The sequence below is a fragment of the Chelmon rostratus genome, chromosome 18, assembly GCF_017976325.1.
Source record: "Chelmon rostratus isolate fCheRos1 chromosome 18, fCheRos1.pri, whole genome shotgun sequence".
In the NCBI taxonomy this organism is placed as follows: domain Eukaryota; kingdom Metazoa; phylum Chordata; class Actinopteri; order Chaetodontiformes; family Chaetodontidae; genus Chelmon; species Chelmon rostratus.
The window spans coordinates 3,672,055-3,816,233 of NC_055675.1; the positions used below are offsets into that span (position 1 = coordinate 3,672,055).

The window sequence follows — 144,179 nt, forward strand, 5'->3', positions numbered from 1 at the left end:
AGAGGAAGATAGCGATGATGAAGAGAGGAGCAGGAAGCGATTGAGGTGCAGGACTGAATCTTCTGACTCCGGCTCTGACAGCGACTCTGAGGAAGAATGCCCAGTGTCAGCTTCCTCTTCCAGCCCAGAGCCTGGACCATCAGGGAAGAGAAGACGGAGAAAGAGGATGAAGACGATAAAAGAGGCAGCAAACAGCCCCTGATATGAGTTTGCTGACCGGACGTCCACACCAAGGCCCCACCAGGCTCATTTCAAGCTTACATGCCTGTTAAAAACAATCTGCATTTGCATTAGCACACAAAACAGTTTTCATACATAATCATGAATTGTTTTAATTCAATTCTTCAGTAGTTTGCTTGTTTGCGAAAATTCTTGAGTTGCTGAGACATTTCTGTTGGGTGTATCTGATGCTAATAGGAAGTTTCTTGAAGCACATGTCGCTGTAGGAGGTGGACAGCCCTTGTTGGCTGTGTGGGGTCGCCTTCGCAGGAGCTACACACACATATCCAGGCCAAGTTAGGAGTCGATGTTGCCTGAACTACTCTGATTTAGCTGATTAGCTGGGCACAGTTAAACTTGATGTTTCAAGTACACCCAACATTTCAATTGAACTGAGCTGAGGTGGCTACAACCTCAAATCCCCGATTGGTGAGCCATCCTTAGTCTACAACCCTGATTCCAAAACATTGGGACTCACTGGCAAATATTCTGTGTTTGCAGACACCAGTTTTACAAAGTGTTCCTGAGCCCATGTAGTAACACCCTTTATACAATCATGTGTTTTAAAGTGTTGAACCTCGCTCCAACGGCTGAGAGCCTTCCGATGGCGCTCCTTTCATACTCAGGCATGATACTCACAATGAAGAAACACAAATCAATAAAAAGCAAAAGCTCTCGCTCGGCGTGCACGCAGGCAGTCTGTACATACTGTGTGTGTGTGTGTGTGTGTGTACAGGAATGCATGCCTGCTGCTTCCTTACAGCAGTGTTGTCACCTGTCACATGAATCTGTGCTGTGTTAACCCTGGAAACCTCTGCTGGCAGATAGCTGCACAGTGCTCTCATCCCCTCTGACCAAACAGAGTCACAACAGATGCTCTTTGCATTACACAAACACTGAACCCAACAGGAATGTCACATTCATGCCTACAGGAAGATATGAACTGTATACTAGTGCTTTGAATATATACTGTAACTGACACAGTGTTGTATGTATCTGTTTATCTTTTATTTTTTCTGTATTGTGTTATTATCTTCCTCTATTCTATCATGTCCCAAAGCTTGTGTAGTTTTAGATAACAGACCTAAAATACCAAATCTTGTTTATTTCTTAAATTGTAAGGTAACAGAGAGATGTACACTGATGAGATGAATGTTTTCTAGAATTAAAGAGAGACTTCTGTTAAAGCAATCGATAAATGTCAGATGATCGTTGAGGTGATGTTAGAAGGCCCAGTATCATTTGTTAGCTCATTCACATGTGACAGCATTAATTACTTTGTCTTTGTTAATTAAACAGTCTGTTGTTGATTTATCATGATTGCCAATCTCTTCTCCTTTTTCAAGGGGTACAACATTAGCGTTACTGACTTCACTCTAGTTTGACATTTTGGGAAATAAGCTCTTTCACTTTCTTGCTGAGAGTTAGATGAGAAGTTTAATAACACGTCTGCTGTGTTGCTTGATTTTACTATTATTGTTTCTTTTATTGTTATTGTTGCCTGTACTGTGCACTTTGAGATTTGTATTCGAATGTACAGTGCGTTTTAAATAAAATCTATTTTTATTAATATTGTTTGGTAAATAGCTACTGCCAGAAGCTGGTTAGCTTAGCGTAGCATAAAGACCGAGCCTGGCTCTGTCCAAGAGCAACTGAACCCATTGAGTAAACAAAAGAACCGAAGAGAAGTCTCAATTGCATTTTCACCTGATCCTTACTCCTCTCTGGGTCCCGGATAGTACTCAGTCAATGGTCAACCCCAGATCCACCACAAACCTCAACACCTGTGCTGTGAAACAGTGTCAATCTGTGCTCACTATCGCTCACAGATACTCCTCAGAGAGACACTTCAACACTTCGCTCTCTGCTGCATTAAAAACACTGAGGATTCATACAAATGGCAATGTGGAAAGGTTCAGCGAGTGTATGACGGTAACCTGAAGGAAACGTACCTGCAAAGAAAATGCTGATGCTTTATTTTGATAGTACAGTGATGTTCAGTGAAACACCTTAACCAGACAACTTTATATCGACAATGCTAACTGCAAATCAATTATTCTTGTATTATTCTTCTTTTTTGACTCTCTGTTAATATAAAATTGATATTGGTATTCATAAGACAGAGAGATAAGAGATAAGATAAGATATAACTTTATCAATTCCCTCCAGGGAAATTATTATTATATTATATTGTGTTACAGAGAGCAAACAAAAGTAGCAGAAATAATAAAGGAGACGCAAAAGAAAACAAAAAACGAAAAATAGAAAATAGAAAATCGACGATAGACACTAAATTGACTATGTACATTTTATACAAAAAGACTATTAAAAATAATATTGCCAATGGACATTTTTGAAAATTGCACATGGTAGGGTTTAGATAAAATAAGTACAGTAGATTGATTGGTGTGACTTTAGCTCAGCCTTAGTATTTTAGTGGAACCTCAATACTAATTCGTAGATCTGCACAGGACTACTGTTAAATAAAGCTGCTGTTTGTATCTGTTCACTTCAAATCTGTTTTGGGATTCTATCTAGAGGTGGTCTACAGTGGAAGTAGTCTGAATTCAGGAAACTTCTGGACTGAAACCTCAGATGTTGTTCTGGGAATCTGGTGCTCCTCTTACTGCTGTGGATTTCACCTTCCACATCAGTCTGGCCAGCGCCTGCCTGTCAGTCTGGGACTTGAAGTCATTTGATTATCCACCTTTCTTGAGAAAGCTGGGCGCTCTCCCAGCTAGCTCCTTACACCCTGCGACTGGACTGTCAGGAGCGTCTTTGCACAGCAAAGCTTGTGTGGTGGTAACCCTAACCCTGCTGTTCATGTGCTGCTGCATTCAGAGCATGTGTGCTGTCCTTCAGTCCAGCCTTTTCTAGCCATTGGTAGGATTTCTCCCTCTCTGTCTGTCTCTGTCTGTCTCTGTCTCTCTGGAGAGGACTACCGTCATGCTTTTTACAGTGATATGATCCAATTTTGCTGTTGGAAGGTAATTACACAAAGTACACAATATGTAGCATTGGAACATAAGATAAAATGATTTCTAAAGGAGGCTCATCTTGTCAGCATAGGGAAGATAACTTGGCTGCGATTATGAAAGGCGGGCAGTAAAAACAGTGAATGGTATTTAGTGTTGGATGGATTCCAGGAGTTGCAGAGTATAATGGGAAACACCTGCTGCAGGTGCCACGATGCCCATTTTTCTACTTCTTGTTTTTGGCAGGTAGCTCAAATGTGTTGTGAAGGGATTCATAACGAACTCTTTCCTGTTGTATTATCCCCTCATCAATCCACTCTTTAATGACTGCACATCTGGAAGACAGAATTTGATTAGAGAGTACAGTAGATCTCTAAGAGTGAGTTCAATAAGTTACTATGACAGCTTACTTTAATAAATGAGAGTGCAGATTCACCCGATTTTGTCATTTGTGGTGTGTTGAAGGTGATCTTTGGCTTCACGTGGGCCAGGAGCCTGCTTATACTGCATATCTTACTATTTTTCTTTAAAAGTTAATCAAAGTGCACCTGTTCTGCCTGTTCAAATGAACAGTTAAATCAAAAGTGGCACAACACACATCCCACACAGTTTAACTGACGCTGTCCTGAGGTGTATTGCATTCACTGCTTAGCTGTCGGGCAGCTCCTTCTTGGAAACAAGTCTGACGCTCAAGAGGAAGATGCACTTTGCATTTTTGGCAGTTGCAACAGGAATTCATTTGGATTGACAGAGGAGGAGTAACAGCGTAGTTACCATGAACAGTTACTCTGGTGTGCTTAGCATGAAAAGATATCACCAACATGGCTGAACAGACAGAACAGAGTGCCACCTACAACTTCATCAACAAAACCAGCATTAAAGATTGTGACTAATTAATTCAAACAGATTGCAAAGAAATCTTGAGAGAGACAGAGAGCGAGAGGGGGGCAAAGAAGATGGCAGAAGAAAGGTAAATATAGAAATACAGAGTGAGAAAAAAGGAAGTAGAGAAGAGTGAGTGAGTGGGATGTGCAATAACAGCGTGTGTGTGTGTATGTGTGTGTGTGTAAGTGTACTTGTACAGCTATTTTTGCGAGAACCAATATGAGTGTTAGATCTCAGGAGTGAGGACATCTTGGCTGGGCCTCACTTTCAGAGAGACCTTCATAGAGCTGTTTGAGGATTCACACTTGGTTTTAAGGTTTAGGTTTAGATTAGGGTTGGGGTTATGCATGTACTTGTGCTGGTTAAGGTTAGGGCACGGGGCCAGGGGGTGTGTAGCATTGCAGCACTTTATTTACAGAGAAACCAGTCAGTGGAATTTTGAATGTTGGTCCAGAACCTCTGCGGTTTGATGTAGACAGACGACCAGACGGTGAATCCTCCTCCTCTCACCGGTGGTGTTGTGGATAATGCAGGCTGACAGGACGGCCATCTGAAGCTCACAGGACACTGACAGACTGCCCATCCAGCTCTGCAGGACAGCACAACCTCCTGTGTCAAGGCCCATAATGCTTAGCTGCATGCCCCCCCCACACACACACACACCTCTCTCTCTTCCTCTCTGTGTCTGAGGATAAAAGGATCACAGTTAAAGGAGGTGAAGGACTTGCAGTGGAAGCAAAAAATAGTGGCAAACAGAAGTTTTTGCGATAAGGTGAAAAGCGGGAATCCGGCTCACCGGAAAGTGTTCAGATGGCATTAGAGCCGAGAGGTGTTTTGGGGACAAAGTGGCTGAGTCAGTGAGCAGTGCTGAAATAACAAAACCCCCCACAAGGTTAGACACTGGTCCTAATGCTGTCTTAGTGCAACACAATCAGCAAAGTCTGTCTGGAGGCACTTCTGAGGGAGAAAGATGGAATTTAATCGCATCAGTGGGGATCGCACGGGTTAATCTGTGTTGTTTTAAAATTAGCTGCGCGAGTCTTGCACCCTCCTCAGAGAGTTATTTGCGGAAACTCTTCAGTTATGCATACCATCTATTACAGTAGTACTGACCCATGGGTGCCACAGTGAGTCAATCTTTGGAGAGTTCCAAGTTAAGCATTAAACACTTCAACTGGAAGGCAATTTCTTAATATTTGTCGCTCAAATTCTGCTCTAAAGCCACACTACTTTGACTGTACCTCCAAGTCTGCTCCTCTGTCACATTAAAGTCTTTGCACAGGCAATTTTACCTGGAGTCATTTATTGAGAAGCAGGTAGGTGCAAGTGCTTGTATTTGTCACTGAGGCTGGTGCCGACTGCTTGCACTGACTACAACCTTGTGCACACAACAAGCTCTGCGACCTGTCATTGTGTGAAAAACTGGGAGCTCTCATTTCAACAGGAGTTTACTGATTTGTTCACCTGAAGCCAGGGAGGAGGACCTGAGATACCACCTGCAGAACCTCAGGCCTTGGTGTCACATGATAGATAGCCGCTGCCCTAGAGTAGCTAGTGCCCTCCTGTCAGTCTGTTCCATAAAAGTTGACTCACTGTCTGTTTGCAGTTTGGAAAACTACTTTTTTGAAAGTCAACATGAGTCAGAGAGCCCATTTCTGCTGGGCCTTCGCAGAGAGAAAGCACCAATATGCATCAGTGAGCTTCAGTCCCATGCAGAGCGAGATTAAACTTGGCTCCCGTGCAGTGAAAAGTTGAAGAAACAGAGTTTTACAGACAAACCTCGGGTTCCAGACGGCTGAGCACAGTGTGCCAGAGCCGCAGGACAAGAGCTCAATGTCATTTCACAGCTTTAAGAGGAGCGCTGGATGCTGGCGAGGATTTGGGGAAGAGAACAGAAACAGAGGGAGGTGAGAGGAGGAGGTAAGAGGGAGGAGGGGGCTTATCCAAATACTTCACTGCCAGGCTTCACACACACACACACACACAAACACACACACACACACACACAATGAAGGGCCAAAAGGTCAGCAGCCTGCTTTAATTATGATGAAATATATGGCAGCGATGTGGACAGCACCCAGGTGCGTACCGGGAAGACAGGCTGTCACCAATCTGTCAGCAATGGTCTGCCACAGCCTGGACACACTCACCTGCACGCACGCACACACACACACACACACACACACACACACACACACACACACACACAAACACGTTTAGACTATTCTGTCACTCTCTCAGAGACAGTGGTCAATTTAAGTTTGAGGACCCGCTGTCTCTGATCTCAGATAATAACATGACACTGGCAGAGACTCATTACTTTCACTTTTGATTCTTTAAGTGCATTTTGCTGATAATACTTCCACACTTTGAACATGTATGCATGTATTTAATGCAGGACTTTTACTTGAAATGAGGTATTTATACTTTCTGCTATTACTACTTTCATTTACTTTTATTTTCACCACTCAATTCTACATTAACAAGATATGAAATGATACTTTCACTGCATGTGTAATGTCAAAGGGGTCACTCATAGTGACAAACAAACAGAGAATTATTACCCAACTCCCTGCAGTTTGGCAAAATACTACACAACATTTTTCTGTCTTTCAGCTCATGTTTTGGTTTTGAAGTTTTGGTTAAATCTCACTAAACACGCTCGACACCACCTGCTCACCACCAAACGGAAGACAGACCAAGTTAGCAACTCGCTGTTGGACGTAGTGGAGAATTTAGCAGCTTAAGAGCCAGAAGTTTCCGTAAGTAGGTGATGGAGACCAAAACAGAGCTACAACGAGAGTGAATATTTGACTTAGATTTGTCATGTGGCCACAAACACAATGCCACATGAATGCTAGTGTTGCTCTGTGTTTGCTAGATGCATAAATAGGTAACTGTTTGCAAGCATGTCAGCCATCACTCTCGCTCAATAGTGGACCGATTTCAATAATTTTTGTCCCCATTAGTCACTTAGACACAAAAACATGGTTCAGGCTGAAAATACTGAAATTTCTCTTTAATTTGCATGCTGATCCTTCAAGCATTAGCTTCCACTCTTGTTCCCTTGTGGTGATTATGCATCTTCTGCACAAGAAACATAATAAAAGGCAACATATAAAAAGTGTGAGTGGACTTGCATATCTATGAATATAAACACCAAATATTTGATTTTAAAATACTTTATTTCATAAACAATATCTAAATTCAACTTGGTCGGTCACATACACAGTAAGGATAGAAAATGCTTGAATTAGAATAAGAGAAAACAACAAGAATTGGGCATTCCTATCTGCTCCTTGAGTAGTGGCTTAAGAGGTGAGCTCATCATGTGACGATGGTCGTGAAGATCTAAAGAGTGGTCTAGTTACAAAACTGTGCTACACATGGAAGATGCAAGTTCAAGCAGCTGCCCTGCTTCTATTAAGCGTCTGTGAACAAGACACTGAATTCATTCCAGCTGCAGGGGTGACGACCTGAAGCCGAGCCTGACCTTTGACCTCAGAACTGAGTAGTATCCCAGCATCCTCAGAAAGCTCACACACTGCTGCAGTTGCTTTTCATCAAATCAGAGAGAATGACAGATTAATGCTTGGCACCGTTCACATCTTCTGCTTTATTCACTACTTATTCTGTCTTATCATGGTGTGGTTACATTGGAAAGTAATATTTCAGGAAAGCCATCAGTGTCTCACAACTAGACATAAAGAAATCAATTTAAATACTGAAAAGACAACATTTTGGTCCATGGTGTAAATCGAGCTAGAAAAAATTCACATTGTCTCCCCATCTTCAAATAGGGCTGGATAGTTCTTTTCACGTTGGAAGACCTTCACCTATCATAAATGATCTCTAATATATAGCCAAATATTGCAAATATTGTGCAAGATCAAAGACACTGTTTGTGCAAAGAAGGTGTGCTGCTCCTCTACTATAAAAGCTTGGACAGGTGTCAGTTTTTAGCTGGAGTTTTAGAAAAGTTTCCCACGATAGAACGACACTAGGACAACACTAAGAAGACATTTGCTGTATAGAATAACGTTTGCTTTAGGTCATAATTCAATTAGAAATGCCTTTTTTTTTAAGAACACACCAAAATGCACACGTCACAAAAGCCATTCACGTAATGTTAGAAAGAAAAAACCCACAGGCCGTGGACTGTATGTGCCGTCTGGGGGGGAAATATCGAGCGACTGGCTGCTCCAGGGCTTTCTCTTTTCTGTACAGTGTGGTCCATCCGCTCGTCCAGCTAGCCCTCGTTGCTGACTCACCAGTGAAGCTACGGTTGGCGAGGCGTCGAGGGGGAATGACTGAGGGTCGGTGAGCTGTGCCGGGCTGGACGGTGCTTCACCATGCTGTGCCTGAGACATACTGTGCAAACGCTACTGTGCTCTTCATCCTCTGGGCTACTGGCGCTGCTACTGTACAGTCAGTACGGTACCACTCCAGAGGAGGCTGTGGATGTGTGTGTGTGTGTGTGTGTGTGTGTGTGTGTGTGTGTGTGTGTGCGGGGGTACAAACGTTAGCCAGGCAGTGATTAACTCGGGTCTCTCTATGACTGGTCAAACTGTAAACAGGACTTTTAGTCTTCAGTTTTTATATACAGTTCAGCAGAGAACATGTCCTTCCCTCTTGCGGGGACGAAGCAGAAAAGAAGCTTCGACCTCCATCCGGTTCATCGTTTTGGCTTCACGGCGAAAAAAATCTTCTCTTTCTCTTCTTTACTTTTAAATTTCCTGTCGTTCGATTCTAGACCGAGACAACGGCAGTCTGTGTGTCCAGAGTTGCTGATATATCAGTTGTTATGAGGTAACCAAGGAGTAGATCATACTGCAACACAAGAAGAAGAAGAAACAGGAGGTAGGAAGAGAGTCAGCACTTGTCTGATTGGTTAGACAGGCAGGAGGTGACAAAGTGAAAATCATGTAACAGTTCAAATCATCTAGTGGCCTGTTTGAAGCATTCGGATGGAGCACTGTGTGTGTGTGTGTGTGTGTGTGTGTGTGTGTTCAAACATTTCATTGATCCATAGTTAGTTTTTCTGCTGATTCATCTCAATGGTGCTGTCTCTACTGCGTGCAGATTTAGTGGGGAGTCTGTTTGTGCACTTGAAAGATAGAAACGTGGGCTTATTTATTCTAGATGCTGACAGCAAACCTTTATATGAGACGTTGCTTTGAAGCTTCTCTGTCATAATGTGCATTATTCAGATTAATGCTGTGTTCACACATCCTGTTTGATTTCGAAAGGTTGAATTATGCTTCTCCATCAAGGTGCTGTGGTACTGTTTTGTAGCATGTGCAGAGACTCTGTGAGGGATCCCATCATAGCTGACCTACACCTCAATGAGACCACGCCAGCCATGGGACCAACACTGCGATTGGTAATGTTATAGCAGTAATAATAATAGGTTAAAGAAAGATTATGTGACTGACAAAAAAAAAAATAACGCAATCCTTCATTTGCAAGTGAAAAGTTGAATTCATAAGCAATTAAAAACTCAGGGGATTTGCTTCTGCAGCCTCACTTGGTCTGGTATGACCAGCAGCGTATGGTGGCTAATGTTAGCGAATATTTGACAGATATTGCCTTGATGGCTCTTCCCTAATTGCAACCGTAATAGGGTAGCAATGCAACGTTCACATTCCAAAATATTGTGCTATAAATGTGCGCTTGCATGCATTTGATTGGCATGCAGCGGCCTACCAGATATCTAGCAGCAGGGTCAGCTTTTTTGCCAGGCCACTGTGTGTGATCAGACATGAGCACGGTGTGAAAAATGGCAGCTCCCTCATTCATTTCAATGAGACCACTCTGTTGGCACAGAGGGCTCTGGCAACAGATGCAACATAGCTTGCAGTGGTGCAATTTAGCTGCATTTATTAACTACAAGTTATAAAGTACATTATTACAAGTACTGTACTTAAATACAGGACTGATGTACTTTAGTTGAGTATTTCAGCAATCTGCTTTTTACTCAACCACATGTATTTGGATTCGAAATACAAAATATAAATCAACAAATAAAATTATGATAGATGAGTATAAATGAAGCTCCCTAGCAGTAACTAATTAAAATGAGCCCCACCTATTCAGTAATTGCACTCGCAGCTATGGTAGCCACTGCTCAGTTGCATGGTGTAGCTTTTTGTTCTGTTTTGCAAAATGTTACGACAGAGGCATCTGGGAGCACTATTACATCTTGACAGAGAAGCACTATAGGCTGTTATGGTCTATTTTACACAGCAAACAATAGGACATGGCTTCAAGGTGCTTTTTAAAGCTTTAAGCCCCCTGAAACTTCAAATTCAACTTTTCAGAAAAATAAAGGCTGATCTAAACCGCTTTCTCGACCAATCAACGGAAGGAGCTACAAAGGCCTGTATTTCTCACGACTGTTAACTGAAGAAAAATGTAGAATTAATTATTTTAATGAACCAGCATTGGCTTATTAGAATAACAAGCCAGCACTTTATATAATAATATAGCCAGCACTATATATAATATATATTACAGTGTCTGTTTGCAAGTGCTGGGATCATATGTGAATCACAGGAACACAGATGCTAAAATAAATAGTTTCTTTTACTCACACAAAGCCCACATAAAGTCCTCCACAATGCTTTTGTTGTGCAATAAAAGAGCATGTGTGAACACAGCCACGAGTCTCGAGCCAGTTCAGACTGCATTACGCCCAGGAAGAGACACAAGTGTACATGAAAGGTGCCCAGTGAGTCAAAGACTGCTCGTGGTGAAAACGGTTTATCCTGATGTGTCTGTGCTGTCCCGATCCTCTGTCCCCCCCCCCCCCACTGTCTGTGGCTGCAGAGACACTCGAGCAGCTCAACACAATGAACTCTCGTCCAGTTTGAAGACACCTTTACATGTGCTGAACTAACATCACCGTCAGCCACCGTGCCACGTAAATCATTTTGAGAGTGAAAATGACTTTAAGGCTTATCATCTGTAACTATAGCAACACGCAGGGCTTTATTAAGATCCTTCTTTGTGGATCCAAATACAGAAATACTGTATTACTTTTCCTAGTGGTTCTAATTTAGTTTAAAAGGCATTTTTTGAGTGTGTTTGAAGAATAATTACAGAGCTGAACCCTCACTGGTGTAAAATGCACAAAATAACCTGGGCCTGGATAATACACGCTAGATAGTATATATATTCAACATAATGAACACTGTGATAACCATTAAATACACCTTTAAATACAGAGCTGCTAAAACAATTAACATGATGTGATTTACAATAATGCAGTAACATTGTGTTTCCACATGAAAAGTCCATTTTTAGGTTTTTACCATGACATGAAAGTGTAAAACCAACAATCCTTCCTGGCATGTTTGTGCTGTTTTATTAAAAAAAAAGAAAAACACAAAAAACAAAATCAGCAGCTGTAGAAAAGTTGCCACTGAATGCAAAAGAAAAAGCAAAAGCTGATGAGCATCATGTAATGCAATGAGCATGTACGAAGCAAGCTGTAAAACACACATAGCTGCAAAGTGACGCAGTGATTCCACCAGAATAAAGCTTCTCTTTTTCTTTTTTGTCCAAAGACACGGTGATGTGTGACGGTTACCTGAAAAAAGAGGTTAATAAAGGACTGCGTGAAACAGCAACAGCCAAAATCACAGATTGGGGATTCAACACTTGTCTCGCTGAGCTGCGACTTGACAAGAACAGATCAGCACCTCGCTGACAGTAACTAATGCCTCCAAACGTCTGTATTCATCCCCGAGGCCTTTCCGAACTCCTCACACCTCCGCTAATCTCTGCTGGTGAGAAGTTCACTCTGTTGACTCATGAATATCCATGGACAGAGAGTAAACATGATGCAGAGAGACACAGGAGGAGGATACATGCGAGGGGAGAGACAGACGGATCAAGAGTGAAACGCTGCTTCCTCCTCAGAGACTTGACCTCCTCCCATTAAAACCTCTGAGATCTGGCCTCATCATTAGTAGACTGACTCTTTAAATTACAGCTCCTTCACGTTCACAGCCTAATTAAACATTAACCAAACATTACGATGCTAAAATATGAGCTGTTATATGAGATACTGCAGCAAAGAGGAATACTGGCACTGAGACAATAGACAAGGAGGAGACAACAGTAATAGAAGCTCTGTGTTTGTTTAACCCTCCTGTTAACATAAACATATCGTCCACGCAAATGATTGTAACCCCACCTCCACCTCCACCTCCAGCACCTATGACGTGAATATGGAGAAATGTGCAAACAATCATAAAATCTCTCTGACTGACTTCAAATTGGAAAGAAATATGTTGTTGGTGTTTTAATGGCAAGTGTGTGCAGGACATTGAATACAGCTGTCCCCGTTAAATTAGGAAAAGTCATTAAGTATGAAGCATGAAACAGATGCCAATTTATTTTGAGACGTTTAAGATTGACTGGGGTCAAACTGACCCCAAAGGTAAACAGAAGTTACTGTTTGCCCTGCTGGGCTGGACGCTATCTCAAGTAATACCAGCCACTGGAACTGGAATGGTATTATAATGTGTCCAAATCCCATTAACAGCAGAGCCAATGTGAGGTGAATTAGTGCTGAACACACGCTCTTCATGTGACACCTTGCTACGCAGGGAAAACGTGTGCCAGTGAGGCAACATCCAATTATGGTAGCTGTAATTAGGGTGCAGCGCACATGCACGTGCGAAACAACAAAAGGAAGACCACTTCACCTGTTATGGAATTTTCACTAAACGCTAATCAGTGTCCACAACATCCACTGCACACCAGGCCGTTAGTGGTGTCTTTTATTTACTTCCTATGAGGCAAGTTTTTAGTTTTTACAGAAAGTCAACAAAGCTCTGTCCAAACCATGCTGGACATAAATGTTTGACTGACTTCACGTAGTTTCCTCGCATGAATGTGTGTGCTATTTATTCTTTAATGTGGGTGATTAGTCGTGCACTTATTTCCGAGCTTCATGGCTAACGTGTCTATTAGTCACGACTGAACTAGATCACACAGCCCAGTCCCAGTCACACAGTGGTGCTAGACAGTGTTTGAGTTTCAGTTTGGTCTCTTACCAAGTTTCTCGCTGCATTATTGTTAATTAGCTGCAGCCGATACGATCTGCTGCCGGCGGTGTTTGTTCTTTTAATCAGCCAGTGCCACGGACGAACAACATTACATCATAAAAAGGGTAACTTGAGTTTGCTAACTTCATTTGTCGCTGCAATAATGTTGTTTTTTAGTATTCAGCTATTTTCCCTACCACCCTATAAATGCCAACAGCAGCAGTTTCAATCTAATCTAGTCCACTGGCAAACACGTACACGTCATTGAACGTTGTGATACAAGCGAAAACAAGGAATGAACACGTTTGCTTCTGCTCCACTGGAGAATGCATTGTGTTTGCCTGAAAACACGATTCATAACAGATGCATTTTCTGACAAGGTGGCTCCCTCCATATATGTAAGTATAATGTTAGAAATATCTGTGTGGATGATGATGTTCATCTATGTTCCCTACATTAAGGATTTAAGTCACGATCAATGGTGAGGCCATCCCTTGCCTGTAAAAAACATTTCATATTAAGCTCTCTCCTGCAGTGACAGATGTCGCCTATTTCATGTTCCATTAGCTTTCAACATCTGTCTGGCTAATGAGCCAAGGTTAACCTTGTGTGTGCATGCGTGGAAACACATAGAAAGGTCCGCTCTCCATGTCCGGGAAGATGGTAGGAACGACAAATACGACAAAACAGCTTAGACCTGTAAAGATACAGCAGGATGGCAAGCAGGCGGCAGCATACAACATGCCGAGGGCCAGAAACTTAGACCATGGGGGGTTAAACTGAGCTGAGAAAGGACGGGAAACCTGTGCACATGTTGCAAGGGAAAAGAATTAGTCACTGGAGGACATCACAGTTCACACAGCATCCCTGTGACAGAGAGTTCAGGAGGAGAGAGGGAAGAAAAAGGTGAGAGGCTGGAGGGTAAAGGTCACATTCTGTTTGTCAGTCAGGGCTTCAGTATCATCCAGTGTGAGAGGAGCGACGGCTGAGGAAGGCGAGACAGCACAGAGCTCAGCAGGGTGTGGCGGTTGGTATTGTCTGTGCTGTTATTTTGAAGGTCCATTTCCTGTGTTCTGTTTTGTGGGCTGTAACTTTACGTTTTGTTTTCCTGAGGCTCCCCTCCCCCCCGATGCGTCGAGGAGTGTTTGGGCACACCTGAGTTCACTTCAGGAGATTAGGACGCCTATTTAACCTCTGCGGAGTGACTCCTCGACGCCAGAGTATACTTCCACGTACCGTGGTATCAGTTGGTCTCAGTCTCCTGTGGTATAGTACGTTTTGATAGTTTGCTGAACTGTTTTGATTAATTGTTTGTCTCTTCTCTTTTTGTTCCAGTGCCTCCCTTGCCCACACAGCCCAGCACTCTCTGGACCTCTCTGAGTTCGTGTTTTGTTTGGACCTCACGCTGCCAGCGATTGTTTCAGTTATTGCCTGTTGTTGCAAAATAAACTTTTGTTAACCTTCTCCGTTTCCGCTCCTGGGTCTCTCTCTGCACCCGCCGTCACAGAATACTCTGGCCAAACATGGACCCAGCGGATTCGGACCCCTTTCGAGCGGCGCTCGCCCATCAAGGACTACGTCTCGGCCAGCACGAGGACATGCTGCGGGGAGTAATGGAGGCAGTACAAGGTCTCAGCGTCCAAGTCCGTGACCTCACCGCTTACCTCAGCCGCACGGACACCCGTGGCTCTCCTTCCTCCCCAAGTCCCACACCAGCGCCACCCCCACCGGCAACCGCTGCAGCCCAATCTACCTCTCTGTCTGTCTCTCAGCGTGAGCCGTATGTGCCGGCCCCCGAACCCTTTTCAGGTGAAGTTGGTAATGCTGGGGGGTTTATCTTGCGCTGCTCACTAGTATTTGATCAACAACCCCTTAGTTATCCTTCTGATAGAGCTAAGATAGCTTATACAGTTAATTTGTTACGGGGCAGGGCAGCGCAGTGGGCTACAGCGTTATGGGAACAGCACTCCCCCATTCTCTCGTCTTTCGACAGTTTCTCGAGGGAACTTAGTCGTATTTTTGATCATTCACGACAGGGGCAGGAAACTGCTAAACGCCTATTCTCCTTGGCGCAGGGAGCGAGATCAGTGGCAGATTACTCTATTGACTTCCGTATCGCAGCTTCAGAGAGCGGGTGGGGGGAGTTAGAGCTACGAGGTGTTTTCTTACGGAGTCTTTCTAGTGAGTTAAAGGACGAATTAGCTTCCAGAGATGAACCCGATTCCTTAGAGTCATTAATCTCCCTCGCCATACGCATAGATAACCGCTTGAGAGAAAGACAGAGAGAGAAAGCCCAGACTCGCCTCTCTCATGTTCACGAGCCAGCTTCCCTCGCTCCCCCTTCAGCCAGTGGCGGATCCTCCGGCCACTCCGCTGCTCCCTCCACGTCCTCCTCTCACCCTTCGGAGCCCATGCAGTTGGGTCGGGCCCGTCTCCACCCCAGCGAGCGGCAGCGACGTTTCAGCCAGCGGCTCTGTATCTACTGTGGCCAGGGAGGTCATTTTCTCGCTAACTGCCCTCAGACGCCAAAAGGGCAGGCTCACCCGTGACGGAGAGCGCACTGGTGAGTCAGACATCCCCTAATCCCAGCTCTCCCTCCCGTATTACCGTGCCCTCCTGTCTGCTTTGGGGTCGTGAGTCGCTTCCCATGAGGGTTCTGATTGACTCAGGGGCAGACGAGAGCTTCATCCACACCGAACTAGCCACCCAGCTTAAGCTCCCCCTTGAATCCCTCCCGGTGCCCAGAAATGTAACCGCCTTAGACGGCCGACGTATAGCTCAGGTCACTCAACGTACGGTCCCGGTCACGCTCATAATCTCTGGGAATCATAGAGAAGACATCCAATTCTTCGTCATTCCTTCCCCTCAGATTCCCCTGGTGTTGGGCCTCCCCTGGTTGCTTAAACATAACCCCCAGATAGACTGGACTACAGCTAGTATCTCCACCTGGAGCCCATTCTGTCATGCCCACTGTCTTCGTTCGGCCAACCCCTTTTCTTCCCGTGTTTCTCCACCACCTCCCACGCCCCCTGTCCTTACCTCTGTGCCTCCCGAGTACCATGACCTAGCCCCTGTGTTCAGTAAAGAGTTAGCCCTGTCCCTGCCTCCTCATCGCCCCTACGATTGCTCCATAGACCTCCTCCCTGGTGCTCCTCTCCCTTCTAGTCGGCTGTATAACCTGTCACGCCCCGAGAGGGAAGCCATGGAGACATACATCCAGGATTCTCTAGCCTCTGGACTCATCCGCCCCTCATCCTCTCCGTTAGGGGCTGGCTTCTTTTTTGTTAAGAAGAAGGACGCCTCCCTTCGCCCCTGCATCGACTTCCGTGGACTTAACGACATCACCGTTAAGAACAGGTACGCTCTCCCTCTCATCGACCCCTCCTTCGAACCACTCTGCTCCGCCACCATCTTCTCCAAGCTTGATCTGCGTAACGCTTATCACCTCGTCCGGATAAAGGAGGGTGATGAGTGGAAGACAGCTTTCAACACACCGTTAGGTCATTTCGAATATTTAGTCATGCCTTTTGGTCTCACCAACGCCCCCGCTGTCTTCCAGGCTCTCATTAACGATGTCCTCAGAGACATGTTAAACCGGTTTGTTTTCGTGTATTTAGATGACATATTGATTTTCTCTCGAGATCTAGAGGAACATAGACAGCATGTAAGACTAGTGCTTCAGAGACTTCTTGAGAATAAATTGTTTGTTAAAGCGGAGAAGTGCGAGTTTCACTCTGACTCAGTGGGTTTCCTCGGCTATATCATCGCCAAGGGTCAGCTAAGACCCGATCCTGCCAAGATCCAAGCTGTCACGGATTGGCCCGTTCCCACCACCCGGAAGGAGTTGCAGAGGTTTCTCGGCTTCGCTAACTTCTACCGCAGATTTATCCGTGACTACAGTAAGGTAGCTCTTCCCCTCACTAGACTTACTTCTGTGAAAATCCCCTTCCAGTGGTCTCCCGATTCCCAACAGGCTTTCGCCCAGCTTAAAGCACTGTTTACCTCTGCCCCGGTGCTCAAACACCCCGATCCCACTCGTCAGTTCGTGGTCGAGGTGGACGCTTCCGACTCCGGTGCTGGTGCCATCCTCTCCCAGAGAGACCCTCAGACTCACAAACTGCATCCCTGTGCTTTCTTTTCCCGCCGCTTATCCCAGGCCGAGCGGAATTACGACGTCGGGAATAGAGAGTTGCTGGCTGTGGTTTGGGCGCTTCAAGAATGGAGGCACTGGCTGGAGGGCGCTACGGTTCCCTTTTTGATCTGGACTGATCATAAAAACCTCGCCTACTTACGCACCGCGAAGAGGCTTAATCCCCGCCAAGCCAGATGGGCTCTGTTTTTGAGCCGGTTCAATTTCACCCTCTCCTATCGCCCCGGCTCCCGTAACACTAAGCCCGACGCCCTGTCCCGTCTCTATGCCCCTCCCCTGGACTCGGAACATCAGGATGTCATCCTCCCGCCGGCTTGCATCGTGGGTATGGCTACATGGGAGATCGAATCCCTCGTGCTCCAGGCGCAGAAGCAACAACCGGACCCTGGTTCCGGTCCCCCCGATCGCAAGTTTGTCCCGGATTCGGTCCGGTCGCAAGTTCTCCAGTGGGCTCACTCCTCTAGACTTACCTGTCACCCTGGTTTCCACCGCACCCTCCAGTTCCTCCGTCAGAGCTTCTGGTGGCCGAGGATGTACCGCGACACCCGTGCATTTATTGCCGCTTGCTCTGTCTGTGCCAGGGGAAAAGCTTCTCATCATCCCCCTGCGGGGTTACTGCACCCCTTGCCCGTCCCAAGCCGCCCATGGTCTCACATCGCCGTGGACTTTGTTACTGGTCTTCCTCCATCTGAAGGTAACACTGTCATCTTAACTATTATTGATCGCTTTTCCAAGTCTGTGCATTATGTTCCTCTGCCTAAACTGCCTTCTGCCCTCGAGACTGCTAGTCTACTCGTGACTCATGTGTTCAAGCTTCACGGAATTCCCCTCGACGTGGTCTCGGACCGGGGTCCACAGTTCGCTTCCCAGGTGTGGCAGGAGTTCTGTAAGGCGGTGGGGGCCACGGCAAGTCTGTCCTCTGGTTACCATCCCCAGAGTAACGGCCAGACAGAGCGAGCTAACCAACATCTGGAGTCCGCTCTTCGCTGCGTGGCTGCTCATCATCCCGTCTCTTGGAGTACACACCTGCCTTGGATAGAATATGCCCACAACTCCCTCTCCTGTTCGGCCACAGGTATGTCACCGTTTCAGTGCTGTTTGGGTTATCAACCTCCCTTGTTTCCCGAGCAGGAGACTGCGGTATCCGTCCCTTCTGTGAAGGAGCACCTCCGGAGGATTAAGGAGGTATGGCAGTCTGCCAGAGCTGCTCTCACCCGCTCCACGGAGAGGAACCGACGGCTGGCCGACGCTCGCCGCGTCTCCGCCCCCGAGTACCGACCGGGTCAGCAGGTGTGGTTGTCGTCACGGGATCTTCCGTTGGATGTCGAGTCACGTAAGCTCTCTCCCCGTTTTGTCGGTCCTTTCGAGGTGTTGAAGATCATTAATCCGTCTGCCGTCAGGCTCAAGCTACCAGACTCTATGAAGGTCCACCCCACCTTCCATGTTTCCCTGTTGAAGCCGGTGCATTCCAGCGAGCTCAGCCCGCCGGCCGCCGCCCCACCTCCCCCCCGCCTCATTGATGGTCATCCCGCCTACACGGTGTCACGGATCTTGGATGTCCGTCCACGCGGCCGTGGTTTCCAGTTCTTGGTGGATTGGGAGGGTTACGGTCCAGAGGAGCGTTCCTGGGTCTCCAGGGGACTCATTCTGGATGACTCTCTCCTTCGGGACTTTTATGCCGCTCACCCGGACAAGCCGGGTAGAACGCCTGGAGGCGTTCGTTGAGGGGGGGGTACTGTGGCGGTTGGTATTGTCTGTGCTGTTATTTTGAAGGTCCATTTCCTGTGTTCTGTTTTGTGGGCTGTAACTTTACGTTTTGTTTTCCTGAGGCTCCCCTCCCCCCCGATGCGTCGAGGAGTGTTTGGGCACACCTGAGTTCACTTCAGGAGATTAGGACGCCTATTTAACCTCTGCGGAGTGACTCCTCGACGCCAGAGTATACTTCCACGTACCGTGGTATCAGTTGGTCTCAGTCTCCTGTGGTATAGTACGTTTTGATAGTTTGCTGAACTGTTTTGATTAATTGTTTGTCTCTTCTCTTTTTGTTCCAGTGCCTCCCTTGCCCACACAGCCCAGCACTCTCTGGACCTCTCTGAGTTCGTGTTTTGTTTGGACCTCACGCTGCCAGCGATTGTTTCAGTTATTGCCTGTTGTTGCAAAATAAACTTTTGTTAACCTTCTCCGTTTCCGCTCCTGGGTCTCTCTCTGCACCCGCCGTCACACAGGGCCTGTGCAGACAGGACACATTGTGCTCCGATGTCTTCTTCTTGACTTATTTAGAATCGTTTATTGAGGAATTAAATTTATTTACAGTGTGGACGTGCAGAAAAATGCGTCCAATAGGTGAAACCCTATGAGAAATATGTTTAGCCCAGGTCTGCATGATGCCCTTTGAGCCTGTCTCTCTCTCCTTCTGCTGTGTGGACAAAATCAAGAGTTATGGAGTAATTCCACTTGATCATCTGCACCAGATAAACTCTACTGAGCAACCAAAAAGGGTTTTAAATCACCTGTCACCCAGGTGTGGAGGTGAGCGCCCAGGTGGAGCTGTGTGTGTCTGTGAGGGGCATGCACAGTTTCATCGTGTGTGTGTGTGTGTGTGTGTATGTGTGTGCAGGGAGATTTATAGTGAGGGGGTTGAAGGATCTTTAGGTCACAGATGCAGGCGAGCCGTGCTGGCGGGTTTGGTTTTGGGGAGCAGTGAAGAAGAAGGGTTGGTGTCACCGGGCAAGAAAACAGAAACGAGCCTCCTGAAGCAGGTTTCAGATCGCTTCACTTCCAATTCAACCAGTTCTTTACCCCCACCTACTGTACATATGCACCAGAACAAAGCCATTTAATATTGGATCACTGTTTAAACTGACCATCGCCTCAATCTGTAAACCAGGAGATTACTTGGTTTTCAGCTATTGTGCGTCATTGGAAAAACCCAGTTGAAGATTTTCTACAACCTGGGATTTGATTGTCTCCGTTTCTTTTCGTTATGATGACGTAAATTACAATCAGAATTAGATTCAGTGCAGTTGCTGAAATACGGTTACAAAGCATCATCTTCAGAACGTCACAGCAGGTCAGCGAGTCACACAGGCTGTAAACAAACCACCACTTTATTCATGTTCACTTTATTTGGAAATGAAACAAAGTGAAAACTGGACAAAGTTGAACGTTGCTCTAAACCAGCGGACAGAGAATATGATTGCACTTCTATCTTATACAGTTTAAAAAAACTAGTGCAAAACCTAGTGCCTACGTTACCCACGATTGACTGGGAACAGTTTGGATGCAGATTTGGGCGTGTTATGTTAGTGGTGGCTAACGTAGCCGCTATCCTCGAGCAGAGGTGAGGAGCAGAGGGCTGATCAGCTCCAGCTCCACACCTCCAGATTTGCTCCACTGTCAAACCTGTATTCCTCAGCTCCAACCCACACTGATTCTCGTAAATGTCCCAAAGTTAATTCAATCAGTGGTGTTTCTGTTTAATATTTTTGCTTGTTTTCCCTTCAAATAACTACTGAAACTTTGGGGATTTGTTTACAACCTGTGTCTGGGAGACCACGTTTGGTGCTGCCCCTCTGGGCTGCACTGATAAATGACAGCATGTCATATCTTGCAGAAATGCAGGCCAAGACAACACAAATAAGACCCAAGTTTTCAGTCTTTTTATTGTTATATTTGCTGTACTGGTCAGCACCATCTCTTTACTTGCGAAATGGTTGATTATTTTTTAATGTGGAAAACACAGATATTCTAAACTAAATATACATTTTAGTAGTTTATGGAGTCAAAAGGGAAGATTTTTCTTTTATTTTTATAAAGGTATCATAATTAAATGGCTTAACCCAGTTGAGAAGCTGATGGCCAGGAAGCTTTTGAATAAACAAACCATGATATGCGATATAAAAATCACACCATGGTTAATATGTTGAAAGTTTTAAAAAATTTGGTAATTTGGAAGATACGATCCCCCTTGAACTTGACGGAATTGAAAGTGAACGGCTCGTCGCCCTGCTTTAGAGGGAAGTACCTCACTGTTGCTGCTGCTGCTGCCGCCAGTGGTCCCTAAAACAGCAGATCAGTCCAACATGAGCTGGAGCAGGACAGGATGGAGTGAGATGGAGAAGCAGAATGATATAAGTTCAAGATGAATGCCCGGCTTACAACCACTGACGTCCACAGCGGGACCAAAACACACGGGCCTGAACGTGCTTTAACCTTGTCTGAGCCAAATAGGAAAATAAAGACTGTATCAATACAACATCATGTTGAGGCCCACTTCATCTGGGCCCTGGTGCTTTCTGTTTAGCAAGATCAAGTCAAACCAAATCATGTTCTTGTATAACTTTGATACATTACTGCTCACTATTTCCCTCAAGCCTTTAAGTTAAGTTATGTAAAGTTCACATGTTTTGTTGTCTATGAACAAAAACACATTCAAAACCACCAGTGTGGTCCTTTAAATTCACCTAAAAGTTTCTTCCTCAGTGAATCATCGACTCATTGACGTAGGCACTGGTATGAAAATGGATGATATACATGTGAGCGTTCAACATTAGCTCTTTACTTTCTTCCACTGTACCATGCCAGGAGGGAGAAGACTGCATCCTCATTGTCTGTAGTCTTTGTGATATCTATGCCACGTTTTAAAGAATGTTACTGCTTTCAGTGGGAAACAGGTTTGAGAAAGCCGACTCTTTAAACCCGACAGCCTTGTTTGCTTCATACACAAAGTCACACGTTAAGTCTGGAATCTGTGCCGTGTGTCCCGGTTTCAGAAAACTCGAGATATGAAGCAACATGCCACATTTCAATCCATTTCCAATTGAATTGAAAACATGTTGAAAATGTACTTTGACAAAAATATAATTGACTACATATCCTAACAAATACATGTGTGCATCTTCTTTAACTTGATCATGATAATATCAATAACAGCTGTAGTTGTAAGAATAATGTGCTGCTGCCAAGAGAAAGAGGTATATCTTAGCATTTTCTAAACATTTTTCAAAAAAAAAAAAATCACATTATCTTGAACAACATCTTCTGTTATAGAATAACAACACTCGCCACATTGCTCATGATGTTGCTTTTCTACCTGTGTGGTATTGCTGTGATAAACATATTAACATCGCTATCAACAAAGTGCCTACTGCCTGAAATGACAACAGTAAATATCAACAGCACATCATATCTCTAGAAGGATGGGACCTGAGAGCGTGCGTTAAACGTTTGATCACAGCATTGTCACACACATGCAAGAACAACTCCATGTTAAAGTTGCAATCCTTTTTGGGTTATGGGATGATCATCAAAGATCCTCTTCTGGCTGCTAAAAGCTGACAGAATTTATCTTGGAGCTCATCAAAAACTCCTTCTACAAACTCTGTGGCAGTATATGGAAAACCTTTAGGGTCAAATTTTCTTCATGATGCTGTTCTGTCTCACTTTACCACCATAGCATAAAAGGTCAAAAAATAAGGATTGTACCTTTAAGTGTTTCCATTGATAAGACCTATTAGAGGGATATGTCCAGGTTCCACACACTGCAGCACCCACATGACACATGGAACAAGAATCCGGAGTGATTAATAACAGCGTTAGTAGACATGGACATTGTTATCATGTAACAGCAGAACATTTTAGCAAAAACATTGAAGAAATCGTAAAACACTGCACGGGTAAATGAACTATGTGCAATTCCAAAAACGCCATAATTTACTTCTTATGCATAAAAACACAGAATCCTAATGAACTTTTTAGCCAACATGCAGCAGATTTATCCTTCAGCTGGGCGCCTTCTTGCAGTGCTTGTCATTGAAGTAAAGAATCAAATTCTCTCAACATCACATGCATTAGCAGCAGCGGGCCTGGCGGTAAACCTAAGCAACCTTATCTCACCTCTGAGCTATGCGAGAGGACTTGCATGTGATTGCTAGAGAAATGGTTACTTTATTCAGTGATTTGCACTGACATTGCTCCATCAGAGCTGGGAAATCAAGCCACGTTAAATAACCGCGTGATAGCGATCGAGCTGGAGTCGAACATACGATGTGAGTGCATGTATTTTTAAGTAGCTTCAGTTCAATGACATTGTTATTTACTTTAGCTGTTGTAATCAGATTAATGCAATCTCTTCACATGTAATCCAATTATGTCCCCACGCTGCCTGTTGTGTGCTCACCAGTAGAGATAGTAGAAGAAGGACAGGACAAAAAAGGACAGCTTGCACCAGGCCTCCTTCAGGCAGAACTTGAGCGTGTCACCGTTCATCACGGATGCCGGGTCGTAGAGCAGCTCCTTAGTGTCCGTTGGGGAATGGAAGTACCTACCACAGAGGGCAAAGACCACATCGCGGGTAGTTGACCCGTTCCAGACCCCGGGGGGAGGGGGACGGACGGAGGGAGGCGGGGGAGATGATGGGAGGAAATGGGGAAGGAAATAGTATGGAAAAAGATGGCATGATGAGTTCAGGGGGCACCATCATGCAGCAGACGTGGGCAAAATAGTAGTTGAATATGTTTGTGGAAACTGGTTGTTTGCTAAACCCCTCCCCTCAACAGTGATGGTATAGTCGAGCTAACGGAACTAGGCATGGACGGACGCTTGGCAAAAAAGTATAAGGAATGGATAAAGCAGCGTCATTCACTGCCCCAATGTTAGTTGCAAATCTTAACATGCTAACTAGCTCACTACCTTCTGTAGTAACTTAGCATTACTTTCAAAGCCACGTAACATAGCATGGGAAAAGTATGTTCCTCCAAAACCTGTATGTACCGGCACTGATGACGCCTTCTCAGGTGTGCAGTTACCCCTGCCATAGGCACTAACACACCTCCATACCATCACTGATGCTGGCTTTTGAACTTTATGCTGGCAGCAATCTGAATGGTCCTTTTTCTTTTTGGCTCAGTGGCCAAATTGAGAATAAGCATATATTTACAAAAATCAAGTTGATGAGGTAAAACATGAAATATGTTGTCTTTGCACTGTTTTCAGTTGAATATGTCAGAAAGGATTATCTAGTTATTGCACTATTTATACTTTGTACGGCATCCTAACTGTTTAGGGAGCCTGGATTGTACATTTTTCTCATCGTGCTGTAAATATTCCAGCTAACTAGATACTCTGCAACACAAGAACAACCCAACTCTAATTGAGCTAACTGTCTCCATGTCTGATGTATGCCATTGAGTGCATATTTATATCTTTTCACAGGGTTCTTGTTTTAAAGCAAGTCAGCAAAAAACAGACTTTTCAATAAATTCAGAGCTACTGTTAATTATCTACCTACAGCTGATGAAATCTGCTGTCGGTGGCCACCAGCAAGGAATGAGATGCCACATTTGTCAACCTCTACGAGACACATATTGTTTTTTTTCTGTCAGTTTTGATCGGTACATTTTCCACTGTTATCACTGTAAACTGAGCCTGTCCTCACCAGAAACCGGACGTAAAGGTCGACTTGGCAAGCAGGTTGTTGCGACCTCTGCTCGTGTCCTGTGTTAAACCAAAAGTCAGCGTTTCCGCACCTTACTAACTAATTTTGGTGCCTAAACCTAAGCAAACCGCGACCATTTCGACCACATTATCAACGTGCAGATGTGAGCGCAGACTTGATCACACCAGCTTGTCACTGCTACTCTCCTGTGGTGATATATGTCGTTTTGGGAGTCGTTGGTAATCGACCTATTCCATCATTTAGGTCGGAGGATGCGTAAACTGCATATGTGCTATTCTGAAACGGAAAGCCTGACAGGTGTAAGTGAGGAGATAAGGGCTTAGCAAAGGACATCCTGATAAAGAGCAGCTTGTTGGACTTTTGGTGCACAATGTTAAAGTTCCCAACAAGATAAACAAAGCATGATGGGTATTCAAGTATATTTTCACCCACGTCAGTTATGAAGTTCTGAAGGTATCAGGCCTGGGGTTTATAAGTTTCTAATTTCAGTCAGCTCCGTGCAGTAAGTGAATTACTCCGGCTGCGGTGCATACAAATGAGCACTGAACAATGATTTTCAACGAAGCTTTTAAATGAATTTTCAATGAAACATTTTCCTCTGTTTGAAATTACAGCCATTTATCACCTGCTGGCTGATTAAAAAGCTGAGGAGAAAATCCACACTATAACACAATCTGCATGCGCTAATGCTACGCTGTTAGCATAATCAATATTTGTAAACACAAACAGCCCCCTCTCTCAAAGCTGTGTAAAATGAAGATGTGCAACGCCACCAAAACATAGAACCTGGTGGTAATTAATAGCGGAGCGGGTTTGGGGAATTGTAGGAAATTTCCTGGAGCTTTTCCATCCCGGTGAGACTTATTTCAGTGGGGCTGTTAGAATTATGAAGTAGAAAATGTGTCATACAGAGAACGAGTACTCGAGGAAAGTCACCGTGAGAAAACATGACGAGGGAATTCCAACTGCTGCCTGTTGCTCTGAGAGAGGGCTGTTTGTGCACTGATACACAACTACCTCATTACTCTTTATAGGGGGGAGAGTTGCTTTTAATGGACCCCAGAGCTGATACAATGAACAAGATTCTGCAACAATGGATAGCTGTATATTAATGCAACAGACCAGCTGCATTAAGATTTACTGCAGGTTACGTCCACAGAGCCCATCGCAGAGAATTTCACTCATTTATACATTCAAATTACATTTTGGAGGGCACGATGGGTAATGCAGTCCAACCAGGACGCTGCCACCGTCATGCACGTGGTCTGTTCAGTCATAGCCCAGGCTAACAAGATGGTTTATGCATGTCCACACAGTATGTTAATTCATGTACGTTGGCTGCCGGCGACTGTGGAATGATCGTACGTTTGGTCGTCATGAATTAATTACAATGAACGTTCACAAATTCAAATTTCTGCTGCTCAATAGATGACTCATGCATGTATGAAATCTTCAATAATGCAGTTGAAAATGCATTTTGATGTATTTTGAGTGTGACAGAAGGGTTTTGCAATGATCCACTGAATATAATTGCCATGTATTTCTACAAAAGATACATGCACGAATGACTGATGAGGAGGTAAACAGTATTAGCTAGATATAGATAACAAAGTACTGCATACGAGTAGCAAACAGAACTTCTTTAATGATAAAAAGAACTGTAGACACCACAAGGCAAGAAGAATTTGACAAACATTTGCTGCTTTTATTGCATGTCATAAACATAAAGACACTCAATGTGGACAAATCTTCCAGAGTATGCCACGCAAAACACACACACACACACATACACACACAGAGAGAGACTTGGAAGAGGATTCAGCTGGCAACCAAAGCATTTTAAGAAACTACAGCAGTACAAGGCCAGCATGTCTTGGAATTTCCCTCTACGCCCCCACGTTCACATATTGTGAGAGCTTTTAGTCTGGCAAAAACTTCTTTTTTTAATAAACAAGGAATTGTCCCCCATGAATGGACCAGCTACTTACATCATCCCAGACTTTATGTAATGAAGGTTTGTCTACCGAGGCCACACACAGACGCTGTAACTCTTCTTCTTGCTAATATTGACCATTAAAAGAAGCCTTTGTAACGTGTTTCCAAAGAAAGAGATGAAGGACAGAATCTACAATCTTCTTCAGGAAGACGGAACTTCATATTAAAACAGCTGTAACTTTGAAAGATGCTCTCTTCATTTGACTAACTCAGACAGCTGAAACCTCTTTTTAACTTCAGACACACACAAACTCCGGAATCCATTTATCCACAGTGTGAGGACTGTCCCATCACTCACACTGGAAGTACACCAGGCAGAGATCTCTTAATGGAAATACTGCAGCAAGCAAAGCAGACTTGAAACACTGGAAACCAATCCTTTAAGTTCATCCCAGTGATGCAGCGCTGGAACTCCAACATGTAAGGTTACCTCCCCTCGCTTTGCCTGACAGTCTCCGCTGCCGTCTGATTAAAGGGGCAGGTCACAAAGACAAACCCAAAACACATTCTCTACTGTGCAGATCGTTTTGGTTTTAAATGAAGAGGCTGTGAAATTTCCATCTGTTGACTCATTGTGCCGCTGGAAGCGAATGGAAATGAATTTGCGATAAATCACACTCAGCAGCAACATGGCTTTCCAGAAACAATGTCCCAGTTACCATGGATGACAGTTTCTGACACTGTGGGCCCCCATTCAGACAAAGCTAAGACACTTATGACAACTGTGTACCCATCATCATTTCTCTTTTACAATTTAGCAAAACATTAAAAGTGCACTGAATTAGCTGTTGGTAGCTAATGTTTGCAATATTACTTATTAGTGTTATTTATACTTTGATATTAAAGATACTTATTATGAATTTTGACTCAAGTTGCAGCAGCCTTGGTTACCTCAATGAGCTGTGTGTCACAGCCACTGCTGCTGCTCCTGAAGCTCACCGTGTTGGTGTGTGAGCCGAATCACAGGTCAAAACTAGAACTTCCTTCCTCATGCAGCGAGCCCCCCTTCAACGCTCCTGGATGATGAACAAACCTCTGTGTGGTTTTGATAAGTTTCAAGCAACTTCATAAAGAACAAATACTTACTATGAAAGCTCCACATGTGAACTTTCCAGAGTAAGCAGGACGTAGTTTCTGGAAAAAAAAAGCATGCTCTGTTGTCATTTTTCAATGCTTCAAGCTCCACAATTAAGGCAGAAATATCAAAGAGACCAATAGCTTCAAAAACACCAAAAATATCTGCCCGGCTCCATCACACTACAGCTAGCTGAGAAAGCCTTAGGGCAGCACGCAGCTCCAGAAGCTGTCATGACCGAACCTTCTGAGGGCGGCCTTAATGAGAAAGCATTTCTTTCTCCCGGCTGCAAGACATCATTCAGTACAAGTTTCTATTGACAAACCGATCGAGCTTTTCTGCTGCCGAAGCCGTCGATCCGGCCTCAAAGCAGCCCTCCCGGCAACAGATGCGAGCTCTGCAGAGCATCACAGGGACGGGAAGGCTCACAAACAGGAAGCTACACATGCGTTCGCACACATTCACACAAACACATCCACATGTGTTGGCGTGATCACGTACTGTGTTTAAATAGCTCACGACCAGCGTCTCCCTCCCTCTCCTGTGAACGACCTTGTCAATATTAGATCTCTCTCCTATCACTCACTTGCTTTTCCTCTCGCCTCACCGTCCTGCCTCCTGCTACCTCGTCCTTCATCCTCCACCCTCCTCCATCTCTCCCTTCCTTTCCTTGTCTGCTCATCTCTCAGCTGTGCAGGAAGCAGCATGTGTAGCCAGTGGGCATCTGGCACAGCCTCCAATTAATGAGACAGCAAGATGTTTTTCTCTTCGGCTCTCCTCTCTCCTCTCCTCTAATCTCCTCTCCTGCTCTGCTCTCCTCTCGTCCTCCCGCGGTCTGCAACTTCCACCAGCTGAGCACGAGCTTAAACCAATCAGGCTGCCAGCAGTCGACGTCCAACCGGCAGGAAGAGCAGCAACAAAGACCCAAAAAGACAAAGAAGGAGCAGCAAAAGAAGCCTGCAGATCACTGACTGGTGACCCAATTTTCAGACGCTGCCTTTCAGAGGCTCGAGATCCGTTAGAGCACTGATGCACTCGCTTTTTACAGACTTGTGCCATTGAGCTCCATTGTTGTCCAAAAAAAATCTATTAGAAACACTTCAGTGAGCCCCACTGTTCAGATGTTCCTTCATCACACCTCGTGAGCACACACACTTCAGATTATTTTGACTTACTCCCACACACACCGTTCTACTGCTGGAACTATTCATTTTTGCACCAAATGTGTGTTAAAATAGTCCCCAGCAAATCTCCTAACTCCTCCTGTTTGGGTGATGCATGCTAAAAAACAACCAGGAAATTATTTAGCTTTAAAACAAATATTTTATTATATTATTTGCAAGTTTGACAACAGGCAGCAAGAAGACTACAGAATAACTGCAGCTTTATTGTTTAACATTAACAATATATTAGTCTTCTGCAGTTTTAACATGCCTAGTTTCGCCCCTTTTCTGCATCCCAGTGGATGTAACTTTAACGTGAACAATGTCGCTACATCATGAGCCTTGCTGTCATGCACAGTTTTTCAGTGGGGAGGTCTTTTTTATTTAATTTTCACTATTTAAACCTAACCCTAAATTAAACTGTGAATGCAAATCCACAGACCAAGAGTAACACTAAGAAGTGGGGATTAATAAACATTTGTTGCACAAGAGGTTATGCACAGCGGCAGAACAGTGTGTGTGGAGCTGACTGACAAAAACTTGACAACCCGTCGCATGAAAGACGTTAAAGTTAATATTGGACGATTCAGCAAAACCCAAGCTGACGTTCCACATGCCACCTGCTCTCTCTCTCTCTCTCTCTCTCTCACACACACACACACACACACACAGAGGGATAGGATAGTCACCTCCACGTGTTGTAGAAGAGCAGGGGGATGTTGAGGCCCACAGTCAGCCACTCCTGGGCACACAGGAACATGATGCAGAAGAGTCCATGGATGGAGTACTCTGGTAGCACCAACTACAAAGAGACAGAAGCAGGAGGAAGAGGAGGATGAGTCAGAGAGAAGAGGAGCGGGGCGAAGACCAATCGATTATTCACACCTAAATCACTGATGAAGCCACTTTGATGTCGACAAGCAGAGAGTCATGTCTCTTTCTCCTTCTGCTCCTGTGCTGCACTGCTGCTGATTAATGTTGCTAAATGTAAATACTGTTTGAATGACATTTACTCTAATGTTAGACCTGCATGAATGAACCAACACTATATTAAACTTAACCAAAGGGTAGTTGGTTAGCAGATGCCACATTATCATTTTAATGCCCACAGGTGTAAGAAAGCACCTCAAGTATCATAATTAGCATTCAAATCCTGAGCCTAGCCTATATTTAGCCACTGTAAATCTGTCTATCTGCAAGCATTCCAAATGGCTAAATGCCCCCATCTAGATTATGGAGAGCTTAGCTCCACAATAGGCAGCACACACTGATGGCAGGGCTCCATCATTATCATAATAACTCCAGGGCTCAGCCCTCCGAATGCAGGAAGCAAGACAACCTCCTGGCAAACCGCAAGGGTGAGGATGTGTGTGAGGGTCCTCGCCACCAATCCTCCGCCTTAAAGACCCCCTCCAATGAAAATGAAGCTTTTAACCTTCTGAACATGGCCATATGATGTTTTTTTTTATATCCTAGGAGGAATATCATGAGCAAAATAAGCAGCCAATGCCATTTCAGAGTATTCCCACCTTGAAATTGCAGTGGATCAATCACAGTTTCACAAACAGAGATTCAGAGAGCCAGCGTACCAATCCCATCAATTTGAAGGGTGGGGCTGCAGTGAAACCAGGGATATCAGAGGAGAAATCAGGTGTAGCTACATAGGGGTATTTTGCAAGCTAAGTTTTCATAATTTACAAAATGATGGCAGATGTGTTCTGTTCTTCAGATGTGCAACGCTGAAAAGAGGAGACATGATGAGTCTTCTTTCATTACCGAAGGATCTGAAAATCTGAGACAAAACTCGAGTTTGGAATAGAAATTTTCCAGAGCACTGTTTTTACAATTTTCCACAAAAGCAGATGGATTTTGCCACAGAACTTGTACTGAAGCCTGACGCTGTTCCATCCATCTATCCTGGGGACACGGCGAGGACGAGCCAACGCGCTGGCTTATTTTTCTTCTTTTATTCATTGAATCCACAGTGTGCTAGATAATGTTAGCCAAAGTTAGCCTGCCAAGATACATGATGATTCATGTCAAGTGCTGACAGGACATTTTACATGGCTTGGGGATGCTGCCGAAGAACAGCAAGCGTTGCTCAAAACAGTTTCAAATGGCAAAGCTGCTGAACTAAACGATGGTTTCTTTCATTTGGCTACGACTTCTGACAGAAAACTTCAACTGGCTTTGAGGTTGTTGCAGAAAGAACGTCATGATAAAGGCTGCAAGTATGACGTTAGCAAGATAATATAAGCGCATATGGATGGTGGGATGTTGTGTGTTTGATTAGCGGAGACAAAGCTGAGCAGGTGTGCTCGAGCTGCAGGCCAGTGGTGGAGGGCTGGGTGGAGGCAGAGGCGGAGGCTGTTTGCATATTCGTAGAGCCTAAATGCACTTTGAAGAGAATGAATGTAGCAAAAAGCATGTTCTTGTCATTTAGAAGCTTCTTGTGTTTCACTACCTCCATCGGAAACTATGATTGAACTTTTTTTTTTAAATCCAAGATGATTCAGTGACAAATGGCTGTAAAAACAACACTGACCTATCTATACCTTCTCGCTTATATAAGAGTCAGAATATTCTTCACTGAAGTGCCTGGAAATGAAACCACACTTCATGACAAGGTGCAAAACACAGCTGATGTGCTTATGCACGTTTTGTGTGTGTGCGCATATGCTTCAGCTGTGCGTCACTTTAATTCCGTTCCTTGGAGAAAAGGCTATAAAATCCACATTTTGAGGCGTTATCACTATGAAGCTATACTTTTCAAGAAGAAGCATGCAATTCAGGACAAAGAAAAAGCTTTTGAAGTGTTAGAAGCAAGAAGAAAGGGAGATGTAAGATATATAGATAAGAGCTAAGAAAAACCCCATATAGTAAGGAAGCACACTGAAAAGAGCATGATGACTGAAGAGGGCTGCAGCTCATCATGCAAAATGCTTTTCTCACCAATTCTTATGACTGTATTGCTGCATTGTATTCCAAACATTCAGCTTAAACTTCATGAACTTTATATTTGCATGAGCAATGAAATTAGAGTCCTTTGATTGATGGAAGAAATGAGGAAGTAGATTTAAGTGTGAAAAGCTGAGTCCAAATGATCCAATATTATCTCCAAAAGGGCATGCGCTGTCATCTGCTCTTATAAAAACGTCTTCTTTTTAAACTGAAGAATCAGGGGGATATAGCAGCCGTAACAGAGAAAGTGGCATCTACAAAGAGCTCAGTTTCATCAGAAGAAGCCAAAGGCAAAGAGAGGCAACGTGTGCTGTTACTCCTCAAATCCTACCTTCTTTCAAATTACAATGATGTAATTGATGATGCAAGTGGCTTTTTTACTGATCATCCACTTTATTTTAAAGCTGCGCCGATCAATGCTTGTGTATCAACAATGGACCTAATGACTAATGTGAATGGGGTCACCCTGTGAGAGAAAGGTGCCGCTCAGCATTTTAGTGTATTTCAGCTCATTGTTCCGCTTTTACAGCTTCACTTCTGGTTCACTCTCACTGCTCTCATCAAACCCAGCAGCTGGTGGAGACCAAAGCAGAACTAAAAGAAGCTTTCTGTCGCTGGATTTATAGTAAATAGGCAAATTGAAAACACTCACTGACTAAATGACAAATTGTCTATTTTTTAAATGTAGTAATAAAGGTGACCTCAATAACTAAAAACAAAGCTTTTTATTTCAAATTCAAGAAGTAGGTTTGCTGTACCACCAGCTACTTCCTAACACCTGACAGTGCTGCAGATGATCACTTTAGATTAGATTAAACACATGTATAATCTTTGGCTACCACAAGAGTCAGCACGCAACCTGGACGAGCCTGGCTTGTCACTCCATGTGGGCGCCTGAAATTGCACGCCATGCAAGTCCTTGTGAACACCTACCAGAGTAACCCCAATGGCTCAGTCCACTGAAATCTGCACTAGCTTTTCACTGCTTTAGTTAATGCTATTCACAAAGAAAGCCACTTCACTACTCATGTATATTTAACAGCGTACAAGGTGACACATTACGCTGCCATTGCGAACCGCCTGGCCTCGAACATTACTGTATACGCTGCCATAACGAGGCAGTGTTCACGATGCATTATTCAGATGGCCACATGCCTCCTAATAACAGAAAAACACATTTTCACTGAATAGCTCTTCAACAGCAGGGAACGAGAAAACTGCTGCTAAGACAAAACCTAAATATATCCATTTGCTTTCACACATACAGCGGGGATGCTGAGCGTGCACACACACACACACACACACACACACACACACAATGCAGCATGCATGCAATACGTGGACGAGGACACACACATACACTGTCCCCTCCCCACACGGACAAGAAGCTCATTAAAAAACAAATAGTCACACTGAGCTTTACATACTCCCTTTTCTGCACCCCCCCCCCCCCCCAAATCCCTAATGCATGTTGGCTGACAGCACTCAGATGAAAGAACAAGGATGATACGTCACTCCAGCAACCACGCAACACTAAAAAGTACATAAAACTTTACTGACAACAACATAACAATCCGATGTGGACATGAAAAGGGGGAAAAAAAACACCCTTGTGTCCCTAAGTGGCCTTGTAAAAGAACGGAAAACAGCTCCAATGTTACAGACATTTAACAGGAAAGCATGTAAGATATGTTCTTCTGGAATGTGCATGGATTTGTCCTTCAGTATGTTATGTCATTTACTAGTGGTTGAACAAAAACAAGTGGCTCGAACCAATTAAACATTTAAATTCCCCACTCCTACAGAGCAGTAACTTGGGAGACTACACATAAAATAGGTCGTTGAAAAACTGCTATATTTATCTGAACCATGGGTGTTGGCTGCTGGGAAGCCTGTGAGGGTGTGACGCCTCTGGATGTTTGCTTTGGTAAGGCAGGCAAGGGTCAAAAGCAGCAAATCAGGCAAAGAAATCCGACAGGGGCCAAGCAGGGAAGTCCAAAGTCTAGAAATCAAGCAAAGGGTCCAGCAGGCAGATCAGACATGTGGATCAAAACTTGCAAGAGAGCTCGGCAAAACATAGTAGACAAGGGTTCTGCCTGAGAGCTAAGGATTCATCCCCACACTGATGCACTCTCATCATTAGGAGATGATGAGTTCGGAGCAGCCGCCGTTGTTTGTGCTGTGGACAAATACGCAGTATGCACACCAGAAAGCCGCCCAGCCTGTCAACATGAGACCGAGTTGTTCCTTTGAACAGTGCTGTTTAAATAACTACGGTGAATCGAGGTGAACTACAGAATTCATGTTTTGAAATGAAGTAGCCTCACTCCAGATGTCCACGTCTCCAACACTATTTCGCTGTCCACTGGAGACGTTTCAGAGGAGCGTTGTCATGCAGTCTGTCTGTCTGTCTTCAGATAAGAAGGAAAACTACTGCATTCCTTCTCCTGTGTCACTGAATTCATCTGAGATACCAAGAAAAACTAAAAAATCTAAACGCCACTGACATAAGCTGCTCTGGCATAAAAAGACTGTGCATGAAGGTGGTCGAGCAGAGAAAATAGCTGCATGTGAACCGTGAGTGAGACATCCTCAGTGGACACGCACACACTGTTTATAATCTCAGTGGATTGCTACCGACAGACGTCAGAGCTGAAACACGGCACGGCTCTGCTGGACTTTGGCAATGAAATGACATCAAGATTGTGTGCCTGGAAAACAGAATACAGTAAATTAATCAACCTTCATCAACCAGCAGCTTCACTCTGCTGGCACGACTGTGGCAATATATGAACATTTGAAAGAAGATGTGCGGTGCCATGCACAGACAGCTACCATTACAGGAAGGCTGTGTGCTGCATTCAAGGTCAGCTGTAGAGGTAGGGAACTGGACACACCAACCTTCTTTGTGTTATTTACAATGAGTCCAAGTCCTATTTGCAGTTTCAAGCCAATGATCTGACCACAGACTATCCAGTCAAGGTGTGGTGAGCGGTCGCACCAATTTGTGTGAACAGCTGTGTTGTAATTTGTTGTATTTTATGACTGTTTGACTTGATTCAACACGAGAAAAAAAAAAAAAAACTGGCTGTGTTTATTGTTTAGTGCCACAAACAGACTGGATGAATTTGTCAGTCCACCATCACAGAAACCCTGCCAGGTCCAGACCTGACCTCGCAATCCTCCCGAGCATTCTGTTTTCTATTTCATGGCTCAGTTAGTGTGACATGTTTGCTGCTGAGGGAGAATGCAAACATGAAAATTATATACAATTACTAGAGCTCATTGTACGCTGCTGCCAACCCTGCTGACTCCTTTGCATTCAGTGAACATGTTCACTCTTCAATAAATGTGTGCATGTGTGTGTGTGTGTGTGTGTGTGTGTGTGTGCGTGCGTGCGTGTGTGTGTGTGTGTGTGTGTGCTGGAGCATATGCATTCAATTCCCATGCTAATGGGTAACAAACTATTTTCTTCCCTCAATTACAGATTATTCAGATTGTGTGTGTGTGTGTGTGTGTGTTGACAGAGGGACCCATCTGGGACTGCGCCTGGCTGGGACTGAAGATCTGTTTCTCTCGCTGCGGTGCCCGGAGGCCACCCTTACACCCATCTGATCCACCCAGCAGCAACACCGACGAGGCTTCATTCATTTGGACTTTGTACTTTACCTCAGTCACTCCAAGTATCCCATGATGCACAGCATCGCTGCGCTTTGGAACACTTTCTGCAGCTGCAACCATGCTGAACGCCACTCTCACACCACTGTGCATATTACAAAGCTGAATGTGTACAGAAATGTATGAATATCCTGCATGTAAATCACCTCTGAAATTACCATAGAAATAAATCAACACCTCTGTGACACAGTCCCATTACATTCTAATCTTCACAAGCACCACAGTTAACACCCAGTTTTTAGAAAGTTTGAAATAGAGTGAAAACAAAGCTTTTTTTCTTCTAGCATGTCACAAGAATTTCCCACTACTCTGACATTCCACATTTTATACAGAGGATGGAGGTCTGAGTGTCAGGAACTAAATCACTGCAAAACAGGAAGTGCTAATAGCTCATTTGCCACACTGACAATGGTGCTAACTTGCCAAACATGTAAAGAAAAATAGGTAAAAAGGTGGGGCTCAAGTTGAAGGCCACATTTTTGTTTTCTGCCATTTCAGAACTGTTCCAGACTGTGCTGTCATTTCCCATTTGATTAGACAGTGTGCAGCATTGAGTGACAGGAGCCACTATGGTAAAGAGTAGCGGTGACACACGAGCCACATTCACATCTACACAAATGAGAATTTAAATTCGGTGCCTAGTTTGCTGAGCCACCCTGCAAAAATCCAATATTTTTGCATGAATTATGTATGAATGGTATATTACATACAGTGTGGAAGATGAGCGGAATGAGGTATGGAAATGGGGGAAATGCAGAAAGCAATAATGGACAGTGAAGAGTTAGAGCATTTATTGTAAATCCATAAGCCTTGGGACAGATAGTCTTTGTTGATTCTTGTGGAGTGAACTATGGATCTTATATCAAAAGGTGAATGCGTGAGAAATTTAAATGAGCTTATCTCTGACTGTACATAATGATTCAATATATAAAAAAAGCCTAAGACACCATCCATCCTGGACACACAACAGAAAAATGTCAGGTGCAAGGGATTTCTTCATTTTCATTGGCTGGAAGTTTTCTATAACTTCCCACAGTCTTAAGGCCTTCTTGTCAGTGTCTTAAATATCCATTTAGTATAGTGATATAAAAAAACAAAAACGTTCAACATTTACAAAAATGTAAGATGTGTGGAGATCTGCAGTCTCCCCTCCTTTTCCCCTTTGTGCTCCTGTGTTTTCCCTCCTCTTGTGTCCTGTCTGTCTCTCTCCTGTCTGTCTCTCTCCTGTCTGTGGGTGGATCTCATTTCTCAAAATTGTCGTTTCCTCGCTCCTCGATCCTCGCTCGAACCGGAAGTACTTCTGGTCCGCCATATTGCCGGCTGTCCCAAAGCGAAAATTGCGGCTCTGAGGAGCGAGGATCGAGGAGCGATGAGGGCCCTCGGAGGAGCTATGAGCGAGGATACATCAGTGCATCCTACCCGGAAGGGGCACATTTGAACGAGGTGGAGGAGAAAGTGCGCTAGTGTCAGTATCCTGCTGTGAATGGCTGTAATTCAGATGAGCCAAACAACGCTACGTTCTCCAAAGAGCGATAATACAAGAACATGAGGATCCGTCATGTTTCAATCACGTAAGAGATGATGTATAGTGAGCAGGGACGATAGGAACCTGCTCACTATTATCCCGCTTTGAACTCTGCTCACTACTAAAGCGTTCAATATAAAGTGACACAAAATGGTGATTAAAACATATTTTATTGATTTAAAATGAGTCTACTCTCGCCTGTCACCGCTCTCACTGCGCAGCGGCTCTGAAAGTAAACACGTACGTTGCCTAGCAACCGCCTCTAACCGTGCGCAGGCCGGCAGGCAGGAAAACTTATTTCTTTACAGATATTCAGCGAAATCATGTCAAATGTGGAAAGTGACGGGATATCCCAGACCTGAGAGAGACGTAGCTGGAGACAGAGTTTGGTTTACCGCTGCTATTTCTACTGATGGATAAAAGTCCCGCAGCAGCTGATTTCTGTTCAGCGTCAGACATTAAAAATCTGTCTCCAGTTTTGTCTCCACTCAGCAGTCTTTAATCTACAACCTGTTCTGACACTAACACATCGGCCTCTCGTCACTCGTTCCGCGTGTTATCTGAGTGAAATAATGTGTTTCATGGTTTGTAGGTTTGCCTTCACTGACAGATCTGAAGTCTGTCTCATTGAACACAGAAGACACAGCGAGGCTGATAAAGTTCAGGTCAGAAAATGACCACCTGTTCACCTGGAAGAGGCGTCCAGCCAAGAATGAACTCATTAATTCTCATGTATGTTAATAAAAGTGTTTCATATTTATTTGCTAGTGCTGGAGACTTTTTAACAATGTAAATATAAGTATAAAATGTAAATATATCGAGGGCGGGGGAGGTGGGGGTGTGAATATAACGGTAACTGCAGCAGCTCCAGCTGTGTCGCGTCATCAGAAACAGACGTCGCTTCACGTGACGCTTCAGAGGAAAGGACGTCTCAATTCTCATAAAACAATTTTCCTCGTTTCTTCTCTCCTTGCGTGGCTTCCTTGCGTCCTCTCATGCATCCCTGGTGGGAGGGACTAAGACGCAAGGAAAAGACGCAAGTGAGGGAAACGAGGATGCAATTTTGAGAAAAAGGATCCACCCTGTTTAGCCTGAGTTTGTGTCACAACAGGGCGTAGCCGACAGGTCGGCCAGACTCCTCTCTCATTGGGCACAGCTGTGCTCAATCAGGCAGTCAAGACTCACCTGCCTCCACAGTATATAAGCACCATGAGATCAAGCAGTATCCGTTGAATCGTCAGCCCACCAGTGTGGTAACGACCCAGACCTCAGACGGTGCTTATTGTTGTCAGTTTACTTGCCTGTGATCAGCCCTACTGACTTTCTTTTGTGTTCGCGCTCAGGTGTTCAAATATCACCTGTTCTCGTCTGCGCCCTGCCGGTCTGGTCTCCCTGTGACACCCCGACCAGTTACCTTCTGGACTCAGCCTTTGTGAACTCATAGCCAAGTTTAGATTTGTTTCTGCCTTTTTTGAACTAACTCCTGTCTGCTTTGTCTGAGTGTAGCATGTTGGGTCCTAAAATCCTTTAAAAACATAACAAGCTGACTTCTTCACCTTGCTTATTTAGTGTGACCAACAGACAAAGACAGTCAGTTTTCTCAGATATTTAGCAGCAAATCATTATCTTTGAGAAGTCAGAGCCAGCAAATGTCCTGACTTGAACCGTTAGATGATTATTAAGACAAGGCAAGGCAACTTTACTTGTAAAGCACATTTATACACAAGGGCATTTCACTGTGCTTTACAGGGTAATAATAATACAGCATAGGTGAGATTTACAATTTCAAAATTGTAAAACTATAACTAATACAAAAGTAAGTGTAGTTTAAATCAGGTGAAAATAAAAGATGAAAGAACAAAGCAAATACTGCTTCAAATAATGACATTTAGATGCACAATTAATTGGAATTAAGAACTACAAAAAAAAAAAGAAAAAAAAAAGCTAAAGACTAAGATAGGAAGTTGTTAACCATTAGACCTGCTGGTTAGAGTAGGAAAGTTTTTAGCTTTGACTTGAAAATGGTCAGTCAGGGCTTGTTTTATTATCTGGGAGATTGTTCCATGTTGAAGTCTATTCTCTGGGTGACTGGAAGCCAGTGTAAGGATTTTAGAACTGACGTAATGTGGTCATATTTCCTTGTTTTTGTCAGGACCCTGGCAGTGGCCTTCTTTATCAGTTACTGATGTGTCACTGTGTGACCAGACCATTAAAGTAATCCAATTGAGGAAATAAGAGCATGGGTGAGCCTTTGTAGGTCTTGCTTGGGCATTACTTCTCTGATTCTTGCAATATTTTTTAGATGCTAGTAAGCAGACAAACTGACCGATTTGACGTGACAATGGAAATTTAAAGTCCAACATAACGCCAAATTTTCTGGTGAAATCAGGGAGTTAAGGTGAGAGCAACAGGTTCAGAGTCAGCTGGTCTAAGTGAAATGTAGATTTGCATGTCATCTGCGTAATTGTGGCAGGCTACTTCATTATTTTGTAGTGTATAGAGATGAAACAAGAGAGGTCTGAAGATGGACCCCTGTGGAACCTCACAGGTCACAGCCATCTGCTTAGACACACTGTTACCAATGAAGTAGATTTTATGATGGGGATGACTTGAACACTTAAGGACAGTCCCAAAGAGACTTCTGCTAATTCTAAATTGTCTGATCTTTGCTTAAGAATTGTATGGTCTACATCATCAAAATGGTGCAGAGATAATATATTACAAGTCATTGTTTAGCAGAATGTCATTTAACACCTTTAAAAGTGCAGTCTCAGTGTTATGATGGGGCCGAAATTCTGATTCTGAAAGCTGTCAAAACAATTGTTCAGCATTGATAAATCACTCAGATGTTGGTGAGCAACTTATTCAATGACTTGGAAGGTTTTGCTATAGGCCGATAGTTGTTTAGTACAGTAGATTTAAGGCTGTTCTTCTCTACAAGAGGCTTAATGACTGTGGTTTTCACAGCCTTTAGAAAAATGCCAGATTGGAGAGAGTTGTAACCCTGACTATCAGATCTTTCATCAAGCTGTTTCAAGGAAGCTAGTTGGTAAAACGTCAATGCAACAGGTAGATGAATTGAGATTTGTCATTGATAGGATTCAATTGTGTCAAGTTACTTTGGAAGACTGTGGTGATGATTATTTTTTGGCCATTGTGGAGTTGATGGTGTATCTGATGCCTCAAGTTTTGTCATTAAAAAAGGTATGCAAACTTGCTGCATTTGCTGGCAGACAAGTTTCTGGGATATGGGAACTAGAGGGTTGGTTAGCCACTCAATGGTTGCAAACAAGATCCATGAGTTGTTACTGTTCTTGCTAATCTCAGAGAAAAATGATTGCCAAGCACTTCAGGTTGTAAATATGTGATTTTACTTTATAGATTTCGCAGTGAATCTGGAGGTTGACTGATGCCATTTGTCTCTCCATGGTGGCTTTTGCTCACTCGCAATTAGTTTAACTTTATCAGAAGCAATGGCATCAAGCATGGCCTTAGGCTTTTTGAATTAAGATCCAAACATCAGATGATTGTAATCTCTTACATTGCTAAGCAGTGTAGGTAAACAGCCAGGATATAAATGTGTAGCATAAAATTGTGGCAGAAAAACACAATGATAAGGAAGGTCTTGCAGACTTTAGTAAAAGTTAACCATGCTGGTGGGAAATAGTGATTACTTTTCCATGAAACAATCGGTTTATCAACAAATTGTTTCAGCACTAAAAAGAGTGAAATTTGTTACCAGGCACAAAAAATCCCAGGCATATACTTGCCTCAGCCAGGTGCATCTATTTCCAGGAATCCTGAAACTAATTCATCAGTAAACTAATCCATTAATGATGGCTCATGAGAACATGCTGCTTCTCTGACTTCAACTCAGCTAATTGCAGTGTCACACTTCCAGATGAAAAGCACATTTAGACCAAGATGCTGCATGCGCATCATCCCCCTCCTCCTCCTTTGATTTCATTAGCTGACGATGACTGAACACACAGCCACCCTCTCTCCAACCCTGAGCGGCACTTCCTCTGAAGTGCAGCTCTTGAGCTGCTACATCGCAGCTCTGCATACGGATGACATCACATCATGTTTCCATCTACTGGTAAATAACTGTTGAAATCCTTGCCTGCAGCGCTAATGACCTGCGGCAAAGATATAATTCTACAAATCAGTTAGAGAGTCAGCTTTAATGCTTGACTTTTGAGTGTGACACAGTTTCAGATTGCACAGTGAGTGATCGGCAGGTCTATAGTGCAGACAAGTGATCTGACCATGCACTAATAGGTCAGACCTTTTTCTTTTTTTGAAGGATGTATGTACCAGCCTGCACTATTGATGCAAATGTGTACAAATAAAATACAAAACAGAATACATGGATATGACTAATAAGAATTAATATCAATGTTACTCATTTTGGTGCAGCACATATTTTATGCATTAATGCAAAACATGTTATATTTTTGGCCAGATCTTCTTCTGTAGCTTTCATCATTTAGCATAGATGACATTTTTCCACAATGAAAAGTACACCACAAATACAACGAAAAGTGTACTTTGAAAAGGGAAAGTATGAACAAACATTAGACTGTAAAATACAGATGGGTGAACAAATAAACAAATGATCATTAATGCAGTCTCATTCAAGAACCTGCATGCATCTGTGGAACTGCAAACCAGTATCCTCCTTCCAAAAACATCAGTATAGTTAGGAGCTTGACCTGATCCAGCATCCCAATGTCTAAAAACGGTATTAAAAGGTTTTTAAAAACGTATTTCTGTGCATACCGTAAGTGGAAGTCAGCATTTTGTACGCAGTAAATCTGTCAGTTTTTGTGTGAAATACACCACCCTCTGAATTTTTTCCTCCATCCAACCTGCATCTTCAACCACCATCAGTCTGTCCAGAAGGAAGCGCCTCTGCTTATTCACTTTCATTTGCTCTTTTCTCCTCTGATTACCCCCGTGCTGACGCAGCTCCCAGACCTCTTACTGCAAATCACCATCCAGCATAGCGAATGAGAGCTCCAGCCCACGCTCCTTTCAGAGCCCAAGTGGAGCCTGACAGGGCCGCCTCGCCCGGGCCTCAACCTCTCCAGGTCCAATTAGCGAGGCCACCAGTCACAGAGTGTGCTCACTCACAGCTGAAAAGAGACCAGAGAGCTTTTCAAATGTGACTTCTCAGGCAGGCCTGCTCTAAGGGACGGAGGGGTAGGAACACCGGGTCACAGAGCCAACTCATGAGGGGGAATAAATATATAGAAAACAAAAGAGATGAGAATGAGATGGAGAAAAGAGATGCTCTGTTCTGTATGCAGTTCTGCAAGAACACCAGTTTCACAGCCTTCATTTCATCTCTCCCCGGTCATGCTTCCTTGTCACCCACCGAGCTGTGCAGCTTGCAGAACAGCAGCAGGTACGAAAACACACATCTCAGGAGTGGCTGTGATGATGCAGGGATTCTCACTCACTAAACTCTCACACTTTGATTTGGCTGACTGACACATGCCAAACCTGGGTTCAAACGTCTTTGATAGGTAGACAGATGCAGTATGTATCACTCCTGCTTGACATTAATTCATCCCAAGAATATGCTTACCATGTATTCTGGTTTATTGAAACATATAAACAGACAGAAAGCTAGAACCGTAACCTCCCGACTGGTTTGCTGTAGCAGTTCTGTTCCTTTCTGCTAATCAAGACAGTTTGGTTTAGAGCTTTTGTTTATTAATTAGAAGGTTATCAAAAGGAAATTAATCAGCAACTATTCTGATGATTGATTAATGACTATTTTTCAAACCAAAATACCAAATATTTGCAAGTTCCAACTTGTCAAATGTCAGGATTTGCTGCTTTGTTATATTTCAGTATATTTTGCTGGTCATTTTTTCGTACATTGTTTGACCACGTATGAAAGCACAGTTATCCATATTGAAGACAACTGTTAGTTGCAGCCATAGTCTGGTTAAGACATGAAAAAAGACATGAATAAGAGTCTTTTGATAGTGACCCACCTCTCAGTCTATTAAAAGCACCAATTTTTACAGCGGCTAGACAAGTAAATAATGAAATACTAAATACTCGTCAGCTTTCTGGATACCATGTAAGCATGACCTGTCCTGGGTCAGTGTGTTTGATGTGTAAAGCTAGAGACAAGTAAAATTTAATGCCATTTTATCTTAGCATTACATTGAAACCAACAGTGCAAGCAGTGTAGGATGTTGACTGACTGATTTGTTAGTCAAAATTCTGGCTTGACATTTTTATTTTGCAGCTGCACACATTACCAGCCAAAGGTCTGCGTAGCTGCTGGCTAATGGAAACTCTGGTTTTACCTGCAGATAATCTCTGCAAGGAAACCCTTAAAATGTGGGTAAAGCACTCTTGTTTCCAGTTAAGATGCTCTCCTAGAATCGAGTGCGCCTTAAAAGGGCATTCAAGCAATTTATTACTGTATTCCTTAAAATAGGAGACTGAAAAGAGACACATAAAAAAGGTCCAAGCTAAAGTCGGTGCTAAGAAGGAACGGCTGCAATATGATTACTTTTTGTTTCAGTATGGGTCAAGCTCTAAATATGTGGTTTCTTTCGTTTCCTCGTGCAACTCAAAAGCATTTTCTGTTAGCGCCACTGCCTTGTGAAAGTACATGTTCCTAATTCATATATATTAACACATACTGTAAATCATCATGCAAATGATTTCTCATTGGAAATATGAAAAAAGAGAGGATAGAAGAGAGAAGGCAGCAGGTGGACTGCAGATGACTACCACAGGTGTACAGGAGTTACCCTGCCAACCAGGAAACAAGCGGCCCTCTCCTCCCGTTTCTCACATTCAGCCTCATCAGGCGCACCACCTAAATCATTTGGGTCCACTCTTGATGAAATGGATGAAATCTGGATGTTCACTTTTGCTGCAGCAGCTTTTCCTCCCCTCTTTAACATCAAAAAGTACCCCCTCGCCAATTACTGTCTCAAACCCCTTCAGAACAGGCAACTGTGACTAAGCTTGGCAAAAAATGATTGTACATATTTTATGACCTTTAGATGATTCGTATTCCTGTGAGATGCCGTGGAGCAGGGACTCATACACTTCACTTAGCTGTTCAAACAGAATTCAGATGAAACAAAGGCAAAACCTTATAATACAGCTTCTGTTACAGTAGGTGGGGGAAATGTTATATTCATTACCTTGATGTAGTTTAGTTAGAAGTTGAATTAAATAAGCTAAGATGAATGATGAAGATGAAGTCAAATTGGCGCAATACTAGACTGTGGTCACCCGCAAACAAACCGCCTCTGTAATTTAGCAACATCTAGTGGTAGTATAGCATCCAAGCCTACAGCAATGCACCGATCTGACCCAGGGACAGTGGGATGAATGGGCTGACAGCAACATACAGATATGAAACGATGCAAAGTCTAAAACACACAAACTCCGAAAACTATTGCAACAACTGCAAAAAAAACGTTGCATATCCAGCCAACACAAGGCATGTTTCTCCAGGCCTCTGGGGGGAGCTCTAAGTGGAGCAGCTTGGTTTTCGACCCCAGAGACAGACCAGACAAGAGGGTGCTTTTGATGGTGGAAGAAAACGTGCCAAATATACTAATTGTTCCCCATCGGACCAGCAGCTCAAGCATTTGGTAAACAAGCTGACAGTGGTTGAACCACGAATTTGGCCCATAATAATATATGAAATTTGCAGACAGTTGGGTTTGTGTTGCAGTTACTTTGACTAACAAGAACTGGTAGCATGAGGTATAATTTGAAATAAACCATAATTTTCCTTTAACCCAAAAGTGATGCCCTTTACTAAGTAGCTAAATCATGCAATATTGATATTTGGAAGAAATAAGGATCTGGCACAGCAGCAGTGACATTACATTCTCAAGGATTGCTTCTATTGATTGCAGAGCTGCTGAAGGACCACTTTCCCTTGAGCTGAAACATCAAAGGCTCCTCTTCTTCAGCTTAAACAAACCGAGCTCACCACAGTATTCAGCAGCGCTCTGCTGACGCCCTTTCACCCCGAGGGCAGGAATGATAGGCATGAAATTGGAAATGTCTTCCTTTTGCAATTGAGTTCGTGAAATTCTCTTTCCACATGAGTTGGTGAGGACAGCTGCTCCAGGCCTCAGTACGTTCTAAAATCCCTCGTACGTTCGGGCGCAGTTTTGAGACTGGCGACATGTGCAATATTGCCTTCAGCTGGGATAAAACGGCGGTCACTGGGACACACAGCGTGTGGCGAAATAAATTCAGATTTATTCCAAAATATTTTCCAGGCACAGTTGCTTTTTAGATGCCAGCAGTCATTGTGTTAGAGCGGGTTTCAGAGTACTGAAAGCCTTCAGCTGAGTGTTCAATATCCCTCTGACTTTGACACACACATACACACAATATCATGTGTGTGTTGCAAGTATGTCACAGGGTTGTCGTCTCTGTGAGAGACATGTTTAATGTAGAAGGAGTTACTGATTTAAGCGCTTTTGACAAAAAAAAAAGCACCATCACAGCAGGATGGATCCTCCAGTCTTCTCAGAGTGTCAATTACCTCGAATCGCTCTCATCTGGAGTAAAAAGTGCATCGGCTTTGCTTTCAAATCCCAACATCCAAGGTCTGACTGTGTGCTGGAAATCAAAGGGATGCAAACTGTAGAGGCCGCACAGCTGCCTAGAAAGTCCCTGATCAAGCAAGCACTCCTCAAGACTATAGGACCCCACCTTATCGAGGTGCAGTGACGAGGTTGAGCTGTCACGCAGACACATATGCAGGCACTGCATGCATTCTGCCAGTGTGCGCCTTGCTAGCTAACGTGCTAACTAACATCATTTGCTGCGAATCAACACACACTGCACAAACTGCACCGCAGCAGAAGCGCTAAAGAGGTTAGCAAGATCATTTTGATCTCATAATGGGGCTCATGATTTCATGTGTTTGTGCCCATGCAGTTAATGATCGTGGCTATGGTAAATAAGCCAAGATTAAGACATGGTTTGGTCACTTAGTTAAAGGGACAAATGCTAATTATAGGTCTGTGACAAGATGTGAATCTCTTTCATGAGAGTCAGACGTGCTACATGCTAATCCACCACTCCAACCTCCACTCCCTCACTTGCCACATTTTTACATGAAACACTGCTTCCTACATTGGCACTGACTGTGACTGCAATGGACAGGAAGTGTTGCCTAGTGGTCGGGACCGGTTGAGTATTTTATACCAACTGAGTTCTGGCCCTGTTTGGAAACAGGGCCTCTTGGTTTCTTCTGGGCAGCTCTCTCTCCTTCTGTCTGCTTCCTCTTTCTTCTTCTGCTCAGACCCACTCAAGCTGACAAGCTAATGAGTCCTCTTCTTCCACCCTTTCCTCGGCAGCCCCTTGTCTTTGGCAGGCCTACCCATACCATTAGATTATACCCTGTCCTGTTTTGGAAAAAGTGCATACCATAGCCAGTAGCCATTGACGATGTAATGTGATGCAGGACAGGGGATGTTTGCATTTGAATGAATAAACCTGTTTTTTTTTTATGAGGTTTTCTTATTGAATAGTGACCACATCAACACCCATTTCATTAACTCTTAAGGAAATACTTTGGGCAGATTACAACAGCATTAGCAGTGGATATTCATAGTAACGAGAGCGCAAATATGTATTTTCTGGTTTTCCCCTTTTCTAATGCCAACACTAACACTTGAATCCGAGACAAGATGGACTGAAGTGTTACCACAGGATTATGGGAGTGAATCCACTTTTCCATGGGGGGAAAAAAAAATTGATGATTTTAATGACAATGCATTGTGGGAATTATCTCTCTAGCACCACCCACTGGTCAAACATGATATTTTTTATATTTAGCACTTTTTAGTTAATAAAGGCTAAGAACAGCTAAATCAATCAATGCTGTCATTAAAGCAATATCCATTCATTACTTGTTTATCCAAATAAACAAAACCCAATCCAAAAGGTTGCCATTGGATCCCGGTAGCAAACAAAGGTCTTGAATAACTTGATGACACTCTTCCAATGCTGTCGCTTATCGGGTAAGGAGTGACGATGATTATAGGGATCCAGTGCTAAAGACAGTCTATAAAGATTGCACTGGGATGTACAAATTACAGTAATTAAGTGGGGCCCAGAGCAACATTGTTTCAGATATCCTAACTGTGCCCATGCTCGTGCCGTCAGATGACTAAGAAGCGAGCGCTGTTTAAATTTTCCAAGCAATTGCTTTCGGAATGAAGAAATGGTGCAGCAGTAACACAGCTATGCCTCCATCACTGAACATCTTTGCCCTGAGCCGAAACACTGCGTTTGTCACTTCCATTAGCAACAGTTTTATTCATGATATTCTTTGAATTTAACAATTATCTTTCTGCGAAAATTGCCTGTACATCACATCCCAGCAGCACAGTGCTGATGTGACACTCTTGGAGCCCGATAGAGAAATTTTCTTTTTGATTCAGACGTCAGCTCCAAAGCTGGAGCTGGAGGGGAATCAGGGTCTTGCTCAAGCACACGTCAGGCTATGACACTACTGCTGCACTGTGGGGCAGCCTCTGTCTAAAGATGCTTTCAGATAGTGAGGTGTAACTATCACCAGCTTCATTGTTTCCAAAGTGAGCATGATGGCAGCCTTCCCCCTGAGGTCTGCCAGTCTTGTGCATGTGCACGATTGTTTGCCGCTTGAGTGGAAAATGGTGGAACTTCTTCAGTATATCGCCATTCGAAAGCAGCACACAGAAATCTGGAGGAGGAAAACGCTGTAGTAGAAACCTGGATTATATACCTCTTCACCAGCAGTGACAGCCTCCTGTATGAAGCTACATTACACAGCTGAGTATCCAAAGAAATTCCCATACTGGACAACCGGACGTGCAGTGGACCAATTATGTGTGGTGCTAACATGCAGCATCAGTTCAAGATGAATAATGAATGAAGAGTTTGCATCTTGTCATGGAGTAATTTGCTTTGGGGGCAGTATTATAGTTGTCATTCACAGATACTGTAGAAAGAAAGAATTTTTAATTGAATTTTGAAGAATCGTCCACCATCAACATTTTTTCTGGCACAGAGTTGTGACTGCAGGAGGAAGATGGCAACATCCATGTTTCTGAGCAGCAGAAGCAGTGGTAGCTGCCCCGTGGCTAAAAGCACCTTCAGATGGGTCTCAAACAGATGGACAGACTGAGGCCACTGAGCCTCAGACAGAGAAAATGAGACCATCATAAAGAGATAACAGAGAGGAATGGCAGAGGGGCAAGGCAATCACTCACTATATAAAGACTGTTTTCTGCTTTTTGCCTCACATGAACTATTTCCAGTTAGGCAGGCTTGCAGAGAACATCAGTCCCAGGACCAGATTCTACAACAATAAGCACTGGATTCCATCATGCAAAAACAACCCATTTTTGCATGACCCACCCTCTCAGCCATATGCATGGTCACCTCATCAGCAGCAGCCTCTGCATCAGGACTCCTCAAATGTTTTCATGAGCACATTTTAGCGACTGTTCCTGTGATTTATGTAAGCGTTTAACAGTCTCTAATTACGGGGGTGTTGGTGCAAGTAAGAGTGAAACCTATAATTGAGACTGTCATTTTTATGTTTTCTGCAACAACTGTGATCATTTCTAATGAATTCAGTTTTTGTGAAATAAAACCATTCTCATCACGGGGATCCCTAAAAACCGCCTGGAGATTCACCGAGCTGAACGACGCTACTACTGAGACGAACGTTTATATAACGCTCATAGCATGCGCTGATCCAGTCTAAATATGTCCCTCTGATTCTCTGCTGTTTTATAAATATCTGCATTGAGCACGTTTAGACGAGAAAATAGCAGGACTGACATCCAACCAAAAAAATATTTATCCACGAACACACAAATCTGAAGGAGTCATTTGCAGTCAAAATGCATCCCTCTGTATCATCACATGTGTCTGTCTGTCATATGCACACACACACACACACACACACACACACACACACACACACACACACAGAGCTATAATCCCACAGACAGAGGCACCATCTGTGCAGTGCAGCCAGCTTCCCTTTGTGTCCTGTGTCTTGGCAAACTTCACAGAGTTTTATCAAAGTATGCAGGACAGGCCCTCTGTGGCCCCACATCAGACAATACACTTCACACAGACTACATCACCTGCATGCTAGCTGCTGGCTTTACGCACTGTGTATGTACAGAATGTGTGTGTGTGTTTGTGTGTGTGTGTGTGTGGACAGGGGGGAGAACAAAAGACAAAGAGAGGATGAGAGACAGACTGAGTGAGCGAGATGTGGGGATGGATGTGACCCGCACGACGGACACGGCGAATGAGAGTGAGTCAAAGAGAGACGGCGAGGGGAGGAAGGGAGGGAAGGAGGCGGAGAGAACCTTTGTACTGAAACTTCAAAAGCATTATGAGAACCACAGGGGACCCCCCTTCATCTTCATCCCTCCCCACCCGAGTCCTCTGCATCCTCAAACCTCATTGGCTGTAACTGGCAACTGGTGAAGCAGCAGGCTTCACCTTGACATCAGTAACATGTAGGAGGGAAGTAATGAGGGTCCTGCAACAATTCCGTTTAAATTGCATTGCTACAAGCTACTTTTTTTTTTTTAGCTTATTTTGGCGTGATTGATAATTGATGTGACTTCCCATTATCTGGTGTTAAAGTAGGACCAGTCTCCAAGATGAGGAGGGGGGTTCCATGCAGCCCACAGCTCCAGCAACAGGCAAGTTTTAGGAAAATGAAAGTTGCTGCGATGAGAGCAGCAGAGCGACTGACCCGCGGCGACACAGGGGGAGGTGGGAGTGACGAGTGGAGAACAGACAGGAGCAGAGTCTGAGAAGCCGGTCAGGGTAGGTGTCCAACTCACCTCCCTCGAATACATTTCAGGTTCACGGTTTCCTGGCCATATTTTCACGTGTTGGAAATAAATCGGATTTTAACATCAGTGCTAAGGCTCGGTCACACCAGCTTATAAAAACACAAATATTTTGCACCAAGAGCAAATTCATTTCAGTGAAATTGCCGCAATCCACTCATGGAGTGGAAGGAAATCAAATATCTGCCATTATGTTCAACTTTGACCAATCGCAAGCTGTCCTGAGAGTGCCGATCGTCAAGGAAACTGAGCGCTGGGGAGACAAAAATAAAGGAAGCTTATTCCAACATCTGCTTTTGTTCCTCCTCCGTCAGATTTTAAACCGCTGGAGGTGACATAGGAGCACATCTTACTAATAGCTTGTAACCCACTAGCATGTTTATGGTGGTAGATGTGTTAGCACTTAGCTTGCTACAGTAATTCACCAACAAGCTATGCGAGTAGTCAGTACATCACAAAGCTTCTACTGTTGCAAACTTAAGTACTTTCTCATTAGATTTGGCTCTTAAGACACCTCCAGCAACGTCACCAATCCCTCCCCTGGGAAGATCTGATCCCAGCCTGGTGCCCCTCCCGCCAGTGTACAAACCTCTGGCACACAGGCAGCCAGCGGTCACTCATACAGTGAAGATGGTCCAACAAGGCTGACGAGGCTTTGAGGGACTGTTTGGATACAGCTGTGTGGGAAATACCTGAAGATGCTCGTGGGGAGGACACTGACAGTCTCACACACTGGATAATGCACAACATCAGCTTGTGTGTGGAGAATGCCGTACCCACCGTGGATGTCCGGTGTTTTTCCAACAACAAATCCTCGATTTCTCCTGGACTCTGATCTCTCCTCAAGGAAAAAAGAGGGTGTTTGGATCAGGAAATAAAGAGGAGGTCTATAATGTGCAGAGGGGGGGCTGCTGATGAGGATCAGGGAGGGAAAACAGCCACAGGAGGAAGTTGGAGGATCGGTTGGAGCAGAGCAACATCATTGCAGTCTGGAGGGGCCTTAAAGCTATCTCTGGATACAAGGAACCCGACTCCCACCCTGTGGGGGACTGAAAGTGGGTGAATGATCTGATAAATGATATATGACCTAATAAAAGGATTCTATTCTTACCGTACCTTATCTTATGATGTCATGGATGTGCAAATTAGCGCATTGCATCATCTTGCAACATTAAGCAGGATTTAGCTACTTTAAATTGAAAATTGTTGGCAATATTGAGAACCATGTGTTTTTGTGAAATAAGGATACATTTTCCTTTGCCTCTTTCTGGTGTGACCAGGCATTTAGTCTTAAAGACTAAGGAATAACAACCTGTGTTTCAGCTACCTGTTTCCTTTACTTTGCATACACTCAACAAGTGAATGTGGTAAACATGAGAAATTTCATTAGTCGCTGTTGTACTACTATTACTTCAAAATCTGTTAAGAGATGGCTATGTCCAGGACCCAGTTAGAATTTGATTAAAATCATCTTAATTTATAATAATCCAAGTAGAATTACTAATTTTGCTTGTTTTGCCACCTAGTAGATGTAACCTGTCGGAGCGGTCCCGCCACAGCTAAGCAATTAACCTCATGCTTATGTATGAGGTGTTCAGAATGCATGGAGTGCTGCTTTGCCCGGAGCGTGACTCTACAGTGAGTTAACTTCCAGCAGGCAGCCTGACCAGCTGAGTTTATATTCTTGGACGGAGTTCACACTGTGATACTGCAGCGCTTCAGGTTGGAAATGCGTTCTTCTACACAACTAGTGGGACTCTAGTTTGTGACCGGTTGAAGTTAAGAAAAATGCCCGTATCTGTACACATGGAGGGATGGATAATGAAGTGGCATCTGGATGGACAGATGGTTGGCAGGAGGAAGCACCCCATGGCGTGTTTGTACATCGTTTGGGTATTCTGCTAATTGTTATATTTTACAGAATGCAGTAGCATGCAAACTGTTTTTAGAAGTAATTGCAAATCACTGCCGTGTATATAGTAGTATCTTTTATTATTGCCTGGACTGTCTGCTGCTGACAACACACCCTTGTAAAATCAGCCAGATGTTGGCAGATGGAGTGTATGCCGTGCCTTTCATGTGTGAGCAGAGTGTTCCTCTGTCCATATTATTGCTTACATATGTGTTTCATCAGTCGAGTATAACGGAGAATTACAGGTCTATTGTGGGCTTTTGGAATATTTTCCTGACGTGATAAATACATTATATTCATGCTTCACCCTGAACCTATTGTGCAATATCCTTTAAATGCATACTTCTGGCACCATTGTGCACCCTGTCCAGTTTATTCTTTTAATGTTGTCCGTCTGTTATTCCCCAAACTATTTGTTTTCTTGATTTTCTGGAGTCAAAATGCATAAAATTCTTAAAAATTGTTGTTTTTTTTTTTCCTTCAAAAGGTTTATAGGGTCTTCATGGCAGCAGTGGCTTTGACCTCATGTTGTGTGACTGATACCATGCATTGATGCAGACAGAAGGATTATGTTTGCTCACTGTCGCAGTGACTCGACAGCACAGACCTGATGTCATATTCACTGCAAAGAAGCACCTGCTGAATACTGTAGGATTATTGTGATGAGGACTATCACTTTGTGCATAATTACGAAGATGTAAGCTCAGAGGACATGAGCTCATTTTCCAGCGGACATTCCCCTGGAAAACAAGCTCTTGTCCTCAGTGCACAACCATGTTGCAATGACAGCAAGGTGGTTGCTGTGACCTGCCATTACTGTGTACCTATGGCATTATATTTGTGCCTAAGTGATCGATGCAGCAATAGTAGAATTACTGTTTTTGTCAATGGAGTCTGGTGGGTTTGACGAGAGCGCCATAACAGCTGTTTCTGGTTAAACAAAAAGGTCTGTCTCTGGAGGGATTCTTTCCATAAGATTCAAGATTCAAGATTCAAGATTCAAGAGTCTTTATTGTCATTGCACATGTCAATGAAATTTGACATGTGCAAGGAATAACATGTTTGTGGTCACATGTGCAAGGTCACATGTGCAAGTTTGTGGTCACATGTGCAAGGAATAACATGTTTGTGGTCAGCTAATGTGGTCAGACACTTGATGTGTGACGTTGTAGACTAAGTACAAACAGAATTTCATTAAAGTTAATATAAAGTTAATCTAAACAACACTACACAATAAACACTGCAAACACTATAATACACAAAACTAACAAGGAATTTCTGTCATATACTGTAAGTTCATGGTGAAAAATACTGACCAAAAATGTATTTTAGTCCAGTTGAAGTTGAAGAGTTATTTTTTAAAAATGCTTCCGGGATGCAGACGTTCTACCAAATTAATAATCTAATTGGAGACAAAACAGCCAATCAGAATTTACCTTCTCCAGTTCTCTGACTGGTTGATTTTGTGGCACATTGTAACGCTGTGCCAGATTGAGCATGTGTGCAGGTAAAGTTAAGCGCACAGAGTGGAGAGGTGTGCAACGGTCTGCCTGCACAGCAAGCGATGACAGTTTGTGAGAGCGAATATGAGTAAAACTGAGTGAGGGGAGTTATTATTGCATGCTAATGTGGATAATAGCAAACATGCAAATACATTTATTGAGCATAGAATACATTTTTGTTTGCTCAAGCGAAATTATTTTTTGTTTGCATATCATTTCTCTTCAAAATGTAAATTATTTACTTGCAAAATCTATTTTCCTTTGCTTTAAATCCAACATTGCTTGCTCAGGAATGAGGCACAAATATAACAACACATGCAACTAATTTGCATTTGGTAACCGTCACTGAGCCGTCACTATTTGTCACACACTACAGCTCGACCAGTACTGGACTTTTGAGGTCAATATTGATATTGAAATTTTGAAGAAAAAAAAACATAAACATAAAAAAACATTATCTTCTATGTTAAAGGATATTTACAATTATCATTGCTGCATCTATAAATGATTGGACAAACATGTTATTCCTTGCAATAAAATACTGTGTTTGAAAAGTTTATAATAATATTTAACTTTGCAAATCAATCTGTGTTCATATGCATTTAGTGGCCACTTTATTAGGTACATTTTCACAATCAACTGCAATTCAGCACAACAGCTCTGCCATGATTTCTACCTTTTTAAAGGTAATAACGTTTGGTTTTTGATGACATTGTTGAAAATGTGTAAATCCAATTAACATGTATTAGTCGTATTAGATTGTATACGTGTAGTTACTGTTACTGAGTGTAGGTAAAAAATAAATGTATAAAATGCCTTTCAGGCTTTCTAGAGCAGTTTGATACAGTTTTCACCACAACACCTGAATACTGTGAGCCCAACCCAGCTTCCAGACCATCATAGACCAGCCGAGATGAAACATTGCACAGCTTCATGTTTGTGAGCAGTTCCTATGCAGAACAGAGCAGAATCTCAAAGACAATACAGGACATGATGACTACAACCATGGGAATCTGGGCTGTTTCCAGTGTAAGTCATGAATACTATTAATATTCATTTCCTGCTGAGCCTCACGGTGGTTGCTGTTGTCTTGTCAAAGAGGGGTTTACCCTTCCCCCCCCTCTCCTCTTCCTCTCTTTCTATCCTCCTCCTGATTCTCTCAATTTCTCTCTCATGTACACCCCCCCCCTGTTATCTCTCACCTCCTCCCCATCCCTGTCTCCACCTTTCTCTCCACCTCTCAGGTCTTCTCTCCTGGTAACAGTGTGTGGGATCAAGGAAGCACTGTGGTTTGCCTATAAGCTCATTATTCTGACTGACAGAGAACTTACACTGTTCCTGCATGAGGGATCACACAGAAGAAATCACACACATACAGTCTTTTCTCAGCAGCATTGTTGTTGTTTTGATTCATTTACTGTCTGGATGCTGCATAATTTCCCTCTTATAATCCGCACACATGTTTCTCATGTTTCCTGTATATGCTCATGCATTCAGCTTTAACTTACTATGATTACATATATATGAAAAAGGTGTTTTCCTGTTGCCATACTTTGCTTATTCGGAGCTAATTGAATTTGTGTCAGTAAATCTGAAAAATGTTTCGTGACTTAAAGTTTAGTCACATTAATTTGTCCTCAGCCATAAGCTTAAGCTGCAGAAAGCTGATTATAAATTGGCTCTGACCAGCCTCAAATAGCACAGACTTACGTCATTACCTCCGTCCTTGATTAAGACACAAATCTTAAATCATAACCATTCCAATAGATTTATTCCATGATGACAAGCTGCAGTATGTTTATTTAATATTATTCAGGAAACTGACATTAGCAGATATTACATTGTATGTGCAAATATATTTTGCATTATGGCTCGACATGAGGTTTTGGCTGATGACGACGTCGATATATTTCATGAACATATTAACAGCGTAAGCAGCGGTATTACTGTAGCTTAACTGAGCAGTAATAACACTCATTCAATGCTCATGCATCTGCCTCGCAATAACAGGAATCTCTAGGAAAGGTAACATGAATGAGCGTTTGCACATTTAACCTCGCTGTGTGACGATAACACGTGTCATGATAGACATGCACACTATACATTTTGTTGCCTCAGTGAACTGGCACAGTTGTGTGTCACCTGCATGTCAGTGCGGGTGCACCTGTGACCTCGTGCACGTGAGACAAACAAAGCATGGATCCATTCAGAAAAAAATCCATAGTGCCACTAGAGGTCAAAAGCCGCACAAGGGAGCTTTAAAGGTGCCCTGTGGTAAACACAGCCGGCGTTCACATTTGCTGTTTCTTGCCCTTGTGCGTGTCCTTGAGGCCAGGACTTAACACAGTGAGGACACAGCCAGACTGAAAAATAATACAGATTACCCCAGGAGCTGAGTCTGAACCAGGATTTATTTCAGCAATTTGCATCCATGAAATGACAACAGACGTCAGGTGTTAGTATTTACCACGCCGTGATTTTCCACCTCTTCCAGGTCACAGTTCATGTGAGTGAACTCTCACTGCCTGCAACCCTGTCGTGCTCTTCACGAGTGCTTTGTTCATGTCCTTTTCACCTAGTTCACTGCTCTCAACTGCGCTCAGTGGGCGATCACTTTATGAGTCAGTTAAAGAGAGAAAGGCTGTTTAACAGGAAGGACAAAAAGGGCAGGATTGTTCAAAAATCTAAGATTGTTTTGTTGGTTGTACTTTGAGTTACGAATAGTAGTCCAGCGTGAGGTCACTGAAGGTACAGGAAGTTCAAACCCATCATATCCAAGCATCACCCAATCATCAAGACTCACACTGGTGCCTTTTATTGACGAAAGCAACTTCAGTTGAATTAACAGTACAAATGTTTATCAGACAAGGCCAACCTCTTCACTTTGTGCTTCTGCTTTCACCAAATCAAGCGCTTTACTCAAATCATTCACGACTTTATCAAAACAGAGTTCATACTTGAGTGCAGTCAATTCAATCACGCTGTCATCAGCTCGGCTTTCTTAATGAGTTCTTCTAAGTTGCAGCCTTTGTGTGCAGCAGCCGGAGGAGCTTTGTTCAGACACGCAGCGTCCCAGTGGACTGAAATTCAACCTCCCGGCGCTCCGCACTGAAAAGTGCCATCACTCCCCTGTTACTCTGTTGACTGATTGATTCTGATGGTCAGGTGCCTCTGGCAGTAAATTCAGAAGATGCTAATAAGAGCGTGTGGCTCATGGGATCAGAAAACAGGGACACTGGAGCTATTTCACAGATACATTAAACCAACTAGTGCTTTTGTGGCATGTAGACTACTCGCTAGCTGTTCAACAATGCAAACCATAAACTATTTTACAGTGTACTGAGTGTGACTCTGTGTGAAGACACCTAATGAAAGCCTTCTTGCATCTACGCGTGTTACATGCATGAGGTGCTTGCATGTTTTTGCACAGACAGTATGCATGTGATGTCACGGTAGGCGGAAACTGCCGCAGTCACTCCTCCCTGAGCGGATGAACGGGCAGCAGATCTGCAATTGCTCATTCACACGGAAAACAGAACATGCAAAACACTGCTAAAATGTTAAAGAGCTGGCGACGGATTCTCTCCTCATCTGCACCAGCCGTGCACCGGCAGCGGTCCTCTGTTACCCCCACCCACACAAAGTGAAGCAAAGTGGCAGGGCTGTCATGAGCCTGGAGCTTGCAGGCACGTTTACATGGCCATGTAGTTGACTGACTCAGCTCTGATTGGACAGTTATTTTATGCCATTGCAGGCATACAACTACGTAGTTTCCCAAGTAATGCATTCTATGTTTTTCTTATGCAGGTCCTGGTGGCTTGTCATCCTCGAGATAACTGGGGACTGTGATGATCGGATAATGATAGAAATCACAGCGAGTGCGATTGGTTGCTGCTCTCCTCTCTCTCTCTCGAGCATCAGAGGACAGCTGCAGAAAGTTTAACCTTTCCAAACCTCGGGTTGAGCCACTGGCTGACTTGACTCTTGACATCTGACAGCAGGCAGTCCAAGCATGCTTCTCAAGGTGTGGCCCGGTCACCAGAATAAAACATTGCCACTGCAAGTTTCTGCAAGTCTGAATACGTTAAATTCAGACGTTTCATATGTATCACATCAACATTTCTACAATAGGTATTAAAGTGACCTAGCTCAGATTACCAGGACATGCAGGAGGAGGTGATGGTGGTGGCACAACACCCAGGGGAGACGGCTACCAAGCAGCAGACTGCTGTTCCAGCCATGTTTGTAACAACAAAATTTGGTGTTTTTAAGGAGATGTTGGGAAATGTTTAAGCTGTGTTTCTGGTGAATAACCAGGTACATTTAACAAGACGTTTTCAATTTCCTGCCGTGTTTGTCAAAGCTAAACAGGAGTTTTAATGGACTGGTACGTAAGATTTGGAGGGACCTAGTGGCAGAAATGGACTATAATGATCATAAGTATGTTTTCATTGTATGTGTGATCACCTATCACTGTGTTTTCGTTTGTTTTAAAATGAGCTCTTCATATCGACAGAGGGAGCAGGTCCTCTTTCATGGACCACCATGTTTCTATCGTAGTTTGTGACCAAGGGTACTTGTTCCGTCAGGCTGACATGAGACAACATCTTTTATTTTAGCTTAGTTTGGTTTTATTTTGTGAACTAATACTGAGGGTAGCTTTTGTTTATTTTCTTTGGAACCAATTCCTCATCAGTTTTTTCATTTTATTTGCACTTTCTGTTTTTGTGTATCGTAAATTACAACTCTGATGCCAAAACAGTTGGGACCCTGTGTAAAATATAAATAAAAATTGAATGTAAAGCAATGGTAAGGGTGTGTTAGTACCATGGCTTCATAGTTAAAGCATGCAGGTACTAAACTGACCTCCCACTGAAAACATGTGGCGCGTTATGAGGCACAGAATAGAAGAACAGAAACTCTGGACTTTTGAGCAACTGAAGTCTAACAAGCAAGAAGAGGAAAGAATTTCACTGTCAACAGTTAGTGTCCTCAGGTCTCAAACACTTACTGAGTGTGCTGCTAAAAGAAAAGGTGATGTAACACAGAGGTAAACAGGCTCCTGTCCCTGCTTCTCTGAAACATGTTGCAGGCGTCAAATTCAGAAAGAGTGTGTATTTACAAAAAACAACTAAGTTCATCAGTTTGAAGATAAATATCTTGTCTTTGTACTGTATTGACTGAATAATGATCAATCAATCAATGGTTAAACATTACTACAGAAACAGAGGTCTAATGGAAGCAGTCAGTCAAGATCACGCATTCAGTTCACACACATGCGTACACGCACACACACCACAAACACAGCTGTACTGACACAACTGTAATACAACAATGGACACAAACATGCACACTACTACTAACACAAAGACATGTGAAAGCTTGCACACACACACGCACACACACACACACATACACACACAGTGCCCAACAGAAGCAGAGATCACAGCATAACTCAATTTCTGACTCCTCTCTCATTTCTTTCCAAAGTGAGGAGACACACATACATACACACAAACACGCACACGCACACACACACACACACACACACACACACACACGCGCACACACACACACACACAGCCATAGAAAGAGGGGGATGGAGTAAGATATAAAAAGAACACAGAGCAGAAAACTGCAAAACCCCATGATAGCACTGAGAGAAGAGGGGTAGGAAGCCAGAAGAGTCTCAGAAGCGAGGAGAGCGTAGTGCAAAGAGGGGGGGGGCAATTTAACAAGAGGTCTTGTATGATGTGATGATGCACTTGTTGTCATGTTTTCCCACCAAACACTATCCGACATTTCAAAGCGTAAAGCGCTATGCTGGTTTTGTGACTCTTCATAATGAAGTAGAGTCAGCAAACGGTTTCACAAAGAAAGGCAGCCTATGATAGCAATATACACTCACTGGCCACTTTATTAGGCACGCCTGTACAATCTAGCGCAGTCCAACCAAAAGCGTACGTGGTGTAAACCAAAACCAAACCAAAACTGAAAATGCATTGCTTCATAAAAGTGGAATTCATGACGGGGCATTATCATGGATTGAAGGTACCAATTAAAGCTTTGATTACAGGATAGTGAGAGACATAGGTGAATTAAAACAAGTCTGTTATTAAGACAAGAGGACATCAGGGGCCTGGGTTGGAGTGGAACCAGTGACATACAAAACTGTGTCATCTGCATAAAAGTAGACTTTAAATGATTGACTAAAGGATATGTAACAGGCCAAGAATTGTTGCCTGCGCACCCTGTTGCTGATGGTTAGAAGGTTTTACACTTGTTTGAGTTTTCAAGCTTATGATTAAAAACCAAAACCAAGATATCAAGCAGAAAACCATCTGAAACCGTAGGTTTGTATTCTAACTGCTTCACTGGCTGCTTTCTTCTTTCTGTGATGAATTGTGAAGATTTTTTTCCACAAGGACATCGTTGTAAAACAATTGATTTGATAATCACCTGATGATACAAGTGCAATGTGTCACACCGCAGTGAGGTCTGTCTCGTCATGGGGTTTTTTGTCTTGTCATTGACACAATGCAGTCAAAGTTGAGTTTTGAAGACAGCATGGCAGCTCCAAAAACACCTTATAATAAACAGAGTCACTCATCCTCCCTCACTTACTCATTACTACACTTACGGAGGTAGAGAGGAGGAGGGATGGAGAGAATTGGAGGAGAGAGGACAAAATAGGGAGAGGGATGTTGAAAAAGAGGTGGAGAGAGAGGAAAAGGGGCAAGACAGGCCCAAAAATAAAGGAAGGAAGAGCGCTAATGAGTACACTCAGGTTTGCTCAGTTGCTGTGACAACGTGCCGGCTCACTGCTTCGAGCCACAAGACTGCATATCTAATGAATAACACACATACACACACACAGTTGAGAGAACAGAACACAATATATCCCCTCAAGCTATTGTGTCATCTGCATGAGTTTTCACATGCCCAAAACCCATCAGAACACACACTCTGCTGAGAACAAAAATGGCACCTGCCCATACGCCTGCATGTGCGCGTGCGTCCATCGTGAAAACTACCAAATAGGTGCGCCAACGTCAAGAAACCCAGCCAGAGCTTTTAACCAAATCAATCAGGACCACCGGTCTGTGACTGTGCCAGTTGGCGTGAGCTGAATGGTTTCGGGAGGGGAAAGAAAAGCTGTGGAGAAAGGAGGAAAAAAACCTTCACAATGCAGCAGATCCTCCTGCACCAGGACCTCGGGCGTCCACGCTGACAGGCACAGCGTGCAGCAGAGTCGAAATATAGCTCAGAAATTGTGTGTGAAGTTCACACACTGAGGAAAGATGTAGGGATTTGACTATCGCCTCATACACTGGAGAAGGGTTAGACATTGTGACATGTATTATACTGTGACATGATAGACATTTGTTGTGCTATTTGCCTATTTTGTTATGGTAGATGTCTGTGGTTGTATGAGGCCTTTGAGGACAGTGCTGCAAATCAGTGTTACGGATTTGCAAGATCTTTGCATCAGTGTGATTAAGTACATTGATTTCTCAGTTTAAGTCCATTTATTTATTTTGGATTAGCCAAAAGCAGCCAGTCTGGTTCTTTTATGTACAGTATAAAATGTTTTTCTCAGGTGAATTCTGTCACCTCACTTTGGGTTCTTCTTTTTTCTGTTTTTGCCTTGTTATATTCAAAATGGTTTTAAAAAGTGGGACTTATGTCAATATGCACATATGTACAGCTAACTACTGCTTACAACAGATGTATTGACACCAACCATGCAATGAAATCACACTGTGCAACTGCTCACACTGCAAAAACAACATTTCTGACCTGCCAGGTATCCCTTTGATTCTCTGAGAGCCAGATCTTTGATCATTCAGGTAATTAATCAGACGCCGTGACTCCCCTCAAACTGAACATCAAACCACGACCCATCTGACAGAAATTGTGCCTGATTCCAAAATTAATCAAGGGGACCTATGTGGGGTTATAATAGTGCTTAATCTGCACAGAGTCTGGCTGGCTTTCATTACACAGGTTCTATAAAACTAAAGATACCAAAACCTTGATAATACAGCATGGCTCCCATGCGGGCTGAGGGCTCCCAGGCAGGGTTATAACATTGTACAGTGCTGGTCCTTTTGTAAAAATAGTACATGAACACAAATCTGACTTTGATGTCAGACTCTTGAGGGTGAGGTTGTTTTTCTCATTCATAACTGATAATGGTGCACAGGTAGTGCAGCTAATGAACCTGCAGAAACTGAGATTACAACACTGGGTCTCATCTACTTTTTATTGCATTTTGATGACATATTGATTTCATTGCAGGTTTACAATGTCTCAGATTTTTCATTGAAACAAAAATTGATTGGACTGGCAGACAGTGATCTGTAGATTCAGGCTGCTGCTTGGTGACATTGTGGTATCACGTCTGCAGCTCCAATGATCCCTGCACAGTAGGTCACAGCTGCAACGCCAGTGCATCTGGATGTGTGTGTGCATGTACTGTATGCTGTCTCGTGTGTGTTTGTGTGCTCATGCATGTGTGTATTCGTCTCTACATAAGCACTGCAGGGAGGACGTCCTCCCCAGGGGCCGGTAGAGGGCCCGGGGGCTCGAGTTGACAACACTGATAACCAAGATCAGCTGTTCGACCGATGAACCTCCAGCATAAACAGACTCGCACATACAAACATGCACACGTGCATGCACACATGCATGAGGCGTGCGCGCACAGTGTGAGTTTCAGAGAGGTGGAGGGAGAAACAGATGTCACACTGAAGCTGGGAGGAGGCCTCTTCTCATCCTCATACTGAGTCCTCGAGGCAAAACACACACACACACAGCGCATGGCTCTGCAGAGCACAGCATAGAAACTCTCAATCTCTGTCTCCCCTTTGATGTCAGTTCAACATTGGGCCAGAAGACAAAGGAAGCATCACTGTGCAAATCAAAAATTCATTAAAAACTTAACCAACATAGCTAGACCTGCAGAATACTAATATGCGGCTCTATAAACTCACATTTCAAAAACCGAGCACTAAATTGTCAAGCAGGAGCCTTGCATATCTGAAAAAGTGATGCAGAAATTGTGAAAAATGCTGTAAGGGGTGAGATGACAGCATTTAGAGGATATAAATATGTCATCAGGGTTGAATGCATGACAGATTCATGAGGCCAAAGTGTCTTTAATACATTAGTATCAGATTTCAGGTGAGAGTGAGGTGTCATCTGCAAAGTGTTTTGAATATTTTTATCCACTTTATGTGCTTTCTCATTGGAGCGCATATTCTTACGTCGTCAACTATTACAAGCCAGTTACGGGTCATATTCCCAGCCTGAAGGACACAAACAAGATGTGATTTGTCCCTCTGTGCTTACCTTCCTCAGCAGGTTGCAGATCCTCTCAATGTTCCGCAATCTCTCCCTCTGTAAGGAGACAAACAAGGAAGAGGTTTAGAACGTTCTAGGTTTCACACAGCACTTTGTTATTGGTGACTCAGTCAGCTGAGTATGTTAACTGTATGTGTATCTGGTGAAAGATGAAATAGAATAGAAAAGTTGCAAGTTTGTGCTGCATTTTGAAGGAAAGCAGGGGGAAATGGGTTTAAATACATTTCCAACGACTTCAGAGAGATGATCACAGCCAAATACACATGAATGAATCTTGGATCTTAGACTTTTTAATGGTAAGTCATTAGGTGTTGTCATGATTTCACCTGGCTTCTTCTATCTGAGAGTCAAATAGGACCAAAGTAAAACCTGGTCCAACTGTCAATATGTCTAAAACCAGAGGGCATTCGAGTGCAAAGAGAAAAACGTGGATTTTGTCTCTTTCAAAATAAAATGTCTCTTTCAAAATAAAATGGACCCAATCTGAGATGAGCATGCACTGAAGAAGGTGACATTTTTTTTCTTCTTTATTCTTTATTATTATCACTTTTTATCTGTTTGCTCTGTCTTTCTTTGTTTTTTTTTACATGTTCGAAATAAAGGAATCAATCAATCAATCATGTTGGACTTTAAGATTTCATGAACCTTTGAATTGTCTCCACATTAATTCATTCATCTGGAATTTTGCAGGACCTTCAGAGAGCCTTTCCCCAGCGGTCACTGTATTCATCACTACCTTTATATATACGTTTACATAATTTACTATACTGAGTGTTCCCAGCATCTGCAATAAGGTATAAAATGCTTAAATCAGCACTCGCCACAATGCTGACTCCAACAGCCACCATTTCACCAAAGCTTTTAATATCATCATCAAATATTAACTTATTCCTATAGAGATGCAATCTGGACGTGACTGGCAGGGCTGCATGCTCCACAGGGATGCAGAACTCTGGCTGCTTATAAATCATATATTGATGTGAGCGTCACACTGTTTGTGCTCGTGGACAGTCGCTTTGACTTCATCTCTGCCGCTCAGAAGCTGCCCGCAAACGTAAACAACGGGGGCTCCGTGGGAACCGTGAAGTATATGAAAAAATATATTTAGGCTCGACAGAACATCAAAGCCAGCGTGTCCAAAGCTGAACTAATATTTAGTAACCACGTCAGAAAAAACAGCATTAAAAGAGTGTGAAAATGTGCCGAGATAATTGGAGTGAAAAATACACTTCGCTGCTTATGAACGCAGCATTTATGGGTGTTTCTGAAACACCACGGTGGTTTGCTCATTGTAAAATGCGCACAGTATCTGCATCTATACACTGCATGCTGTGATGCTGCCTATGTTTAAACCCCTCTGTGCTTTTCAACTTGCCCCTGCATTTTTATTCTATATGTTTAATGCCGAGGGCGAGCAATAAGCTCACATTTTGATTTGCTGTGTGGAAATGTGCCAGTGAGGTTCCACCTCTGCTGGACTGCAGTATGTGTGTGTGTGTGTGTGTGTGTGTGTGTGTGTGTGAGAATCAGAGACACAAGCAGGTGAGAGCTGTGATAGAGAGAGGCTCAGGCAGACAGAATGTACTCTGAGTGTGTGTGTGTGTGTGTGTGTGTGTGTGTGTGGAGGCAGTGAGAGCCCTCGTTTTCCACACACACACACACACACACACACACACACACACACACACACACACACTCAGAGGTGGATCCTGCCCATTCACAACATAACACAAGGTAACTGATGAGCACTTATCTTGACTCTTATTTGCTTTCTTTAAAAGTGAGATCTGAAGATCGATACCAGCCTCATGCCTGTTACGTCCGTCTTTATGTAACAGCTCAGTCTCGTAGCGCTGAGGCCGGCTAGTTTAGCAACGCCTTGACTGTTGTGTTGGGTGGAGAAGCGAGGGATGGGAGGCCAATGATTTATAGTTTGTTAGGAAGAGACAATATGATCAGTCACACAGCAGACTGCTCAGACCCAGCACACTATCACAGATTAACAAGTTATATTAGCACAACGGCTCGCTATTTTTTCCTGAGTGCATTATTCTGTGAAATGCATCATATTCACTTATTATCGCGGTTATGTAATAATAATCGTGTGGCTGGGAGGCTTCGACCTGCATGTCTGGATTCGTGTGTTGCTTTTTGCTGAAACACTGTGTCAATAGCATCGAGAATAAAAAGCTTTTATATTTGCTGTGAGGGCCGTTACATTTCTGGTATTCACAGATTAATGATCGTCAAGCCCACCCCAGTCAGTCCAGATCAAGAGATTCTAGACTTAGACCAGATGTTTTTTTCAATTCAAATCATTCACAAACATCAAAATAGACGACAACGTATGTATTTTCAGATATAGAACGTAAGGATCAGATAAATCTGAGTCTCTGCAAGAGCTCTGGAACAAACCCTTTATCAGCCAACAAATGCAACCAGATACCTTCTCCAACTGGTTTTTCATCCCACTTCGGATAACATCCGGCACAAGCATGTATACACACACCACTTTATTGGTTTGCCTTGCTTTGTTTATTGTTCGGGTTTTATCACCTACAGTTTGACTGCCGTTCAATGAAAACGCTATCAAACTGCCGCACTACACAAACGAGTTAGCAACTAGCTGGCGAACATAGTGGAGCATTTGGCAGCTAAACAGCCAGATATGACCCCTGTTGGATTGGACTTTCATTCATCAGGTGACCAAAAACCAAACTGTTATAAATGCCAATGTTCCTGTGTGTGTGTTTTCTAACACATGGACCATAATCAGCTTTATAAGAAGAAGAGAGAAGAGATCATATAATATTCCCCAAAATGTTCTCCCACACCTTTATGTCAATGATTGTGGCTGAGTTCCAAAGTCCTTTTTGATGCTTTTGAAGGTTGGATGCCATTATGTTCTTCAAACGCTGAGGGCCTCTATATCGTTTCCTAAAATATACATCGATGAAGATGCAAACATAAATATTTGATTGCTATTTTTAAGATGTGAAGACTGCTTCAGAGGTTTCTCCTTGAAAATGTTTAATTTATGCCGCTGCTCTAAATAATGAAGGCAGAGATTCCTGGGTAGGAGGGCGCAAACAAGTCTGAGGTAACACCGCTGTAACAACGGAGAGGCAGGGAGAGAGGGGGAGATACGTGGAAGCCGGTATAAAGCTGAGGGTGACCACTGAATCATTTTGTATCATTTATTCATTTCTTCTGTGTGTGTGTGTTGAGACTCTCTGACTGAAGTATCACGACTTCCACTCTCATCTCTCCAAAACGCCTCGTGGGACTTTACCTCATTTCACATGGAAGGAAGCGTGGGAAAAAAAAAAAAGCTATATTGCTCTGCCTTTCAACTTTTCATTATTTCAAGTGTTTCAAAGTACAAGGAGAAGCAATTTCAATTGAGGGGAGCTACACTTTGATGTGCAATGTACGGCAGCGCATGACGGGCAAGAAAGGGAATCCGTGATTGGGAGGAGGAACAGTGGGAAAGAGAATTTATATTCGTAGTGGCACAGATTTCTGCCTCATGTGCAGGAAATCAGAGAAATTTCAACCCTCCCTCTGTCCTTGATATGACCTCATCCGCTGCACACACGTACCCACATCTATATATACCTATATATACACACACATACACACACCACAACACACATGAAAGGCCCATTCTGATAGCCAATTATCTCCCCTGCTAATGTCTATTTCTGGTTGACACCGCGCCTCGTCGAGGATCGGACCAGCTCGCTCCTGCACGACACCATCTCCCCTCGCCTTCATCGCCTGACGGGTTTGAACGAGGACACTCAAATGTATTCCAAGCAGCGTGCATGCGTGTGTTTGCTAGCGTACACGTGCGCACGCACACACCCGCAACTGTCTACTCATTAGCAAGCAATTAGGTTGATGCCTCTTTGAATTGTGACTCAGCGAGAACTGGCTTGACAAGCGAGAGCGGCGCGAAAGTATAAACAAGAGTGGGAGGAGGCGAGGGGTGGGGTGACCTCTATTTAACCAGCGCACCAATTAAGAGGAAATTCTCATTTGCAGGAAGTGGATGGTGTAAGTGCGGTTGGACGATGAACGCCCTAAAGGTGAAGCGGAGGAGGGTGATCAAAAAAGTGTGTCTACAGGCTGTGGAATAAATTTCCCCTTTTGACTCGAGTAAAGCTTGAACTTGAGCGGGGGAGACAGGCGTGGAGCAGCGAGGGAGATGGAATGATTCGGGGGATGAAGGGTGAAGGGGAGCATTTAAACGGTGTGAAGAGGCTACAGAAGCTGTCATGGCTTGCGCTCGCGTCCTCGGTGAGACGCTAATGGAAACACTCCTAAAAGTCAAACTCATAAAACATTTGAATGAATAACCCCCCCCCCACCACCACCAGACTCTCTCTCCTTCATCTCCTCCCTCAGTTATCACTCAGACGATATTATCAGTGCTACCGACTCCTTTCTTATTAAAGCGATGCGTGCATGTGGATATGTGCTGCGGGAGAGCGCATCCTCACTGGAGTCTGCATGGCGTGCATGTGTGTCACAGGCACACGAGCAATGGATGCTGGGAACTGCACAATAAACCCTGAGCACTGTGGGAAACAAAGAAATGAAAACTGAGTGTGTGTGTGTGAGGGAGTGGTGCTGTACGATTGAACATCATTTTATTCAGTATGGAGCTACTGACGGGGGAACATGCTCTGCAAGCTCTGCATCTTGATCAAGCTAGCAGAGCTTGCTAACTGACAGGTGCCGTGTGGCAGAAAGGTTTTAAATAACTACAAACAAATAATTAGCCACTCGACCTATTTTCCGCCGAAGGAGACTGAACTGATGCATGCTGAGAATATTCTTCTCTGGTATTTGACGTATCATTGAAGTAGACTTTATCGCCACCTACTGGCCAGGCATGCTTGTTTGAGCCTTTGGAATGGTTTTTGCGTTCTTGTGTTTAGGGAGATTTTTCATAAAATGAAAGTCGTGTGGACAGATACTTTTTTTTAATGGGAGGGGGATATAATTTTTTTAAATATGAAGATGATATGTGGGATGTGGGACAAACTCCAAGTCCTTGCTCTGTGTAAAAACAGCTGAAACAAGGTGTGTATCAAGTGAAGTTATGATCTTAGCACATAATTAGCTGTTTGTGTTTCCACTAACAGTGCTTTCTTGCGATGGAGAAATACGTCCTGGCATTGGCGTGTTGGTTTTTGTCGCTGTGACAGAACAATAAACCTACAAGAGACTGCTTGGACAAAGACGCCCCCTCCAGCTGACACTGCTGTAGCCTTCAATTAGCTCGAGACCAACTTCAGAAAGCACTCCGAATGAGGACTGTAGATTTTGCAATGTGTTAAGGGACTGTTTCATGGCCAGTGTGGACAGGAGCAGTGATTACAGCCACCAATAACGCTTTCAGTGTTCATACATGGGCGCCATGTGTTAAAATAGACTTTACTCTGTTGCATGCTAATTTGAGTAGAGGCAGTCCTGCAGCATTTGACCTGTACAACACTGACAGCAGGAATAAAGGAACAATAAAAAAAATTCTAATCTGAAAGTGCAAACTTTTGCCAAATAAATCATGCTTGCAAAGTTGATAGCTCTACAAACATGGCTGCAAGATGTGGCATCAACTCTCCACTCCTGTTAGTTGTAATGTCAGTCAAATGGCAACTTTTCTGAAGGAAATTTACTTTACTTTTTGTGCTAGCTGTTGCAATTAGACAACTAAAACATTTGAAACAGAGGAAATCCTGACAGCTAAAGTTTGAAGTGTCAGTCAAAAGGAAAACACTGAAGAAAAATAGCAGCTAAAACGGAAGTGGTGAGGGAAATTGAAGTGTCAATTATAATAAAAGGCGTTAAAAAAGTCAGTTGAAAAAAGTCAGTTGGAGCGTGTGCAGTTGTGGAAGTTGTGGGAGACAGAAAAGTAGATGCTTGTATTGTTCAAAGCTCAAGACTGAAAGGATTTGAAGTGTAATTGTACATTGAATGAAGAAATAGTAAAATAACAAAAAAACAAGTTGAATTTAATTGAAAATCACCACCATTCAAGATGCTTCAAAAATGCAGTTAAACTGGTGACTGAATTCCACAGAGAGATCCAGCAGGGATGGCAGTGCAGGCGATCACAACACAAACATGAAGTACATGCATCCACAGTGACACACATCCATCAAATGAACGAACACATCAACTATCAAAGACAGCCAGAGCACCAGCTCCTCCGCCTACAGCAGCTCGACTGTTCCTCGTGTCTGCTACATGTTTGAGGGTGAAAACAACTCCTCTCCATCTTCACATCATTCACTCTACTGTATTATTTCCTCTCCACTGTGGTACTACAACTTGCCAATATAGTGTGTGTGTGTGTTTGTGAGGGTGTGTGCGACAGAGATGAAGAGAAAATGTTGAACAAGCTTTACATCGTTTATTGTGAATTTGACAGCGAATATAGTCATTGCATCTATATTGTGTGTTGGTGTGTGTGTGTGTGTGTGTCTGCACAATGTGAAGTTCCTCCCTGACAGCCCAAGCTGACAGAAACTGCTAATTAGGAAGGAAGGAGAGCTTGGCGGGAGACATTATGCATGAGCCAGTGACAGACAGGTCATATGGATCATTGCAGGATGTGTACGACACGAGAGCAGGAAGGAGAATCGTGGCTGGTTACCTACACAAGATAAAGCCATCGACCAGCTGGATTAAAAAGGCAGAGTCGAGAACCAAAGCTAAGTTAGATTTTCAAATTGTCTCCCCAGAGATGTCACTTGAAAGACACAATGACATAGAACTACAACTCAGGAGTAATGGGCGGGCCAAGGGGGGCGACTCACCGCCAACAGCTACCTCACAACCAGATGACGGCTGAGCATCTGTTCACAGCCCTCCTCCCAACCCGCATCATGGAGAACAAAGCAACACAATTCCAGATGACCTCAGGGAGGATCAATCCAAACAGGTTCTCCTGGATAGTCTTCCAGTTCAGTTCTTCTGGGTTAAGTACTCGGTGAAAGGCAATGCTGCGTACTTTTTCCATTGCTGACAGTTTGGGGCAACAAAGAAACATGTCACGCCCCCGCAAAGCTTATTGACTTCATCTTGGTTTTGAAGACCTGATCAAGAAAAGCAAGACAGAGTGGAAAGAGAGTTTACTGGATGCAGCTTTGCTAGGCTGAGCCTGAGCCACCGATGTGTGGTAAGCAGACCACAATCACGTTATCAAATCAAAGATGTGTTCAAGAATAGTCTTCCAACTTTTAGGAGGTTAAATATGGGCTCTTTTTAGTGTATGATTGTCAATATGGAGTCACAGATATGTAAGAGAAGTAGAATAAAAAGTCTCCTGAGCTGCACAATGTCTTAGTCTTGTTTGTTTGATGTGTTGCGCTGTCCATGGTGCTGATGCAACTGTCACTGTTTTACTGACTTTGTTTTGCACTGATAACCAATCTTGGACTGTTTGTGTATGAGCTGTAAGTTGTGAGGGGAGACTTCATGACTTTAGCATGCTTTGCCATTCTTATAAGTAATAGGTTGCACACGTACACCTAACCAGAACTAAATGTTCCATGAAGGTTTTTGCGCTTATGTTTCTCATGTTTATCTGTCGCACATTTGTACCTGTTCTATAGTGAAGTCTTCAGTGGAAAAACTCATCAGGCACGCAGGAAATGATAAGTGTCTGAGTAGTTAGCATGATGAGTGATTGCTCTGTCCCCATAGCCATGAAAGCTGAGTGCTGAAATACTGAAACTTCAACAGGAAACTCCCCCAAGACACACAAAAAGCAAGGACAGCGGCAATGAGCGGAAACATTAGCAAGCTATGCAAATGAGTTTCCACTTTGTGAGTGAAACACAAACTGAGCGGCTCCAAGGGTTGTGGAAAGCAAAGCAGGGAGCTGGGGAGCATCCTCCGCACTGAGGTGTACTTCCAGGGGCGGGTCTTCATGGAGCGAAAAGGTGAGAATGCAGCCCCACGAATCCAGCAGAAGCCAGTTACTGTTAGACTGAACCAAGTAGGCAAGAGAAGGGGGGAGTAGATCGAGTTTTCTGTTAACTTTGGTTAAATCCACGTCTTTAAGTTATTGCAGTGTAGGGTGTTAGAGAGAGGGGCCTAGGTTGGAGGTCACCTCTGCTACTGGGATCTGCTGCACATGTGAGAGTTGAGGAACATTTTTCTAACTTGTTTATGGAAGCTAGTAAAAATCTGAGCTCTGGAGAGCTCTGGTGCTGCTTACTTCTCCATCACGCTTTACACCTTATCACGGCTGGTTTTCAGGGATTGCAGAAGTTTTTGCAGAATGTTACAGTCCTCACAGAAGGTTAATGTTGTAAAAGGACAGCTGTCTTAAATCGCTGCTTGTTAACTAATGATTAGCTAAAGCTCTGTGGACTCAGGAAAGAGGGAAAAAATGTCTTGCATGGATGTTTGACTGTACAAAAGTTGTGCACCAAGGAATTTGTCACTCAACCAGCGGCGTGGAAACTGTGTTTCATCCACCCATCTACCAAATCTCTTCATGGCTTTAGGGAAACTGGAACCTTGATCGATTGTCACTGTTCATGTGTTCATAAGATGTGTAAAATCAGACATGAACAAGGAGAAAATGAAATGCACTTCAGATGTTTGCAGTATAGAGACACACAGCACAGCAGTGAGCGGTTATTGTCAAGACTGAATAAATATGACTAAAATGTCTTCACTGCTCTTTCTGTTCAGTTTTTGACCCCTAGCAGCCATGTCCCCCTGCTGTCTTTTTGCTAAGCTAAGCTAACCACACACCGCAGCCTCTACATCTGTACATGATGTACAGACATGAGATTGATATCACAAACTCCACAAGCTTTTTGCGGCTTTCAGGGCTTGGGGGGGTGCAGCTACAACTTTCTGAAAGAGAACTTGTGCATTACAGGGGTGGCCACATGTGGAAATGCGCAGCAGTAACTCATTTCATATCAGGAGCGGGAGCCCAAAGGGGAAGGATGGGTCTAAGAAAGATAGGAGAGTGAGGGGAGAAAGGAGAGGGAAGTGAAAATTAGATGGAACCTTTTGTACCCATTTCCTTGCTGGATTCTTTGATATATTCTGCATTGCATAATGATATGCAAATATGACAAAATATGAAAGTGGTACTGAGCAGGGAAATCTGGTCTAATGCACTGGTTTCAGGGTCTTGAAACTGCCTTTCAAGCAGAAGAATTCTTTTCACTTGCCTCTTAAGAAATCCTCATTCAGCCATCTCTCCCTCTTCCTCCGTCTGTCTCCATCTCTAACGCTCCTCCTTTACCCAGTTTGTAATTTTTCTCTTCAATCTGCCTCCCTCTCCAACTTTTCTCCTGTCTTTCTTCCACTCATCCCCGAGGATGTATAGAAGTCAATACTTCAGAGGGGCTATACAGTCCAGAGCTCTTAAGTCAAAGTCACCTCCAAACTAACTGCTCGTGCTGTACTGTACTACCATGCATTATTAAGAGCCGACTGCGTTAGTAAAAGCCCAAAAGACTCAAGGGGAAAGGATTTAGAGGGCTGGAATCCATCCTAAAACAACTTCACCAGGGGCAGCTTCCCCACGCTGGCCAACACTAATGCACATTTTCCTCCACAACTTCCCCCGATTGCTGCTGTGGCAGTTTCCAGGTGTGGCGAAGCAGAACATGCTCGCCTGTTTCTCCGTTTGAGAGTTTGTGAGAGAGATGAGGTGGTGGGGGGGGACCAAGGCTCGCAGTTTCTCACGTTACACTTACATATATTAACATGTTTACACATTTCCATGTAAAAAATACATTACTGCAGATCTGCTGGAAAGCATTTGTTTAATATTCACTGCACGTCACAGACAGCCAGGGAGAGCTGAGGGCATGAGTATAATCCAGTGTATTAACCTGTGAATTGACTATTGTTAAAATGTAATATTCTGTAAACTGAAATAAATAAATGTTACTATTCAAGTAGCAGAAAAGCCCAAATCCCTGCATTAGCCTGAGACGGCCTTTGAATATAATCAGGGTAGACTGAAGTGTCAGCTGTTAGCTGTGAGTGTGAGGAGCAGGGAGTCTGAAGGACACTGAAGGTCCCCACAGACTGTATGACTGAGGCTGAAGTTTCTCCTGCTCTTATATGAGCCGGTTGAATTCAGATCTCTTACTAAAGTAAAAGAACTTATACAACAATGTAGAAATACAAGTAAAAGTTCTGCGTTCATAATACTGCTTCAATAAAAGTGACATATTATCAGTAACATGTACTTTTTCAATGTGCAAATGGAAAACTGCTTAGAAGTCATAGATATCTCAGGCTTGTGACCCCCAAGCTTTTAGTTTGGGGGTCACAAGCACAAAATGTTTGCAACGGCTCATTAACTCTTTTACAATGTATCATTTTCTAAATAAGCTTTGATGTAAGTACAGCTGTCAGATAAATATGGAGTAAAAAGCACATTTCCCTCTGAAATGTAGGGAAGCAGAATGCATTAAACAGAACGTACGTGTCCCAAGGTCCACGTTCATTTCTATAATTTACAGATAGACAGTTTGTCGTTTCAGAGACGTTTTGCACTCAACTGAGTTTAGGCTATATCAAAATGCTGGAACTATGAGGGCTTAGATGGTTAGAAATGGTTTGCACTGGGACTGTTAAGTGTCTGCAGGAACAGACCAACTGTAGAGTCCATGCTTATCTCTGCCTCTCCGCTTGTATTTTATTTGTATCTGGACTCGAGGGTTTGCTCATAAAAGATGACTCATTCATTTGTTTTGGCCTGAGGCCCTATGATAGGACTGCTTTTGAGCGAGGAAGTGAGGAGGGCAGACGGGACTAGTACAACCTTGGTTCCCCCATTTGAGACGATGTGTAAAACACTGGGACAGGAGCAGCTAAACACTGGGAAAGTTGTGGAACTCTCCAAAAAAAAACTGTTTGGATCATTCCACAGGTAATCAGGTGATAGCATCATGATTGGGTATGAAAGGAGCATCCTGCCTGTGAACACAGACGCTTTCTGCAGCATCTAGCTGCTTGATTTAAAATTACTGAAGAGCGAGGAGAGAAAACAGGGGTGAGACTGGGAAAGACACAGAGTGTGAAAGGTGAGACAGAACATCTCCCGCTGCACTGCACTGTATTAATGTGTGCCCCTCAGCAAATGGACTCAAATTGTTTTCCATATGCGCCAACAATCGCCTTCGCACATAAACGAGACAATAACCTGACGAAACACGTGGAGAAAATGTCCGGCGTGAATGAATGAAAATGAGTCAGGGGAGCGAACCTACCGCGTGGAGTGGATTGCCCTGATCAATCGGCACCTTGAAGTCAGCCTGGAGCTCATCGAAAGCTGTTATCTGTGAGGGAGAGAGGAAAAGAAGTGACGATCATCGGTAGGACAGTGGGGCCATATAGAAAGCACATCAGCATTGCCATCAACCCCATGCGTGTTGAAGATGTTATTACCATAGATTATCTCTAACTGTACGCTAAATGACAAAAACAAAACCAAACACTGCTTCATTTAGGGACACTCTGCTCATGTACTCATTATTGTAAAAACTACTGTTCCAACTGCACCCAGTACCACTTTACTTCAACTCAGCCAGCCTGTAAGAGGGCTCCAGAAGAGGTGCAGACCTGCTGGAACAGCACATGCTACGAGCAGACTCCGGGAAAGTCTGGGTCTGAACATGAGCTCCCTGACAATCCCGCCGCTCACCAGTCACTCTGTCTGTTCTGACTCTGTTCGAGGAGTTGACCCAAGAAGGGCGCTCCTCTGATGTTTTGCCATCGGATGCGAGTCCTGCTGTGCTTCAGAGGCTTTGGACCGAAGAAACAGACGAGGACCATGGCATCAAATCAAAAAATAATAAGTAATGGCAAAAACAATGGTAAATATCCATCCATTCCGAAATCAGTGACGTGTGTTTGTGGGAGCGCAGGAGTGCAGCCCTATTCCGAAACATGAATCAACCTCTGTGTTGTTGCCAGGGAAACGCTTGATGTGGTGTGAGTGCCACTGCGATCGCAGTCTTTTTAAATCACTGCAGAGCACGAGCACCAGTGTACGGGAGGCAGGTAAGCCAACGTGGGCATGGTGGTGCCTAAAAACATGACAAAGCTCAACCGTGGGGGGCAGACGACCAAATACGTTAACACTCCAGACCCAAGTAAAAGACAGATGGGGAGGAAGGGAAGGGGACAGAAATGGGAGAACTGGTATAGTGCAGGAGAGAGAGAAGAGTGTCTTTGTATGCTTAAAAATGATATCACAGCTACATAAAGTCCAGACATCCAACTCCAGTTCCCACAATGCATTGGGCACAGCGGTCAAACATACAAAATAATATAAAAGCTATTTTTTTCTTAAACAAATTAGGTGATGGAGTCATATCTATCAACACCTGACAGATGAGCTGAATGAATGATCCTGGATGCATTCAGTGTTCCGGGATCCACATAGATTCTGAAACCCAGGCCGAGATGTTCCCGTGAGTCACCCCACAGCTAGCTTCGTCCAGTACCCAGTATTCACGTGTCTTGTCTTCTGCTTCATCTAATTGCAGGACAAGACTCGGTTAGCTGTCATGAGGGAGAAGACATGACAGTATGATGAGCTTGGTCAGCTCTATATCTGCCTGAGCAAGCTCGCTGCCACTCCGCTCAGCGCTCCTGAGGGCAGGATGAACTGTGAGCATGCACAGGTCACTTTTGGTAGGTGAAAACAGACCTCAGCAGGCTGCATGGACAGCACTCGGGGGCATGGTGACTTCAACAAAATTTGCGCTGTAAAATTTCCATATGATGATGCCTCGTCTGTTGAGGGTTTTTTTTCTGTGCACACCACCAGGTAGGGCTGTACCGAGCAGCACGAAGCATCACAGTGTTAACATTTGAACTCCAAATCAACAGTTGAAAGGGTTTTTTCATGTCTCTGTTACAGATGCACAAGGTACCCTCTAACATCTGTATGACACGCACCAAACTTTTAACTAACCCCAATGTAAACCATCTGCAGAAATTTCCCAAAACGATGCTTTCCTAAATCTTAAATCAAGTAGCTTTGGTGCCTACACCTCACCAAACTCCAAGCATTTCACAACTGAGACTGTTTCACAGCGCTGGCCACATTTTGAAAAGGCTTTCTGGTGGGAAGGCTTTGCACATCGCACATGAGACGCAGAGGAGTGTGACAAAGCGGTATCTGACAACCTGGCATGAGAATGTGTTGGTTTGAAGCCAGTAGTTCTGCACAGTTGCAGCTAAAGAGCGGGCAACACTAATATTACTAATATTACTGCTGCACAAGGCGAAAACAGCCCTTGACACAGACGTTATAAGCTTTCCAAGGAGCCATCATCCTCCATTTCAGATTCATCTCTTCATCCTCGTCATCATTAACACAATCTGCTCCAGTTAAAATGCTGGATCAAATCTGGCCAGGGGCACAACATTTGCATGCGATGAGACGATGCGAAATCAGAACCCCTCGAAATTGGTGTCATTTGATCCTGCCGCTCACCCACTGCTGCACTGTGGGGCAGCTCTCGGTAATAACGCCAACCACTGATGAGCTGCAGAGACGATACGCAACAGTTCGATTGGAGTTGGCATGTGTTGCAATGGAGGCAATAGCACCACGGAGACAGATGTCATTGCTGCACTAGTTGGGCCTCAGGAGGGAAATGTGTGTGTGTGTGAGAGAGTGAGAGAGACATTGCAGGAAGAGATACGAGTGTGTCAGTCAGTGCATCTGCATATGAGCTCCACTGTGTGTCTCCAGGGTGTGTGCACGATGGGGGAACTGGAAGATGTGAGAGCAGCGGGAGTATATCACTGTGTGTGTGTGTGTGTGTGTGTGTGTGTGTGTGCAAAACCGGATTACTGTTTGTGTGTAAGAAAAATGTTCCATTGTGAGCTTTACGAGAAGGAAACAGAGGAAGTGAGGCTATACGTGTGAAAGTGCGCCCAGTATGGGGAATTAACATCAGAGAGACGGCAGAGGTTCGCACCAATCTTGGGTTATTTCCCTGGGCTCGCCCCCGCACTGACAGGCAGCTCTTTACATGTTATTTCCCAGTGGATCCCAACAGTGATCCTGGCTCATTGCCTCCTTCTGTTACAGTGTGTTGGCCTCCCCCGGGCTGTTCCTCATGGGCGATGGGAACACACACACACACACACACACACACACACACACACACACACACACACACACACACACACACACACACAGAGTCTTCATGGGTGCATAAATACAAGCACTGTGTGCATACGTGCACAGGAACACACTCTTCCACAGAGACACGCAGATAAAAGCGGAGAAGGAGTACCTCGCCTACATCTTTACGTGCACCACATGAGGAGAACATTACAGAGTGGATGTTGGAAGGGGATGTCAGGCTTGAAGGATCATTCAATTTAGCACAACGGCTCTTATCTTAGTCTCACGTAGAATAGCATTGTAGTCGTACTTGTCCAAACGCGACTCCCTGTACCGTTCAGGCCTAAGGTATATCACTAATTCTATATGAGGACCCGTCATTGTACCTCATGGAGCGTGGTGGTTGTGGGATGGTCTTCCCTCACTGTGTGTGTGGTACAACACCGGTGCATTTTAATCTGGAAGATTATCTTCGGCAAATTTCTTGCTTTCACTGCTTTCTGCAGTCGTAATCTTAAGTGACACAAAAGGCTTCAGTTCCCAGAGCGTCAAATACCGACGCTTTGTCATGTGTCTCATACAGACACACAAGCCTTTAGCGTCTGTACGAGACGCGCCAGGCTCTCAGCCAACGGCAATGTGAACACATCCGTGGCAGTATCAGAAGCTCACAGCAAGCTGACATAGTATAAATAGCAAGAAAGTCTGCGAAAAAAACACAGGACGTTCACCCAGGAGATCAGGGTTTGTGTCCCGTGAGAAACCAAAGGTGACCAATTCTTTTTTTTTACCTACCCAAGCAGTTTCAGTGCCAAAATCCAACCAAACTGCGACAGTTTCACAACTTTAACCACGTGTTAGAAAGGCTTTCTGGCAGGAAGGCTTTGTGCATCACTGGGATGAGCAAGTGTTGGATGGCTGGAACAGGGGTTTATATTGGACTAAGATCAAGATCACTAAGCAAGCCCATCTCCCTAGCCACGTCCTTCTGTATCTGCAAAAACCAGGACCCCTTCCTGTAGCCAGGCCTGGCAAGGCAGCTTAGGCATCCCAGTGGGGCTCAGAATATAAATAAATAAAAGGAGTTGCACAGAGTTCTCAGGGTTCCCAAGCTTCTGCATCTGATTTTCATTCAAGCTCAGCGGACGCTCAGACGGTTTGTCCATATTAACTCCTGACTCCGAAATATTCTTGCAATTACTTTTACACTAGTTGTATAAATTGTGTCCTGGAGAAGAGGAGACACATTGTGTGTCTGCTGATAGTGAACTCTCTGGTGTGACGTTAATGTGTGAACTCAGCAGCAACGACACACAACACTCTCTCCGATAGTTGCCATAACAACGATGTCAATAAGGAAATAAGCCACATAAAACCACATTCATCTGAGGACAGGATCGCTGTGAATGATCTCCAGCCACACTGAATATTTAAAATCACTGACAAGTTATTGATCAATAGATTAATATGGTAAATTTTACGTACATTTAATTTAAAATAGAAAAATATAACATAATGTTGCCATTCATAACACAGTGTGGCAGGAGTCTTTAACTGCATTTTTCCAGACACTTCAAAATAAAAACAAATGAATTTATTTAGACCTAATTAAAATATTATCATTTAATAATTGTCTTTGACTTTGAGGAACCCTGGTGTCTGATAAGTTTATAATATATTGTTTTTCATTCCAAATCAGTTTTTCTGACGTGGTTTGTTTACAGCCTGTCTAATCATCTGACTAATGTTGCTTCTTGTCTTGTCAAACCTCTTTTCAGCAATGACACCACATTCCTGAATATCAGCAACAAACCTGGCAAGTACAATGTTTTTATCACAAATAGGGATGATGGCTAAAACTACAAAAATAAGACCCACGTTGTAATAAGTGGGGTTTCCTTTGAGGGAAAAATCCACCCTAAAACAGAATTTCATCCCCTTGATCTTCGGCTGCTCAGTCAGTCGTGATCAGAAGCAACATTTGCCCCTGAGCTGCAGACCAGACGACCAAATTTCCAATCTGTGACATGCTCAGAGGGTGATTCCCGCTGAAGATCTGCTGGCAATGACCATGGGTTGCTTTTGCAAATGCGGTTCTATTTTGATGTGGAAGTTCACTTCAACAGACTGCTTTGAAGTCAAGGTTGGCTGGCAGTAACAGCAAACAAACTGGCACCCTCTGCTTCTCTCTTGGCACACCGCATTCGGCATAAACAGTGTGTTTTCGATGCAGACTGGATGCTGGTGGATTGACACCTTGCTCTATGTGTGTCTTCGAGGGAAAGGAGGGGGACAAAGAGGTCGATGCAGCCTGATTCGTTGTGGATTTTTTTGTGTGGATGTAAATTTGTGCTTATTTTCATTGTCATTTCAGCCGGTTGAAGCTGTGACCAACCAAAAACATGCTTTCCCCACCATGCAGCCTTCAAGGCATTCATATGGAAATAAGAAGATTAAAAACAACAGCAGCAATCAGAGGAACCTCCACTCTAATGTGAACGACTACGAGGTCCACTTTAATTATTCAAAGTCTTCTCTCAATTATTTATTGGGATTTTAAAACCCATTCAATATGGGTTAATTTTCTGCACAGCTATTCTTCATCAACCTCTGATGCGCAATTTAGAACCTGATGAAGCTGCTGCCAAACACGAAGTTTAACATGCATCAGCCAAATGACGTCTGAGCAGTACTGGACTAAACTAGTGGCATCAGTCTGTTTCTATGCATTAACCAACAAGCACGATGCAAAGTTTACAACAGCGGCTGCCAAAATTCCCCACGAGGAGCATTAAATTTTCATCTGATCTCAGGCGGAGAGTAAAATGACGCATCTTGCTAAACCAAGAATGGGAGAAGGTCTGGTGTGAGTAAGAGTCTGTTGGTCTTTATTGCTTGAAATGGAAGTGAAAAGGCAATCAAAATTGCCCGGCGATGTCCGGGATTCCTGCTCAGGTGAGCATCGCCTGCTTCACATACCGATGTGAGCTGAGAAGGAAATCTCATTGCCATTTTAAACCTGTAAAACAACAGTGAAGGTAACAGGATTTTCCATCTTTGCATTTTAAGATCCGCATTGCCCTTCAGCGACTGTACACAGAACATCGAAATATCTCCTCTCCCGCAGACTTCCCAGAGGTCACTGGCTGTCCACGCGCCGCGAGTTGGCTCGTGTTTTAATCGCTAACACGCTCCCGTCACCGTCGGCCTGTATCTGTGCCGAACACCTTGGCAGGGGGAGACTGCTGGAGAAGGCAGCTTCTCTGATGCTAATGAACACTTCTGGCACAGTTAACCCCTCCCTGCACTGTGACGAGATCAAATGAAACAAATCTCTTCCTTCAAGAAAAGGACGACATCAGCATTCAGCGTGCATGATTCAGCTGTCAGGACTTTCTGCAAGGCCCTGAAGCCAAACGATGAGCGCATATGCAACTACAGTGATGGCATTAAACACAATATCAACTGAGCACATACAACACACAAACGCACCAGTGTGACGACACCTTCTGACTGGCCCGAGAAATGATGCCGCAGGATAATATTTGCATTTGTCCGGAAATCAATGGCAGGAGTTCCATCACCATGGAAACATTGATTCCAGCAGCATCTGCTTCCTTAACCCTACAGGCTGTTAGTGAGACAATATTGTGAAGGTTAGGCTTTGTTTCATACCTGCAGACTGGAGGTCAGCAAAGGCAGCTGATCAGTACAACAAAATGAAGTGACAGACAACCGAATTCAAAAAGCCAATGAGCTGTAATCGAAAGAATTGGAATAATGCCGACGTGTGACCAGTGTCAGGGGTTCTAATGTAATTCAATTAAAGTTGGGAAATTGTTATCATACACTAAACTGAAAACAGCACACAGACAATATATTTATGTTTCACCTCATCAGTAAATATCTGCTTATTCTGAATTTAATGCAGCAACATGTTTCACACAACTTGGACAGGAGCAACTAAAACTGGTAAAGTTGTGGAACGCTCCAAAAACACCTGTTTGGTTCATTCCACAGGTTAACAGGTTGATTGATAACAGGTGATAATATCATGATTGGGTCTGAAAGGGGCATCCTGGAAAGGCTCAGTCATTCACAAGCGAGGATGGAGCGAGGTTCACCACTTTGTGAACACATGATTGGATAAAGGAGATTAATACACAGGCTCAGGAACACTTTATAAAATCATTGTCAGTGAATCCATTTTTGCAAACGATTACATTCTGTTTTATGTCCACTTTACAAAGTGTCTCACCTGTTTTGGAATCAGGGTTGGGCTGCCAACAAATATTCTAAACTGGAATGGCAGTTAAAGAAAGTCATCTAAAAATGAATGCTGATGCTGCTTCATGCCTCTGTCTAAGTGGGCAGCTTTATGAAATGATAATGTCCAGGTTACGTTTACAGCTTGTTCTGCTGCTCCTAAGTGGTAAAAAAAAAAACAAATCCAGGATAACAGAGTGTTGTTTAACAGGCAAACTCCGAATTAAAACTCTATCAAACCCAATCGACTCATTTGGATTTCATAATCCATGGCCTGATGGCTGACACTGCAGCTAACGGATAGCTAGCCAGGACTGCTGAAACAATGGCTTTAGCAATACAACTTCAAAGAAAGGGAGCGTTGACTGAACAAAGAGTGTACCGGATGTGATTACTGAACAATAATATGAAGAAAGTTTTCCATATTAAAACAGAGCTGCTAGTTTACCCAACTGGCCGTGCAAACCACGACACCTGCAACCAGTTTCTGCTGTTAAGATGACAGTGAGTGATTGGTTTCCATGTTTTCATGACAAAAAATAGGACACTATATCTGCTAATCATCTTCCTGACTGAGCAGAACTATGTCTTCACTTACTAAATACATACGAATGCACGGGAAGGCAGCGACGATCCCAGCAGTGATCTGCACAGCATCTCACCGCACTCATGTTTGCAAGTGAAAGCAAGAAAACTGTGACAAGGCTAATCTGACAGCTAGAGTGCGGACATCCAAGACTTAATTAACAAGAATGAATTATTGAATAAACCCGCAAAGATCTGCTCATTTACCCCGACCTGCTCATCACCAGTGCTGTCAGGACTGACACTTATCCATAACTGCTCGCGTGAGGCGACAGCGGAACTTCCGAGTCCTCTTCCGTGGCAGCGAAATGAATGCAAATCCAGTTAATTCCTAATTCATGAATCCTCGCAGGCTTTACCTTGTCAGCTGTGATCTCTTGGCCCAGATAAATGTTCACAAACTAAATATACTCACAAAGAAAAAGCTGGAATAGTCATTTTGTCTGATGAAGCAAGAAAGCAAGAAAGCAAGCAGAGCACCAAGTCAGCGATGGGGCTGCTTAATGGGAACAGTCAGGCTTTTGGGAACCTGATCATCTCTAATCAAGCCTGGTCTAAAGATATTAAGACCTGCACTGTGGTTTCTGTAAAATCTGTAAAATTGCCACCAGTCTCTTGTAACATCAGCAATAATAAAGCTTGTGAATAAGAATCAAAAAGCAAACAAAAACCACCAGACGTCGTCGATTATCTGTCAGGATTTCAGTGTGAGGTGGCAGGTGAAATAAGAAGAGAGAAAGAACTGGAAAGGAAAAGGAAGGAGGACGAGGATCACCATGTAGACCCACAGTGCACGCACTGTGCAGGCGAACAATAGAAACAGCGGAGTCACAGTGATGGATGAGGAGCCAGCAGGGGTTAATGAACAGCAATCGATGCTGAGCCAACCCAGCTATACACTGAACGCCACCTCCATTATAGCCTCTGGTGGCTGGTGCCAGAAAGCCCTGTTGACTGTTTGCTTCATTGAGATTACAATCAATTGAATCACCTATGCATTTTTTCCCTCTGATGTCTTACTAGGGCACCTTGAGCACAAGCTCCTTCCTCGTTTGTACAGTTCAGCGGAGCGCGGTGGGAAATCACTGTGGCTCTGCGTGCTACTGTAAATGCAAGGTGAAGCCCAGAGGGCCTGAATTCACCTCTTTCTGTTCTATCATTCATAGACGCCTCCACCTTTAAGCACAACTCATTTTTCCACATTTCTCCCTGGCTTTTCTTTTAGGCTAAGACAACACTGCATTAAGGTGAGAATATTGCATTAGACATGAGTTTTCCTGTTATTTTCAGAACTTTTTGTACTATTCTCTGTCTGTATTATGTAGTTTTTACTCTATGGTCCTCATTTTATGACAAATTTAGTGTTTCTTTTCCCTCACGTTTGCCCATTGTTTGTTTGTGGTTGGATGTCCACTGTGCCCTCATCCTGTGAGATTTTTGTTTCTTTTTCTGTGAATAAAACTGTGATTTTTAAAGTTTTCGTAAAAGCCTTTATTCATTCAGGGTTTCCTGGGAGGAAGCCTCTCTTCCTGCAGGACGTTGCACAGTGACACACATTCACACCTGGAGCTGCCCAACAAGCACACTCTCATCTGCTGGCCACTGAGCAGCTCCACCGGAGCGGTTGGGGTTGATGGCCTTGCTCAGTGGTGCTAATGAGGGAGGGCCAAGCGCTGCTTTTTCCCCTCCTTCCACTCTGGGATGACAACCAGTCTGTAAGCTTTTGGCCTTTGAGTATCATTCCTGCTTTGCCTCTTTTATAAACACTGTTTAATAAAAGTCAGAACATGAATAAGGGAAATTTAGTTTCCATAAGACCTGGGTCCTCTTTATTTCTGTAATAATAACATTGCAGCAGCAGGCAGACGTGTCAAGAAACACAAACATTGAGACAATCATACAGCAGAAGTCAAATTATCACCCAAACGGCCTGTTGTGATAATCCCTCACAGTGTACCGACTGACTTCCTGGTTAAACCTTGAGCTGCTGTACTCGCCGTACTTGTGAACACACAGTTTTCTTCTGCAGTGAGGGGTTATTACCAATGTTCAGGTCATTGTGCCCCCAAATGAAGTGGTTTAGATTATCTGGCAACTTTGTTTATAACCTTGGTGAACGTCTTCATGGCTTTTTTGCCCTTTTGGACTTCATCGTTAGCCTGATAATCAGACTGAATTGCCATTTTGTTTTATTTAATGCGTTGTGCCTGATGTCATGTTCGTTATAGCAAATTTCTTTTGTGGCCCTGATCAGTGGTTACTTTTGTCACCACTTTTCTGTTCCTGTTTTCCATGGATTTGGCTAGCTAGAAAGTGACACAGGAAAATGGCCGATTAATCGACTGGCTCTAAAAGTAAAAAAAAAGAAACAGCTGTCATCAACGGGCAGAGCGTCACGCCTCTCTCAGTTGATGAACCAATCAGAGACGTGCTTCTTCACTGCAGTGTCGCTGTGTTCCCAAATCATTCACTGTCACTTTTACCTGAGAATTATTCGACCATAGCGAGTGGACTCAAATGATCCCTCAAGACACTGGAAAAAGAAATGCACGGTCACTGACTGAGAGCTGGTTACAAGATCCAAAAAGGCCAAATTCAGGCCACTGCCACGTTTCCTCTACGTCCCGGCGTAGTGTTTAGTTAATACTGAATGAGTAAATCATTTCAGACGCAGATGGAGACTGCTGTAACAAGATCATTAAGCGGAAAGCTGATTGTGCTTCATCTTTATTTCATTGCTGTTATTAAGCCATGAATAATCCAGATGAAGCCGGCACAATGTTTGAGTGGCCTCCTCACAACACAAAGCTTTACGCCGCTCTGTTCTTCTGTGCCCGGTCTCGAGTCGAGCTCTTTATCTCGCTCTTTGTATCCCATGTTTTCACGTGCTTGATCCATCTCAGGACTGTCCCTTCGCTCCACCAGGAAACTTCAGCCTTCCCACACAGAACTTTCATTTCATTATCCGTCAGCCAGCCTCCCTTTGATCTCTCTATCTGTATTGCTGCCCACTCACAGCTTTTCCTTCCTTTGTCTGATCATCATTTTGTATTCTGCCCCAGTCATCTATCCATCCAATCTGTCCTGCTCTGAACTCCCAGGAAGAGAAATCTGTAGTCTCTCCGGCCTCTCCCCCTCTTCTTCTCCATCATCCCGTCGCTTCTGTCATTTCTCTCTCGGCCTCGTCTCCCTTCTCATCTGTCTTCCTGTGACTTTGCCTCTCTCTTTCCTCTGTGGTTTAACCAGTCTATCCCTAGCAGACCCAGTTCACGGGAACACGCTCAGGCCTCAGGTCGCACAAAGCATGCACGGCCAAATATCACTCCGTTTCAGTCTTTCACATCTGTGAGTGAGGCTAAATCAACCTTCTGCCATGTGGAAATCTAATCCTCCACATTTCATCTCACCGTGTCTTTCTCCGCTGTCCCACACCCTTCCCGCTCCTTCCTGCACGCAGCGACACCCAAAAAAACAACTCATTTTGCTCCATCATCAGAACGCCATAGAGACGGCAACAGATGAGGGAGCATTATGGCCGCTCAGTGTGAAGGATTGTTCACACGACACCTCTGCTGCACCAGCGAATGCCCTGTACTTGTCAAAATCTCGGCGTGATGCAAAGTCACGCTCGGCGAGGAAGTGACGCCGAGTTCAGCGCGAGCTGAGCTGCGCCCCTCCAAATCCGTGCTGGAGTGTGCGTGAAATCCTGATGTGTGGCGTCGCCTCGGTGTTATGCAAGCCAGCATTCGCTTTGTGCCAGGTTAATTTAAGTGAATAAATGGAAGGCAGGTGGAAGGGTGAGAAGTTTCGGAATAACAGCATTCCTGCCTCGCTGCAGACGCCATGTTAACCTAAAAGAGGGTCCTGGAGCAAATGTGAGCAGGCCCCTGTTGGCCTTCCCAATCCTCCCACTCTCTACGCAATGTCTACGTATCCCGCTGCCCTGGTAGCCACAGGGCACGTAGGGCACAGTTAAGACTACAAAAGACAGCTTCATTAGATTTTACTCATCCCTGGGTTTGCTGGCTCTGGCTGACAGCCTCAAAACTTGGTAAAAATGAACAAGCTACGCCACCTTCCCCATTATTTAATTCATACTGTGTTTTAGCCATGCATGCAAGGCCATGACCAATTTAAATAAAACATTACATTTGCACTTTGTAGAATAAAGTGCTTTGCAGTGCAGTGCAAACGTGCATCACTTTATAAGGTTTATAAGTAGCAATGGCTTTATTGTAGGAATAGTTCATTTTGGGAAATACACTTATTGGCTTTCTTTCAAGTTAACTTATCATATGTTGTTTCAAAGTTCAAAAACAATAAGTCATTGTTGTGCAGGGCTTATGTACGGCACTGTTTCGTGGTTGCGTAGCCAGCATGGTGGAGGATAATCAACCAAAGGAGATTATCATGACTTTACAAGTTTTACTAATTATTGGTTTCTAATACATCTACAGTGTGATAAATTTCTGAATTGTTTATTTACCATTAATAAAGCAGGATACTTACTGAAACATGGTGACACTGAAATTGCTAAACTGTGGGTCTGGGGAACTGGGACTGTGGTAGTTGGTAATTCAGCCGTTCTTGTTGCTCCATAAATATGAAGTATGCTTCCATACCTCACCGCACCATCCATACACTAAACACCAAAACTGCCACAATATAATGGAAACCCCAACTGTGAGTGTAAATGATGTCAGTTTGACATTCTGCCCTCTGCCAGGCTGCCAGGACAACCCCTGCATCATATCTGCTCCACGGGGCTTTCCCATCTATCAGAGGCGCAGCAGAGGGCGGCGTGGCTCGCTCTCGGCTTTAATGACACTTAGCACATTAGGGGCTGTGGTTACATGGGAGGAGAATCACTCAAGCACGAGTCTGACCGTCAAAGCAGCGAGCCGTAGAGCTCGGGGGAGGTCGCAGTTCACCTTGTATGTTAATTAAAATGGCTTCGTAATCACTTACGCGAGTGCTCCCACGGGTGGCTGCGGTGTTTTATTTTACGTGGTGTGCAGACTGATTCTGCCGATCGCTGAGTCTGCTTTGAAGTGAACCACTCAAGGTGTCATTATATCCCGCAGTGAGAATACTATGACATGCTTAACATCAATATTACATAGAAATAGTAAATGGACTGGATTCATGTCGAGCTTTTCTGCTCTCCGAACCACTCAGAGTGCTTTACAACACATGTCAACACACACAGTCACACACTGATGGCTGCCATGCAAGGTGCTTTCTATGCAATGTTCCCATTCACACACACACACACACACACACACACACAGAGAGAGACACTTCAGTACGCAGACTGGAGGAGTTGAGGACTGAACCACCTCCTGAGCCACATATATTATTGCATATTAATACGCCTTGCCGAATTGCCAAAATCACTCAAAGATGGAGAAATGATGGAATCTCTGAAGTGAAAACAACTAAAATAAATTGTGAAGTCAATCTTGAAACAAGCTGAAACCTCCTGACTGATTGGATGAATGGCTTTCATACAAAAAAACATGAACATTTACAGTGCAACTACATGAATGCGGTCATTTCACCGAATGTAATTGGCTGTTAAATATGTGGTAAAACGGCTTATTAAACATTTAGCGCTCAATTTTTTAAAAAAAAACAGCAAGAAAGAGGCAGATCGGGCAGTCGATCCAAAGAAAAGAAAAATTCATGTAAAGTTAAAGGTCAGTTGTGGCTAATGCTGCAGCTAACGTTAGAAAACATAAGACAGATATTTGTGTTGTATAATGAACAAATTGAATTTATCCAGGCTGTTATCCATCTGTTCTATAGACTTAGAGAGACAACAGAGAAAAGGAGAGACACTCAAGGGAAATACCAGTAAGAAATGGAATTATGGTATTATTATGGTATGAGATCAGTCAGTGTCACGAAACCACACACAGGCTCACTCCACCAGCGCTGGTAACGAGCTACATCTAACAGCATTATGCAATTGAGTTTAAAAAATCTAAATGTTGGTGATTGCAAACATCCAAATATATACGTTTACTTTTAAAGAGTTGTCTCCGTGTCTAGACAGGCTCCATTCATTGAGCAGGACGCGGCTAGCCGGCCTCATCAAGGCATGTGGCCATGGTGCCGGGCAAGAACGCCTCTCTGTGCTGGAACTCAGAAAAGGGCTCTGACATGCACATCTACTGTACGGCTTAAAGCTTGTTTACCTGTGGAGAAAATACTGCCAGCATTGACATTCTCAATATCAAACCAGTGGAACTCTGCAGATGAGTTCATATGAGTCCAATCAGTCACATAAAATAAGATTCCTCCTGCCTCACCATGTTATTATGTGTGTTCAAGATGTCATTTAGCTCAAGACTTGGTTTAAAACCCTTGTTAGAGAAGCAATCAAAAAAAGTTACATTACTTTGATTATGTAATTAAAATAGTTACACACATTTTACATTTCAAGAGAAGCCTTCACCGCTCTGCTCGACAAACACACACACGCACACACACACACACACGGTCACTGATGCTTTGCTACAAGCTAATGTCTGCACATTCAGTTCACTGTCTGCACACTGAATGCACAACGAGTCCAGCTGTTACAGCGTTTAAACAAAACTGTTCTGTATTGTATTGCTACTATAGCACCCAGCCAAAACACCTAGAAGTATAAATTTTGTATTAAAAAAAAAAAAAAGTAAAAGTAAGGCCATATTGGTAAAAAAATATATATACTCAACATTTAAAAAATAAAAGTACTCTTATGCAGATAAATGTAATAATATCATGTTAGATTCCATTTAAAGTTCTAGTTGTCAGATAAGTGCATCGGGATAAAATGTAACAGAGTTAATGCTCTGAAGCGATTGGTGATATAGTGCCTCTAACAGACTGTCCATAGCTCTGTTCCTTCCTCATTACCGACCCGTTCCTACTTAACACTTCAGCCCACGGTGAGTGCAGGGATGGTCAGAGAGGAAGTGATTAATGGTCATAGATATTCCAAAGATAGCCAACATGCCCTCCTCTTTTTTCCATACACAGGTCTCACAGAAGAGCTTCATGTGCAGACGAGGAGTCAGGTGTGTTTAGTGCGATTTCCCTCCTTCAAAACAAGTTAATGAAAGATTTATCAGCACCTGAAAACGAGTGGAGGGGGAGATAAGGCGCATACATGTGAGCTAATTAACTATTATATGGTTTGATTGATTACAGCCAATTAATAACAGAAATCCATCTTTGTGAGGTCATTTGTCTTTCTGTGACTTCCGTGACTCAGGCGCTCATGCTACCTGCTGACAGGTGTGCTAATACGTGTGAGTCACAGCAGTTCATCGCTCATTTACTTTCCTCTGCCTTTTCTCTGTGGCCCGTTCCATAGCCTTTGCCTTTTTATGTTCATTTACACTGGCTCGCTGTATTTATAGCTTGATTTTGCCCTGGGTGGTTTGACTCAGCACACTTGCTCTTTTTAGCAATGCACTGCTGCCCGGGGCATTAAACGCTAACCTTTTGGTCAAGTGGCCACTGTGGCAGCAGGGTTCTGTGTTTTCAGCACTCCTCTGGAACCAGATGAGTCGTAGGGATCGAAAGGAGAAGACGGAGCGATGGCTACCTGCCAACGCGGCTGATAGAAGTGAGGGAGCTACAGCCAGAATCTCCCAGAATTTGGCAGGTGGCTGTTGTTAATGTGCAGCCTTGGCTCTGCTGAACGCTTCCACGGCTCCACACGGTCCCACCTCGCAGCCTTTTCCTCGTTATGTTTGCTCGCAGTACGGAGCCCCGGCTTATTATGCTGCATGTCTGTATGTCACCGTGAACGGGAACCAGCGGAGGAGGCGTCTCCACTGTTTCTGCCTCTCAAGCAGAATGCAAAATAACGCCTGGTGCCTGTGGATTACTGCTGAAGCTGCTGAATAACATGTTCCGTACTTCCACCAGCGCTGGCATCGCAGACAGAACTGAAGGAGGTGGTCTGTCCCTCTATTAGCAATCATTATCAATCCATAGTAGTGAAGTAGTCACAAGCTGCATAAAGATGTTGTATATTTAGTCTATTTTGCATTTGTTTGCATAACCGCTCAGTTTCGACTGTACTATCATGGGTGTCTGCACTCTCACTGTCCCTGTCTCTTTATTTCTGCTCTGTGAGCAGACACATGGGCCACTGTCTGAAAGACAGGCAGACTGACTATTTGCTGTAATTGCCAGAGGATCAGTCATCCCAAGTGCATCAGGTCTGTTGCTGTTTCCATGCAAAAGGCAGACGGGGGGGGGGGGGGGGGGGGGGGGGGGCAACAGGCTGAAAGACCTGACCCAAATCTGTCTTTACATAAGGCCCTGCATGATGGAGATGTTGCTCAGGGAGCAAATAATTAGATTATTCAAATATCATAATGCAGTCAGTCATATTGGCACTGGTGTATAGCTGAGCTGAGGCTTGATTAAAGGCAGAGGGAGCAGAGCGGGAGGATGAGAGGGGGGAGATTACACTCTACAAGATTTCCTAATTGATCTGGAAGGAAGGCTGTTTAATTGATCTCGGCTGCTGCAGAGGGTTGCCAGCCTTTCTGCATATCAAATTGGGTCAGCGTGCGTGTGCGAAGCAGTCAAATCAGAGGAAAGACTGGCAAAATTGTGACAAATGACGGGTGCACATATGAATGACGGAGCAGGAGCAGAAGACACAGGTGCGCACCTGTCGTGTGCAGGAAAATATCTGCCAACAAAGCTACGCAAATATACGTCTGAACTGGATGGATGTGCGGGGCTGTGCAGCACTGTTACGCACAAATGTCACACCTGCGTCCAGTGCGCACACATCCCCGATCAGACCATCTGCTGGAGATCAAACACGCGAGAAATACTCTAAATAAACCAGTTCTGGGGTACTTACGTGCCATATTGCAAAGAAGATCAGGGACACACAGAGGACCAGAGACAGCATGTAGCAGAAGGCAGCAAAAGTGAACATAATTGAAAGGGGAAACGGTGGATAATTTCCCAAAGAAGCGCTATCCCGCCGACAAACATCTAAAAGAAAAAGGGGGGAGTCGGGAAGAAAGTTCTCACGGTGTCATGAGAGGCCGATGCGGTACCGGCACCATGACTTCGCCCCGCACAATGTTTGCAACAAATTGTTGCAGAAAAGCTCTCCAGATGATCCGCCGCGCGTCCACCCGGCGGCGGGGATGCGACTCTCGAGTCAAAGCTGGTCTCAAATCAGCGCGCAGGGCATGGTCAGCGGTCAGCGTCCGCGGCGCTGGAGGAGGCGAGCGTGTGACCACAGGAAGGCGGCTGTCTTCTCGGAGGTGAGCGGGGGACTAACAGGAGGAGGTTCTGCGCAAAAGCACCCGGGAGAGGTGCGTCTGCGGGTAATCCATTCAGCCGCGGCGGCAGGAGCTCTGCTGCGTGTGCGCTGGCATGCTGTTGTGAGAGGGGGCTCCTCGTCACTTCATGCACAAGGCGTTTATAAGTGCTGTTTTCTCCCCCCGACAAACCTATCAGAGAGCGCGCCACTGAGCGCAGGAAGGCGCGTGAACAGGTGGATTTAAAAGAGCTGCGCCCGGTGTGCTCGTGTGTGTGTGTGTGTGTGTGTGTGTAGCAGGTGTGTGTTCACATTTGTAGTTTTACAGGGCCTTGTTATCAACTTTGATTGCGTCTCTCAGTGTTTTTGGATCATTTGGATGAAGAGTTTGGAGCGCTTAGAACTCGCGCTCGGTTCCGGGTCGAGTGATCCGTGACGCGGCTTGAAAGGCGGCCCCTGTTTTCGTGTGAGTGACTGCTGAGTCTATACCGGTCTGCTGTGCTCACCTGAGCAAAGTGATTACATCCACCTCTTAATGCAGATTTACTGTACATGCCTGAGTCAGAAAGAGTCCAGAATGACTGAAGTGCACACTTATCTTATAGTGATCATTCAATTTGGGTAAAATGAAATGAAAAACACTGATTTCATTGATTATTTCAAAGACACTGGACCACATGCTTGGACTGAGACATGCAGTCGCCTGTATTTAAACTGTGAGACTGGCGCCACCGTCTGACGCTTTTAGAAACTGCTTTTAATTCCCTGAGAGCAATAATGAAACCCTCACAGAGGCTTATTGATGTGTCCAGACACCTGAGAAACATGCAACAAAATAAATAACTAAATGTGTAAATGTGTTTCTCACTCTGTAGGTTCAGTGCGTTTACCTACAAATATTTAGTTATTTTTGTATTTGGAAGGATAAGACTTTCTGGTATAAAGTATAACAAAAGTTGAATAGAAATGAATGTGGCACTGTACTGTAAATAAATAAGTGTTTTCTAGAGGCAGGAAAATATAGCATATAAGTGCCTTTAAAACAACAACTGTGTGAAGGAGCAGTCTGCCTTCAGGAGGGTGTAAAGAGTGTAAGGTCATCCGAGACACTTGTGATTTTTTGCCATTTAAACAAAACTGACTTGATCTGAATGTCAATACAACTGCTCATTGTGGCTGTGTTTTTTTTTTTTGTTTGTTTGTTTGTTTCTTACGAGAACAGATGGCTTAAAATGCAACATGTTTTGCAATAGGCTTTTATTTTATGGCAGATTATAATATAAAGCCTACCAAGGCTGAAACGTTACAGGAAAAGGACGCACAACACACTAATGTGAGTTTTATTTTGAAAGTCGTCTTCTAACCGGATTTCAGATATCTATTCCTTCCAACTTGGCGCCTGAACCTTGTCGCCTAGCAACAGCTCATTGCAGCTATGGCTGCTACTTTGGACTAACTTCTGCTGAATTAGCTGGCTGATAAAACAGAGGCGAAACAAACCGCTGCGTAATGAGTAAAAATTGTGAGTTTCGAGGGTCGTTTATGAAATGTTTTTGCCACAATGACAAGTTGAAAAAAGGCTGACCGGAGATCAGTGGAGGGGGAGACAGCCCGCTGCCCGGAAATGATCTGACTCCTCTCATGAGGGATGAATTTCTTCACGTGTTACTGCACTTCACAGTAATGCGCGGATAATATGTCAGTCCGTACTGACTTCCACCAAAGTTTCCCACAGATAAACTGTCTTTTTAGACAGCAGTGACGTGTGCTGACTCACAGGTGTCATCATTATTCACCTGTCTGCTGTCACAGGAGACGTCTGCACACTCAGCTCTTAAACAGACGAGGCCTAATCGCTTGAACAGATGATGAAGTGAAGGCATGAATTGGGATAAACTGCGACAAAAGCTTCCATCAAGGAAAAGGTCATTTTACAGTCGGTTGCATCATTTAGAAATCCCCAGTTTCCCTCCAGCATGACGAGTGCTCCGTACATCAAAAAGAAGACGCAGGACTCTGAACTCCTTTCACGGCGTCTTCATGTGACAGCTTTGTACTGTGACACTTGAGCCCCCTTAGACGCTGCAGAAACGAGCTGCAGCTCGTCAATCTCAAGCAGCTCAGACTCTCTCAGCCCCATCACACACGTGCATGCATCCACACACACACACACAGAGTTGTGTTTGTTGTGTTTGCATCACATCATCTTAAAGACATTAAACAGACCCTCAGTCCTGTCTTGTAGATTTTCTAAACCCTAACCGCGTCTTGTCGAAGCCTTACCTTAACCCGAGTCTTCACCCTGAAATTCAGTGAGTTACATAATGAGGACTTTTGTCCCTATGAGGAAGGCAAGTCTCCACAACGTGCTTGTGTAAACAGATTTATGTCCCCATGATGTAGTACACTTCCACACACACACACACACACACACTCTAGTATCTGTCTTGCTGTGACACCACGCTGTCACGGTGTTATTCCTCCTCTTCACGTGTGTTGATATGACAGCACCGACGGCCACTTGGTGAGGTTGTTGTGTCAAATCATCAGGGACAGACAGACGGGAGGCCTGCGAGGAGCACAGACAGACCAGTAAAGACTTAATTCTGGAGTGACGCAGCAGATTCAGGATAGTGCTGCGTCATGGCTCAGCATATTCTGACGTCCCTTATTGTTTTTTATGTGTTTAAACTATGAATCAGAGGTCAGGTGGCAGTTCTGTGGACAGGTGTTCACTATGTATAAATGGAAAAATCTTTAACCACGTACCCTTCAAACTAAAGTGATTGTACTGAGTCATACAGTAGCTGACACTGAGCGAATCAGCGGTTTTAGCGTAGGATCCCTCCTTACTGGGGACCAAAAGTGCATCGTCCACTCTGCCGTGATATGCAGTAAGATTGTTACTTCCTGGTTAAAAGACACTGAAAACCACAGAAACGAACGTTAATGATGTATACAAATGCTGTAACACATATGTTGCGAATAGGTGGATGCTGAGCCATTAACCTTATACTTGCAAGCTTGCACTAGCTCCTACTTTATCCAAACCACATTTCTTGGTGGGTCAAACTCCTGAAAAACAGTGGATCCCACATTTCCCATAATGCAACACAGCTGCATCTTTTTTTAGACCTACCCCGTCTGGTAATTGTCAGTCAAACCCCTCACTTCCTGTGCGTCCTCTGCAGGCCTTCTACTAAAAATGTGCAGCCTGGATAACCCTGATGACATCACAAAGCATCTTTTTTTTTTAACTCACTCTACTGATGATGATTTCAAATGATAATTTTGTGTTTCTATGAACTGACCTCTAAGGTGCGACCTTGTTCAGCGGTTTGTTCTGCTGTTCACTTCTAAGATAAACGTTCAGGGTTGTGCGCCTCCGAAGTGTTTGTGAGCAGTGGACCATCAGTATCAACTGCCTGGGGGATTCATTTTTAGCACTGATAAGCTATATGTGTCACTGCTGGCCTTTTTACAGCTCGTTTGTGAAAGCAGCATTGCCAGAAATTGGCATAGGCTCGATTTTTTTTTTTTTTTTTTTTTTGTTGTTTGGAAAGGGGCCAAGGCCATAATGTGCTCAATTCCCAGAAGGCATTTCAAACGGTGTTGCATAGCAACTAATAATCCTTTTGTCTCATCAAGAAGCTTTTTCTGTACTGTTTTCTAATCGTTATTTATCCAAGGGAGAGCTTCGGTGAGCGTTGCTCCTGCTCGGGAGCAGATGTCTGATACTCACCTACAGTGGGTCCTGTTCACACCTGGGAGCTGTTTAGTGAAAGTGTTGGTCAGCGGGCAGCATCACTGCCTCCCAGCCCGTAAAGGGATCTCCTGAGAGATCTCCAATCTCAGTTCAGGGTGCTTGGGCAAGCAGTGGAAAGAGCAGGACGGATGAACGTGGAACCTAGTGTTTTCCTGCGTGTGATTGTGGAGTGTGTAGTGGAGTGGACATGGAGCAAACATGCTGAAGAGTCAGTGCGTTGTGAAAGTTGCTGAGTGGAACTTTGTTCAAAGAAAAGAAGTTAATCAACGCACTCTGTGCTCATGAAACTCTCACTAAAGGGGGCACTTCATCCATCACAGAGCTGAGATCTGTGCTGGTCTGCAATATTGAATGAATGCAAAAGAATGCAGTTGTTGGGAAAAGACTGCACCATCGTGTTGGTTTTTATACTTTATATTAAAAGTGAAATTATCTTGAATAGTTTTGCCACTCCAGCACAAGACGCATTTCTATTTGTAGCTGCCGTTTGTTTCCAAGGGTGAAGCCGCAGTCATGTGGCAGTGGAATAAAAACTGGGTCAAAATGGATATGGAGTGTCTTTTGATCAATTGTTGGCCCCAGCAGGAGTAAAACCCCCAAACCTCGCCAAGTTCCTCTGCACACTGGAACAAGAGGAACTGGAGACATTTGTCCAGTAGGTGGTGCAATTTCCATTTTTATCAGTGAGGAGGAGAGGAGCTTAAGCATGAGATTTTGCATGAGTGGTCTGCACTCTGTTTTTATTTCTTTCTCTGATGCGTCAGCCTCACAACCAGAAAACTCTGAAGACTGAACTGATGCTTCTTTCAGAACGATGTCACAGATCAAAGCAGATCGCTCCATCCCTGTCCAGCCTTCCACTGAGACAGAGTGAGTGCAAAACTCTCACAGCATACTTTAATATAATGCCCACTGCATGTTATACTGCATGAAGCGCTGTATTTGATTATTTCATAGTCAGCATCTCAGACTGCAGGGGATCTGATTTGAAGTTAAACTGTTGCAGCTCAACAAAACATTTGAATAGAGCAGGAGAGAAAGGCAGAGTTAGGAAACGAGAAAGAACTCCTCAGACAGATTTTTGCCTGTTTTGGCAGTGCTGTGCTTGGAGAAAAAGAGGCTCCTGGACAAATGGGGAGATGCAGAAGGTGAAGCAGCTGGAGGAGTGGAGGCCTGCTGCAGGCGTCTCTACAGCAGTGCTGCAGGGTTTAGATGACAAAACCAGCAAACAAATCACACTGACACTACGGTGTTAACTGAGCACTCTGGTCTGCATAGGAACTTTAGAAGACGGAGAATAGTTCAGCTCTTTGGGAAACACACTTATGCACTTTCCTGCCCAGAGATAGATGAGAAGATTGCTAGCATTCACATGCTGGTGTGCTCAGTGTGACTCTATGAGTGCAGACAGAGGGACTCTGTCCAGCACCATACAGCTCACTCATTAAACATGTTGCATGTGGACTGTTAGGTCCAGGAGGAGTCAGATGCCGTTCCGTGCTGCTCTTTCAGTCTTTATGCTCAGCAGGGACTGCGTAAAGACTGACTCCAGCTCCTTAGTTAACACACAGACCTGAGAGGAGTTAATCCACAACTTCTTGTGAGCTTAGTTCTCTTCTCCGCGAAGAGATGGGCTTAGAAGCAAAGCTCCCAGCGCTGCCGCAAGCATTCTCCTGCTTTCAGATCAGCTGGAGGAGGAGAGAAAGCTGGAGAGAGGAGCTCCTCGAGGATGAGTGATCAAACATGGACAGGTCCAGCTGCCTTTGTCTTCTTAACCTCGGTCTCATCCTGCAGGCTCTCCCTGAAGCACGGGTGAATCAACATTTCTGGTGTCACATGCAGGTCAGTGACAACCTCATCCAAATGTTCCACTGGAACTGGCTGAATCATTCCGGTCCACGGAAACACCTCTTCCACAGCCACTCCTCCTTGCTGCAGCAGCTCCCCCCACAGTGTTCTTTGACACCTGGCAGGTGGCAGCAGGAGCTGTCACACCGTGGTGAGGTTTGTCTCGTCTCTGGGTTTTTGTCTCGTTATTTCCTGTTTTATTTTGAAAGTCTAACTCTCCTCTCATTTCAGAGCACTTGCCCATCCTCCTGTGTGTCCGTCCTGATTACCCATTGTCTCCACCTGTTCCTGATTACCCTCCATGTGTTAAATAATCTGCGTCTCCCTTGTCTTGTGCCAGTGTGTCTTAGTCTGTGAGCCGATTCACCTGTGCCTGTCTTTGTCCTGTTCCCATTGCCACAGTATCTCGTCCACGTGTTCCTTTGTCCTCTTCGTGTTTTTGGTTGTCAGATTTTGACTTTTTGTTCCTCCTAGTTAACCAGTTTTGTAGTCCTCATTAAGAGAGTTTTGTGTTATTAGATCTTTTCTTACTTAGCGTATTCCTCTGTTTTCTAAAGAGTGATTTTCTTTTCGATTGATTTTCTAGTCAGGTTTTGTTTCCTGTTGGGAGCGATTTCAGTTGTAGTATTCTTCATAGTGTTTCTGTTATTTTGTTATCCTCTGCTAGAGCACCTTATGTTAGTTCTTTTCCTTCCTTAGTTTTTCCTTATTGTGAATAGTATTATTGTTAATATATATATATATATATAGAGAGAGAGAGAGATAACTTTATGGAGCCCTTTTTTTTTTTTTGCTCATTGAAGAGGTCTGGGATTTTGTACAAAATAAAAGCTGTGATCATTCTCAAGTCTCTGCATCTGAGTCCTAATTGTGTGCCGGCCTGACAAAATCTTGTAAGGGTGTCCGTACTTAACATCATGGAGGAAGCAGCTCTCTGAACTGCACTGGATGTTGCAGCTGAAGTGAGATCCTCCTCAGGGTGAAGGTTTTTTTTCCAAAAACTGTCTATTTGCAGGCTTTTGTTTTTTTATGTATTTTATTTTCTCTCTCCTACAAAGTCCTTTTATTTGTTTCATGGCATATTTTTTTCAGGATGCCACTCGCTCGTCAATCAACTTTTAGGGGCGGGATTAACAATTGTGATTGGTTGCTCTGTCGTGCAGAAGAGAAAAGCTATGGAGTCAGACCCTTTGAGTAGATTATATGTGAAGTTATCTGGTCTGGTCTGGTTGAAGTTAAAATGAAATAAGAACAGCTGAGTCATTGGTGAATTTATTTTCAGTGGATTGTGATTTATTTGGATATATATTTCATTTTTTATTGATTGATTTCATTGCCTACTTATTCCTTTAATAAAGGGAGAGATGTTTATATTTTTCAGCTGATATTTATTTTTTGAGTTGCTCTCAATATATCTAATGACTTAAGCATGTATCACATTGTCAATTAGTGAATTAATTAAAGTGTCTATTTTATTAATATCATTGTGACCCATCCAGTCTTTTCAATTATTTCTCAATTTATTGGTTCATTTATCAGATTTGACACAATTATCCATGTGATTGTTGCGATGTCTTCTTTATTTAATATTGACCTGACATTGCTCTGACAAACATCCACAAGACTAAGTAACCATCAGCCACCAAGTAAAGTGGGCATGGACGATTATAGCATTAGACATTAGACACTGCAAATTCTGGCCAAGTGCATTTGACCGCTTGGCGCTGACCTCGTAAAATGTGGCTGATAGTTATGAACAGCTGGTGATTACCACAAAACTACATGTGCATGCAACATATCCCAATTCTGATAATAATGCGAGTGTGCATGAACAAAAGGGGTAATTCATCCCCAGGTGTATTAAGTAATTAATTCATTTTAAATTATTAGCTTAATAGTCACTTAGGTCAGGTCAATAGAATTCAAGCCCGCCTCTAATAATATATGCTCACTGCAATGGTTACAGCAGAGCCACTGTAAGTGCTGTGCTGGTTCTTTCTGTGATCCTGACAGATCAATGTTGTGATAATGATTTAATCAATATGCCCCAAGGTCTTCAAGCCAACCAAATAAAACAGAATTACTGCTCCTATCCTGAATACTATTCTGCTGCTTATGCTGTTGCCTCCCTGGACTCAGCAGTTCTAGCTGGATCTGCTGCTGCCACGGTAAAATGTTCCATGGCTTTTTCAATGCAGGAAGCACTTACAGATAAAGGGAGTAAAACCTGAATGTTTCACAGTGTTGTGTTAGCGAATAGTGGGTGCCGTGCAGGATTTTTAAGCATCACCTACAGTTAAATGCAGGGTTAGGGTTAGAAAAGATCAAGTAGCCTGCCCTCCTTCCCACCAGAAGTGTTTCACCAGACATCAAAAATGATCTGTTTAGCTCTGTTATTCTAGTGCAGTGTTAGAAATAAAGATTTCATTAGAATGTTGCTTGTTCTAACATAACTGTTGGATTCTTTCAGAAAACCATACCTTGACAAGTAACACAGTGGTTGAATTTGTGATTTATCAAGTTTCTAAGCTGTTATACAAGCTCTCATACAATAATCTGCTCCCTGTGTTTGAGCATAGTGCTAAGTTATGGCTGTGTGTAGCATGTTAGCCCTGCTATCACCCCCACCCACCTGCTACAACACCTGTCTACAGTGATATTTGCTGTTCATCCTTGTGCCAAACCAGAATTCATCTGTGCCACGGATGGACTTCTGCTCTGTACCGCTGATATCTCCGAGCTAATCCTTTGTGATTCTTGACTGAGCATCCCATTGCTCTTAATGAATGTCAGAGCGCTGAATTTCTTGCCATGCATAAGGTCACCCCTTTAAATGTCAACGGGCAGAGAGAGAATGCAGCAGTTTTTTTTTTTTTTTTTGCAGAGCATTGAGAAGCAGGGCCTTGAAAGACGGAACATGCATTTAATATTTCCTGAACAAATACACCTGTCTAATCAGTCTGGATCACAGACCGGTGCTGCGGCAGAGTCCAGTCCAGTCCTCACAGGCTGAAATGTCAAAGATCTACTGAAAAACGAGGCAGGAAATGTTAAGGTGCATGTGATGTGACTCGCCAACTTGAGAGCAAAAAATGCTCTTTAATAAAAAAAGAACAGTTTTACTGCTGTAAAGCTAAAATGAGGAACATGCTGTATGAAGCACATGAGTTACAACACATGGTTGAGACGCACACACACACACACACACACACACACACACACACACACACACACAAACCCATTCCTCCAAACCCTCTTGAAGATTTGCATGTAATTAGAGGTGCGAGGGTATAGTGGCAATGAAGCACAGAGCCTGGGCCCGATAGATAAGCTAATACGCAACCACCTTGTTGCCTTCACATTCACACCCACCACCACAGGCACCACCAAGCTCCTGCTGGGGGCTGTGATGGAAAGTATGTTTGCATGTAAGTGATTATTTAGTAGCAGCATGTGTGTGTGTGTTAGTGTGTGTGTGTGTGTGGCCTCATATTACATTTTCAAGGCCAAAAACGTCAGCAGCAACTTTGGGCTGAAGCTGCCGTAAGATGTTTCATGATCATTTAACTGACCTGAAGGAAATTTGTCTTGGACACAAACAGTATCTGCTCCAAAAAGATAGAGAATAACATGGTGCATACATGCAGTACATAGGCAGGCTGCTACTAATCCACATGCACACACACACACAGCAGTACCCACAGCACCAACCAACCACTTGCAGACTGTCCATCCTGCAGCACACCTGGATTCATCATAGCAGCGTCCACAATGTGTGCAGTAAGAGCAAATAGCTACTTTTGTGGTGGTATTTTTGTGTGATTATTTTCAGAATTAGTTATCATTAGTTGCAGTGATTAATTGATTAGTCGTTTAACACAAAATGAATGGAAATGAACTGTATTTTAATTAAAACTATCTATGACTTTAGGGCTGTTGGTCAGACAAAACAAGTCATTTTAAGACAGAAAGTTCATCTCATGGGTGGGCATGTTTGTCATTTGCTCACATTATACAGGCCAAACAATTACTCAACAAAGTAATTGGTAGATTAATCAATAATTTAAAAAGGTTACTTAGTTAGTAGCCAGTTAGTTGTCTCACCTGTCTCAGTTCCCTGCTTTCTAACACCTTAACACACCCGCTATGTGTTCTATGTATGTTTCTAGAGTCCTGTATCACTGTGTGTACACATGCACACACACTCCAGCACTCGTCTGCCTGAGTTGGTGGGTTATCAGCTATTAAACACGGCCACTGCGTGAACGAATTCAGCCCGAACAGAAAAGCAGGTGAATCACAATCAACAAAGCGTTAGCATGCAGAGAGAATGAGCGAGTCTGGCGGGAGGCGGAGGCGCGCGCGCAAACAGTTTATGTGGAAGCCATTTCCCCACCCCGCCCATAGCTATTGTTCCCAAGCAAGAGCTATTACCACAAATAACAGCATTTCTGCCTCCACGCACAAGGACTGGGTGAAGAATCGTATTCACTGTGTGGAAATTGATATGCAGATTATATAGTGCGGTGTATAATACCAGAGCAAATCATGCCACCGTAGCCTATCTTGAATAATGATTTTGTAGGGGTCCAATAACAATGGAATTGAAAATGCGGCCATTGAAACTGCACTGGAAAGTGCTGACTGTGCTCACAGTGAGGACTGAAAGCTGAGAGGAAGATCTGTTTTTACAGAGGCTTCCTTCACCTGCGTGTGTTTCCACTGACATGAACAACTGGGCCAACAGCGGCCCCTGCTGATAAGCCTTGAGGTACAAAAAGTTCAAAGTCCATTTAGAGGTAAAAAAACATGCAGCCATGGAAGCAAAAAAGCCCCGGCAAAGCCACTGCATGCACCCAACCCGGCACCATGTAGCAAGCAAAGTTAGCGACCACTTGGTGCAGATGGTGGAGCGTTTAGCAGCTGATGATGCAGATAAAAAAGGGGGGTGAATATTGTACTTACATTTGTGCGGTGGACAGAAACACAACTGGAAAAAAAATGCTAACGTCTCTTTGTGTGTGCAGCATGATTTATATGCAGCATTTTGGCAAACTACCTTATAGCTAGTTCTGCTGCCCCGTGTGGCGAACATCAGTAAATGCAGCTTCAGGTAGGATTCCTTTAAAACTGCCAAAGCTTTGAGGTAAAAGAATGCCATTAGCCACGTAATGGACACCAAAGATGAGCAAGAATTACTTCAATGGGAACCTCAAACACACCAGTCAGTGTTCTCTGTCCAACAGGAACCCAGAACCATGAATGTCTTCAAAGAACATCTTTCAGTCCCGCAGCATGCAGGCAGCTGCACCGCCGCTTCATGCTCTCTGCATGCTTTAACCATACGACCACCCATGCCGACCATATCCATTATGTCCCCTCACCTGTCTCAGCTCCAATTTGTTTCGCCATCCATCCCAGCCAACGTGTCAATACACATCACCAAGACAAATGAGGTTTCTAATGTTCAGCGTTTTCATTTCTGGGGCATCTGTCACAGTTCTGACTGCAGGGAAAACAGAGCTTCTGCAAATGAACTCCATTCTACACTAGACGAGGAAGACTATCAACAAGCCTTCTCCAATCACACCAAGGATCAGGACCAGGAATCATAACACAGGTACTACTGCCAGTATCGCTCAGTTACTTCAACTTCTGCTTGTTGGCTGTGTTACTGAGAGTTGGATGGATCGTTGATATCAGTTTCATCTCTGTGTGTGGACTCCCTGGATGTCACCTGTGCAGGGACAGTCTTCACATGTTGCATCATACAGAGTCTTGTCGGCTCACATTGCATCACCTCGTTGCTGTTTGGACAAGATCGCAAAGAAAAGACCTCACGCCTAACTGCAACTTCAGATATGATTTAAACTTTTTTGTGATCATCAATTTACAAAGACACATTTAGATTTGTGCTCCTTGTACTGCTGGAACGGCTGCAACAGCAACTAGACTTCCCTTTCACCAGCTGGAGAGTATGTGCATCAACTGTGCTAAAACACACTGACGTTCAGTGGACTAAAATACGTCCGGCCACAGAAATGCTCTCACTGTTTTCCCATTTACAGCAGCCATGTGCACTATTTTCAAGCCACTTGAGACAACACAACACCTTAAAACCTGTTCGTCATTTGGGGATAACATGATAACTGGCCAGAAAAAAGGCTCCAACTGTCTTTATCATTCTGAAACCACAACACAACAATTGTTGAGGATGACTCATCTTCACTCCTGTCATCTGAAAAGAGGCAACAAGTGTCTGTTGTGTTTAAAATGACACAACATATGTAGGGCATGCCTTTGGTATAAACAGCCTCTTCGTTGCTTTGTTAGCCGACAGATCAGCCACATTTGAATCCATGCCATAATAATCTGGCCTGCACTAATTTTAAATCAAGGATCCTCAACAATGCCAAGTAAAGGTGGTCTTCAGTCCTCTGCACTGACTGTTAGACCAGCAGAAGAACAGCCCCTGAAATTCTGTTGGATTTCTTCAGGGAACAGCAGAGGTGGATGAACGGCGTGGGCATATTTAATGATCTTACGGTACTTTATTTGATCTATTCTTGGCCACTCTCTGGTCTCTCGCTCTGAAGACCTGCAGATACAAGAAAGATGAAATGCATATCTTATTCTCTCGCATCGGCTCCTGGCACCTCTGCTCTGCTCTCCTCTGTTCTTCACTCCTCTCTCTCTTCCTCTTCACCTGCTTTCTCACAACTGTTCCTATATTTGCTGGTCCAGTCACAGAGGACTGAGGGGAGATGACACAAAGTCAAAGGACTTCGCAGAAAACATTTGTGTCTGGAGCCCCAGAAGCCCCCACCCAACTGTTGGTAGAGACTAATGTGGTACATGTTAGCTTGAATAGCCAACAGAGGAGAAATACGCCTCAGGGCGACATCGGAGTCATCTTAGTGACATGCCAGTGGTCACAAGGGATCCAGGATCTTGGCATTTCAGGTTCAGGTTTTTGAGAATGTGCATAACAAAGGAGATTAAAAACTATAAAACACCTCTAGAGAGAAAGTCAACATCGTGCTTGTCAAGCTAATGTTGCACTTTGAGAAGTTTACTGCAGTAGTCTTGTACCTTTTGTGCTCAGTTACCTGACCAGTTCCTGTGTCCTGTGCTCAGGTGACTCCAGTCGGCTGCTCTCCCTGTGAGGCCTCGGGTGGACCCAGTCTGTCAGTACCTTCAGTGGAAACCTGGGATCACCTGAACCCCCACCTGTGGACCTGGTTCAGACATTGTCTGCTTTCCCTGAGACTCAGATCTGGAACTTCTTGGACTCTGCACCATTGAACTCTGCTCTTCTTTTGGAAACTCATTACCGCTTTGCTCGCTGAACATTGATTAAAACTCTGTTTTTACTTACTCCTGTATGTTGTCTGCTCTGTCTGAGCTCGACATTAGAGTAATCTGCTGATTTACAAATGAGCTTTTGAGTGAGTCCAGTTAGCAAGTGTTCACTACTGCATCAGTGTGTTTCCCCGAGGTAATTTCCAGCCGCACCACTAGATGACAGTCTTTAATTTCCTTCCTCTCATGCTTGGTGGACTTATCATAACATTTTGTCCTCTCAGCATGCTGCCTATCAGCTGTCCAGTAGGATCTTCAGAGCACAGAGACAAAAGGCCACTTATTACAGATACGGAGCATACATGTACATTTGTACTGAACACTGCCACAAGCACACGTTGCACAGAAGCCCACACAGGATTCCTCGCTGCTGTATGTTTAGGATGAATCACAGATCGATGCGCTGCTGTCTGAAGGAGCACTTCTCATCCTGTTTGGCTCTTGCTGCCTGTATGAAATTGATGCCAAATGGTTCCCCACACTGCTGCAGGCAGAAACGTGCGTGGCCTTTGACACCGAAGCAGGATTTTTATTTTTCCCTTTCAGTTTATTTTTTCACTCGGCTTTTATGAGAGAGAAAACATCCCAGAAGCTGAAAGGATTCATTATTTCACTAGAGAGAGAACGCTTGTTATATATAGGAAATCAGACAGTATACTGTAAAGCCTTAGAGACATTTCTAATATGTGAATAATTTCTTAGAAATGAAGTGATCATGATTCCTGGGACTTGTTATAGGGAAAACAATGTGTTCAGAGGGGAACTTTCAAATCCAAATAAAATAATGGGATTTTTAATTGGGTTTTCCAATAAAGCGGGTTTAAATGTCAGTTTTTTTGGTCATTATAGGACTACCCCAGCAATTAGTATTACTCTTCCATGAGCTGTGGAACTCGTGGAAGACAGATGGTCAAATCAATGCCGCAGAGGCTGAGACAGCCTGACTTTTACTGCCTAATATGGGTCAAGTTCTAAAAGTGTTAGATCCTCCGCTTCCTAATTTGATAGAGTCTGTAATTAGACTGCTCCTGCCGGGTAAACACACGTCTCTCCGTCTACAAGCCAAAGCTCAGACCCACAACAATTTCTTAACTCGAGGTTCATGACTAGATTCCTCCAGAGCTTTCAGTCTTACCTTGTGGCCTTCACTGGCAGATGGTCTGGCTCTGTTGTTATGGAGAGGACAGCGTCTCTCACGTGACCCCATTCAACCTGTTACATCACCTGTTATAGTATTATATAACGCAAGCATCTCCATGACAACTAAACAGAGTCCATCCACCGATGAAGGCCGCAAGCTCCGGAAGAAAATCAAGTGAGTGAACTTTCCTTCGAGCATGTGTGCAGCTCCTCTGTATCACCTGCAGCTCTGCTGTTTGTACACAGCGGGACAGGCTATAGAGGACTCGATCAGGGCCCTGGCAGAGAGAGCAGTGATCTGTGTGTGAGTGAGCGAGCTCTGCTGCAAAGTCACAGCATCCTCTCTCTCCGATGGGGGAAAGACACTGAATGTCTACCAGTTCATCTGCTCAGAGCTCGGCCCTGCTTTTCTCGTCGGCCTCCGGGGCTGTGGCGGCGGAGACGAGGCGTAGCACGGCGCCTTTCTGAGTGTGCCAGCTAGCATCGGGGCCTGTCTGTGCGGGGCACAGCCTGCTGGATCAGCATTTTGCTCAAAGAGGCAGAGAAAGAAACTATTTTTGGGTTACGAGGCTCAGGGCTACATGCTGGAGTCTCTTCCCATCACACAACCTGTTATTTTTTCTCCCTCCCTCCTTTGATTGTTAAATTTTCTCTGCCTCTCGTGCTCTCGGCCTCTCTCCTCTGCCGTCCCTCCTTTTACACCCCCCGCTCTGGTCCGTATCGCTCATCATTTCAGCTTCTCCTGCCATGAAATCAGAAGCTCCTCGACTTAAAAAAAATAAAAAATTCAACTTAAAACGGCAGCGGAGTCAGCATCCTTTCCATCAGCGTGTCAGATTCAGCCCCCGGAGCCAGCACCGATGCCAGAAAAGAGAAGAGGAGACAGTATAAGACCCACTTCAACATAGCTTGAAATCTCTCCAGGACCTCACCTCGATGTAAATGTGCAGCCAATCAATACAGGACATTAAAGCAGTAACAATAGGCCGGGTGAATTGGCCCTTTAAAGGCACACCAGGGAATTGGCTTCATTTATTTAAGAGCTCCTTTGTTGCCAGTACTTCAGTCTTTTTATTCAAAAAAAGTTTACACTGCCTTTCTCTTTCCTTTTCCCTATCGTTCGCCACCCCCCCCCCCCCCCCCGCCCCCCCCCCCTCGGCCCTCCAGCCCACCGTCTTTTTAGGACTAATTTGTTCGGGCCGGTATCTCTTCTGCAGGTGAGGGCTGCCGGTGTGTGTTTGACTTTGACTCACCTTTCTAATTTGACTCGGCTCCTTTGTAAAGTGCTATCGGGGGTGTTCATTCAGCCTCCGAGACCGCAACACCGAGCTAAAGGGCAAAAGGACAGCGGTCGCTCAGGACCCGTCCTGCTAATGAAGACAGATTAGTCAAGAAAACGGCGTCCACGCACACGCGTACACATGCGGCGCCCTCGTATTGACTGGTGAAAACAGTGCGTGATTTTTGTATACCGCGTTTGTAATAATGCAGCTGATCTGATTACCAATAAGACGTGAAGCCATAGTTTTAGAGACATATGATGTATTAGAGGATGAGTGTTGGTCTTCTATCATACATTGTGTTCTGGCTTTGTGGGCAGTGCGTGGATGTCACATGGATGTTGGTGAAGTGAGCTTTGTATATATGACGGAACAAAGACTCTGCAGCACAAAAAGAAAAGACGTCTTTCCGTCCCGATCGCGTCTTTCTGTGTGTTGTTCTCTGATCCGCTGACTGTTCGTCTATGTAAATTTGTGTGACGCTTTAATGGCGCTTGTTTGTTTACCTGGTGAATGTTAATTAGACCAGTGGTTTTCAGAATGGAGGTCGGGGCCCCACAAGAGGTCACACAATAAATCTGAAAGGTCAGGAGATGAGAACAATTTGTTAATTGTGTTTTTTTTAAATGTATTTCTTTCACCTCTACATTTGTGCATATGGTTTGTTTGTCGTGTGTTTTTTTGCTGTGTGTGACTTCTTTATGTTGTTTAATATCTCTGTATTAAAAGCATTATTTTCTTTATTGAAAAAGAGGCAAACCAACTTAGCAAAATGCTAAACGTTAGCATGCTAACATGCTGACAGTGGTAGTGTTGATTGTGAGCAGGTATGTCGTGCTGATATTTGCTAATTAGCCGTCAACACAAAGCAGGCCTGCAGCTGAGGCTGATGTCATTCATCCTGAACTGAAGCCACTGGGATTCATCCTCTGCGTGTCTGTAACAAATCTTATTCATTCCATCCAGCATTTGCACTTTATAAAGTTTCTGTTAATGATCACATATTCATTTCCTGTACAACGCTGTGATGCTTTGACATGATTCTAGCTCCCAGTGATAATTTGCCTCCCTCTCGCTGGTTAATCCTGGCCGGGAAATGAAAGCAGCCAACTCGTCCTTTTTGAGGATGTGCTGTAAAATCATGTTAACCAGATCTCGCTTCCCATCGCTCTCATTCACTTGACCTGATTATCAAGCACTTCGGTCTTTAGGGAAGATTGCCTCAAGCAAAACAAAAAAGTGCTTTAATGTGAGAACCAGCGTTCATCCCAAAGAAACTATTTCCTTTTTTTTTTTCCCAAGCAGGTAACAGATAATTGCCCAAGGATATGAGACAGCAACAAAACAGAAGAAAAAAGAGTAAGTAGGACAGAAGAGAGACATAATACATGGATACTCAGTCATTTGACTCTGGTAATTTGAGTGTATAACAGCTGGGAAACTGCAGCTTCACCTTAGATACGTAGCATTTTATTTAAATGCTGTATTAGGACTATGTGATTCAACACTCACCACTTCTTGGTTGACTTGATTCAATTAGCGTGACATGCCATTCATTAAAGCGACTTTGCTATATGAAGCAAAAACAAATCCACGTAACGGGGGCCGATGTATACTGTAAAACCAGCGGTGAAAACTCTCAAGAGGGAGCAACAGAAGGATGTTCCTGAGCTGAAGCAATACAGCAGTTTGACATTTTTGATATATTTGCATGTGCTGGTGCTTTTTTATATAAAACTGGAACGGTTAGGAGCGTCTACGGGGACTGAAGCAGACGGGCTAAACACAGGTTGTGTGACACTGGGTGCCGTGGGACCACCTCTGCTACTGTGTTGCGTGATACATGGAAATGCACCGCTGAACCCCTCTTTGACGGCACATGTATTGCGATGGTGTCACAGATGTGGCCAGATGTGATGTGCCTATAGAGATGCATTCACTGCACGCAGGGTTGCAAAGCTCAAAAGGTGTATGATGTTTTGTTCTGTTAGCATCGCCTTGCTTTAATTCTCCTGTAAGAGTTTAGTACAATCCATTTGTTTTAAGTGTAGAATACAAGTAGAAATGTGTGGGGAAATGTCAGAAAAACAGCTGTGATACTCATCAGCCTAGCTTTGCTAAATGCTAATGTGTAAATTTATGCACAGCCTTTTTTCTCAACATGCTGCGCCTTTTAACTGCCTTCAACCTGGTGGGTTTCCTTTAATTATTATTGCTTTTCGGCTATTTAATGGCTGTCAGAGTAATGGCAGTAATTACAGGTTCTCCAAGCGGGGATCTTGGAGAATAACCCCTTAAAATTAACTGTTTGACACTGATAAAGTCATAACAAGGTAGAGCAAAATGATCTGCAAATGGTGTGTTAGTTTTAAGGTTCACAAGGGTCACGGTTAAGAAAAACTGACAGTGCAGAAAGTGTGGAGATGACAGGATCGTTTGCTTTTAAGAAGGTGAACAGAAATAGAGACAAAAACAATAAGAAACCGTAATTTAACAAATTACAACAGAGCAAGTTAGAAACAGCAGAGACTTTTTTTAGTAACTACAAACGGTGCAAATTAATAGCTGCAGTGCAAATTAAAAGTGCTTAAAGTGCACATACTAAAAAGGAGTGTGTCTATTGCACCTGGCTCTGCAGTGTCAAAACACCCGCCGACCTCCCCGGCTGCTGGCTGCTACAGAGGCAGCGCCCTCTGGTGCGATACTGCTCCCAAGTGGCCGAAAAAACAAAAAAAAAATCAATCAATGCAGCTTTAAATGTAATTACCTTCACATATGATCACAAAAATGTGGATTTTCCAGTTTAAAGGCGAACAGAGAAACACAGAATACACATCAGTATGGAATTTAATGGCATCCTCAACAAATTGTTGTCTTTCATATCCAGCGTTCCGTGGCCCCGCTTTCACCATCGTGCGTCACTCTTTCTTGATCTGTCTCACTGGTTCAATCGAGGCCCTCGGGCCTGCCAGCACACGGTGATGTATGTGCAACAACGAGACACAGAGGCGGCCACACAGTCAGGAAACCAGATGAGATGAGAATGTATGGGAGAGTGAGAAATGATGCGACAGAGAGAAGAATGAGTGGGGATTCCATTCATCACAAATGACACTTAAATCATAATGTACATACTGCAGAAGGGCTGTGCGTTTATGTCCAGAAATACAGCTGGGGGGGTTGAAGGAGCAAAAAAATAAATGTGACAACAACATGAAGGGCAGCCAGCGAGATACCATTTGTTAGACCAAGAGATTTCATGGAAAGCAACGTGCCCCTGCTCCACCGCTGAGACCCAGTGACACATATGTAAAAGCACTGTTGCTTGATTTTTCCTGAGCAGAACCGGAGCAATGACAGCGAGCAGCAGCGTGAGGAAAGACGAACCCCGCGCTAACCGTAGCGCTAACCCGCCCATGCCAGGCGTTCAGTGTTCAGAAAATATGTTAATGGAGGATTGAATGAAATATTAACTTAGCTATTTTGCAACAATCTGTTCTCCTTCATCAGCACAGCTTGCTGCTGAGCTGCACTCAGAGAAGAAATCACACTACGTGCCATCTCTGATTCTTTACAGGCTACACTGATATTAGCACGCTATTTTGCCACTTCGCCACTCATCTGAAATCAACTTATCTCCTCCTGATTTCTCATGTGATCACCATTATTTCCTTAAAACCACTGCATGTTAAATTTGGAAACATTTCTAACAAAATATCTACCTTAGTGGAGCATAGCATGTACTCAAGTACTGTACTACTGAACAGAGAACATGTACTTTATTCCACTGCGCTTCAGAGGGAAACAGGTACTTTTTACACCACTATATTACTAATAAATACATTCTGGTGTATCATTGGACTTTAAACTAACCAGCAATACTTAAACTCCACCTTTACACTGTGCAATATCAAAGTGATGTACACATCAATGCATCAGTAATTCTATAATATACAAATCTGAGCACATCTTCCACCACTGCATCAGTTCCTTCTGGAAATAATATGAGAGTTGCTTTAAACATCTGTGCATGCGCCACGATATGGATGGAGAAAAGTGACAAAAATGCATCAGTGTTGCATCCACGCATGAAATGTTGCAAATTTTATTTCCATTTAATTAGAGAAATAAGAGGCAGACAGGAGGGGGTCTGAGGCATCGTAAAAGAACAAACTGGAGTCCTTCAAAAGTTTTGAGTTTTTGTAAATTCAACTTTAAGTGCACACACACACACACACACACACACACAGAAGCTCACACACACACACAGACTTGTGTGTGTAGTTAACTAGCTACAACAAACGTCTGCTCTGCACCAGGTATGCTGGCTGTGTGTGCGTCCAATCCAGCCATCAAATTGCCTCCTGCATCATTACTGTGACGAACATCGAATGACAGCGGATGAATAAACGGCCTAAACGCACAAACGTAGCAGCTACAGTATCTCCAGGATCCGCCCGCTGTTTGAAAATAGCCTCCGTCATTCTCTCCCCTCCAGTAAGCCGTTCCACACATGTTAACCGTACTTTATTATGGATGAAATACTGGGATGACAGGAATGGATGGCAGCCAGCCTTTTTTTAGTCACTGTCATCCTCTCCTCTCCTCAGAAGACATTAATCTCGCCAAAGTATAAAGTCAGCTATAGGCCTACTCCAGAGACAATCAGCACAGCGAGGGAGCCGCAACAGATCCCGGACGGATACATCAATCTCGTCCGTGCTTGAGTTTAAGCATTTTAATGTGGGAGCTGAGAGGAATGTTTGTTGAAAGAAACGCTGGGAGGAATCATGAAAGGCTCAGAGCAAATTTGCTTTTGTGATGTTCATTACTGATGTCCTTCACCACCAAATACTGCAGTCCTAAACGGAACATTTCTGTTTTACTAAGTAATGGATTGATTAACATGGAGTTTGCTCAGACATTTGAACTTGAAGGCGACTGGAACGCTAATAAATACATCTGTTGGGTATGCACTCTTTCTGCTAACAAAAACTTACGACTAAAATGAATGAATAAGGTGGTCACAGCAGCCATGTTAGCTGCTGGGAGTTAGGATCGACTCTCCAGGGACTGATACAACTGTCGAGACATGGGTCACGTGGCAGCCAAGCTAGCATGAGTGAGCTAATGTGCTAACACGTTTACTGCCAGTCCACCACCTAATGTTATTGCACAGTATATACATGTCACGGTATGAAAATGAATTATTGACTCTATGATGATGTTAGAGATGCAGAGCTACCACTAATGTCCACAGGGCGCCACGTCCACATTCTGTGACGCGTATGACAGAGCCGATCGCTGCCATTCTGGTCGATGAGTGCGTTTCCACCGGAGACGTAGCGCCCCTGTTTCTCTGAGAATACACGGCCAGACATCGAGCCAGACAGGAAGTCAGACACAGGAACAGTGCAGAGAATCTTGTATATTTTCAAAATAAAATACCCTGTGCTGACTTCTGATTGTGCATCAACAATAAACGCAATTAAAGCGGACAAAAAAAAAAAAAAAAGAAGTGCTACACATGTTGGCAGCACAAACAGCACAGGACAATGACCAAATAAACACAGGTCACAAAGCTCTGCAGGCGAAACGCTCTGCTTCTGAAACCTGTTATTGAGTCTGGACAAAAGTGGTGGATTGACCAGTGGTGCCACTTCTAGAGCCACACTGCTAGCATAGCTAAACAAACTTTATCTGTCTGCCCTGTTATTATATATAGAGTATGAACCCACATTAGCTGCACAAATGGTCCGTGTTCTGCACCAGGATGACCTCAGGAAGTGGTGATGCAGCAGATTGTGATTTTGTTTTGACGAGCTGCCAAACGAGGCCTGTCTATCTCTCATCTCTGCAGCCTGTTCAATTAGAACATCTCTCCCTCGCCTGCTCTCTTTCTCTCCTCGTGTCCACAAAGGGAGTCTCAGCTCCCCCCGCTTCCCTTTGATCTCTGAATAACAGTGTGGGAGGAAGCTTGGCGATGCTGCATATTCCTACACAGCCACTGGTGGAGTTCACATATTCTCTTAATCCTCCCAAATTCACCTAAATTGGCTCTATCTTCGAAATGAACTGCGCCATCTGGAAGCAGTGTTGTATGGGAGCCTCCGGGGAAGCTGTTTGTTGCCACAAGAAACCTCAGATTGACCCGAGCTTGACCTGCAGGCGGGGTCGCAGACGGCACCGAGGCGGCAGATATGGCCGAGGCCAGAATCGATAACCATAAAATTGCTTTACACTCTGACATGCCCCAGGCCGAGATCATTTAACTTGTATCATGCATCTATCAGTTTGTCTGTGTGGTATACTGCACACATGCCAAAGAGCTGTCTGATTGTCAATATAAAAACAGAAGCACGGGCTCACATCACTGCACAGCGCAGTCAGCTGGTTTAACTCATCAGACAAAAAGTGCTGCAAAATTATTTGAACATCCATTAATTCATCTCTGGGATGATTAATATTTTGTGTCTTTGTCTATAAATATCTTTCACAGCCCAGCACTGCTCATTAGGATTCCTCATTTCTTTCCCCCCCATCACCTTGATTCACACCATTTATTCATATACTGTTACAAAGCACATTCCCCCTGCAGCAGGCTCCCATTACCTTGTTAACAAGGTCCTGTTGCTCAACTCTTGGCTGTGATATTGTCCAAGTCAACGGAAGAATAGTGTCAGCTGTTAAGCTCATCCATTTCTGCAATTTTCTTCAGCTATATGGAACATTTTAGAGTCTTTCAGCTCAGCATTTTGGTTTCACATTTTCGGTTTATTCTTTGTGCTCAATGTTAGTTACTGGCAGAAAAGCTTTGATAAACCCACTGTTCACTACCTGGCCAGCACCAAGCAGCAGGCCGACACTGCTGATGAAAATCTAGCAGCTACAGAGCCAAAGATTTTGATCAGATGTTGGTGGAGACCAAAAGTAGAGTTAAAACGAGAGTGACTATTGGGCTTAAATTCAGCAGGCAGACACAAACGCAACCCAAATTAACGCTGCTGTTGCTCTGTGTCTGATGATTCTCTGACATGTTCAACGTACCTTAATATGGTATCAATATGTCATTGTTGTGTTTTCAGCTTGTAACAATTAATACAGATCAGAACTTTTACAACATTTTTGAGAATAGGGATGGCAAATACAAAACTGCTGGTCTGTTGTAAAGTGTTAGCGAGGCAAACTACTCGTCAAGGTCTTTTTCACTTCTGTAAGTATTTGAAAATGACACAACAATGTGCAGCCTGTCTGAAATGATTTCCTTGCTAATGACCGTGGGATCGCTCTGCTCTCACAGGCCTGCGAAGCATGCGCGCACCCTTGCTATGGATATATTTTGAGTCCTTGGGGATGTAAATAGCACAATAGCACAAAAATGAGACAATCTCAAACCAAATACCAAATTATGCTAATTAAACCATGCAGATAAAGTCTAAATGTGTGTGATATTCAGCAAATACACTCAAATGTTTTACAGCTGTTGCTGTTGTAATAGCTTATTTTCACAGCAGCTATTTTGACCTGATATTGATATTTTTCGCAGATGCCACTAATAACATTAATGAATGCTCTGTTCAGCAGTGTCCCACTAAGTCATCACAGCGAGGCTGTATGAATAATAGCAGAACTACCAGAAAAACCCTGAAACTGAAGCAGCTAAAAGGAATTCAGCCAATGTTAACTTCATTATTTACTCCTGTGCTCTTCCTACTGTGATATAGCTGAATGTCTTGTGTGAAAAAGGCCCATAGCTGTGTGTTGGGTTAGGTTAGGGAGCATCATCATATAAACCTGTGATTTCAGGGACTCTTTAGGGCTCTGCCTGCAGTTTCTGAATGAACGACTGACTAATTATTCAACAACAGTTTGATTAGACTAGTAGATTTCTTTGCCCCCTTTTAAGAGCATTTTGTAATATGCGGTTGCATCTGCCTTGACTGCGCGTCATCATGTGGCTGTTTTCTTGCTGAAGTAATCAAGGTAACATGGGCTGTTATTTACACAACACCTATCAGCAACAAGCCATAAAGGGACCAAGCCAGATATATAATGTATGCTTCCACCTTAGTCAGAAACATTATACTGGGCCCTGGGGAAATATTCTAGAGGAAATGCTGTAGTTACAGTCTTTGTGTTTAAGAGCAATTGTGTGTGTGTGTGTTTTTGCATATATGTGAGTGTGAGTTTGCTGTGGGGGTGGTTCCTCTGGTGGATGACTAATGACTTTGCGTGTGCGTGAGGGTGGTGGTATGCCTGCATGTGTGAGCCTCAGAGCTGCAGAGACGGAGGGAGAATTCCCTTATTTGCTCAGACTTACTTACCAGGAGATGGATGTGCTCTCGTATGTTAATGCACACTCGAACAAGTTCAAATTACCTGTTAAATGGCACCTACACAGGCAGGTGAGGAGAAACAACAGCAGCAGAAGTAATGGGGTTTGTCTGCGCCTGTTAACCTGTAAGCTTACATTCTCCACCCAAACACCCTCAGCTGGACTAATACTGCTGTGTACGACCCCCATCCATCCCTCCGTGTGGCACGCAGCGCATTCAGATTTGTCACCGTCAAATATGTAATTCCAGCAGCAGTCAAAGTAAACTGCCCAGCCTCCCACGGCACTTTATCAATGATTTACAAATCACGGCGGAGCAGAAAATAGGCACACACATGCCCCAGTGTGTGTTCAGGCTGTGGCGTTGTGTCATTTCTCAGCCCACTCCCTCACACAGATCGATTGCGATGAAAAATGGGACACGTCGGTGCTGTAACTGTAAGTGTACTGTATGAACGAAAGAGTAGCACTGAGTAAATATATGCTAAATTAACATGTGCATTTGATTGTATGTGCGTGGGTCCTTTTTTAAAAAAAAATACATTCATTTGAGCGTGTGCAAAGAGAAACGGCTCATCCCAGCAACTTAGCGCTGCGGTTAGCAGAAAGTGCACAGCATTTAGTGGCTGCATGGTGCACCATAGCCACAGAAATATTTGAATCTGATTGGCTGGCAGATGTTACTTAAAAATGTATATCAGGACATGTCAAACATATTTTAACCACCACTGAAGCTCATTGCCCAAGGCATACTAAACTGCAGGTAACCATAGCAACAGATGTGTGCTGCTTTCAGTTAATTCTCTCTGGGTAAACAGTCCTAACCACAGATTACTGACTACAAACAACCAAGTATAAAAATGGATGCTGACTTGAACACACCATCTGTTTTTGCTTGTAGGAAGTGGCCATATGATACGTGGTACAGTATGTAATAATAATAATAATGCACAACGCAATTCTTCGTCTTCCCGCCTTTTCTCATATTTTCATTTATTAAAACACTACCTCTTCTGAGTTTCAAGCACTGGACAGTGAACTGGGTGACAGTCTGGAAATTTGGGGGAATTACTGGCAACAACAATGAAATCAGGCAGTATACAGTACATTTAAAGGTTTAATCAGGCTCATGTTACAACATTGTGGAGGGTTTTAGCGTCTTTTAGCTCAGTGTTTTGGTTTTTTGAACAAACTGAATCAAGGTTAGTGAAACTGAAATACACTGTGCGCCACCTGCTCGGCACCAAACAGCAGCAACTAGCTGGCGAATACAGTGGAGCAGCCAATAGCTGAAGGGTCAGATATTTCCCTCACGTTGTCATGGTTTATGGTGAAGCAGCGTCACCAGTAGAACCAGTGTCGGCACTAGAGCAGACATCTGAGGGTGGCATGAGGCTTGGATCAGGGGGCACTAAAGGCTTTACCCGTCTCTGTATCCTCACTGCACTGCATCATTATAAACTGCCTCTTCCTCTTCATCTCTGTGCAGTTCTCATGCTTTGCTTTCATATTGTTGACTGTGTAGCTGCTGTAGCTGCTGCTTTGACACGCAGTGTTTGCTGTCTGCTGTAGGGTAAAACATTCCCAGATTATTGTAAACTGTGTTAATAACCGTTAAATAGAAGTTATTCTGACCTTTCAAATGAATACAGAAACATGAATATCACACACTGTTTGGTGTGATGTCATTCTGTAGACTGACCTCTCACACATACCGCAGTAACAGCGAATAACAACGCACTGATGTCAATAAAACACGAGTAGAGCAGCACCTGTTTGTTAATAAAAAGGCAGAGAGAGCTGCTTATCCTTGAGATACTCGAGGTTGTCCTTCCAACTCACCCAGGATCAGTCCTTAGCTGCGCACACAGTACCAGCTGTCTTGGCCACATTTCTAAGCTGCTGGTTGTGCTGTTTGGCAGCCACTTGGTCACGCACACAAACACGCTGTCTGAGGTGCACAGATTGAAAAGCTGTTTGGAGAAGCCGGTCTGCTCTCAGCACCAGGATCTTTAAATACCTGGAGCACTTGCATTACTTACCATCTTCTTTGGAGGCTGAATAGTTTTATCTAAGAAATCTTTAAATATGTCCTAAGCTTTCATCAAATAGAAGAAATTTGAAGTTTCTTCAGATTTGGACTCCAGATGGAGAATTGGCAAACTTTAAAATGTGATCCCGGATTTCTTCCCCGAATGCAAACACTTTCCTCGTCCAGTCGCTGCTCGTGTTGACGTTTGGTTCAGTCGGGTTTACAGTTTCTTTGCAACCGCGCACTGAAACACAGCAGAAAGAAACACTCTGAAAACAAGAGCATGTTCGACCGAAAGACCCAGAGTGAAAGCGGCTGTCGGCTAGTTTATAATCACACATTTTCACAGTTGCCACAGAACAGCAGAACCAAATTTTTCCACCTAATCCTCTAAAAACCTCCCAAGCACTCATTATTCCTCTGCCTCAAGCATGGATGTGGGTTCAAAGCCGAAATTCCACAACACAGATCAGTTTTGGTGAGTCTGGCTGCTTCTTATACAACAGTGAAACAAGACTGGGACTCATTTTCTCCTTTTTTCTGAGTAAATTCAGTAGCTGTAAAATAACTCCAGGACTTTGATTTGCCAACAGTTTTCCAAAAACACCAAATTTCCTTTCAGAAACCTGATGTTCTGAAAAGCTTGCAGCTCAGTTTCAGTTTTGGGGATTTGGCTGCAGTATGAAAAGTGTTTATATGTGTCTAGTTTCATATTATACAACATCCACGTGTGCTTCATCTGGCATGTGTGCACTTTCTATTTTCCACTGAGGTGAATTACTCTTGCATGTGCATGTACTTGACAGTTAAATGGATGTATAATCTTCTTAAAGCTTCATTAATGGATTTTTTTTTTTGGCCACTTGGGGTGAGCAGAACAATGAAAATGCAACACATCCTTCCTGTTACCTGCTGCAGTCGGGCTAATTCTCTGCAGGTTTGTCACCATGAGCAACGCTTTCCACAATACACAGTCATCTGATGCAGAGGTAATAAACAAATATTGTTTGGTGCAGCTTTAACACTGAAAAGAAGAAGGGGGAGAAGAACTTCACCTGTTTATTCTCTGCTAGAGTGTTTCTGAATTATGAAAAATTCATTTTGTTAATCATATTTCATTTTAGCGGTAGCCTTGTACGGCTATAAAAAACGCAGCCATCATTTTAAGTGACTCACTCCATTAATGCACTGTATTGTTAAGTGATACGGTGTGTTTTACTTTGAATTCCCAGGCCTGTGCTCTGTAAGTAATGATGGACTGTTGTCTGCTGTTTGCCTCTCCCGGGAAGCATCTTGGATAAAGCTCTCACTGAACTCCATTAGTTGCGAAAGCTCCCTGCTTAGTGTCAGCTCAGTTATATACGGCGCAGATTTGTTTTATGTTTATACTTAATCGATGAGTGGAGTTTTATGTGACGTCTCCTTTTATCAGGCACTAGCCTGGCCTCTCAGGGAAATTAAACTTTGTGATTGTGTGGCTGATTGCTGGAAGCACAAATGCCATTCACATTTTATATGCTTGAGGGTTTTGTCAAGCTAGTTCTGTACACTTTAACGGGGACATGCACACATAATGATTCAAGTGCCCAAGCCACTATATATTATCAGATTACTGTAGTTATAATAATTAATTAAATTTGTTATTAATAATACAATAATAAAGAACCAAATTATTATTATTACACCAAATAAAATGCTCTTGTTTACACATCAAGTGACTCGGCCTCAAAACTGCTGTCACACACACTTAGGAACGCACTACGCTGCAACCGAAAAGCCGCTCAAGTGATATCAAAGAAAAGAAAAATAGATTGTGTCTGTCCCAGTAGTCATCTTTAGCGTCCTCTGTTTTTGTGGTCTGATTTGTGGCATCAATGCAATATGAACACCTACAGTAATAAATGTTATTAAAATAGCTTCCCTATACGTAGTTTTTGCATATGGCAATGCTGGCAGGTACACATTATTGCCTTATATAAGAATTACACATAACCTCATAGTCCACTTATCTGAGAAAATCCCTGCTAGTGCTACTTTTAGGTGTAATAAACTGTTATTTTCTACTGCTTTCCCTCTGATGTGGAGCTTTGTGGTCTGTCCAGTAAAGAACAGCTATGTTATTTGCTTTTTATATAGAACCTTATTCTAATCAGGTAAGACCTGAGTACAGCAGAGAGAATGAAACACAAACATGAGCAGACACAACAAAAGCACGGGGGATGTGGGATGAGACATTATAGCTTTAAAATACTCCATTCCATTTATTTCCATTTATAAGGTGCTCAGCAGTGGATGGTAGTCTTCCAGTTTCAGCGTTTGCCTGAGGGGTAACTAGAGGTAAACAGTCCTGAGATGGCGAGCAGTGGTTTTCGGTTTGAGAAGCGACCTTTAGAAATAGCATTCATGGATATATTTAACATGTTGGCGCTGGTGAGGAGCAGAATTTTTTTTTATCATGTACTACACTGTGAAGGGGATGATATTTATCTCCTGTAATGAAACACAAAGCAAAAATGATGAGCCACACTGCATTGTTTTAAGAGTAAACAGTATCTCCACAGACAAGCACAGCCATGATGATTGACTCTACAATCATTTTCCTGTCCTCAAGACAGAAACAGGCTTTAAACCCTCTCTTGACTGCTGTCTGACATTTAAAGATTAGTCTATTTCAATTTCACTATCATCCATTGCGTGGCTGGCTGGGAGAACTGGGAGTTATGGGTTCTTGACACTAAAACCCATTTTGTCCTGTCAGCATTCTGTTGTCTGCAGAATGTTGAAGGCAGACTGTAATCTTGATATAGCTTGAGCTGAAGAGGAGCCAAACACATACAAGACTGTGTCATCTGCATACAAATTGATGTTATATACTCTTATATAGGTTATCTTCATTAAGGCATGTTTGTGTCCACGTCTTTCATTAAAGTTGGATTTACAATTTATGGACGAGGGATGTATTTTTATGTAGTTCAGTCGGGCATTGTTGTGCATAATATGTGTATCATCCAATCAGTGTTTCATCCTCTGGTACACAAACATGAGTATATGTGTGTGTGTGTGTTTAGGTATATGATGATTTTATAGTGTGCCAACATCAGGAGGAGGCTTGACGACAGCACACTACCTTTTTTTTTTAATTTAGCCACTGTCCCTCTTAATGTCTGTGCATGTCCCTGCACTGAGACATTACTGTGAAGGACTTAAGAAAGGGGAACAATTGTAGGCCTGAAATGTCATCCAAAAAGATGGCTTATTCTCTGTTTGTACCCTGTACCCCTGCACTGCACAAATCCAAAACCCATTACAAAGGTCATTCAGCAGGACTTAAAATATTGATGAACACAAATCTGTTCACGTTTCATGATGCATGTTGTTCCACAAGCTTTTCTACCCATGGACCCACAGCCAACAAACGAGAGCAAACCATTCTTGCTGCACAATTGATGGGCTCACACTCTCCAAACAAATCCACCTGCATCTCCCAGGATCCAAAACCCAATTTCAGGGACAGCTCTCATAATTTATGTCACCGAAGCAACACGAGGGTCCGTCTGCTAACCGTGCTGCATTCTCACCGTCGCCAGTGGATCCCAGTGGAATTGACATGTCAGCCCAGTATATTTTTAAACAGCCTTAATTATTAGTCTGCTCATGGTGTTATCAAAAGCTTCTTATTGGAGAAGTAATTCTGTTCATTTAGTCAATGAGCGGGTTGGGGAAGAAAGCAGGGACAAGTGGAGTAAAAGGGAAGAGAAGATAAAACAGGAATTGAATTGGCTGTGGAGGCAATGTGTGGATTTATTTATCTGTCTGTTCCAGTAGCCTTCCTTCCTCCTTCCTTCTCCCCCAATCTCCCCTTCCTCCTCCTCCTCCTCCTCCAATTCTTCCACATCCATGCTTTATGTACACAATCAATTATTCAACATGCAGTTTTCACAAGCTGTACCTCCCCCTCTGCCAAGTGCATGCCTTGTTGTAGCCTGAGATAAACACGGCGACTTTAGGCTGCAGACAGCAGCTATGGCCTGCTCCCCCATTCTGGGACCCTATAGGACAAACAGCAAGCCTGCACACTGTCTGCAAGGCCTCTGTGGGGTTATTGATTGAAACTGCTCCTGTCCACTTAAGCTTTAAGAAGAAGAAGAAGATAGATCACCTTTTAGAATCTGGGATTCCTGTGAAATCAAACTGAAGTTTAACATTTTTAGAATAAACTTGTTTTTCTTATAGTACGAACATGTGTGATTTTTACAAATAGTCAAATATTTGGCTGTGTACGAAACACTTGATTTTTAATAGAATTGCAATGCATACAAGGACGTATCAATCTGTGTAGTTATCTTTCCTTTTATCCCACTGCACTGCAATCACAGTGACACTTTCTTCCCGACCCACTCGCATACATGACCGAGAAATTGTGTTTCTTTAGGGGAAATCTCACTGGGGAATTATATTATATATAACCAACCCTGATTATGAAAACCAGCTTTCTCATTTACATGACGCTCAAGAAATCAGCTTCCTGCTCAGAAAGTTGCCACCATCACTGCACATGCGGGGAGTGTGATGGACTTAGTCTGAGTATACCCCGTCTCTCACTGTAATGCATGCTGGGATTTGCTCCAACCCCCTGTGACCCTGAATGGGATAAGCAATATATAAAAAGGATGGATGGATGGAAAATCTATTCCAGCCCAATATTCCTAGAGATTACAGCCATATTGGCTGATTCTGCACCTCTCTAACCTTTGAGTAACCCTAACCTAGTAGTCTCCTTGCCGAGCCCTAACCACAATCTTCACTATACAATAGCTGCCATGTGCAGGTTTTGTGGAAAGAAAAGAAAATTTGGTGCAGATATTCATTGTGCTAAGCAGATACATTTCAAGAACTTTGGTGATGGAGATTTTCACTTATTCTGTGAAATATTTCAACATCTATTATTTGACTCAGCACAAAACTCACCCCACTGCACTGCTGGAATATATATTTACCAGAGGGCTTGGCTTGAGCTGTCGGCTGCACAAAGGCTAACCTCAAATGGCAGAGGTAAACAGCACTAATGCAGACAATCCAGACCGGTACAAGAAAACAATGCCAAACACCATTATCTCACCTCACCCTCCTGTTTGCATCAGCCTGAAATCCAGCACTCTGCACTGTTCAAATGAGAGGAAGTAAAAATAGCTGGAGGGAGATGAAGGAGGGCAGAATGTGGGTAAAAATGGAATATGAGAGACGTGCCTCAAATCCCTGAAATAGAAGAAGTGAAAATGATCACAGGCTCCTTCTGGCTCGTCACACTGTTTCCTGTGGTGCAGCTTTACATTTCAAGAGCAATAACAGCACTTTGTCACTCACTCTTGTGTGTGTATAATATAGATTTCTGCATTGTGGGGGCTTCACTTCTTGTACACGGCGTTCTCTGTTGTCTTATGAGACTGCTTACATCATAATGAACACTAATGATGCTCAGGATGAAATTGTATGACAGCCCATGTGTCTGAGATGAGATCCTCTAAGGTTGCAGCGCATCAGTGTCACATCAGTTCCTCCTTAGCAGAGATACTGCAGAGTAAACGGCGAGCTAATTAGCCATTCCAGGCACGACGGCCACAGGCAGTTATCTCTGTGAAACCTCTCATTACCAGCATCGTTTTTACAGCCGACAGCATAAAGTGCGCCTCCTTTGTTGCCTCTTGGCCCAATTTTGGACCTCAGTATCCTGTCTGGTGGTTTGTGGTGGTCACGGCGTGTCGGAGGAGGCAAATATTAAAGAGGTAAGTGAGCTGCAAGATCTGCGAACACGCCGCAGAATCAATGAAGGGCATCCTTCATCCCACGCTCGCTGTCACGGAAATGATGTAAATACATACAGAACACGGAGGAGAGCTTGGTGCTCATCATGCTGGGGTTGTGAGGTTTTCATGTTGAATGACACGGGCTAAATATGGCACCTCAGCTGAAGTACTTCAGCTAAAATACAATATACTCCTTTGAAATTTACATGTGCAAAGTCATGCAGAATGGAATAATGAAGTGCAAGTGCATTAAAACTGTACTTAATATAGCATATGTATATGCTAAATCCATCCCGTGCACGGTGCTTTGTAGCTGTTCAGTATTAAAGCAGTTCACAGGATCTGTCGCCTGCTGGCCAGCCAATCCTACGGCAGCTTGTGCTGCTCGTCACATGATCAATCATTTGTGCTTTCTGAGTGTGTTGACTTGAACGCAGCGCATTTAGCTCATCAAAGTGACACCCTCCGGTCCTTCTCTGTCGACTAATCTGTTCCTTCATTTCTTCTACGTGAAATATGATGCAGATTTCATAAGACTCTTAACATTAGCCTGGAGTGGCCCCGCAGATGGTATTCTATCCCACCTCCTAAACGGGCTTTTCATTTGACTGCAACAGCATCTGCAGTATTCATACACACACCCTCTCTCTCTCTCTCTCTCTCTCTGCAGAGGGGTTTCCCTGCACAGGCATTCCCTCGCTCTTATCTCTCCTCTGCTGCTGATATAGCGTGACCAGGATTACGCTTTTAACCCAGTCCAAGATGGCTGCCTCCAGCTGCCAGCTCGCTCTGCTTTCCGCCTCTCTCGCTGCCTGCGCCTTGTCTGTGCAGGCATGAAAAGGGAGAGCGAGACGTTTAAAAAATACATGACCCCAGAGAATGAACGACACTCCAGTCAGCGTTTCTGCTGCGACCACCGAACCCAGTGCGAAGAGATTTACAATCACCCTCTATCTGACAGCTGAGCATGCTAATTAATGCAGCCGTTCCATCTGCCACTTTAGATAAGTAAAAGTGCTGTCGCTTTCAAGCGTTTCCAGGCCAAACTGCTTTTAATATCAGCCTGCGTTCTGTGATCTCCCTGTTTGCGCTAAAACGAAACGAAAAGAATTACATGCCTACTGTCGACTGGGAAGCCAGGAGCTTCTTTGTAAGCAGACTGCACGGTTTCAGCATTCAGAGGTCAGAGGAAGTCCTGCTGAAGCTTGGCAAAAATCAATAATTTACTGCAGTTCCAGCACACATAAAATGTCTTTTTTATAATTTAGCATTGACTTGACTGGAGTAACCCAGATTCTTGAAAACCGTGGCAGCCTTCTCGGCAGAGTTATGAAACAGGAGGAGATATTTTGGCTCGTGTACGAGAAGAAAAAGCCCTGTTCTGCATAAGAAATGGTAGGCGACTGGCAGTGGGAGCCTTTCTTAGGCTTGCAGCTCTTCAGAATGTCAGTAAGAGATGTCCAGTTATTGAGCTTGAGATTTTGCTGTAACGTCGATGGACAGCTAAAGGTGACATTTTACAGAAACCTGACTGAGCAGCTGAAATCAGTTCACTTTCACATTCAAAATGGATGAACTAGCGACTATAATACAGCTCTGATTTCACAGAAGTGTGGCATTATTTAGGAGATTCCTGTGTTTCTAAGACCAGCTAAGACACTACTGAGAGAAAACCATTGAAATCATTAGGAATTAATGTGAGGAAAATCACCTCTGGGACCAGCAGCTCCTTCCACTTCACAACTGTACTGAGGACAGTATTCAGACTTCCTGAGACATCACTTTCAGTCATAATTTTAAATCCAAATAACTTCTTTTTTTTTTTTTTTGCCTGCATGGGGGCAGTGAAACGAGATAGAAACACAACACTGATATACTATCACCTTACCATACTGATATGGCCAATTAGCAGTATTAACATTCATTCAGTCCAATATTCACTATTATTTATCCCTGGTTTTGGTCCCCACCATCTCCTGAGGGACATATCTGTCTCTTTAGCTGCAAAATGTGGGGAGGGTAGAAATAACATTCATGTTTTAGGTGACATTAGCATTACGTTAAAACTGATGTCCAATCTAATATTCTTATGCCCACTTTCAGACGTGTTGCTGTGTGTAAGAGATGCTTATAACATAACCAACCTTTTATCCACAATTCATTTGTTGTTGGGCTGAGTGGAGGAGGAGAGCTGTGAAGTGAAGTAATGCTGCTTCTCCAGCCTCCCTATTGATAAGTGTAAAGAAGAAATAATCACATACTGTAGAGGTGTCAGTTATTGCATTGTGGGGGCACACTTTTGTTTTAAAACCAGGCAGTAATACTGAAAGCAGAGACCTTCATTCATTCCTCTTGCAAGGACAAATAATGGCATTTTAAGCGACCTTCCATTCACAGCTGCCTCCGTCAGACACATGCTCCAAGAATCTGTCCAACGCAGTCGTTTGGCTTCTGACTCAAGCCTTTTTTTTCCCCTCTTCACTCGCTCGCTGTCTCTCCTTTAGTCACGTTCGTTCGGTCTCTGTTCACCTTTAGAAATGCATTTCTTACGTAACTGTGCGTGCATACAATGTGCATGCACACGCAGCACTGTGGCTAAGCATGGACATAGCACACGCCCACACACACGAGCAGATGGCATGTGCGATGAGCGTGTGTTTGCATACCGCATGTGTGCTTTTGTGAGATTATGCGTGGGTTACCATGGCGACACACGGTCTTCAGTCCTCCCGACAATGTCCTGATGTTGAGACTCAGTATGACTTCATTCATGAAAATTCATAGAAAACGAGGAGCGACCTCCGTCCTGTTCATTTCTGATCACGTAACATGCTGCACATCTCTTATTTAAAACAATAATCGCATTAACATGCGATTATCTGGAGGAAAAAGTTCAATGGTAGTGTTTTATTGATGTGCTGTCAGTGTTGGCTTCATAATAGCTGGATTTTCTGGGGGGAGTAATCCAAAACAAAACACAGAGGGTGGGGGCAGACTTTATTAATCCTGATTTTAGCAGGTAATCAATCAATCACGTGAAAGTCATTTTCTCTAACCCGGCGTTTGTCAGAGTAGAGATGAAAGGTGGTGCAGGGGAGGGAAGTTAAGCAGGCTGTTTATGGCATTAAAGAGAAGCCAGTCGGAGCTTAATGCTCGAGCCTGCACGCTGACAGCTCTCGTCACTGCGGAGCTCAGTGAAAAGCCGAGCATTTGTAAACAGCAGGTTAAACTAAGGCTGATGAAAGTACCTGTGCAAGGTACCTACGAGTACAACAGCTTCAGAAAGAAGAGCCTCCACGCTGAGGGAGGACTGCAGTGTGGGATATATGAAGTGTCTGAGAGTATTAAGAAATACTTTTGAAAAAGTGATACACAGGTAGCACTAAGAAGAGAACAGCCTTCATCTTGATACTTGTTTTAGCTTTGAGGAGGACTGGCCAGAGGGGTGGTGCTTTATTTGAGGAAAGAAGCTCCACTTGAAACTCTTCACATGCTTTCTAAGGTTTTGAGAAACTGTTCAGGTTAAGGCAAGTCGTTTTTGAGACATATTCACACATGTTAAAAAAATCTGTGCACATGAATAAATACCTCCAAACGTAAGTGAGAGAATGTGTTTTCTGTCTCTGTGAAATGGTCTTTGAATCTAACTGTAATCCGCTGCTGGATACAGTGAATTTTAAAAAACGAACATGAAGCATCACAGTTCGCTCTGCAGCAGCCATTCAGAAAGTCTTTGGAGGTGCGATTAAATAAGCGGGCTCTGTCAGAGCAGCTCCACACGGCCTGTTATCTCTCACACAGCATGTTGATGAAACAACTTTCTGATAGCGTTGTGGGGCAGTTTAACAAATCACCCGAGGTTCGCAGTGGGGCTGAGATATTGCTACCAGAGAGAAGCAATATCCTTAATAATATTTATTTGCAAGTCAAATCATCTTAATGGCTTTTGTTCATTTATTTATCTGAGCTTTATATAATGGCAGAGTGACTTCTCTGATGTATTAGGCAGCGCTGAGTGGGCAGCTCAGATCCATTACCCATCTACTAATGCAGGTCTTTCTCTTTTTATGCATCCATTTATCTCAGCCTTCTCCGTCCACTGTATAACTCAACAGCATCCCCTGCGAAAAGCGACGCCAGTTTGGATGAGGAAAAGAGTGCACGCAGCAGATCTTTTAAAACAGTAACAGAGGGATGGGCCGACGGTGAGGAGCAGGGGCCCGTGTCAGTAACTTTGCAGCATCGGGTCATTTCCTGTTCATTTTGGCGCGTTTCACTGATTAGGACACACGGCAGAATGCAGCCCTGTGCTGCAGCATTCACGAATGTATCTGCAGTTTTCGAGTGATCATTTTTGAACAGGATGCTTCCACCAGTGGACCAACAGGATGATCGGTCTCGCCAGTGATCGCTTGTCTCTTTCCTTTCGTTATAACTTCCAGAAAGACTCTGTGGCGTTTCAAATGCCACCTGACTTGACCAATCACAGCCACACTTTGTGTTTAGTGCTAATTAGCACATGTTACTAGTTTAGATGGTGACCATGGTAAGCATTATGCTTGCTCAACACCAGCATGTTGGCATTGTCATTTTGAGCCTATTAGCATGCTGATGATAGCATTTAGCTCATGGTCACAGGTTGTCGCTTGTGCAGGTTAATGCTGTTTGTCTCCTGCAGGATAAAAAGGAGAATATTAGCTGGATAGCTGCTCTTGTGCTGAAAGCGACAGAGGATAGATCGTCCTGCCCGGTGTGTGAGTTTGACTGACAGCTGCCTGTCTGCACAGCACCCCTCTAAACGGTGCAGGGTGGGATTTCAACACTGTGAATGCTCATGACACGCACTGATCAGGAATGCTCTCAATCACAAACACGTATACGCTAAAGCTTCCGCTCTTCTGTTTCAGATTTCTCATCGGGATGAGTGCAGTCTCAGCTGAACGCACCTGTTCCCCTGAAACAGGTACTTGAAAAGCTGAAAAGGCGACATGCTGCACCGATTCCCAATTAAAAACTCCTCAGAGCGTTCAACCTCTCTGCACCATCTTTCTCCACCTTCAATCAGTCATGTCGCATTCACAAAGAAACACTGAATCACAGCTAATTTCAAATATTCCAACAACATAATAATCAGCACAGTCTGATGCATTTGGCATGCACGTTGGATATTTCCAATTATTTTTCGCTCAGTGTTTCACATTTTATTGCCAGCAAACAAACGCAGCGATTAATGAGTCTGACAGGAACTTTGAAAAATGCTTTTTTATCATGAGGATTAGAATAAAAGAGTACATACAACAGGATTTCTGTTATTCCCTTACAAAGACTTATAATAGTTATCCATCACAGCTGCTCTGTGACTCTGATTGAAAGCATTACCACAAACATGTCTATTTTAGCTTTCTTACAGAGGGAATTTGCTTTTTAAGGATGCCTTTTTAATTCAGTTATCCACGAAAATAACATATCAATCACCTTTTTATGTGTTAATTAATTTCACATTATGTCTGATAGAACTGTCATTATGCCTTTTGTCACCAAACCACATTAACACAAATTAAGAATGAGAAAATAATAATTAAAAAAAACACCAGAAAATAAATAAGACAGTGGCATATTTTTATAGCTCTGACTATCATTTCTAATAGCTCCTCTGCAAGTTCATTTCTGAGATCTGGGAGCGTTAATACAAAATCAGGCTGGAAAGGACACGAGTGGTCACATGATCAGGGTTGTAAATCTATTCAGACATATGCACCATGTTCACTCCAGATAAACTGAAACGATACAGGCTTTAAACACAGAGGTCAACCTTTGGGAAATACGCTTGTTCACTGTCTGCCAAGAGTGGGATGAGAAGATGGATAGCACTATTATGTCTGTCGTAGTTGGAGCTGGAAGCTTAACAGATATTAGAGTATAGACAGGCAGTGGGAAACAGCTAGCCTGGCTCTACAAGTGTAAAGTGTGTGCTGGAAGACAGTTCTTGTATCAGAGCATGTTTTCCAAAAAGTCATATCTCGCTGATCCAGCTTTGACTGCTCTCTTTTTAGCAATGCTGCTGCAGATCACAGAAATCAACTCATAACATTGTTACTGATGGTAATGATGTCAGAAAGTAGTCAGAACAGTAATTTTCTTTACACTGAACTGGAATTGTCTTTTAATATGTTTGTGATGATTTCCTTTGTCATTTGCAGAATATGCTGTACAGTGAAAGAACTATGGTGTATTTATCTGTTAATACGTAGAGCTCATTAAGGCAAATCCTAATTCATATATTCCTAACTACAAAATGAATAACTGAAACTTTTTTTATAATCTCTGCTTTTACAGTGACATCATAAAAAATCAGAAGACATTCTTTCAGAAAACACCTCCACCTTTTAGCAGTGTGTGTTTGTGCGTAACATCTCGAGTGGATCTCTCAGTTTCTCCCAGTGACACTGCTGCACCTCAGAGGCTTTTCTTTTGGCTAAATGGATGGATGCTCCATGGTTTGCTGCCTCTGCTGAAAATAATAATAATCAAATTGGCAGGGCGATGACTATTTGGCCACGGACGCCCTCATGCTGCGTGGTGAGACAAGACTCGCATTTAATTCTGTGGCCCGCAGCCTTTGTTTTCTTTGCCACAGTGAAGAGGTCCTCCTCCACTTCAGCACAGGTAACAGAAACCTGAGCAGTGGCAGGAAACATGGCCACAATGCCTGCCTCTACCAGTGCATGATGTCACCTGATGACGTTACCTCCTGCCAGTCCCATAGCCATCAATAATACAATCAGATATTGGAGACATTGAGTAAAATTTTGTTTTCCATGTCTGTGACATATAGACATTGAAACTGTCATGAAAGGTGAAATGTTGCAGGTATGAACTCTACATAAAGTGTGGCTGTAGCCATGCTGCTCATGCTGTTCACATGATCGCTGCAATGAAAAGCAAGAGGCTCTGCGACACACACACACACACACACACTGCTAAAGCAGGCGGCGTGGACCAGACCTTAACTGTCCTCCAGGCGGCTTTAATCTGACTGTAATGGTCTTGTTGTTGGGTGTATGTGTGACGCCGGGGGATCCAACAGAAAATAAAGAAATCACAGGTAATAACATGGCACCATATTCCATAGGATTGCAGCCGGCTCCCTTCGGGTGGGGGGGGGGGGGGGGGGGGGGGGGGGGGGGTAACGAGGGCGCATTAGGTGCAGCAACTTGTGGTTTGTAAAAGATGAGGACTTTATTGCTGCCTCTCTTGAGTAGGAACATTAAACCCGCACATGGAATGACCTTTTATTGTGAGGAGGACAGCCTGTAGGTAACAGTCACCGCTCATAATGTGGAGCCATGGGCACACAAGTGATTACAATAATTCCTGGCTGTCATTAGCAAAAAGGTGGACGTCCAAGCAGAGGTCATGCCCTACAATTAGAAGAAATATTAAGGGCACTTCCTGGTGGATCCTGTTGATGCTTTGACACATCCAGCGTGCCTTTGATCAGTTTAGTAGGAAATCCGTTTTTTTGAGTTTGGTCAAATTAGAGAAAATAACTCATTAATATGACACTCAGTCACTTACATACCAACCCAGTCTCACAGGCATGCATCTAAACATGCAAGGATGAAATGCAACAACCCACACACACAACCGCCCCGCTGTTGCTACCTGTAGCTCAAACCGGATGTGCAGCACAGGTGCACAGAGCGCAGTGTAATGTCCAAATCTGTATCTGATGCTACACTTTTAATAAAGGTTTTCTTCAAAAGTATAAAAATAGTAGCTCGTGCTCAATATATCACCATATATCTGTGATATAACCACACTGTATTTCTGTAAGGCACAGAAACTACTGACATGAGCAACAGGGCTCGCTTGAGGGCTCATTGTCAAGGCAACCAGGCCGCATCAGCACTACAATGCATCTGTGTATGAGCCTCATAATAGCTGCTAACTTGCAAACAAGCTTGACATGGTCTGCTGGTGTAGAGCTACAACTGTAATGCATAAACAGTGGACCTAATTAATATCACCAGTTTACCTGAACACATGTGGAATTAGTGCTTCAGGCTGACTCGTCAGTCATCCAGAACAAGCATTCAATCACATATTGTTTTGTCGCTTTTCTCAAAATGCATTTTAAATTTGTGATCGCAGTTGTCTATAAACTGTGATAATCTACTGCATGTTAGACTGGGATTTTTTTTTTTTTTTTTTCATTTTTTAAAACTGTGTATCAGTACAAACGTTTGAGGTTGAGGTGTCTCTCTGTACACACCTGTTCCCACTTCCCTCTTCCGCTCTGCAGTAGCCTGTCCTTCCCCGCCCACATCCTCACCTGCATCTCATTCCCTCATCAGCAGACATCTCAGCAGCACTTCTCTGCTCACTGCAAGCCAGGCTGTTCATGTTCTCATGTGCCTCAGACCTTTGCTTTCTGGTAAACTGGTAATTTGAAACCTGAAAGTTCATGTTTAGCGCAGGTTCTCAAAGGACAGGGACGCTACAAACATATGATGAGTCATAGAATATGATGTAGTGCTGTAGATTAAAGTACCCAACAGATTTAAGTCATGAAATGAGCTCAACCATGAACATCTACAGCAGTGCAAAGCAACATACACATTGATGCATCAGTAATATGAATCAAAAGGCATCATATAGAGTATAAAAGTAAATGACTGAAAGAGCATGTTTTACTGCACAATGAGTTCTTATTTTTGATATTTTCTAGTATAGATATAACATTTTGCTGGCAATACTCAGATACTTTAACAGAAGGGTTTCAATGCAGGACTTTTACTACTACTTGCTGAGGCTCATGTTGTTAGCCTTCAGTGATATCTCATGATCATCGTTCACTCGCAGATATTTCCAGACTGTTCAGATGTGTGTTTTTAAATCTGTTGCCGATGCGGCCGACGTTCAGACTTGTTTTTTCATGCCCGGCGGGCACAATTTGCATAAAAATGTGAGATTGTTTTCCATAAAACTCCTTCAGATATTCATAGATGCACCAGCCATGCAGGCATGCTGGGCGCCATAAACCACAGTGCATGAACAATTCAGTTGACGAGTCACGTTCGCCTTCATTAGATGCGAACTGTTAAATTCAGAATTCACCAAAAACATGAGCACGTTCAGTGAACGCACCAAAAGTCACCAAGAGTCTAAAGCGACCTACTCTGTATTAATTTCAACTTTTTAAAACAAGTTACACACAACACATAATATGAAGTTCAAAGCTTGACCCTGCAGCCCCGTGGACGCTGAAAAGCATGATTTTAGCTTAAGACTGAAGCAGCCCGTTGCAGTCCCCCCACCTGTTCAGCAACACAACCATGAGATCAGCAGGCAGAGCAGCAGGCAGCACAGCTAGAGACACTGCTATTAGTGTTGGCAATCAAAATGATTGATACCAGTGATTGACTTTTACGCAAATTGTGCTTCTGATACGTTTTTAAATGCAGCAGTAAAGCAGAACTGTATTTTGAACTGTGACTTGTTGAGAAATGCTCATAATGCTGTTTTTTTAAATATATTTTTGCATTTTTTTCCCCACAATTACAAAAAAAGCATCTTCTTTTTCGAGCGTTTGGATTAATGTGTCAGACGTGTGCACGCCCGTCCACGGATGAAGACAATCCTGCTGAAGTTACATATCTACACAAAGGAGAGTCATTTTGTTTTCATACTGTGTGTGCAGCAGACCGGCACAATCAATATACTAATCTAGATCTCGAACAGATCCAAAGGACGCTATTGGATTTACAAGCAGTGCTTTGACAGCCGGACTGCAATATCATGATGTTTTCACAAAGAAAATAAGAAGAGAACTAATAGAGAACCCAGCAGAGATGGATGAGAGCTGGAACTGCTGAGCTCCAGCTTCACGAGGAAACATCCTCCATTCTGTTCCAACAACGAAATCAAAGTCGAGAAGATAAATGAGGGAGAAAGTGCCATGGGAGAGTCAGCCATTGATCCAGCAGAGAAGCAAATCTGTCTTCCTTTCTGTCTGCAGGGATCAGAATAATACAGTGAGGATCACCTGCGGCTGACTGCCTGTTACTCTGTTTAGTTTCTCTAAACCTGCTGCCTTCTGATTTGCTCACGCCTCTGATGAAAAGCATGGTGTGTCTCAAGTTGAGTCGAGTTCTTGACTGTCTTACTGTTAATCTATTCAAACGTGTTCATATTAAGTCTATTTTAATATGTAATTATGTTAGTACAAACATAATCACACATGACTGGAGCCAGTCCTGAGAGAGCACAGCCTTTATGTCGTGGAACTATTGATGATGCATTGAGCCCCGGTGCCCTCTTGATTATGATCAAACATAATCCTTCACAAAGAGATGTAAAGGAGACATTGCTTCTGTCGTTCCTGTTATTAGCCTGCAGAGTTGCAGATTATGGGCTGTAGACTAGGCTATGCAATGATAGTAGAGTCAATATGTTCAAAGGTAGAAGTACAGTAGGCTATGCAGCCTCTGGGCAGTATGAAATCCTCTAACAAGTTTCTTTTCTCAGTAGATTGTGCCGTAACCCAACGCTGCTAGTGACTTTAGCCTTTTCACTCAGAATCACAACAGTAAGAAATGCAGCTTTTACATTCTTAAAAGTTTATAATAGTAAGTGTGACCAATATAAAATAACATTAAATGTGCCCATGTTGAGATTTCTGCTAAAAAAACAAAAGTTGTGTTTATATTCAGTGCTACTCATCAAAATACATTCTGTGAAGGTCCAACAACTGTGATATATGCATTTCCTTCCTCATAAAGCATTTTAATCCTGTATCAATTGCACGTATGTTTGCTTGCTTGCGGTTGATTGCTTCTTCTTCCCTGTTTTTGTTGTTGATGTATTTCTACGTTTCTTGGTGCATTGCAGCCCCCTGTAGATCAGCGGCATCAACAGTGTGAAGCCATTGGCAGGGCTGTGTATCCTGTCACACACAAGCACAAGGCAAACAGAAGGTATTTAAACTTTCAGTGCAACTACTGGTAGAGGAAATAGGGATACTAAAGGACAAGTGGATCATTTGCAAGGCCTAAGCAACAGAGAGAAGAGTGGGAGATGAGCTGAGGATGAAAAGAGGGAGAGCAAACAGCACACGATGACTGATGGCACTGATAAAGGGAGAAGAGTGTATGCAGGCCTTACTTTCATTAAAGTTGCAATTGATTTTCCTGAAGCTAAGCGGTCACATGTTAGCAGAAACAACATCCAGTACATTGTGTGCATGGGGTTGAGCCATGCATTTAAATAGCGCTCATTAAGCGTGCATACAGATAAGATCATTTACCAGGTGCGTGTTGCGGGACACGCAATGCTTGTTTGCTTGAAGCGAGAACTCACAGGTGCAGGGTCTTCATATCAACATTGGAAATCTATAGCCTTGAAATATTTAGCATGTTAATTGAAGGAAGCCATTTCTATCAACAACATAATTCCGCCACATTTTGAAGGCGCCGTCTACACAAAGCTTTGCATTCACGTCACACGTCTCCTTGTAACCACATCTGGCACATTTATTCATTCAATAGCTAGTAGCTTGAATATCAGAATATTTGCATGCAGAACAAATGTGGATGGCATCAGGAGATTTGAAAAGGTTGTTGTTCTGAAGGTGGAAGACAGTGAAGAATGTTAAAATTAAAAATGATTAGTGTGATATGGTAATCATGTTCATTGTGTTGTCCTGACACTCTTGGGTTTAAAGAATAAGCTATTTGCAGATGTTGGTATTTAGCTCTTTCAGTTAAATAGCCAACAGGCTAGCCTAGGAAAACTGCAGGGAAACGTGTCAGGTAACAGATCAACTCAACTGGATCACATCAACTGTCTTCATGGAGCTCTGTCCTGAGGTCCTTCTGGGCATCTTAGCTCTGAATCTCCTCATCAGGGTTTCTTATCAGGCTTTTCCAGGGATAGCTGAGCAGTACAGTGCCTTAACAGGACTAGACCACACCTTCTACCCTGAGATTCCACCCGTCGTCTCTCTGTGATGTCGAGTCAGTGAACGGACGGGAGGTGGATGTTACACGGCCGGTGAAATTCAGGGGTAAATCTGTTAGTCTGATCGGATTCTTGAACTTCAACCCCACCTTCAAGGCGCTCACCTGTGAGCTCCCTACTGATGCCTGGCTCCAGCAGGGTGCACAGGTGAGGAGACTCTTTCACTTTGAAGCTGATTGGAGAGCTGGAGAGCTTTAGATGACTCTTTGGGGCAACACACACCAGTGGGATCGGATGCATATCAAACCACCTCAACCAATTGAAGCATCTTGATGCAACACCTCCTCACGACACTAAACTTACTTATTTCCCCACAGATGACACAAATATATTAGCATTGCATCCCAGATCAGCACATCCTGGCTACTGTGCCTTTGACCACTTCTGGTGTCTGCATATCAGGAGCGTTTGACTCCCCAAAATTCTCATGAGCCGGGTCACTGCTTCCAAATAAACTCGCTCTTGTTCTTTTGTTTTGGAGTTGTGCTTTTAGCCGGTTTTACTTAAAACATGACACAGAAGGTATACAAACTGAGAAAGAGCCTCAGTTGCCATCTGCCTTCCTCTCTCGTGGCACAGACTCATCCCAGCTCTCTCGCGCACTCGCTGTCTTTCTTTGTCTCTCTCTGGTTTTCTCCCGTCTCTTGGTACACCGGGAAGCATGCGCGGTAATATCAGCGGCTACCCGAGAGGAATTCATTTATCTGGCTTCCCTCTGCTCTACATCTGAGCAGACACACATCCACTGGTGCAAGCCAATAAAGCAATTGGTTCTGCTGCAGCCCGAGGACAACAGGCAGAGGTATATCTGCTTCTAGCAGACGGCTGAACTGAGACTCCAGTCCATTAACAGCAGAGACTCACGCTGACGAATCATGGTACGTGATATTTTGTAGTCAAACCTCCATCGTTCAAACCTCAAACATCAAAGCTGTAGTTTATGCTAAAAAGCCATGAGTAGGTCATCCAAAGCTCAAACAATTAAAATGTTTTGCCAGTTACAAGTCTTGCAAAGTTTTTATTATGCAAATTGCATTCCACTAACAGTAAAACCCCATACATCCAAACTTTGGACTCCCAAACCCAGTATACTCTTGTATACATGGGACCATCAGGCTAACAGCATTTATATTGTCCATTACTAGCTTAGAGTCCAGTGTTTGTACAACTTCATGCCTTCAAACAATCTAGTAAAGTAGTCACAGTCTGTAAACATTATAACACATGGTCACACTAATAAACCAGATCCTACTGTGTGTAAACTGCTGCAGTCTGTGCAGTATAAAGACCAAAAGAAACTCCTCAAACCTGTTTATTCAAACCTTGAACCTTTAAACATGTCACTCTGTCAGACTGCTGTAGGTGTTGCAGTAGCTGTACTTTGTCTAAGTCAAAGTACAGGATTGAAGTAGAACAGTTAACTGGGTACTCATGACCGAAAGGGTTTGTTCCTGGAGAGTCGCCAGTTTTGTTCCTGCAGCGGCCCCCCCTTATTGCCACTGCTGACGTGCCCTTGAGCAGGGCTTTCAACCCCAAACTGCTGCTGTTGGACACAGAGCTCCTCATGTGTACTTTGTGTAAGCAGCTAATAAGAAAAATGCTAGCTTACAACCACGCTGAACTACGACGATGACAGTGGCAAACATTATACCTGCTTAGCATGAACATGTTAGCGTTGTCGTTCAGCGTGCTGACATCAGCTCAAAGCGTCAGCATCATGAATGGCATCATAGCGATGCTAACATGGCTGTTCAACTCTTGCAATCACATCTGACCTAAAAGCCGTCAGTAGCTCATTGCTGTATTTATCAGCATTTTAAAATCGACACCAAAAGTCAGGTGTGTCATGTGACACAGGTGTTATCCTAGTAACACAATCACAACCCTTCATGCAGGCACGCTGGTAGCATTTATTCTCCATTGTTTTTTTTCTGTCCTCCATGAGACGTGACTTGGAGTTCAGTAAAAATAATTGCAGGCCAAAAATCAATGCACATCAGCTCATACACAGCATACACAGTGTTTAAGAGCAGTGAAGTTGCTGCTGGTTCCGCCTACCTGCCCCCGCTATACCGTATTTCATCTTTTCCCTCAAAAGGAGCCCTCTGTGTCTCCACTCCCTGAAATTTTAATGTAACTTCTCATCCAGTCAGCATGAGCCTTCGGGCTTGGCATGCTCTCCCCTCTGTGCACGAGGCCCAGGGAGATCACAGAGCTCCTATTGTTTTCTACCCCTGCAGTCGAATGCTTGTGATGAACACCTGGGCTATTAAAACATAAAAAGAGCATTTTTGACTGCAGGTGATTGGTTTGGTGAAACAGCGGCTTGGGCACCTATTCAGTGTTTGTGGAGGTTTTTGCCTGCCTGTTCTTTATGGGAGGACAATCACGGCTCTATTTCTACACCTAAAAAAACGACTGAATAGAGGACATCCCACTTATCATCAAAACCACCTCCCTGAAAACCCGGTCATCCAAGTCCAGAAATTGTTTATTGATGTCTGTGTGTGATAGTGCATCCATGTGATGCTTTTATTCCACACATTCACCCTTATTATGTGACTTACATCCCGGCAGGGGGCTGCAGGGCAGGCCTGTATGTTCACACTGGGCTTTTTATGGGATTGTGTGGAGTGTAACGAGGGAACGGTATGAGACGGTAAGCAAGTGGCTGCCATGGTTTTATTCTGTGTAAGGGATGATCAGGGAGGGAAGGAGAGAAAGAAAAAGCCACCGTAAATGAAACCAGTGTGAGCTTGCTTCAGTGCAGGCTGTGCTGTGTTCAGCTGAGACAAATAAGAAGACAGACCTCGCTGTGTCTTTCATTTTACTGCTGATCTCAAGATACCCACCAAGCACAAACGTCAACTATAACCACAACCTCAAATTTATGGAATTTGTGCAAGATTTGAGCAACTTAGCTCACTCTTTTTGGCAAAGATGATAAAGTCGGATGGGGCATGACCACGTTAAGTCATTTTACATTCAGTAAGAAAACAAACTACTCATTTGTACTTGTTTAAGGAATAAAATAAAGCACATCACTACTAATTGTACGTACTATTTCAAGGTTAAAACTTAATGTGAGCCCATGAAACAGCATTAACTGTGGCCACAAGTGACAATGACCTTATAATATCAGAAGCTACGGGTCATGCCAGACTAAGTTAGACTAGAGCAGCAAAACTGCAGAATTTAAGTGACGGTTAGTTTTATTGCTTATGAATATAAATGTTATTTGTAGGCAGAATGTGTCATTTCTTGTTTCAAATATCTGTTAAATACACTGAAATATGCAAAACTAATGAGCAATCTCCATAACACAGAGGACCAAAATCACCACACAACTCACAAACAAGAGGACATCACCATCATCTTCATCCTGTTACACAAGGGTATTTAGCAGCAGTGGGAAAGCAGGACATCATGGATGGAGACAAGCTGATGAGGACACTTCCCTCCTCTCACTTCCCTCCCACACACACTCATTTTATAATTATGAACAGAAAGAAATATCAACCGAGGCCGCGAACATTATTACTCATAAATGAAGAGCAGGAGGTTGATCAATTATTCAGTTGAGATGTGGTGTGTGTGCACTTCTACGACACGTATGCTTGCATATGTTCTCGTACATACACAAATTCCGTTAATTCCTTCAGTATCTTTTTTTTGATTTGACCAAAAGCAGAACTCTCTGCTCTGAAAGTTTCTTTGGAGACATGGGTGGAGAAGTGGTCTCTGACAGAGACAGAAAAGGAATGAAAGTCAGTGAGGCGAGGCCGAAAAAGACTAAAAGCGAGGAAACGGCAGAGACAGATAGTGATAGAAACAGTGAAGAAAGATCACTTTCCCCATTAATTAGTTTCTTTGTGGAGGAGGAACGCTGTGAAGTGGATGACTAAGTCTGCCCAGGACTGTCAAACAACACTAGACGTTTTGATTTGTAGCTGAAACAATGACAGGACCTCGGAGAGAAAATGAAAGGAGTAAATATGGTGGAGATCCAGATTGTGTGTTTTTCATCCAGGAAAACTCCATCACTCACTACAATAATTTTATTTTATCTTTATTTTTTTTCAGACCCGGACACCCTCTTCCCACAAACAAACTCCTGCTCCTCAGATAACGCAGTTTTTCCTGCTTTGTTCCAGTTTGAGAGGCTGATGGACAGCAGCTATTTGAGGCACAGAGCTAGCTTGATGCTGGTAACAGTTGGGACTCGATTATAAACACACAGGCAGGGTAAGCGTGTTTTTAGGGCAGTGAACTGAACAGTGTGCTGACGTACTGCTCAGACTAGTCTTTTATTATCATGTGCACTGTTTTGCCCCGTCATTACAAGTGCAGGTCGTGCTTATTTTCCGTGGTGTGGTTTTGCAATGTAACAACCAAACCTATTGTGTATTTTCATACGCAAATGTGTGGGGAGAGAAGAAGAACAATGACAGTTCAATGGCATATTCAGTTATTAGCTAGCACTCAAAGTAATAAGCTTAAGGAGCAGCAGTGAGTGGTGCGGTGAGGGCTGTGCAGCCTTTGTGCGCCCTGGGTTTCGCCTCTCAGGTTTTATACATGGTGGCCTACGTTATTGGTGAAAGCTGGTGGCTAAAAGGGATAAATGCTGGCAATATTGAATGCTGAATAGGACAGTGATAGCTTTATGTTTCAGTAAAATATGGGTGAATCTACACAGAACACAATGATGTGGCAACCGTGGTGAACAGTCAACAGGAAGTTAATAACCACATTAACAACAACTCTGCAAGAAGTCACAATACTGCAGATTCATTTAGGGGAAAAAATGCCGTGGCATTGATTTGTTGTACTGTGAAATATTCAGAGAAGCAGAACCGTCTCTGCACCAACGTTACAGACAGAGCAGGTGAAAAGGTTGAAGAGGAGTTTCTGCACTTGCAAAAGTTCTGTGGAAGTTGGAGATAGGAGTCAATGGCAAAATGTAAATTATTAACCTCATTTGGCACACCCCCCAAAAAAATACCCCCCAAAAAAACAAGTTCAAATCACTGAGGCTTATAAAACCTGAATCCTGCACTGTATCTATCATTATTCAATAGCTACACTTGAACAGCGAAGATTGTGTTAGCCTTCAGTGAACTAAATCTCCAGGAAGTAACTCGTTCCTGCTTTCTGGCCTTCATTATCAGCAAACTCCCTCTCTCACAGTCTCCCTGGAAGCCCAACTGTGCCTCATAAAAATGTGCAGTATAGGAAGCAAAGGTGGAGGTTTATAACATACCCTGATGTCTATATACTGTTGTAAGACCCCTGCATAGGTGCACTCCCCCTTGGACCTTTTCACATTCGCTGTGTTATAACCTGGAATTCAAATTGATGTTGCTGATAAACACAACATGCATAATGCTTTGAGGGACAAAACACCAGACATTTGTTGCATGTGGAGGCGTTCACCTCTCCTGAGTCAGTACTTGGTAGAACCACCTTTCACTGCAATTGCAGCAGCAAGTCTTTTGGGGTGTGTCTCTACCAGCTTTGCACATCTAGAAGCCCATTATTCTTGGCAAAATAGCTCAAACTCAGTCAGGTTACATTCATACTGTCTGTGAACTGCAGTTTTCACGTAGTGCCACAGATTCCCAGATTTCTAACACGTAAACATCCGTTGCCTTTATCTTTTCCAGTGTAGCTCTGGCTGTGTGTTTCAGGTCACCTTAAGGCTGGAAGGTGACCCTGTGTCCAAGCCTCAAGTCTCGTACAGACTGAAACAGGTTTTCTTGTGTTTGGCTCCATCCATCTTGCGCTCAGTCCTGATCAGTTTCCCAGAACCTGCTGATGAAACGATCCCCACTTCAGATGGTGTTCTCAGGCTGATGTGCAGTGTTGGGTTTCTTATGGCTTTCTTTCAGCGATGGCTTCCTTCTCGCCACTCTTCCATGAAATCCAGATTTGTGTGACTGATATTTGTCCCGTGGACAGATTGTCTGACCTGAGCTGTGGACCAGTCCAGCTCCTCCAGAGTTTCCTCTTGGTTGCTTGCCTGATTTATGCTCTCCTCGCGCAGTCCGTCAGTTTAGATGGACGGCCTTCTCTGGATCTAGATCTGCTGATGTGCGACATTCACAACAGCATTTCTTTCAACCTAACCCCGCTTCGTTCCTCCATGACATCTTCACTGTCCTGTCTGACGAGCTCGTTGGTCTTCACGATGCTGTTTGTCTGGTAATATTCTCTAACAAACTCTGAGGCCTTCAGAAAACAGGTGGATTTATATTGAGATTTAATTGCAAACAGGTGGACTCTATTTAACTAATGAAGGCAATTGGTCGCACCTGATTTTAGTTATGGGTTTCACAGCAAAGGGGGTAAATACATACGCACTCGACACTTTTCGGTCTTCAAAATTAGGAAATGATGGACTATTTAACACTTATTTACACTTTGATTCTGAACACGCTTCACAAGCGGATGAGGAGGAGAATTAGAAACGAATGGAGAGAGAAACTCGCGAGGACGTTCACTCCTTTTGCTTTAAGAAAGTGAGCACAGTTGTTTTTATCCCTCTACTTATGCTGCACCTGCCGTAATATAAATGATGCATTGGATGTGACACTGACAAGCAAGCTGTGTGTGGCAGAACTTGAGGTTTGTGGCTATTATAATATTGTGTTCACAGCAGAATGCAGCTGCAGCTGGAAGCTCGCCTCAGTATGATGGGGCAGCACTGTTGATCACAGGTAGGCCATTGAAACTGCAGTGAAATTGTTGTAGCAATAGCTGGCTAATTAGCATGTTATGGTATCCAGTGAAATGACACCTGATATCACAAGAAAATGTGGAACTGACTGATGTGTACGCAGACTTGGTGCACTCTCTTTCATTAAGTCATGCAGTGTGTGCATCTAAATTTATACACACACACACACACACACACACTCACTCAGATCTGTATCGTGTGCTGCTCTCTGTACCTCTCAGGCAGAAGTACCTCTCATAAAGCACTCCTGAGCTTCCCGCCCTTGAACGGACGCAGGCTGTGATTTCCTCTCATCAGAGGGGGGCTTAAGTGAGAGGGAATACCTTCAAGTGAAGACACTTTGAGAATTAATTTGCCTTCTTTGGAATTCATTATGCCGTATTCTCCAGACATTCGGGGAGCTTGAAGAGATGTCCTCACATTAAGTTTTAGGTGGCTCCCTCACAGCCATCGTGATCCAGGTGACGAGCATTAATACTGAAGGCACAGTGACGAGTTTCATCCTTAAACACGGAAGAGCATTCACATAGTTTCAGGCTTTTTTGTTCCTTTTTAACACGCGACATCGTGTGCCAACCTTTCCTGACACCAAATCTACACTGATGGTACGACAAGGCCTTCAAACTGTACGTCAGAACGGTTATTTGTCAGTGCTACCCCAATCAATGCATGTATTGTTTAGCAGTGTCTTCCTAATACATCCCATATGACCTTTACAAAAGTGATCCATATGACTGATTTACGATCTGTCATTGGTGCGATGAAGGTGTATGTCTATTGGTGGAAAAACATGCACTTTTATGTACATATGGTTGAAAATTTTTAAAACCTGAACAACGGTGTTGGCTGAGGTGGCATCACGTGGCCTAAATGGGTAATGAAACATGGTTGGACGCTGGTTTTGTCTCTCATGTCGCTCACATGGGCCACTGTGTTGACCCATCCACCTATCTGATATTTCACCAAGCAAATATCTTTTCCATCTGTTGTTATGAGGCCACTTTGTTATCTGGAGAGGTAGAAAAAGAGGTAATTCAGCTTTTGTCCGTTTTTCAGTTCAAGCAGCGGTCAACACCTGCTCTCCACTCGTTGCGTCGTGGACATCCACGCTGCTGCTGCATCGCACCACATAAACAATAGCGGAGGAGGCACATGTTAAGCACCTTTCCACTGTTCTGATGAAGTTTAGCTCATTTTAGCTGAATGTTAAAAACATTTGGTTAAAGTTAGGGAAACATTTTGGTGTGAGCTATAACGACCTCTTAAGGTTAGGGAACCTTTGTTGTCATGGTTACAGTGATAACTTTGTCAGCTGGAAACAGGAAACTAACAGTGATGTGCTGTGTTTAGGTTTGATGTTCCTATGGCTGCTGAAGGACTGTGTCACATGAGTGTAAGCAAATGTCTTCTCATACTGTCTCAGCTAATGCAGCTCAGCTTTGCAGTTCACTGCAGGAGACGAGAGACGGTGCAGCTCCAACGAAAGACAGATACCTCCTCTCTCTGTTCCTCCGACTAAACAGTCCTGGTAATTGTGTTTTCAGACCAGAGGTCAGAAACTGGGTCATGTTTTTACTCAGCCCCTGAGATAGATAACAAAGTGCTGACTGAGGGAGTATTAGCTTTAGTTATGAAAGCAGAGAGTCAGACAGACGCTCAGAGCTGTTTGAGAATGCATTGGAAAACTGGAGCCGCCGGCTGGGAGTGTGCTGCTGGAGGACAACACACGACCACACAGTGGAGCTCACTATAAACCAGAACATTGCAGGGCAGGCGTAATGCATTTCAAACAGCTCTGACTCCAGTGTGTGTGTGTGTGTGTGCGTGTGCATGCAGCCATGTGTGAGTTTGAAAGTACCTGAGTGTGTTTATGCCCACATCTGTGTATGTGAGAGTGAGTATCAGTGTGTGTTTCTCTTTCAGTTTTGCACAAAAACACGACGCGACCCTGACTTCACACAGCTCTCGTCTGCCACCTCAGCTCACTCGTTTGGTTGAAATAAACAGTGTGTTTGAAGAGTGTGACTGTGTGTGTGTATGTGTGTGTGTGTTAACCGGAGATGACATTGTTTCAGATATTTCTGGAAGTTGCACAGTGTTTGGATGATATGCTCCTGCTCTGAGGGCACTTGAGGTTAGAAAATGAAGGCAGAAAAGAAGAGCTGCTGTCGTGATGATGAGGATGTTCCTGTCCTTCACAGATTACTCTGCTGCTGACCAACTTAACCAATACTAAATACTCTGTGAGGGCTCCAACAACATGCTCTCTTCTGTAATTCCTGCATTTGGTTATTCAATCATTGAATCTGACGGATCTGTCAGTTACTCCTCAGGTTCTTGTCCAACTGTGAGAGGTGTGGTCAGGGAGGTGTGGAAGCAGAAAACAAAGCCCTTCAACAGCGTCTCAAAGGTCCGCTTGTTAGCTTTTCAGGAGATTTCAAGCACATCTTCACTCGACACTGAATGAACCATCCATGAACAGAGACAAACCCAGTTGATTGGCAACTGATCCAACTCCATATGCTGATTAAAGCTGTAAGATTTGGATGAAAGACCTTGAGTTTAGATGTTTTTTTTAATGTTGTTGCCAATGCATTTAGTCTTTTTTAGATTTATGTCGCTATAAGCTATTTTTCAAGTAAATTATTCTCCAGTTTTTTAATTCTTCATATTTGTAGTGTAGTGCTAACTTGAATGAAAGGTGCTGTACAAATTAAGCTCAGTTTGACTGACTGACTGACTGAAGGTCAAGACTGAGCTG

The 144,179-nt window shown here is 43.6% G+C and overlaps 1 protein-coding gene across 1 annotated transcript; it reads right to left on the reverse strand.

The window, feature by feature from the left end:
- Positions 1-22,797: 22,797 nt before the first annotated feature.
- cnih3 (cornichon family AMPA receptor auxiliary protein 3) lies at positions 22,798-90,761 on the reverse strand. Its single transcript, XM_041959135.1, has 7 exons — positions 90,684-90,761; positions 74,073-74,141; positions 62,791-62,838; positions 29,664-29,776; positions 29,595-29,597; positions 23,464-23,607; positions 22,798-22,825 (listed from the first exon to the last, which is right to left on the reverse strand). Exons 1-7 carry the CDS (start codon positions 90,759-90,761, stop codon positions 22,798-22,800), a joined length of 483 nt encoding a protein of 160 aa, XP_041815069.1.
- Positions 90,762-144,179: the final 53,418 nt, after the last annotated feature.

Excerpts from the sequence above, each read along its gene's own strand:
- cnih3 (XM_041959135.1), bottom strand. The coding sequence starts at position 90,761 with ATGTTCACTTTTGCTGCCTTCTGCTACATGCTGTCTCTGGTCCTCTGT. Across the intron at positions 62,839-74,072 it reads AGGGCAATCCACTCCACGCG|AGGGAGAGATTGCGGAACAT; the intron begins GTAGGTTCGCTC and ends GTCTCCTTACAG. Across the intron at positions 22,826-23,463 it reads TTCTTCTACTATCTCTACTG|TGTGTGGAACCTGGACATAT; the intron begins GTGAGCACACAA and ends TGGGTGCTGCAG.